We start from the raw sequence: 144,179 nt of genomic DNA, 5'->3' as shown, positions 1-144,179 counted from the left end.
GGGTTTGTTCTTGTATCAAAGTGTATGAGTATTTTCATTTGAAGACAGTGTCCATTTTTATCTTCAGTTGAAAATATTTGTCAACTTTTGTTTTTTACCTTTAGATATATTAGGGGGCAAAAAGTCTGTATATATATATATATATATGTGTGTGTGTGTGTGTGTGTGTGTGTGCGTGTGCGTGCGTGTGTGTGTGTGTGTCACTATTTTCTAAACAACAGCTGGCTCAATTCAAACGAAATTTGGTCAAAAATTGATTAGGTTTTGGAAAACATGTCATGAATATTAATGAGCAAGTTACGTAATTAATGGATTTTGGTATTAGGCTATATCTCATGAGTGCACACTTCAAATTCATTATAACTTGGTACATACATTTGTGATACCACAGCACATCTGTCCTGGAAATATTAGCTTTTAGATATAACAAGTTATTGGCATATTTTCGGTAATTAGACGTGGTGGCCACAAAAAAAAAGTTGTTGTTTCTGACCAGGAAACTTTGCCTAAAGTGGTGTGACGACGCAAATGTTTTAGTTAATTGTTCATAATTAGTTCTGCAGTTGTCTTCCCTGAAGTAGCAATTAATGCAGGGAAAGTTATTTTGTGTTTTTCCCATGGATCTGCAGTCTGCATTGGCTGGACAAACATGCAAAAACAGAATATTGAGGCAGGGTATTTAAGTGATGCAAACTGACCAGAAAACAATTTTTTTTCTTGGCCTTAAAAACGCCTACCATGAGATCAATGCTACAACTTTATAACTGGAAATGTACTCACTGGCAAAAACCTCAAGAACTCATCAGATGCAAAGTATTATGTTAAGTCACGAAATAAGAAATTAAGTGATTTTTGTTTACCCCCAGTACGTGTTTGCATGTCTACCTTTATTACCAAGACCTGTCACTTTGAATAGTGAGCCTGCTAGAGGCTGGCTTGCCAACTCTTCTTCTGAGAAACCATATGAAGCGGATGTAACATACAATTCATCTAAATTAGCCCCTCCAAAACAACAAGATGTTATGCCCTTAGCTGGAAATTTCACCCTTCGTAAAATAGTGCCTAAAATGAAAGAAAAGAAGGAACGTGCTAAAAGAAAAAGGCCAAAAACGTAATGTTTTCAACATGAGACCGCTATCCACCCTATTCTAAGTTAAATTTAAACAAGTCTTCGTAGAAGACACACATACTTTACTTCTATGTGACTGCATGAATGGAGACATGATTTGAAAGAAAGTGATGGCAACAAATATATACTACTAAGTGACTGATAACGCAGGAAACTGATGAATTACGATAATTGAACCTGAAGAAGAGTCAAGGCCAAAGGTCGGTACCGCAAAAGAAAGTTTACGCCTGGCAATATAGGGGTAGATACTTAAATGTAGTCTCTATGTATTAACGTTTCAAGTTTTGTGGTAAATCATGACTGTTCACTACAAATATGGCTGCTGTTGAGTAAAAAGTGATATGAGCACCAAAAATAATGTATGTGTTGCTTATCTGGTTCTGGTTTATCTATAGACATGATCTAAAAGACATTGAACACACATAATTGCTACACAGTGTCTGCAATAACTTTATTTTGATGGTCTACCCTGTAGGTCAAGGTAAAGGTCAACGGTCACTCATACAAGAAAGCTTGCATGTGATGATATGGGGTTAGACACGAATAGAAGTAATTACAATTTTTGAGTTACACAGTAATATAGTGACTTTTACTACAAATATGGCTGCCATTCAGTAAAAAAATACATGAGCACCAAAATTAATGCTTGTGTATTTTTTCTTCAATATTACTTGTTAACACGATTTAAAAGTAATTGGCAATATGTAAATACTACAATCTGTCTGTGATAGGCAGGTATTGGCTTGATTTTGATAAATCACCATGAAGGTCAGGGTCAAGGGTCAAGGTCACCAAAGATAGCTTGCATCTGACAATATGGAGATAGACACTTGAAAGGAGTGTCTGTGTATTACAGTTTTCGAGTTATGCAGTAATATTGAATTTTAACTACAAATATTGCCTCCATGCGGTCAAATTTGTATATGTGAAAACACGTGCATATGTCCCATATGATATGTCACCTTTGTGTCAGGTTTGCAATTAACCGGATGATGCATGGCTGAGGAATGACGCATTACGGACTGACGCACAGACGAAAGGAGCCCATTGTTGTAGCCGGGGGGGGGGGGGCTAATAACGTTTTCCTAATTATCTGTCTTCACCCAGAACAATCTTGGTGAGATATAAGAAGAAGCAACAAAGTATCGGAAAATGTCATCAGGGCGCTAGAGATATGTGTTATTTCTTTCTTTTTTAAATAGCAACAAAAAATACCCGGAGTAGTTTAACTCGGCCCTTTTAATTGATTCTGGTGCATATCGAATTTAACATTTTTTACCTACTTATCTGTGAGAATAACGGTTGGCCTTTTGTGAGATCAGAAATCACACATTAACAAACTTAGAATGGTTAAAATGAAAAGAATCACAACAAATGGAGTTTGGGCCTTTTGCAATCCATTCAAATTATAGGCGTCAGTATCATGACATTATTTACCGATATAAGAAGTCCAGTACGTTAAAACCCCTCTTAGTTGTATATAATTGAAAGAGAAACTGTCAAATATGAACACATTAATTACAGTTATATGGTTAGGATATTAAATACTATACGTACGTATGTATGTATGTATGTACATGTATGTATGTATGTATGTATGTATGTATGTATGTATGTATGTATGTATGTGTGTATGTGTGTATGTATGTATGTATGTATGTATGTATGTATGTATGTATGTATGTATGTATGTATGGTGCGTGCGTGTTACTGTGTACAACATATACAGTATGCATTTTGACGAAATAAATACTTCTATCTAACAATAATATTAATATAGGAAATGTTAAACTTATGAAGATGTCCAACTAACCTGTTCCAGGGTCAATTCTAATAACCTGGCTTCCATAGAACATAGCAACCCATAGTTTGCCTTCGCTGTCCATTGTCATTCCATCTGGAAGCCCTTCTGATTCGGGGATATTAACACATGTTCGTCGATTACCTAAATACCAGCAAGTATGAGAGTGAACTGGTTTACACTGAATCGTCTTTAAAACTCCTCTTTTCTTATACAAATATAAAAATACAATACCCCTTGAAAATATTCACGAAATTTCAAATTGACAAGATAAACTAATAAATAGCAAAGCCCTCAACGTCCATGTTTATACGTTATATCACACAAAATTAACCACTCTTGGAAATTGCACTCTTTCTGTACCTTTAAACATTTAAAATACTATGTGATGTGATTCCATTGTTTACACATTGTGTTAAATTTTGTTCAATAGCTAAGCCTTGAGAAATATCTTTATAAAAACTGAATATAAAGCTTCACTAGCTACAACTGAACATTTGTTATGAAAATGTCTTGTTAGACACAATAATTTACTAGTAATACCGTAGTGTTAAATACCCTGTGGATAAACATATTTTTCGTAGCTATATACACGTGCACGATAAATCATATTCAAATCAAATTATCTTTGGGGTCCGTACCGAAACATCATTAGAACAGGGCGACAGATTTAAAACCAAGAGTTCACTCAAGATTTAAACTTGTTACTTCACCATCTACATGTACGGATAATATTGACCATTAATGAACAGATACATTGTCTTTGAAACATTGAGTAACTGACACGTTTTGAATGTATATATCTTTGGCTAGTTTTTGAAAAATAATATCCCACTTGTAGTGTGGCTTGGATTATCATAAGTCCATTTAGAAAAGTATATATATATATATATATATATATATATATATATATATATATATATATATATATATATATATATATATATATATATATATATATATATATACATATATATATATATATATATATATATATATATATATATATATATATATATATATATATATAGTATATATATGAGTGAAAGGTGACTTGTTTACTCGTTACATTTAATTCTCCACTACAACTTTCTTTCGTATGGGCAGTATAGCTGGTCATACTCGCCAGGCGGGTGAATTCGAAGTATATATATATATATATATATATATATATATATATATATATATATATATATATATATATATATATATATATATATATATACATATATATACATATATATATATATATATATATATATATATATATATATATATATATATATATATATATATATATATATATATATATATATGCACCTTTACACCTCGTGCCTTTCCAAAACAAAGATACAATCGGGGTTTTAGCAGTCGACATCACTTTACTTTATCTCCCGGGTCTTTGTGTGGTGCAAGTGATGTGATGCAAAAATGAAAACAAATGATTTATTTAATTAATTAACTAATTATTTGGTTGCTTATGTGTCTATATTAAAAATGGTGACAACTTGAGTTGTATAACACTAAAGTGTAATGAAATGATACCAGATACCTATTCCCAAAGGTTCAATTCACGTCCATGCAGAGCCCTATCACATAAGGAGAATGGTCGACTGCTAAAAGCCCTGTCTATGATTTTGGAAAGGCGCCGGTGTAAACGATACAACTATATTAAGATGTCTATCCTAATAAGCATTATATATGGTTGTTTTTAAACATCAAATTTAAAGACCTCATATTGAATAGCACACATAATGAAAACGATGTCAGTAAATCTATCTTTCCCAATAGCATCATTCATTATATCAACGCTTTCATACTTACTGATAACGCCATAATCCAGATCAAAGTCAAATACATCAACGCGGTTGGTGAATGAGTCGATGTAATACATAAGTTTATTGTCGTTGCTCCATGCTAATCCATTAGATAGAGATATGTCATTACAATGGCTAACAACATTATGATCTGACTCTACACTGTATAGGCTTCCTTGGTTTCGTTCAAACATAACAGCTGGTTGCGGTGGACCCACAGTACCTATAATAAACAACACACAGCACTCTATAACCGATCTCAAAAATAGCGCCAATGGAGTTGTAGCACCATTGTATTTGGCTGTTGCTATGTACGTGGTCTTGTTTCTAGGCACATTTACGTACATTTTTTCATTCGTTCTTCTCTTACCTACCCATCCCTGTTGTTATCTTTGTAATATGGATCATTTCACGGTTGCTAACGGCGTGTCCATGGTTGCTAGGGCCACGTTTGTCAAAATGTTTTAAAATATAACTGCAGACATATCCACAAACATCCCCAAGAAGTTTCAACCCCATTCATCACGTAGTATTCAAGATATAAGATTTTGACCAAAACCTAATTTGCATATTGCTGATGGGATGATCATGTTGTGAATACACATTCATGAACACATCTCCATGGCATCTTCATTAGATTCCAGCCCAATCTGCTCAGTAGCTTTGGCCTTAGCCCTAATTTGCATATCACTGTTTAGATCATCATACCATTAACAATTCTTAATCTCAACACTCCTAAGAACATTCCCTCAGCCCTATTTGCTCAGAAATCTTGGAATTATAGACTTTTGACCAAAAAGACACATTTGTAGACCTAATTTGCATATCACTGACGGAATCACTACGTCATGAAGAATTCTGAATCTACACCCAAGAATGTTCCCACCAACTTTCAGGCCAATCTGACCAAAAATCACATTCTTTGACCCCAATCACACCGGTGGAAAGATAATTTTGATTTGAACAATTCCCAACTCGTCACCAAAGGTAAGATACCCACCAAATATCATGGCAATTGGTCAAGTGGTTTTATAGTTTAGGTTGCTTACACACACACACACACACACACACATACATACACACACACGCACGCACGCACACGCACACACACACATGCATGCATGCATGCATGCATGCATGCATATACATACATACATACATACATACATACATACATACATACATACATACACGTAAAATTGATAATCCTAGAAATTTATCTCAGGTTTTTGTATATATTGTTCTGATAAAGCAATCCACACACCTATCCAGAAACGACCTGCCGCATCACATTTCCCGTCATTTATCATGTTTCTCGGTTTATGTGTATCCACTTTGGCCAGTACTGTCAGTTCTCCACTGTCAAAGTCCAACCTTGCGATGTTTCTATCGGCTGACACAACAAGCCCACCATATTTATCTGGTACAATGGTGCCTACGGTAGTAACTGAAATAGAAAGAGCAACATAGAAAATTACACATATCAAGTTGGCATGAACAAACTTGAACACCCCCCCCCCCCCTCATCAGGCAACAATAAATAACATAACTTAACATACATCCCTGTCTTACACCGACTGGACAACTGAAGGACTTTGATGGAGTTTCGCCCCATTTAACACACGACGTAACACTTGAATATTAACACACGTAAAATTGAACTTGAAGTAAACATGAGACATGCATATCAAATATCATTGGGATCCGACCACCAAGAAGTTGAAAATATCATTTTTGATTAAAATACAATAAGAAATCGCTAAATATATAAAACATTTCAAACTTCACATGAAATTCTTTTTATAGACTTCTGCCAAGGCACATCAAATATCAAAGCAATCAGACCACTGATTTTGGAGAAGTCAGAATATCGGTTTTTTGCCAAAATACAAATAAAATCACTAAAAACAGAAGAGTATACTCATATCAAATTGCAATGAAAACACCATTATAGCCTTCCCAAGGGGGAAGCACACCAAATATCAATACAACCCTACCACCGGTTTCAGAGAAGAAGAAAAAATTAACAGCCTACGGACGATGACGTAGAATCAACCTAACCCTTAAGCTTCGCTCAGCTGTTTCTGACAGAGACTCTAATAAAGTTATACACTACCATCTTTCAAAACGACTTTGTGGTGTTCGTTTGTGGCTGGATTCCAGCGATGAACACTTGGTCCATGAATGTTAACAAAAAGTAAAGTTTGCGTATCATCATCCCAATGAGGTCCCTCTATCAATACGCCGATTTTCCCTACCACTGTGGATACAGACATCTTTACTCAACCAATAAGAAAACTCCACGTGACACCTGCATGTAAAGTACAAATAAGGACATGTTTTTTTTGTATAAATATAAAAGTATGATAAAGTAGTGTGCTACTAAAGTTGACAAATAAATATACAAATTAAGGGACACCTTTATGGGAAGCCGTTCAGGCCAAAAATATTTTTTTTTAATTTAGCTATAGTATTTTATATTTTTCGTACTTACAAACTAATTTTAACCGTTTATGTACTTTTATTCCATGGTTACATTATTTTAATTGAAATAAGTTTTCATTTATTTGAGAATATTGTTTTATTTTTCGTCAAACCAGAATTATTTTAAGCATTATATATAATTGTTAAAGTTTTTTATTTTATTTTTTAAATCTAAAAAAAAAAATTTCAACTTTTTTTTTTTCTTCCCAACTTTTTTTTTTTCCCCGAGTCTGCTGACTAGCGCCTGTCACGAGTACGTCGTGCTCGTGACAGGCATGTCCTTCGACATCCATTACGACGTGTTTCGGCGTCAAATACACCTTCTCATTACCTTCGAAATTGGTCGCTCAAACATTATATCAGATCTCAAAACTGTTAATTTACGTGTGATAGTATCTGTTTTTTCCAACAACCGCGACTTCAGCCGCGTACACACATGTGTACACCGTCACGTTAAGGTTATCGACCGCATGTACATGTATGATGTAAATTACATGATGTAGTACGACACGATCCATGTGCAAAGGGTAAAGGTAGTTAATCTAAAACAACTAAAGTTTGTTGCATCAATAACAATTACATTCATTATTGTGAAACTGACCAGAATTGAAATAAGATGGTACACTATACTGTGAGCGTGAGCAAAACAGCTTTAGGAACAAAAACGTGAGGAAAAGCGAACGCGTATTTCCAATGGGTCAGTCAGGTACTACTTCTAGTACGAGCTCACATATTGACGTCGACCTGCTGTATTACATATCAACCTAAACCAGCTTTTATCGCCTTGTTATCATCATTGTTGTTGTTGTTGTTGTTGTTGTTGTTGTTGTTGTTGTTGTTGTTGTAAAGATTCAGTTTACTTCATCGTACATTGTAGTATACATTCTCTCGGTGTTCTGAGTACACATGCATATATCATGAAAAGTTGAGAACGACACGTCTACGTATGTAATACAGCAGGTCGACGTCAACATGTGCGCTCGTACTAGAAGTACCTGACTGACCCATTGGAAATACCTTTACCCGTTGCACATGGATCGTACGCGGCTGAAGTCGCGGTTGTTGGAAAAAACAGATACTATCACACGTCAATTAACAGTTTTGAGATCTGATATAATGTTTGAGCGACCGAAGGTAATAAGAACGTGATGTCAAAGGTCACGCCTCGTACTCGTGACAGGCGCCTGGTACGAGCACGACGTGCTCTGCACCGGCGCCTGTCAGCAGACTCGGCCAAAAAAAAAAGTTGGGAAGGAAAAAAAAAAAGTTGAATTTTTTTTTTTAATAATTTAAAAAATAAAATAAAAAACTTTAACAAAAAATATATTTTGACTTTCAATTATATATAATCCTTAAAATAATTCTGGTTTGACGAAAAATAAAACAATATTCTCAAATAAATGCAAACTTATTTCAATTAAAATAATGTGAACATGGAATAAAAGTACATAAACTGTTAAAATTAGTTTGTAAGTACGAAAAATATAAAATACTATAGCAAAAATAAAAAAATACTTTTGGCCTGAACGGCTTCCCATACACCTTCACATCATGTACAAATAATGGTTATGAACATAATGAACCTGCGCTTAAAACATTTCTTATAGATTACGACATGAAACTACGCACTATATTAGTTTTCTTACTTTGAAAAAATTAATTCTCGTTATCTCTCCAGGAATCAAGACCCGTCAAGAGAGATTGCAGCAGTTCAGTAGTGGCTCAGAACATAGCATTAACTTGCTTGTCCGCCATGTCATTGGGAACCCCTTTAAAAAATAAAGATTATAACAGTAAGGTGATAAAAATTCACTTCTAATGTGACCATGACATGTTCAGTACTAGGCTTACGGTAGTATTTTGATGTATTTACCATCGTCTCAGTAAACAGGTCAACAAGGGTGTAAAGGAACTTCATATTTACAATTATGTTTTTACATTGCATCGATCGTAGTGTTGTGACCGCTACAATTTCCATCATGGTTTACATCATCATATATAAACGTGACTGTGATGTCGACGTCTCACTTGTAAATGTTCGTTTGGGGGGGGGGGGGGGTGTCCTAAACAAATGATGTTCGTTTATTGAGCTTGTGCGACACTGTGCGATCGTCCCTTATTACATTTTATGTGAATATTCCATTGCTTGTAATTAATAAGCTGAATTTTAATAATTGATCTTCTGTAAATGCGGCCAGTACTATGCAATATTAAATGTGCAATAATTATACCTCTATCCATTCATCTTTCTCCTACGTTACTCCAAAACGTAATGATTAAATAGATTATATATGTAAATGAATGAATGAATGAATAAAAGCTCAGTTTATAGTTTTGGGAAAGATAATCAAGCTGAAGGCTCAGGGTCAAATTTAAAAAGACAAAAACGTAGTCAAATCATGAGCTACGGTGCCATCTCACAGTTCCAAAAAGTTATCACAAACACAAGTTAACACAAACAATACATGTAAGTTGGCATGAAATACTTGCCTTCTGTTACGGTATTTCACTCGTAAAAAGATGTAAAGGAGACCATAGATAAAAGTAGTCTAGATACTATTCGTTCCCCTTTTTTTAGCGTGGAATTAGTCGTCTAATTTGACAGCCAACATAGGCTATGATGAAATTACTTTTTACTGTCATTTGACCATTCCCAACAACATTGATAAATGATCATAAATGGTCTTCTTCACTGACGTAAGGATTCATGTTGGTGGCCTAATTTCATGACCCTGAATAAAGTTGATTAACATTTCAATCGAAGTAGGGCATACCAAGGTCAAATAAGGAATTTACTAAAATTATGATTGTCATCGGTGACACTACTATAGTCGATGAAAAGTTTACCCCAAGGACTATGAAAAGTTATATCTACTTACCGACCAAATAGAGACCATCGGTCAAACGGAATAACTTTAATAACAACACACAAGATGAGTTATGGTTGTTATGCAAATATGCGGGGAGCTTGGTGATCAACTTGACCTGACCTTATCCAAGGTGGAGACGACACGCGATTAGCTAGTTATTTTTATTGGTCGACTACAAAAGAACCATATTGCATATTTTTGATGGACACTGTCCATATTGTGTGACTTCAAAAGCAATTCTAATATTTTGGCAAGACAAACCAATTTATTCATTATGACGCATGGGTTTAATGAAATAGGTCCGTGGGGTACCCCAATTGAATTTGTTTATCAGGCTCCCCAAGTGACGTCATTTGCTCCCATGGATACCATACCCTGCACTGTTGTATTCAACTGAGTGATGGTATGCCACATCCCGCACAAGAAGACTGCGACTGTCGTTGTCACATTTACAGTTCCTGATACGAAGCATAGACTAAAGTACAACTTCGGGTAATGTTGATTTTAGTTTAATAACTTACTGTACAATCATTGATTCATACACGACAGAAGAATTGATTTGGTTTGATTTGATTTGATTTGATTTATATCTAAATGAAAGCATTTATCATTTTATAATTGCCAAAGTATGAGTTTTATCACAGTTTACCTACCATCTTATATTGTGAATTGTAGAAGAAAGGACTTTGAATATGTATTCAGTCAATAATGAGAATCGACATTCAGCCTGGAAGGAAAAGCTAGCCAGGGAAAGAAAAAAAGACAACAACAACAACAACAACAACAACAACAACAACAATAACAACAAACAAAACTAAATATCAGTGTTATTAGACCACAAACAAATCGCATCAAATCAAATTAAAACACACCAAACCATCACTTATAATATGCTCGCTGGTCCCGGTACTCATACTCGTAGGGTCACACTCTTAGCCTTCAAATCCACATTTAGTAAAAAAAAATGTTTGAACAAAATGCTGTTTCTCGTCCCCACGCACGACATCAGAGGACGTGCGTCGATGCTTTTATTACCCCCCCCCCCCCCCTTATACACGCCCCCCCTATTTTCTGTGAAAACCTGCGAAGTGCGCTACATAATGTACAAACCAAAAGACAACAAACAATCAAAATACTATAGTATACAAGTCTGCGGTCAGGGGGTGCCCGGTGTAGTCAAAACTGTTATATAACTTTTCCATAAACGCTAAAACTGGTGAATTGTGCTGTGGAAAGGGCACTTACAGTACGAAAAAATAGTTTATAAAAATGTATTTTGATTGTTAGTTAGATGTTGGCGGTTAACGGCGAGGAAGACGTAACTGAATTGTTTTGCTTGGCCAGCGGCATATATACAGACGGCAAGGTCAAGACAATCCATACACTCGCCGTTCAACATTCCTAAAAAAAATATTCTAGAATGTTCACTATCACGATTTTGATTTGAAAATCATGAAATATACTATTAATTTCAACTACATGTTAACAGTTACTTCGCATTATGAATGTGTGGCAGAGATCGATTTGAGTGCCCTGTGTGATGATGATTTGAATGACAAACTACGGGTACAGCTATGTACTGAAACCTGACACTTATGAGACATCTGATCTAGAACTCTCGTGATACGATTGTATCACGGTCAGTACAGTGAGCCTGATCACAAGGCTTCATGTTGAGATAGAGACAACAAAGATAACACACACAAATCCCTTACACAGTGTCTGCTCTGTATTTTACATCACATATGTATTTTGTTTTTGTTATCATTAAGGAACGTCAATATGTAAGTAATGATAATTAATCGAATGTGATTTTGTTACAAAATACGTTTATTATACTCTTAGAAATCGCAAGGAGTCGCCACCCTTGTTTATAAGAAATGTTGAAAGTACAACATGCGCTCTTGAATTTGTTAATGAAAATTGTGCAAATTAATTGTCTTCCTTATATAAAATATTTTTAGCGCCAATGGCATTATAGCACAACTGTTGCTATGGACATGGTCTTGTTGCTAGGCATATTTGCTTACATTTTTGGAATCGTTATTCACTTACCTACCCATCTCCGGTTTCTTCTTTGCAATATGCAACATCATTTGGCTGATGCTATGGGCACGATTTTGTTGCTAGGCATATTTGCTAGTTGAATTTTTATTCACTTACCTACCTATCTATTGTTACCTTTGTAATATGCATAATCATTTTATTGTTGCTAAGGGCTTGGTCATGGTTGCTAGGGCCACTTGTGTCAGAATGTTTTGAACAATAACTGCAGAATAACACCACCAGAAATATTCCCACCAAGTTTCAGCTCCATTCACCAGGTCGTTTTCAATATTTAAGTTTTTGACTAAAAATGAGATGGGATCACCGTGTTCTGAATTCACCTTCATCTACACATCTCTAGATGCATCCCCGGTAAATTTCTAGTTTTGGAATTACAGAATTTTGACCAAAAAGACACATTTTTACACTTAATTTGCATATCACTAAAAGGATCACCAGGCACACCCCTAAGAACATGTCCACCAAATTTCAGTCCCATCTGCTCAGTAGTTATGGAATTATAGATTTTAAACCAAAAAGACACATTCTTAGCCCTGATATGCACATTATTGATTGGATCATCGTGTCATAAACAAATCTTAATCTACACACCACTAATAATATTCCCACCAAATTTCAGACCGATCTGCCCAGTAATTTTTTAGTTTAAGTTTTTTGGCCAAAAATCACATTTGTATACCCAAAACGCACATCTCTGATGCACTATCCCAACTAAACCCCAAAAGGTATGTTCCTACCAAATACCAAGTGTAAGTCACACACACACACACACACACACACACACACACACACACACACACACACACACACACACACACACACACACACACACACACACACACACACACATCCAGACACCGCAACATGCCTATAGCACGTCAACATTTATTAGTTCAGTCATGCTAACTAGAGACTGAAATCAACATCCCTACCAAATATCAAAATATTCATCCCAATGGTTTTGGACTTTACGTTTAAGTCAACCACAGATAAGCAGACACACAGACAGATTGGCAAGACTCTTTGTCATGTCTATAGCATGAATGAACCGATTTAAATCATATAGTATCTATGTTTCAATTCCGTTGTGCAAACAACAGTGTTTTCTAGCAACCTCAAACAGAGGTTATTCTTGATGCCATTGACATAGCGGTGTGAAGTAGCCATAAAAGATTGCACGATTTCCTGATATGAATAAAACAATAACCTTTCATTTCTAGGCTGAATCAAAGCATTTTCTCAAACCAAGAATAATGTATTTCGCCCCAAATTAACGGACATCTCGCAGGCGATCACTTTCATTTGAACAATTTTCCATTTTTCACTTGAACTATGGTTTTTGACTTTAAGTAATTCATATATTCACACAAGTCTAGGTCAAAGGTTAATGCCTAAAAAGAACGTTTAAACCTGGCAATGTGAGTTAATTATTGGTAATCATGATTTTTCATTACAAATATGGCTGCCATTGAGTAAAATGTGATATGAGCACCAAAGGTAATGCATTCATATGTTTATCTTGTTCTGCATTATCTATAGACATGATCTAAAAGACATTAGCCACACACAATTGCTAAAACGTGTCTGCAACATGTAAGTAATAACTTAATTTTGATGGTCAATGAATAGAGTCTATACTTGAAGTTGTTTAGTTACGCAGTATTATAAAGAGCGATTGTTTACTACAAATTAAATATGGGTAAAACTTACATGAGCACCAAACCAAGCAATGTTTGTGTATAGTTTCTTTCTTCAATATTACTTGTAAACATAACTTGAAAGAAATTCGCAATATGTAAACACTACAATGCGTCTGTGATAGGCAGGCATTGCCTTGATTTGGATAATTAGCCCTGAAGGTTAAGGTCAAAGGTCAAGGTCTCCAAAGATAGCTCGCATCCGATTATATGGGGGTAGACACTTGAATGGAGTCTCTACTATTACATTGTTTTTGAGTAATGCAGTAAATAATGATTTTTAACTACAAGAATGGTCGCCATTCGGTCAAATTCCAATATATCAAAATGCCAATTGACGTACATATGTCCCACCTGATATGTCACCTTAGTGCAGGTATGAAAGAAATCGGATATTGCATGGCTGAGAAATTACGTATTACGGACGGACGGACGCACGGATGGATGGACGGACCTCATTGTAATAACACCCGGGGGGGGGGGGCGGGTGCTAATTGCGGTAGTTCGACTTGAAACTGTATTTTAAAGATTTTCAGGGTATTTACCATATAAAGCCTGTTTAATTGATTTTATTGCAAAATTACTTGAAAGTATCTCACCTTTATGAAAATGTGCCAAGATGTGGACTTTATCATGTACTTCTTGAAAAACGAACAAAGATTGTTGGGCGCAACATTTGTTTTTGCGCTAATCAATAAATTGTGTATCAACCCTGTCATCCCGTAGTCCCATACTGTACTTTCTCAGTCTCACCATGTGAGGGAGCCATACCACAATAAAGCAACTGTCTTCTTTTCTTGCACCCTGGTCATGATAAAAGGAAAGTTAGTAAAATACATGTAACCCCATGGCTATTTTGACAAACTTTCATGTCACACTCACTGTAGTCGGGAGTCTGCATATAAGAATGGTCCAGTTGAAAACATGCTCTATCTCAGTCTTGCAAAACAGGCCATTCTTACGGTAGCTATGAATTATCGGTAATACTGGTAACTTTGGCACGCGAAAGCTGTAGACTACTTGAACATATATACAAACCTACGGAAGCTTAATAAGGACACAGGAGTAGTATTTCATAGGCCCTCAAAATAACACGAGGCAGATATTTTTTGACGACAGTTATTTTGACTTCATCAAACATACAGGTACATTTCAAATTCTGTTCACTACCATATTGTACTTCTATTTCATCAGAAATAGTATTCAAACGGATATTTTGAAAAGCCAGGACGGGTGTCAACAGTCTAATTCTAACTGCGACACACACTGTTGTGTTTTAATGGATTTACATTAGAATAAAACAAAAAGGATGACATGTTCTCCATGAATGTGACAGACAAATCGAGTTAGTTTTTTTAAAATAACAATTTAACGGTTTATGGTTTTTGTACAGATGCTGAGCTAACTTTGGACGAAACGTCGGTTGCATTTAGATCAATACAAAAATATCACGCAAGTCACAACAACTTATTGGAATAGATTTTAGATAAGATGTCGATAACGTTTATCTAAGGTGTTTGTGGTCAGCATCGGAGTTTAGAGATATGCTACGGACATAATCGGTGACGTTATTACAAATCCTGATAGCGCTTCCTTCTTTACCTTTCCCTCGTACTTTACAACAATTAAGATTAAGTTTCTGTGTGATTTTTTAAATGTGACAGGTAACCATTACAGAGAAGAAGGCGAGGCCTGACGTACGGTAGGAGTCTTTTTCCGACCAGCAATCTAATTTAAGGTATGTGTTACTAGAATATTAGCTGACAGGTTCGAATTTGTCGATGTGTTAAATGAAGTGGTTAGTGCTATTAGGGCCTAACGCCATTTTGTGTGACTCTTCACTTTTAACAATTAACTAGTAGGTTCCTGTGTGATTTCTAATCTTAGAAAAAGTCAGTCTGTATTGGCTCAGAGTCAAAAGGGCCTAGACCCCCCAAAAAATTGTCGTTTTCAAAAAATGACATTTCTCAAACGCATTGATTATATTATCCGATTGTTTACTATTTCTTTTCCGATCGATGTCACCAAATATTTTCAAATTGCCCTGGGTGATGACAGATAAAGAGAACAATCGTAATATAAAATTTGACTTGGAATTAAAACGGCCTAGTGTCGAAAATACGCGTTCTTGGCCCCTTTCTCAAAATAGCATTGTAATTAGGCCCTTTTGGACTATGCTAACTCTCTATACGTAGGTCTTCCGAAATGCGACCTGAATAAACTTCAGCGGATTCAAAATATGGCAGCTAGAACAATTCTTGATAAAAATAGATGGGACAGTGCTACAGAGTGCTTAAAAACACTGCACTGGCTACCTGTGAACCTCAGGATTGACTATAAAATATGTTGCTTAATGTTCAAATGTCATCGAAATGAAGCACCGGACTACTTAATATCGATGTTAACTCCTTCCCAGGTTAAGCGCGCTGGTCTGAGATCATGTAGCACCGTGGAAGATTCCTACCATGTTCCTAGAACGGTCCGTAAAACGTTTGGAGACAGGACATTCAGTGTTCAAGGTCCTAAAAAATGGAACGCATTACCACTGGACCTTAGAAATGCAGTCACCTATGATAAGTTTAAGGCGGAACTTAAAACTCACTTGTTTGGTAAATTCTAGAGCGGACAATCACTAGCTGGTATCGAGAACATTGCTACACACCATGTCCATTGTCGGACTGTCACTATCTATTATTACGAACCCTGCTTAGACTATTTACATAAATTTTTATATTCTTTTGAATTGATTTTGGTTACTTCTGTCTTCTTTTACATTTGCGTATTATTGTAAAGCGGTGTGGATAATGTTTTCGTTGACATATCGCTATATAAACAAACTAATTCTAATTCTAATTCTTTTGCCTTCAAATATAATTAAGTATGTCGCAATGGATAACTTTTTATTAATAGTTATAATACATAACAGTTATTTCACTGCATTTCACTGATATGTTATATTACTTTAATATAGTGACAGTAGTGGGATGTGGTAGCAGTAGGATTTGAAACCAGTGCACGTAGCAGCGGACGGTGGGATCATGCCAAAATCACAAAATGCTGCAAAGTTAGATAACAATTTGAAATTGAGTCAGAGTTAAATCTGACCCTTCCGTAATTTCCATTTTTTTTTAAATATAGCACTCCCCGGGGACCAATTTGTAAAAAGTGCCCCCCCCCCCCTATTCCCCTGGCCCTCCACCTGTAATTACTGAAGGCTCCTTAAATCAGAACAAGACATCAACTCAAAATTCTTGTGAGAAGTCATAATCTGCCGGCATTATTAATATATTGACATAATGTGTGAGTGATAATCTGTTGAATCTGCCCCTTCCCACCATTTAACCTGTACCGACCAAGGTTTGTTTCCTTTATAGATGTCACAACAAGCAGAAAAATCCTTTGAAACGGAGGTAGGAAATATCGTCATAAGAAGTTTCAGTACTCATCAGGACGAAGATGAAGTCAAAGCCATGTACGTGTCTATCATGAAGGGCATTACGTTTCCTCTTTACAAGCGTCAGTTTAAGTTCAAATCTGCATGGTTAATCCTGATAGCAGGAATGATGTTATGTTGGTGGTTGAAACCGTCAATTCACAGTCCACTGTTTGCTGTTTTTACAACCATGGCGATATTTTGTATCTTCAGTATAATGGTCATAAAATGGTATATTAATTCACGTCTTCGAAGCGACCTAAAGGACATTACTAACTATTACATCAACAGACCGAGGTGCCACTTCTGGGTCGCAGACCACAACGGAACAGTCGTCGGTACAGTCAGTGTTCAGGAAGACGAGGCAGATCATACAAAAGCAGAGTTGCGAACGCTTGTAGTTAAGAAGGAATACAGACGTTTTGGCATCGGGAATAGGTTGGTAGATACGGTAGTAGACTTTGCAAGAGCACGTGACTACGAAGAACTGTTTCTTCAAGTTTTCATTTCCTTAGAACCTGCGAGAAAATTGTATGAAATAAATGGATTCAAGCTTCTTAAGATTAGGAGATTCAACGTGTTTGTTGCGATCAAGTGGGAACTGTGCATCTTTTCGATGATACTTAAGAAACACCTATAGAGAATCATGATTGACTATAGACTATTTCCGTGATATACGTTATACTGGCGTTCTGTTTAATTAAACAAAACAAAAATAAAGCTCCTAATCCTACTGTAAAAACTCACATAGACTAGTGCGATGTAAATCTGTATCGCACTTTACGAACTGAGGATAAATAAGCGCACTGAGACGTACATGTATATCATTCTGATATATACGTGAATTTCAACTTATTTTACATGTGTTTCACATAATTGCAAACGCCCTCTTTCTAGGGCTTTAATACGGTATATATATATATATATATATATATATATATATATATATATATATATATATATATATATATATATATATATATATAATCCTTTAATATATACACCATATATAATATATATACATAATCCTTTAATATATACACCATATATATATATATATATATATATATATATATATATATATATATATATATATATATATATATATATATATATATATATATATATGTGGTGTGTACGTACGTACGTGTGTGTGTGTGTGTGTGACAAGTTGAGCCATGTTTGTCATACACGATGTAAATCCTGTTCATATTTTTCCACACTTGTAATATCTTTAGGTCTTCCCATGACATTCTTTATTGAAATTGAAACTTTTAAAGACATGCACTTTAAATGAAGAATAATTCTTAATTCTGAGCGACCATACATGTTATAATCCTTTAATTAGTAAAGTTTATTTAGTATACAAATACGTTCTTAATATATTGCATAATTAGTGGAAATCTTTATATATGCAAATAATTGTTTACAAAAAAAACCCTTCCATTACTAAAAGGAAGAGTACAGTTTTGAGACATGGCAACAGATAGACACACATACATTGACTGAGACAGAGAGAGCGACAGACAGACAGACAGACAGACAGATAGACAGACAGACAGAGAAAGCTACACAATTATGTTTCCTTTCGGACGGCGACGTATTAAAATATTGTACCTATACGTACTATCAGAATGCGAAATTTTGAACTTCCATATATCGTATGTATATCCGTCGATTGTAAACTCCATTAATTGTAGAAATGACTGATTAAAATGAAAGACGACAACAACCGTGTGGGACATTTGCATTTTCTTATTATCAATGTAAAAATTTGTTAAAAGCTTGCATTCTTCAGAAATTGCCTTATTATTGAAACACATTAATCAATAACTTATAAATACAGGACACAGATGTTGCTGTTCTGTTTTATGCCATTCAGGCCTGGGGTAACATTTTGACATGCTAATTCAACACTTCTGCAAGGGCCTTATCAGTCCCTGAACTACATTTGCCATGGGAATGTCTTAGGAGACTTGCAATTCCTCGTACACCTCAAGAAAATATGACATAATTGAGGCCACCACGACCTGATAAGAGACAGCCAGAACGTTCCATTTAGGTAAAGGTCGAACTTACAGCAATTAAACAGTAACGAGTACAATATATGCCAAAATTGTAATGAAACAGGTCGTTGAATATATGTCAGCTAATAATTGTTTCAATATATTTTGCTACTTCTGAGAAAATTTGTAACATCAAACGAACGACTACGTTTAGGAACATAGCTTTTTTTTATTTTTATAGATTTGTGTAGCATTTATTGGATTTCAATATCATGGCATGGATTTCACTGAAATTTTGTTTTGACTTTGTTTCTAATTTGATCATTTACCAGGATTTCTCCCTATCATGAGGAAAACTGGACGATCAATAACTGACAATAAGTAGTCTTGTTTCCTGTGGTGATGATTCAGATTCTAGTATGATCATAAACATGAAAGAAATCATACATGGAAGAATTAAATCACAGTAAAAAGAAAACAAGAAGATTATCATGATATCTATGGATGTATCATGCATTCTTTTGAATTTGATTTGATTTGATCAAATTCAGTTTGTTTTGTTTTGTTTGAATTGGTCTGGGTAGTATATATGTCATCAATAGAATCATATCAACAATAATAATTCACAAAATAAATGAAAATATAAAGTACGACAGTTTCTTTTGTTTTAAAGCAGTAATGTTGTCTTTATTCTTCATTGTTTAATAGTTTTGGTCACTTGAAGAAGAGGATGTACAATTAGCACTAAATGCATAATTAACTCCCAGGATAAAGTGCACAAGTTTTCAAAACATATATACGGGTAATTATCAAATCAATGGGAATTTTTATCTGGATTATTATAACCAGACAAAAAATCATGTATGTTTTCGAAATACGAGATATTCTTTCATTTTGTATGTTTTAAGAATTTGTCAGTTTGTGCATTTCCGAGCCAAAGTCACACGTCATAATTTCTTGTAATGACTTTCTTCACGGTGTAAGGTTTAGAAATAGTTCATGGAATTTTGCTCATACAGTATTTCTTTTTTTAATGGAATATGAGTGTGCAGCATAAATTGAATTTAATTCAATGGCGGTCGCATCATTAGTGCGTCAATGAATAAACTCCAAGTATTGAAATGTACGATTTGTTTATTACCATATATAAGATTTTTTTACAGTTTGCACAATAAAGTAAATACAGGTTGATAATTTGGTAATGGGAGTCGAGTCTGACACCGTAGACACTGGAATGTTACAACGTTACTAAAGCAAAGCAACTAGAGGGCAGTGTACACGTAAGGAAAATATCAGATACAAATAACATAAATACAAACAAATAATTAAATACAAAATGTACAATTAGTGGACATAGTCTTTAATGAGTGTGTTTTTTAGTGAATCACGAAATGAAGTTCTAGATGGTTGTGATCTAATACTAGGTGGTAGACTGTTCCAAAAGGCCGTACCTGTGAAACATATTGCAAACTTGCCTATGGATGTGATTACTTTAGGTAGAAGGAGATTTCCCCTACCCTTGAACCTAGTACTATATTCATGAACTGGTGGAGTGCAATAATCTGTAAAACGGTGAGGTAACCTGTTGTTTAATAAATCATACATGAAAGTACAAAGTTGGAGTTTATGTAATTTGAATATATCAAGAATTTAAAGTTCACTAAATAAATTGTTAGAATGTGCAGAGATACAACTAAAAGTAATAGCTCTGACTGCCATTTTTTGAGACTTGTGAATACATGTCAGATGTGATGAATATGTAGATCCCCATACTTCAATACCATAGGTGATGTGTGGTTGGATAAAAGATTTGTATATCAGAAAAAGGATATCTTTAGGTACAAAATGTCTTAATTTGAACAAAATACCAACTTTTTTCCTAACAGTGGAGTTTACCATTTGAATATGCTTTGACCAATTTAGGTGTTTATCTAAAATAACACCAACAAAAGTTGTTGACTCCACTTCATCAATAACCCTACTACTAATGTGGAGAGAACCTTCAAGGGATATTTTTCTCCTAGTATTTCTAAATAGAATGTAGTTTGTTTTGAGATGATTAATGGTAAGTTTATTTACATTGCACCACTTTAATACGTTATTCAAGTGGGCATCAACATTAGATAAATTTATATTGTAATGATTGTCAGGAAAAGTGTGAAATAAATTAGAATCATCTGCAAATAATCTGAACTGGAAAAAAATGGATGAGGAAGCAATGTCGTTGATAAATAACAAAAATAAAGTGGGACCTAAGACAGAACCTTGTGGCACTCCACATTGAATAATACGGTTAGATGATGTGTTACTACTAGCATGGATATATTGGTATCTATCATATAAATAATCAATGAACCATTTCAAAGGCAATCCCCTAATGCCATAATGGGCCATTTTCGAAAGAAGAATTTCATGATTAATAGTATCAAAAGCCTTGGAAAAGTCGAGAAAAATGCCAAGAGTGACTCTGCCTTCATCCATCTGCTTGATAAGATAATTGACAAGGTTAATAAGGGACAATTTTGTGCTATATTTTTTGCGAAACCCATATTGATGCTCGTAAAGAATATTATTTTTTTCTATATAATGCATTAGACGATTATTTACAATGGTTTCTAATACTTTGCTTAAAAGAGGTCAAACTGATATTGGCCTGTAGTTGCCAGGGTCATCAGTGGCTCCCTTTTTAAATCATAATGTTGTGTACAGTATAATCCTTATGATACTTATAATGACGTAACATGACGTCATATGGATGTTCTATATCCGTACATCGATCACGGGTGTACTCATGTCTGCCCATCCAAAATTCGTTTAACGTTCCGTAGCTAAATTAAATGACAACACAAAAAGCACATTATTTCAACACTTATTATGAGTCCATTATGTGGTATTGTAAATGTATTCCATCCATAAACAATGCTGATATGACGTGCAAAGCAAGTAATTAGTCTAAAGTTTAAATACAGATGTCTCAAAATATTGTCAAGATCTCACTGAGCTAGATATGATAGCAGTTGTGGACCTTTCATCACATTTTAGACTGTTGGATAGACGGGCAACATACTAGTCTTACAATTAATGCAACTAAAATAGTATTATTTCATACTAGATGTGAAGAAGTGTAGCAAAAAGTTAAATCTTATCAGTACATGTATGTTAAAACTTGGTGTGAGCATAAGTATATTTATAAAAAAAAGTAACTGTTCTAGAGTTTTTACATATATTTATTTCCTTTTTGACAAGCGTATTAAATAAAGCTGAACAGAGTTGTTTTTATTCATCTTGTGCTGTTTGGAGTTCAGAGCCTAGGCGTTAGTAATTTTAGTAAACTGCACTATACCATGTTATTATACTGCTAGACGAGCACTTGGTTTGAGTGACCAGTCAACATCCTTGTAAAAACCTCTTTAAATCAAACCAGTGAATCACCTGTATATGTGCTACTGTCAGAAGGTCTACGGTGCTGTCCTCTGCTGGGATAGACACATCACTGCCAAATCTGGGAAAAGAAATCCACCATCTTTGATTTCTGTCATGTTTCCACTTCAATTTTTGTCAAGATTTAAAGGTTGGTTTCTTGATCGAATATTAACTGATCATACTCCCTTTTCCTGGAAATGGATACCTATTCTCAGTTCTTTCTTGGCTGTCACAACTATTGTCTCTCTCATGATATAGTATGAGGTGTGAGAAGACAAGCGAGAACACCATTTCCATCGTACAATCTGACAAGGATCCATATTTCACCTAAAATAAAATTGGCCACTACTACAAGAAAAACAACTATCACAATTTGAAATTTGAAATTATAAGACCAGACTTGTCAAGTAAATATTATATAATATGTGATTGGACATTTAATTGACGTCAAGCAGATGTAGGATATTGGAAAAACAAATTTTTAAAAATTAAGATTACCATTGCAAAGGTATATCATAACTGGTAGCGAATAGATACAAGGCATTTGAGGAGCGCCGAAACAAGACATCTGAGTAACAATGCCATAAGGGCCTAACGACAAAAGGGTTAGTTTGAGAAAAGACCAAAAACATATATTTTCGGCACTTATCCACTATGTCCCCAAGTCACATTTAGATCACGTTCTTTTTCTTCAAAAATATCTGCCGGAGTAAGCTTAGATACGATAAGAAACAACAACCTATAGGAAAACATTATCTGGGATTTGATGAAGTATCATGCCATCTTTAGAAAATAGAGCAAAAAAACCCCCAAAACATATTTTTTCACTTGCCCCTGTTGACCCTGAGAAAACTGTAATTCGTATTTTCTTTCAGAATAAAGGTGGCCCTTTTCTGAGATGAGAAATGAAGATTATTATAAATTTTGAAAGTATACTAATAAAACCACAAAAAATGGAGTTTATATGGATTTTTAAATATAACTTGGTACATCCATCGGTCATAACAAATTATATATTTGATCTAGTCGTTTATGTAGTTTTTAATTGTGCTGTGCAATTTGCATAAATAATCATTTTGAGCAATATCTTTAGAACGAAAGCTTCAAATTTCAGATAATTCAGTACATGTATTTATGGTAAAGACATGAATGTGTCATTTAAAGCTTGATGATGTACTTATAAGCTAAGTGGTATAATTAATGATTTGTTTAATAATTAGGCAATATGTTAACTGTGTAAGCTTCAAATTTCCTACATTTCAATCTAATTAATTGTCCAATTAAGTGGTACATCATGTATAATAGCTATTTTTTAGAATTTTGCATTCCAACAATGTGTGTAGGCCTGAAACTATACGGTTTTGCCCTTATGAGAGGCATTCAGTTTGTATCTGATATTGGGACAGTTTTTACTATTCTGATCATTTCATCGTCATATCTTTATTATCGTGAAAATCACATTATTACTAGTTTTGGATTATGGAAAACTGTATGTACGGTAATGAATGGAGGGATAGCAATCACTATGCCGGTAGATCTCACTTAATTGTCACATCGTCTACTGGTGTGAAGTTGACAAGAGAAAATGTAACTGCAATAATTTTACTTGTGGTAAAATACAATCTGATTAAAAATTGATGTAGTGAACATGGTTTGATTTTTTAATCAACTCTTGTTCCTTCAAACTTTGTTGTTTCTTTCATGAGGTTATTGGTAGTTATAATTTACTAGAAATAGTGCTAAATTTACACCAATTAATCTTCAAGAATTTCGGTGATCCTAACCCATATGGAAATGATGAGACAATTAGAAAGTATATGGATACACAAAAACGGGACAATGTATCTTCATAGACTGAATGGCTATGAGCCCACAGGAATTCAATTCAAAAGTAGATATTTCTAGATTTTCATGGCCTCTTTTTGTCATGTGATTAATTTCTTTTGTACATTAAGACTCTGACATGCACTGAACATAAATGTAGATACTTTGGTTTATATACGTGTGTAAGTTCTTACTATCCTTGATTTAGCCTGATGAAGGTGTGCTAGTCGCATCAATACGTCGCCTTGTAAATTTGGGGATTGGTAGTAAGGACACACATACACATATGCATACACATACACATAGACACATAATGGGAGCAAGGAGGAATAGACAACACAATGTTGAAACGAGTCAAGATTGTTCAAAATGTTTATTCAACGTCCTTATAATTGTACATGAACAGAAATTAGTAGAAATGTTCACTATAACGAAAAAGGAGTCAAATATTGCAGAAATACAGACATGTGTACAGGTCATGAAAAACTCCTATAATGACATTAATTAAGTCACATATCAGACAAAATAGGAAATTGAAGACAAGAAAATATATATTCATTCCATTCACCAACATTTCTTAAATTGATAATTTTGACCATCCACATTTAATGTACATAAATTATATTTTCAAAACATAGTTTTTAATACCTTAGGGATCATAAAAATATTTTGGGAATATACATGTAACATGATTTTCATCTTTCTTTTTGTCTTAAGTGAAACCAGGTGAGGTTATGACAATAACAGTTGAATAAATGTGAACACTTCAAACTGCATTTAATTTTTAGTATGACTGAACTCTGGGTAGTGCTTTAGGAATAGTGGTGTGTGTGTGTGTGTGTGTGTGTGATGTGATGTGTAGCTTCACAAATATTGAAAGAAAAGCAGAAGACAAACCAATCAATGGTGATTGCGGTAATTGTGAGGATGAGGATAATGGTGATGTAATTCCCCTCCATACAAATAACGAACACCACACCACTGATAAGGAACAGCAAATCTTTTTCCCGAAAGTAAAGTATTTTGAAAATTCTGAAGCACAAAATATAAACACTAAATGCAAGAAGACTGGAATTTATAGCAACAGACAAACCTGTTTATACTTTAGTAAACTATGCACAAAAACAAGCAAAACATCTTTTTGGATTGCACGAAGCCGAGGCAGAAGTTGCCAAAAATATCTACCCTACCATCGAAAGAAAGACAAATGAAGCTTGAGCTTTTGAGAAACCAGGGTGATTTTTATCACAGTCACAAAGTCCTGGCAAATAATAAAATAATGCTAATAACATGACCAACTGGCAAGGTAGATATGAAGAATTATGGACCTTGCCCTGAGTTTTCCAGATACTACTATCGATCTGATTTGTAGATTCACAAGAGAAAAGTACAAATTAAGAAACACAAAGATATAAGGACATGCAAATTTATATAACAATTTCTTGAGATCAATCTGAAATCCTTAGTGGTCAATTTATTTTTTGCCAAATAATAAATTAAAAAGCACATTTTGTTCTATGTACATGCATGATGGCAATGTGTAGAATTTAGCAAAAATGTTTGAAAATGATTTTGCAAACCCAAACTCATTTACACACACACACACACACACACATTACATATTTATATTCAGGCATGCATGCATACATGCATACATACATACACACATACATACATACATAGTTACATACATACATACATACATACATGCATGGATGCATACATACATGAATACATACATACCGTACATACATACATACATACATACATACATACATTTACAAGAGATCAAATTTTATTTAATAATAAAACTGATTCTGTTTGGTTATGTCTTTGACAAATAATCAAAATAAGAACGATATTAGGATGCCTGGTCAATTCCAAAGTGATGCAGTGTATCATATAATATTAAAATCTGATGTAGTGAACTGAGTGTGATTTCTTTAATTACCTCTGTTTTCTACCTTTACAGTTGTTTGCTCTTTTTTATTCCATACTTGAGCACCTTTAAGTTTAAGTGAATACTTGGTCCTACATCTGACTCAATACCATAGGAGTTCTAATACCTACAGTCTCATACATTATGTGTAGCCAACAAGAATCAGTCTAACACTATAACACTCAATGATTGAAACTGACTCAAAGTGAACTACCAAACAAATAATACACTGGGATTTGTGCTTGAGCACTTGTCAAACAGAGCATTCCTACTTAATACTGTACCAGTTTTGGTACAAGGCTCATTGGTTGATTTGAACATGAGTTCCTATGTTATTGTGTCATGTCACTCGTAATAGAACAAAAAAAAGAACATCCAAAATATAAGGAAATAATTAAAAGAAATTGCTCCAAGTTCACGACATCAGATTTTAATCAGATTGACACTTCATCAAACCTATTGGCACAGTGCAGTTGTGCTAAAAAAACACAAACATTACAGTTCTGTTACAATGCCATTGTGCTGCTATTTGTATGATTATATTATGTATTCATCCATGTATTGATGAGATTCAATGTGAATATATAAATATATTATATAAAAATACATAATAAATCAAATGCAATCATGGTTTCATGAACGTAGAAGAAGCAAGTAGTACATACTGTACTGGAGTACATGACTGTGAAATTAGTCCAAACTTGAACCTCACAAAAAAGTTATACGACATAAAAAGACGATGCTGAAATACATTACTTTCATCCAAAATACAAATAAAGAAAGCAGAAGTTGACAAATATTTTCAACTGAAGATAAACATGGGCACTTTCCTCCAACTAAAATTACTCATGAACTTCGATACAAGACAAAAAAAAATTTTTTAGAAACAGAATCACTTTTGGTATTAGCAAATTTGTTGCTAGGTTAGAAGGGGAAATTCTTTCTTGTGGGCATGCATTTAATCAATCCTGGGATATGGACTGGAGTGGAGTGAAGTGGAGTGGAGTGGGTAGGACTTTTCAAACGAGCAACAACAGAATCAAATGTTTCAATATTGGTCAATGAAAATTTTCTACCCACTGTATCTTATCTTGCATTTCACTTCTGCACCTTTATTTCATATACCTGTAATTCACACCTTACCAGTATATGTCTTTCTGTGAAAGCATATTTCCCTATCAGCAGACCTTTAATTCATTTGTACACCTTTATTTTATGTTATAGTAAATATAATCTGCACCATAAAAGGCAACTTTCTGTGAAAACTTGTCTCAGCTTAATGCATATTAATTCATAAATTATGAATTAATTCAGAGCAATAACAAACTGGAGCATTAATTCGATGGAAACAGAACGAAAACTGTGGACCACCGATTTGAATTGCAAAATTTAATTTACTAATATTTTGATATCAAGACATATTTTAACTTCGCTTTCAAGTTCATTTGATTGCAGGTATACATACATAATCTATATATAATCTGCAGTGTTATCTTTCTTGAAATCTTCAACGTTTTTCAGACATTACTTACAGCTAAACATGTTAGGACTGTTAGACTTGTCTGTCAGCATTTCGATGAAATCTTTGTTACTCTCTCTCTCAGCACAAAATTTAAAACCGATTTATTTAATCACAAATTTCTAATAGAATGTTGATCATATCTCTATGTTTCGTTCAAGGTACGCGTTGGCCCAGTTAAACGAAAGGATGTGTCTGCCAATATGCACACCAATGAAAAGAATCCCTTACAGATTGGTGATCTCTGCTTGCTTGATGTAGATAAGTACGCCGATACTTGGCCTCATGTTGGCAAGCTATGTCTTTTATTGATGATGGCAAGGTCACCATTGAATGGTATCGTGTTTCAATAACAACTACATGCAGGCCATGGAGGCTAAAACGCACAGGAGGATTGTTAGGAAAAGACACCTGGCAGGAGGCCATAGACAGGGATGATATATGGCACTATGGATTCAGTTTAACTCACGGAAATTGTCTCCCGAAACAAATCCAAGATTTGTTAAAAAACTATAAATGGATAAATGAGTAACGTTTACTGCAAGCTTCATAACTGTATGAGTGGTTTCCAAACATTACTGAATGCATAACACATTGGTGTAGAAAAATCTTGTTGTAGGCTAAAAAAAGAGAAGCAAATCCGAAGTCGTGTATAATTCGTACATACGCATATGGAATGTAACGTCACCTAGTTTTTAACACTACTTCTTGCCAAAATTACCCGCTCACTTTTCTATACCACTCACTCAGTTTTTTACACCACTCATTACTATCAAGCAATGTCTGTTTTAGCTTAGAAGTTATTGTCGCGACAGTACCTACACTACCGACAAAAAGTATTGTCGCGTAATATACATGGGTAAACATGTTCACTGATGTATAAACACGGAATGAATGCGTTTTGAATAAAGTTTGACACCTTTAGCCCAATTTGTATCATTTTTCTTTTGACAAAATTGTATCATTCGATACTATTTGAGCGTCATTTCGAATGCAGGTAACTTTCCATTGTTAAGATATACGAGGTTCCTCTAATTTGCATATCATTTGCATACATTATCGCCTGATATTGCTCATTTAAATACTTGATTGACAGACGTTTCAACGTTTCGGCGCTCTTTTCAAAAGACCGGCGCCTAAAATTTATTTACATTGGATGACCTCAGTAGGTGTCAGCCAGCTGATTATTGTTTACATTAATGACAGAAAGATGCCGAGAGGAAACGAATTATCCGACTTTCGAAAGGGACAAATTCTAACATTACACGAAGAAGGTTATAGCAACAGAGAAGTTGCTAGAAGACTAGATATTTCGGAAAGAACAATTAGGTACAACCTTGAAAAGTTCGAAACAAGTCGACAGCATAAAGATAGTCGCACCTATAATAAACGACACCGTGATTAGCTCTGGAAATTACGCTATGAGGTTAGTTTCGGTGTTTAAAATGGAAAGGAGGGGTGTTCGTAAAAGAGACCTGGCAGGAAGACATCGACAGAGAAGACATACATGTATGGCACTGCGGCTTTAGGTTAACACATGGAAATTGTCTTCCTAAGCAAATACAGGATTTTTCGAAAAATTATAAAGTCAAAACACTAAATGTCTTTTTGAAAACACATTCCATACTGTATTAAAATAACTGAACAAAATTCAAGTTGGATACAATATACTACTACTACTACTTATTATCATTTTTATTTTTATTAATATCATTAGTGTTCGTACAAGAGGAGGAAGAGAGTTCAAACCAGTGTGAAAGTGTTAACACCTCAACAGGGCCAAAGAAAGAAGAAATTACATCAACTAATCAAGTAACAGCATAGAGCACCATCAGTACTTCTACAATGACAGGTATGCAAAATTCAAAATGGCTACATTTAGTTATCATTACTGTGTATCCTTCGTAATCTACTTCATACAATTGTAGCTGGGTATAGTCATTCCAAAGATTTGTAAGCAAAGCCAGATCATGAAAAAGTTGAAGGGGCAAAGAGTTTCACCATGAAACTAACAATACTCATTTTATTTTCAGTTGTTAGTACTAAAACCCACAACCCACAATAAGTAGACCCCACAAGATGAGAGAGGACTCTAAGCGGTTCACTTCACAAGAGCCAGATAGTTCCTTCTAAAGCTGAGTGTCTAAAAGCTATAAATGAAAACCATGTTTTGAAGTATCGCATGTTGTATGACACTTAACGGTATATCATTTGCAGATAATGGTACAGTACCTTTATAAGGCTGTTCATAAATCAAGTTCTCCCCTGAAAAGGAGGAAGATCTATGTCTACTAAAAGGAGACATAGTTGAAGTTGCTGGGCTGCCTTGGCAGTTCCAAGGCACTCCATACAACCCAAAGGGATGGCTGAAGGGGCAACACAGAGTGCTGAAAACAGAGGGGTCTGTCCCCAGCACCCACCTGCAGTTCTTCGGAGAGGTGGGGGAATCTCCCGGAATTCAAATGCCACCTGTTCTGCCATTACAAACAAAGGCTGCAAGTGAGATTTCCGTTGTCCGTGGAAATTGTACCCCTCGTCCACCGTAGTATTGATTCACTGTAAGTTTCGGGGTGAGTACCCCCCCCCCCCCCCCATGTACCCCAGAAACGGGCAAAAAGGGTTACATACACATGACACACATACATGTAAAGTGGGGTCAAGGATCCCTGTGCTAACCCCATCAACTGAGAGATCAGATGTTAGCAAGCATGTCTTATAATTAACAGGGCATGTTGACACGGGCCACTGGGGGAAGAGACACCAGTATTTTCTGACAATATTTCATGGCCACAAGTCATTCAAAATCACCCTTGATGCATTCAAAGTGAGGGGGAAGAAACTTCTTCGTGATTCTGATCTTTGGAGAAAGCAATCTAGTGTCAGAAGAACTGAATTTGAAAACTATGTGAATCATTTTTCTCAGACGGCATGGTCTAATTTGTCAGTATATGAACAATCACGTCATACTCTAAGGTACCAAGACAGTTCAAGAAATTCCTGTCATCTGGGAAAAACAAGGAGTCACTCATACACTTCCTGTAAGAGTCATGGAAGGAATATGAAGCTCACAGTCTGAAAGGTGTTGTCATGTATGTCACGGATGGAGAATAGTGTAACAGATTACAGTGTGTGGATGATGTGATGGTTGTAAGTGAGATACCTGGATTGTGGTCAAATCATGAAGAGGCTGATACCAGACTATTTCTCCATGCTTTGCATGCATCACAAGAGGTACCATAGACAATATGTCATCATACGATCTCCAGACACATACGTTTTCATGTTGGCCATAAGTTGTGTCCACTTTCTTCATGCCAAGCTGTTCTTACACCAAACAAGCAGAAATGGTAATATTAATTCTGTCAACAAAATATCAGAGAATTTGGGAGAAAGAGCAGCACATGCTATTGTAGGCCTACATGTATTTTCTGACTGTGACAATGTTAGTGCCTTCCGTGGCAAAGGAAAAAAGAAGATGCTTAACCTCATGGTCTCAAGCGATGAACATATAAGTACTTTCCATGAATTGGGTGTGTCTTGGACACTGTTAATGAACTCGAGGCTAAGCTATAATTATTTGTATGTCATTTGTATGACCAGAAGACATGCAATGCTATAAATGAAGCAAGGTACAATTGTTTAGGTCTACAAAGTGATATTGCTCTCCCTCCAAATAGAGACAGCCTGATGCTACATAGTGTCATACGTGCCAACTACCAGACAGCTATCTACAGAAGATGCTTTGAAGCCAAAATGAACACTTCAAACCCAGTTGGACATGGATGGCTTTTGAGGGAATCAATGCTGAGCATCCAATCGATGACACTATCTACTGCACCTGATTCTATCACTGGAGTTGTTAGTTGCAAATGTAGATGATCACAATGTTCATCACCTGTGTGCTCATGCAAAGCCAATAACCTTGATTGTACAGAGCTGTGCCACTGTACAGATATATCCTGTTTGAACAGAGTTATCAGTGAAGGCAATGATGACAGTGATGGAAACTCCAGTGACATTGATAACGATAGTGATAGTGAGAGTAAATAAAGTGTATAAAGTGTATGGAAATATAATCATACCCGACAATACCAAAAGAAACACCTTTGGAACTTACCAGCCATGCAAAATATCCACAGGTATTATTGATTGATTGATTGATTGGCTAATTGATTGATCTTCACTTTGAGAAATAATTTAATACACTGGTAATCAAATACTATTTTGTACTTGAGTCAGTTATTTACTGTTGATATACTGGCAAACTGTAGGCATGAATGAGATAAGCAGTCCAAGTAAGATACTATGTACCTGAACAAACACACTGACAGCCGGACAGAAGCAAAATAGTGAGTAGTTGGTATCACATACTCACAGGTGTAATAACACCCAAGAGTGGTTCACCAGTATGGAGTCTTCTATGTGGGTTAGGTCTGAGTGGATTAGAGGCATTCCCACACAATTCATATAAATGTATGTATGGCTGTTCACCAATTTTGCAGACCAGAACAATTGTAGTGGAATGAATGTTTTAAGTTTGTAATGAACTGAAGAAGTCAAATCAAACGTTTCACTCTTCAGTGTTTTATTTAGATGTTTACTGTATGAAGAATTAGGTTCAATACATTGACAAGCTGTACACAAAAATACGCAAGCATATTTTGGATTGCATAAAGCTGAGGCAGGAGTTGCCAAAAATATCTACCCTTGCAGTTTTAATCGCAAGAAAGGCAAATAAAGTTTGAACTTATGTTCACAGCATAAAAAGGGCAGTTCACTTTTTGTTATTTAGAATTGATGATAATATAACTGAGTGTTTGGCAAAGTATACAAACAATATAAATCCAACAAGTGTCACGAAAAAAGTTGTTGATGGAAAAGGGAACACTCATCTTTGTTTATTTGTTACAAGTGATATTGCTTCAGGAGAGGAAATTGTTTACAATCAAGATAAACTGTTTTGTAGTGTTATGTACTCTGGACTGATAATTTGATAGTTTATATACAATGTTTTTTCCATACAATGATTTCAGGCATCGTTCTCGCTGGTATTTCATTCACTCTATCTCACGATGAACATTGCATCCATTCTATGTGGTATAAGCATATTGTGGTGGTCTCACTTGGTATCAACGGCCTTATCTCAACCACAGTTGGACAATGTAGAAAGACTAGATTATGAAACAAATGTCCAGTGCTTTAACATGTTGGAGGCATCACCGTCAAGGTGGACGGTCGCCTACAATTTACATTTTGTATGGTTGTTCACCAGTATGGATTCTTCTATGTGGGTTAGGTCTGAGTGGATCAGAGGCATTTCCACACAATTCATATACATTTATATATGGCTGTTCACCAATTTTGCAGATCAGAACAACTGTAGTGGACTGGATGTTTTAAGTTTGTAATGAACTGAAGAAGTCAAACCAAACGTTTCACTCTTCAGTGTTTTATTTAGATGTTTACTGTATGAAGAATTTGGTTCAATACCATTGACAAGCTGTACACAAAAATATGCAAACATATTTTGGATACCATAAAGCTGAGGCAGAAGTTGCCAAAAATATCTACCCTTTGAGTTTTAGTCGAAAGAAAGGCAAATGAAGCTTGAACTTTTAAGAAACCAGGATAATTGTTATCATAATTAAGTTAACGTTAATGCCAACAGCAACAATATTAATTTTTGTCTTTGTGTATGTATGTGTATGTGTATGTATGTATGTAATGTTATCAAATGTTAAATAAGACAAATTTGTTTTTTGTCTTTTTGGAATGACAGACATAGACCAAGTTTTCAGTGTGATTGCTAATAACATCCGTGGGAAACACGTTGTAACTGTTGATGGTGAGTTTAGTTACATTATTTTGTATTTGCTTTATGTACCCTTTGACCACGCGCTGACTTCTTATGTTATGAATATTCCAAATGTTGAGTTTTCATTACTAAATTAGACTTTTTACTGACGTATTCTTTCTTAGTTTCTCCATATTCTACTGGCAAGTTGAGATAGTTCCTTGAATGATACAAGGGATTGGATATTTCCGTCCCCAATATAGTTACACTGTACAGTAATGACATAAGTGACTCAAATCAGAGTCTCTACAGTTGAAACTTTTGTAGGCCACCACATCCAAATTCACAGAATTATATTCATGTTAATATTTAATGATAGATGATACTTTTGATTACTGATTTATTTCAGTCTATTTTTTTTTATCTTTTAGAGTTAATGAATCTTGTCCTAGGTGTGCTTAAATCTGGTTACAGCCAGTCTGGTTCAAGTGTGCACCAGCTTGACAAAATGTTTGACATCCGCAAGTGGCTGCAACTGGTGTGTGCTGACTTACACAATCATTCGGTACCCCATGCATTCAAAATATCCAGAGATCAACAGGGCCATGCCCATCTTCAGTACAAAACTTGGAGTAATGACCAAGAATGGTTACCAGCTGACTGCTCTATTAAACTACTCAAGGTTTGTTTGTTTGGTTTGTTGTTTGTTTTTATTGAATGATTTCAACTACCCAGACATTTTGAATAAACTACATAAATATCATGCATAGCAGCAGCACATCATCAAATTGTGAGAGATTTCAACTAGTTCAATTTTTAAACAAACCAGTCACCAAAGCGCATTCTACCATAATTAAAACCAAGTGATTGATATGTTTATTCTCTTTGAAATGGAGAATTTTCAGAAATCACACATCAAGTGTGCTGTTTTCATTGTTTAAACTTAGTCATCAAAAAAGTCTGTGGAGTTTGAGCACATACATAATTTAAACTATGGATATTTAAAAGGTTTAATTTGTAGTCACTGTGGCATTTCTGTGATGTCATATACTAAGTCTCTCTCTCTCTCTATTATTTCCTGTGTAGTCAAAACCAACTGGAGTGCCTGAAATGGTAGAGAGAGGTTCCACATTTATTCTAAAAAGTCTCATTGGTTTAAGTTTGCAAAAAACAACTAAATTTCGTAGCATTAGCATTTATTGCTGTCAATTTTTGTATTTTTTCCATAAAAGTAAACAGTATGCAACAAGATCTTGCATTACTTAAGTTTATTGTTAAAGTTATCTGGATATTGTATTGGTTCATTTCATCATAAACGTTGCCATTTCTTGTTATTATATGGGATTACAGTATCATTTCAGTCAAAATCAGTCACACTCCTTAGTTTAATCTCATGAAAGATTATGAACTTTGGCCAAATCTTCCCACAATCTATTGATATGACACAATATCTCTAAGTTTAGAATCAGAGAGTTTATTTTAGAACGTGTTGTATGTATGTATGTGTATGTATGTACCGGGGTATGTATGTATGTATGTATGTATGTATGTATGTATGAAAACAGGTTGTATGTATGTATGTGTGTGTGTGATGTGATGTGATGTGTGGCTTCATAAATACTGAGTGAAAGCAGAAGACAAATTAATCAATGGTGATTGTGGTAATGGTGAGGAGGATGATGATCAGTGGTGATGTAATCCCCTCCATACAAATAAGGAACACCACACCACTGATAAAGAACAGCAAATCTTTTCCCAGAAAGTAAAAAGTATTTTGAAAATTCTGCAGCCCAAAGTAAAAATACTAAATGCAAATTAATTACTAATATGTAAACATGGTGATTTTTACAGGTTGGCGGCTTACACTGAATGTCCAGAATGGAGCAAAACCTCAGTTGAAGAGGTTCAACAAAATTTATCAACAATGGAGAAGCATCTTCTGTGTACATTGGATATGGTTCAAATTCATGGGAAAAGAGGAAGGACACCTATACAATACATGTAATGAAAACAACTTCACACGTGTACATTTAAATATGAAGAGAAATTTATACAGAATGAAGCAGAACAAAACACATGGCCTGTATGTGGTGGACAGCAACACCAGTTAAAGGAGAAATTTGCCAAGGGTACAATGCAATAAAAGCATTTCATTTCAGGATTGAAAGACACAGATGGAGGAATTTTATCAACAGGCAAAAGAAATTCTTGAGGCAAGACTCAGTGTGTTTTTCAAAAGATTTCAAAAGACTAAAAAAAAGATTAATAGATAAATTTTGCAGTATTAAAGGCTATATGTGGCCAATCATCATGTGTCATAATATCACTGACGGAGAACACAAATCTCCATCAACATCATCACCTGACATTTTGCCAAGCTGGCAAATATGGATGGTGGCACGTGGAAGCGCTTCACTATCAGGTAAGGAACTTGTTGGCACTCTTTTAACTAGTGCTAGTAATTAACCAACCCTATTACACACACACACATGTAATGTCAAATTGATTAATGAGACAGAGCAATAGGTCAGGTCATGTTTATCTATCTTAATAAGTAGAGGTGTCACAACAAGTGATACATTGTACCTTAAAGCATGACTTTCAACAGCTGCTTTAAGTAAAGAATGTCTTAGAATAACTTTTGAATTGTTTATTTCTGAATTCAATTAACTGTATTAATGAATACTTTCTATATAATGACAAGAGAGTGAATTTTGCTGTAAATATTTGTTTGTTAACCATATTTGTGTTACGGAATGAACATTTGTTTAAATAAAATGTTGATGATGTATATGGTTAAAGCATGTTGGAATTTGCCTCAATTATACTTGACAGTTTGGAATAAGGCCTCAATAGAAGGACACTGTTTGGAATGCACTCGCTGAGCAGAACTTAACAGGGACAAATACATCCCAAGGAACTTTTATTCCTTGGGATGTATTGGATTGCATAAAGCTGTGGCAGAAGTTGCCAAAATATCTACCCTACCAGTTTAAATCAAAAGAGAGACAAATGAAGCTTGAACTTTTGAGGAACCAGGGTAATTTTTATCATAATCAAAAAGTCCTGGCAAAAAATCAAGATCAAATAATGCTAGTAACACGACCAACTGGCAAGGTAGACATAAAGAATTACGGACATTGCGGACATTTGTAAAGCTGTTTACCAATATGGATTCTTCTATGTACATACGTATGTATGAAAACAGGTTGTGTGTGTGTGTGATGTGGATATGAGGCTTCATAAATACTGAATGAAAAGCAGAAGACAAACCAATCAATGGTGATTGTGGTAATGGTGAGGAGGATGATGGTGATGTAATCCCCCTCCATACAAATAAGGAACACCACACCACTGATAAAGAACAGCAAATCTTTTTCCCTAAAGTAAAGTATTTCGAAACTTCTGAAGCCCAAAGTAAAAATACTAAATGCAAAACCAACAGAATACATAACAGCAGACAAGCGTGTTTATATTGTGACAAACTAGACACAAAATTTGCAAACATCTAACATCTTTTTCAAGTGCATAAAGCTGAGGCAGAAGTTGCCTCCATGTCCAGAATGCAGCAAAACCTCAATTGAAGAGGTTGATCAACATTTATCACCAATGGAGAAGCATCTTCTGTGTACATTGGATATGGTTCAAATTCATGGGAAAAGAGGAAAGGCAACTATACAATAATGAAAACAACTTCACACATGTACAGTTAAATATGAAGAGAAATTTATACAGAATGAAGCAGAACAAAACACATGGCCTGACGGCAACACCAGTTAAAGGAGAAATTTGCCGACTGTACAATGCCATAAAAGCATTTCATTTCAGAAATGAAAGACCCAGATGGAAGAATTTTATCAACAGGCAAAAGAAATTCTTGAGGCAAGACTCAGTGTGTTTTTCAAAAGATTTCAAAAGACTGAAAAAAAGATTAATAGATAAATTTTGCAGTATTAAAGGCTATATGTGGCCAGTCTTCATGCATTATATTATCACTGACGGAGAACACCAATCTCCATCAACGTCATCACCTGACATTTTGCCAAGCTGGCAAATATGGATGGTGGCACGTGGAAGCGCTTCACTATCAGGTAAGGAACTTGTTGGCACTCTTTTAACTAGTGCTAGTAATTAACCAACCCTATTACACACACACACACACACACACACACACACACACACACACACACACACACGTAATGTCAAATTGATTAATGAGACAGAGCAATAGGTCAGGTCATGTTATCCTATCTTAATAAGTAGAAGTATCACAACAAGTGATAAATTGTACCTTAAATGACTTTCAACAGCTGATTTCAGTAAAGAACGTTCTAGAATAACATTTCAATTGTTTATTTCTGAATTGAATTAATTGCATGAATGAATACTTTCTAAATAAGGATAAGTGAATTTTGCTGTAAATATTTGTTTGTTAACCATATTTGTGTTACGGAATGAACATTTGTTTAAATAAAATGTTGATGATGTATATGGTTAAAGCACGTTGGAATTTGCCTCAATTGTACTTGACAGTTTGGAATAAGGCCTCAATAGAAGGACACTGTTTGGAATGCACTCGCTGAGCAGAACTTAACAGGGACAAATACATCCCAAGGAACTTTTATTCCTTGGGATGTATTGGATTGCATAAAGCTGTGGCAGAAGTTGCCAAAATATCGACCCTACCAGTTTTATTAAAAAGAGAGACAAATGAAGCTTGCACTAAGAAATTTTATTATACTCAAAAAGTCCTGGCAAAAAGTCAAGTTCAAATAATACTAGTAACACAACCAACTGGTTTAGGATATTGCCATTGATCTGAGATTTGTAGTTCACAAAATAAAAGAAATTACAAATTAACAAACATAAAGATGTATGGACATGCAAATTTATTGAGATAAATGAAATTCTGAATATCCATTAATTTTTTGTATGCATGTTAAAGTGTGCCAAATAATAAAGCAGATTTTGTTCTACATGTATGGTGGAAATTTTTTAGCAAAAATGTTTGAAAATGATTTTGCAAACTAACTCACATACATACATCAGCACATTTTACAAGAGATTGAATTCTGTCTAGTGACAAAACTGAATCTGTTTTGACAAATGATCAAATCAGATATATCACCTAACCAACAACATGGAACTTTTTGCCATCAGTATCTCTTCTGGACTGGCCAGAAATTGAAGAATTCCACTCGTCTGAAAAAAGGACACTGCAGGATGAATTTCAACAACTGTCTATCATCAGCCGATTTGAACAACACCAGCCCCACCTACTCATTTGTAATTGCGAATATGGAGAAAGAAACGTCACAAGTGGAAGTTGAAGATAGTTGTTATTACCATGCCAAAAAACAGAACAGTGGAAATAGAATGGACCCAACATCCACAAACAACCATAGGAACAACTCACCAACCAGTCCTCTTCCACCAACAACCCTAGGGTTACCCACAAGGCCACTTGCATCCATACCATCACTTCTGTCGATAAACGTGTGACCCCAACAAATCAGGCATTAATGGAAAGGATGGATAAAAGAATAGAAAAGTGATTTGTTCGTCAGTGTAGCATCAGTCTATCACAACTGAGACCACCTAGTGATGAAAGGAAGGTTCATGAGCTAGATCATAATCATTGTCTATTGTGAGAAAAAAGACAGTTAGTTATGACAAGAATTGTCGAACAAATACCAAGCGAGTTTCCATCACATGAAAAAGGAAATTGATATCATTGGAAAAGGCCATCAATTCTTAAGTAAAGGAGATTTTACCCTGGAGGTAAAATCTAAAGTAGAAGGCCATGTACAAGGGTACCTTTTGAAGGTAACATCCTCGCGACTCCGAATATTTAATTGAGTGCAACATCCTCCCCATTGGATGTCTTCTATCACATGTTCCCCTCTCGTCTCATCAAGACACTTCCAAGGGAAACAAATCCCTATGCCAGGTGGAGAAAGAGAGAGAGAGTGGCCATGACAGATGATGGTCCAGGACAGATAATACTGAAATATGAGCTCTAATTGGTATAATGGTATTAATGGGTCCGGATCCTAAACCAAAAATTGGAGATTACTTGGCGCATCATCACACATTGAGAAATGATTTCATTGCACGTGTAATGACCCGTTACCGTTTCTAAAAACTTATGCAGTATTTTCACTGCAATGATCCTGCCAAAGATCCAACCAATCTTCGAAACCTACGAAGACAAACAAGAGAAAGGCGCCGTGCACCCTTGTACAAAGTTCAACCAATACTCAATGCAGTCTTGGACTGCTTCACCAGATTGTACAACTTGCATGAGCAATTGGCAATTGATGAAGGAATAGTTGGCTACAAAAGAACTTAGGTATGCTGGTATCCCAACTGTCTTCATCAAGGGTAAACCGAGTGCCAAGGGTTTCAAAGTCTATGCACTGGCAGATGCTGTGAGTGGCTACATTGCTAATTTGAAATTCATGACTACCACTGGAAGCCATGAAAGGGATTCCCGAGATGTGTCTTGAACCCAGAATATCTGTGTTGATCTCCTTCAAAATGAAATGGGCAAGTACCATACCCTGTACACAGACAGTTTTTATACTAGTACTGACATGGCGGAGACACAGCTTCAAGACCACAACACATAATTATGTTGTTGCTAGTATCAGACAAGACAAAAGAGGTTTCCCCAAATGCACTACGCACAAATGCCAGGAGAAATCCTCTGAATGCCCAAGTCAAGAATCTCCAGAGGGGACAATTTGTCTCTCGACAGAAAGGTGACATGGTGGTAGTGAGCAGGAAAGACTCCAACAAGAATTACTGCCTATCAAGTGAAACCAAGATGTAGCTGAATACGCTTACAGTAGCCTAAATTTTAGGACAATGTACCTTGTATTACTATGCTAAGCCAACTCAGACTATTTGGTAGTGACAGAAGCTGACTTGTACTTAGATGTAGTCAGTCTGACCAGCTTGTAAAAATTTGTAGTGACAGAAACAGTCCCACTTGTAGTTAGTTGTAGCAAGGGAACTGCCTTGTACTTAGACGTATTTTTTTTTGTACTTGATGTATCTGACTTGTACTCAGATGTAGTCATGCTTAACCAAGTTGTAATAAATCGTAGTGACAGAAACAGTCCAACTTGTAGTTAGTCAGTCTGTCAATACCTTACAATAACCATGGTCAGTGACTGCAGTACGAGTAACTACAAGTTAGCAAAAAGAGGATTAATTATGATCAGACTTTTTTCAAAATTATCTTGAATAGAATATTTCGAAAGAATAATGAGTTCAAATGATGATTTTATTGCTAATATTAACTATCAAGCTCAGTGTGAGCTAATTCCTGGTTTGAGGACAAAGAACGATACTCATGTAATAGACAGTTCTATGAGAGATTGTGTGGTGTCATGTGAGATACGACTTTAATATGGTAGTTTCCACAATACAATCATAGCAAGGTGTCCAACAACGTAATTAGTAACTGGTACATGCACTTGTAAGTAAGAACTTTGTTGTATGACTGGTACAGTATACTAGTGCAGAAAACAGGTACAGATTTCATGGTTTGTTGTACAACTTGTACAGTACTGGTGCAGAAAACAGGTACAGATTTCATGGTTTGTTGTACGACTTGTACAGTACTGGTGCAGAAAACAGGTACAGATTTCATGGTTTGTTGTACAACTTGTACAGTACTGGTGCAGAAAACAGGTACAGATTTCATGGTTTGTTGTACAACTTGTACAGTACTGGTGCAGAAAACAGGTACAGATTTCATGGTTTGTTGTACAACTTGTACAGTACTGGTGCAGAAAACAGGTACAGATTTCATGGTTTGTTGTACGACTTGTACAGTACTGGTGCAGAAAACAGGTACAGATTTCATGGTTTGTTGTATGACTGGTACAGTACTGGTGCAGAAAACAGGTACAGATTTCATGGTTTGTTGTATGACTGGTACAGTACTGGTGCAGAAAACAGGTACAGATTTCATGGTTTGTTGTATGACTGGTACAGTACTGGTGCAGAAAACAGGTACAGATTTCATGGTTTGTTGTACGACTTGTACAGTACTGGTGCAGAAAACAGGTAAAGATTTCATGGTTTGTTGTACAACTTGTACAGTACTGGTGCAGAAAACAGGTAAAGATTTCATGGTTTGTTGTATGACTTGTACAGTACTGGTGCAGAAAACAGGTACAGATTTCATGGTTTGTTGTGTGACTGGTTCAGTACTGGTGCAGAAAACAGGTACAGATTTCATGGTGCAAAATTGAAACACAAAACAGATCTCCACTCAATTTGAAATTCCCTGTTGATTATTTGTCTTTAATTTACTATTTTAGCTATTATAACCAAAGGGCAATTATGATTCTAGACATCTGATATATATTAACTTGTCACTCTGTGACAGTCAGGACTAACTGCTGATTGCGATTAGACACATACTTATACCTTTGATGATTATCTCAAGTAAGATAATTCTTTGTCTAAGACAAGATTAAAACAATCTTTGAAAACCCTCTGGCACTCATAACTATAGCATACATGTACACGGATGGAAACAAGCGTGTGTACTTTCTACACACAAATGTAGGGGTGGGACAAAACTTGTACAGGGCAATTTTAGTACATATATTTGAAGAGTTCTGGAATCATTTGAGGATCAGTATTATAGTCCGAAATAACTGCCTATCAGGGATACCAGTTGTAAAACCAATGATAACAAAAATTGCTTATCCCAATCAGGATAAATATGGAATATACAATATCATTATCTCACTTGGGGTATGTGAGATAATCACAATCAGTAGTTATTTCTGACTACACAAGTTCAGAACACTGGGATGCAAGATTTCTTCTGTCCTTCTTTTTACATAAAATAAATATAATCTGTAAATTAAAATTTCTATTCTTGACCAAATTCATCATTAGATTCGCTCAACTCCCAGTTCTTAGATGATGGAGAGTTGAACAAGCTGTTGGCCAAAACTGAGTTGTGATAATTACGACTCACTTAGGTGGCACTATGTTACCTTGGCAGCAAGATTAACTATTCACTGAGGCAAAGAATTGCTACTTCTGGTATTCTGTACATGTTTTTAAATATAGCAACAAACTACAGCAAGGTACATAATATGTTAGTGTGCTGACAAAAATGAAAGTTTTCCTGACTTCAATATCGTGTTGAATTCTTAGAACTTACGATATTCACACTACTTTGTAATTCTATTAATACAGTTGAAATTTCAATATCCTTATAACATCATGTACAATTTAACAAAAAACATAAATAATTTGTGTTGTCTACAAACCTGTCAGTCAATGACGACAACAAAATATGTTGCAGCTGTCAGTCAATGGACAACAGTATATGTTGCAGCAGTCAGTCAATGACAACAAAATATGTTGCAGCACTCAGTCAATAACAACAAAATATGTTGCAGCAGTCAATGATAACAACAATATATGTTGCAGCTGTCAGTCAATGACAACAACAATATATGTTGCAGCAGTCAGTAAATGGACAACAATATATGTTGCAGCAGTCAGTCAATGACAACAACAATATATGTTGCAGCTGTCAGTCATCTGACAACAACAAAATGTTGATGCTGTCAGTCAACTGACAACAACAAAATATGTTGCAGGAACACAGTTTTTACTTTTTAATATTAGCACCTACAGTAATACAGTAACTTTTACTATAGTTTTGGGCTATCATCACATTGGTCATTGTATTGTAAACTTAGGACTTTCACTAAAGACTGAATGTATCAGGCTTAGGAATTCATAAACATCAATCTTTGGGAAATACAATGTAGTCGACTGCAAAATCACAAAACTTTAAGTGGCAAAAATATCTTAGTTTGCAATTTGTAAATAAATTGAGAAATATTACTTATTCACTGCGTGTACAAGCTGGCAGCAAACACGATGTCTCGTTTGATGGACGTTGATGCTTCTTCCATTTTCTGATAAAGTACTGGGTCTCCGATGATTCGGGCAGCATTGCGTACATCTCGGCACACTTCATCCAGACGTTGAATTGTCCTCACAATGATACCCTCTTGTACATCGGTTAGATCTGTTATCTCAGAGAATGGCTACAGATACAAACATACTGTCAGTATAATAATACAATGTGTACACAGTGCAATTATAAGTTTCCACGTTCACTTTATATTTTCTGTACCTGAGAACTTTGCAAAGTTTTCATCTCCAACTGATTCCTAAATTCCAAATTTTGTACATGATGTACTATATTGCAATGGTAAATCTTCCAGTTCCAAAATACATTGCATTACTTGATGTAGTTTATGTTGTTACATTTAAGGTTTGTTTCACAAAGCAAACATATGTTAACAAGTGCATCACTTACCATATTTTAATAGGGAAAGTGTGCTAGGGTGTGACATGGGAAATGATTACACAGGTTTGATATGATGCGTGAACTCTTCATTAAATTACACATGGGAAGCAATACTTCCCGTGTGTATACAAATATTCGGTATATAATAATTACTATCTCTTTAATTAGAATTGCTTGTTTAGTTCATTGTAAAAACATGCACTAGTATGATTCATGTCAACTTCATATTTTCTATAAATTATTTCTGATACAGTGATAATATCTTACCATTTTCCTGGCCCATTCATACACAACTTCAGTCAAACCAAATCTTAGCTGCTCTACAAAGTCACCCACAGGGATACGTAATCCACACTGAACTTGTAATTCTCCAATATGAGTTGCTACGGATACAATACGTTCCTGGCCCTGGAGATTGATATCACACATTTACATTAGATCAGAACATGAAATGCTTTTTGTCAAACAAATCATGTTTTACATCATGACATGGTGTGTATGTGCTGTGTGGAAATGTACTGTACATTTTATATACAGGTGTGGCTCTTTATTAGGGATCTCACTTAGCCAGTTGAATCGACACAGAGTTGAATCTTAATGAACATAAAAAAAAAACATGAACAGTTAATGTCGACTCAGAGTCAGGTTAAATTTAGGTTAGGTACAATAGGGGTACAATTTATTAAACAACACCCCCCCCCCCCCTTGAGTACTTTCAATATGAAGTGGATGGCTGTGTGTACAGTACATTGATAAATGTTTACCTGTAGTAGGATGTGCATATTCCCCCTCCCCCCTCCGGTAATAATAATAAATCTATCCTGTAAAGTTAGGGGTGGGTTGATGAGAATAAAATATCTACCTGTTCCAGAATCTCTGTTAACTTGGGTTCACTACATCTCTTCTCTTGAAACACCATACATGACAACAATGCTGCAATGTCTGTTGGCTCCAATGATGTCAGTGCATTTTCAAACACTAACTCGGTTATTATCAACTCATGGTTGCTGATCTCGCACGCTACCCGACCCTTCAGTTGTACAGTGTTGGCATCATCAATGTATCTCAATGCCTTCAATACCTAGAAATGAGATCACATACACTGTAAGTTGGAAGTTGGCCATAAAATATCATACCATGCACAGGCTAAGTTGAACAAAAAATATGGAGTATATATTCTGGTCGTCCTACATGTCTATATCACGACAATGCATGTCTATGTCACTGGTACTGCTGTTTTCGAAATATGAGTCAAAACGTTCAAATTGCCATTACTTTCTGCTTATTACTATTCAATATGACTGGACAAATGACCCTGCTATGTTTATTGTGTCTCTGCTATTGTTAGTCACGAGTTGTTTATGTCTCTGTGTCAAAAAACAAAGTTTTCATAACTAATTTCCATCATAATAATCCAACCATCCTATGTTGGAAGTGTACAAGACAAGTATAGCAACATCCTAATCAAACTTTAAAGTGATGTGTCTACAAGGTTTTGTACTTCTTTATTTTTTAAAATCAATTTGGAACTAAATCATACCAGTGTAACAGGTTTAACTTTCTTGGTTGTCTTATTGTAATTATGTGCCAGCTACATTCAATTTAGAGGTGATGAAACAGCTGTTTTACAAAATATTATAATTACATAATCAAGCCATAAACCAAACTGGCCAGGCTACACACTTTATCACCAGAGGAAATAGTAAAGTAAACATTATAGCTAATTTAACAATGTACTTTTCTCACTGTCACAGCTAATGAGGACAAATCGACACATTCTCAATTAGTGATGACACTGTAAAGATTGACTCTACTTACATCAATTCTCTGCTGATACTCAGGAAGTAACTGAAGACTTTGATCAGAGAGTAAGAACTTTAAATGTTGATAGGCATCCTTCACTTTCATATTAGAATGCATTTGTTGAAACTAAAAAACAAAATGCAAACAAATGACTCAAATATTGTCTCCTTCGCCGTGGGGGGGGGGGGGGGGGCAATTTAGAAGTTTCACAAATCATTAACAAAATTTATCAGATTAGCTGAAAATATTTTATGACACTACACACATTGGCAGTGTAAAAAACATGGTCATCTTTGTAAAGGACACATTACTCAAAACATTGGTTGCACATTTTGTAGGTACTATCAATAATTGTTTGCACCGTTCATTTTAAATTTAATATTAAATGAATTCATGAAATAGCAAATAATGCTAGGTATTGATTCCGATAAACTACGATAAAAAATTGTGATATGTAAATTAAATCATTTATATGCAGTAGACACTAATTTAAATTTGTGTTCAAGAATTTAAAAATTGATTCGTACAACTCTATTGGTAGAACAAGTATTTGTGATATGCAAATTGGATCATTAATATGCAATAAACACTATAGAAACATGTGTTCAGATTGATAATCAGAAAACTGATATTCAAGAGATGAAAACTTTGTATAGCAAAATATTGGAATAAAGAATGATGGACATGTATGATGTATAAAACAAAAGATGAACTTACATGCTCTAAGAATTGAGGACAGTTCACACAGTTGAAATTTTCAACCGAACTTTCCAAGGAAGCCTTTTTATGAAATTGTTCTACCAGGTCAATATCACGGATATGTAAATCAGAAACTGGATCAAGAGTTTCAAGTCCATCTGGATTGGCTTCTGTAAGTCGAAGCAACTCCTGTGTGGCAATGCTGCATGACTGACCAGGTGGGTCATTCCTAAAATGCAAATTAGATGAAACAGTATTCAAATTTTACCACAAAGAACAAAATTGTTTGCAAACAATAACATGTGGATTACACCCAGATGAAAGACAGCAGACTTTTATGGATCAGCCATAAACTCTTTCATGGTCATATCATTAAGTGCAATATGCTAGTTATCAAAAAGAGAAAAGATTTAATAATTTGGCCACTAGGGTGTTGTCACAATCCTAATCTATACTAAACTGTATCATACTAATAAATAAAGACAAGACAGAATATATGCGGTAGTATGCGGTGGTTGTCGAACACCCCACGATGGACACTATGTATCCCCGAAATCATCCACCACTTTTATTTCATGACTCCCCCCTTACAGAAGCAGTTACAAATAAATTACAATTGAATTATAAACTGAAATACAGCATCCATGAAAAATCTGATATTAATACTTGAAGGTGAAGGATTTACAGTTGACATCAAACTTTATAAGATATTACATAAAGGGAAAAATTGCTGTTGTTGCCATCGTGCAAAGACAACCGAGACTGACGAACAAAGGACTTCTAAACACATATATACCCCAACACAACACCTGTGAATCACAACAACCAACCAATGACAGGAATTCACTTACGTAACGAATAGATAGTAATTATATGCTAATCTTTGAAACGCATATAATTATCCAATCTATACTAAACTGTATCATACTAATAAATAAAGACAAGACAGAATATATGCGGTAGTATGCGGTGGTTGTCGAACACCCCACGAGAGTGGAAAAGCTAGTTAGTAGTTTCAAGTGTAATACGAAGGTTTACACCCCAAGTGACCGAGCTACATCGAGTTTCATACTTAGGGAATCGACAATATATCTATCTTTAGAGCTGGTTGATTTCCACCCGCCGTGTCTGGCCAAACATCTCTCATTAACATTGCTATTGGCTGCTACAGTGGCTCCCCCTGCTCTGAAACTGCGAGTGCCAAACTTAGAAATATCCCCAACGAATTTTTGTATACCAGCCATCATCATCTGATGCTGTATCGCAGTTTCCAACGGTGCTGCTGTTTTTGCACCATCCAATAAACTTCTGAGATAAACTGCAATATGAACTGGCTTGGCTGGGAATGCAGCATCCGCTGATAAATTCACAGAACACCACTCCTTCCAACGAATCCAACCATTGGTATACTTGGATACAGTGGTACCTGCTTTCGATGCTAGCATCACATCTGGAATGGTTTCACATAGATTCCTCAGAGCTGGATTATTCAATTCTGATTTCCAATCCTCTACCTGAAAAATATCTTGGTTCGAAAAAGATACAGTAAATATCCTATGTTCAATAATTTCCCGTGGACAAATGAAATAACAAAAATTATTTTTTTTTTTTTTATTTTTTTTTTTATTTTTTTTTTTTTATGACAAAGTCCGATCCCATAACGGGTAAACAGTGGCGAAAGCCAATAAGCCCTTGCAAATGGGTAACCTAGACCGAATGGCCCTTTACTCTCGAAAGAGAGTCCACGCAGCAAAAATACATCATCGCGATCAAGGGAACTCCAACCTAAACGCTAACATATTGAAATCTGGGCAGCCTATAAATGGCGAGGGTTTATAACTGACAGGCAATTGCTGTAATCTACCCGGCGTAATCTGCTCGTCAAATTTAGGGAGAACTTTTACAAATTTGACGAAATCTGCAAACTTTCCCGGCTGAGGACGCAGAACTGGCCAATATTTTGGTTCGAAAAAGATACAGTAAATATCCTATGTTCAATAATTTCCCATGAACAAATGAAATAACAAAAATTAATTTTTTTTATGACAGAAAGTCCGATCCCATAACGGGTAAACAGTGGCGAAAGCCAATAAGCCCTTGCAAACGGGTAACCTAGACCGAATGGCCCTTTACTCTCGAAAGAGAGTCCACGCAGCAAAAATACATCATCGCGATCAAGGGAACTCCAACCTAAACGCTAACATATTGAAATCTGGGCAGCCTATAAATGGCGAGGGTTTATAACCGACAGGCAATTGCTGTAATCTACCCGGCGTAATCTGCTCGTCAATTTTAGGAAGAACTTTTACAAATTTGACGAAATCTGCAAACTTTCCCGGCTGAGGACGCAGAACTGGCCAAAATATAGCGGATGACCACTCGGGGACAATCAACGTGGCTCTACCAGAGCAATATTTAAGATGTCGGATGGCAGGTAAAACAAGCTTGACTGGCGGACAGACCCAATTGTTCTCTTGCACCCAACTCTGACAAAAAGCTGTACCGGGATTCCAACAAGCAGAATTAAAGCGCGGAAGTTGGGTATTATATATAGTAAGTAGCAAAGCGATCGACGGTGTGAGGTCCCCAAATACTATCTAACATAGCAAACAATGATGGATTAATCGACCAGTCGTCCGTGTCAATAAATCTGCTCAAAACGTCCGCTCTCTCATTTTCAGAACGTGAAATCCAAGTAGCTTCTAACTGAATGTCATTACAACAGCAAATGTCGAAAATGTTAACAGCTATATCCTGAAGAAGCAGCTTAGAACTACCTACAGAAATTATTCTACACGCGCCCTGATTATCAGAGAACCAGCGTACCTTCTTATGCTGTAGAAAAGGGAGGAGCGAAGCCAAAACAAAAAGCACTGCTTGTAGTTCGCGATAAGTGGAGCTTTCTGCGCGTTCAACATCATCCCATAGACCGCGGGAATAAAAGTACTGCTCATTGTAATGGTAATGGCCACCGAAGCCCGTATTGCTTGCGTCTGAATACACAATGGCCGTAGCGGAGAATTTCGGTTTGATTCGGAAAACGTTCAGTGCATCCAAATTATTATGCCAAAACCGAAGTTCCTGCACAACAGGGTCCGTCAAATGTAAAAACTGCGACCACGAACGCCGAGACTCGACTAACATGTAAATTTGCCTAGTAAATAAACGGGTAACGTGACCCACGGCGAGAGACAAGGAAATCAAAAAGCCAGCAATACGCGCAAGTTGACGTGCTGAACACCTGCCGAGTGTTAAAGCACCTGAAATTTCCGACTTGATGACGTAACGTGTTTATCATGAAACCCCACCATTCGCCAATCTGTACTGGCTGCCAATTACATTTGCTCGTTAGCATTCAGACCCGCTTTCACCAAATCGCTTCGTTGAATAATACTAGCAGCGCTGGCAGAAATTAGCGATTCGTGACCAGAAATACCATCGTCTAAATAGACGATTGACGCGTGTGACATAGCCCGCCAGCGTTTAACCAATGGTCTCAACAATTTTGTAAAGCAATAACAGGCCGTACTCAAACCAAACGGTAATACATTGAAAGTGAAATACCTTACTTTCCCGCCAAAATCCCAAGAAAACCCCAAATACTTGCAGTGGCCGTGAAAAATGTCCACGTGGTGATAACCAGATTCTAAATCCCACGTGAACAAGTAATAATTTTCACCAAACATTTGAGCAAGCGTTTTCAGGTCTTCGTACCGGAAAGATGTATTTACCAAATACTTGTTAATATGCCTAAGATCGAGAACCAATCTGAGCTTTTTCCCCTCTGCCACAGAAAGAGGGTTAACACAGAATGGAGGAGAAGAGTGCTCAGATATACATCTATTTACAAGTAATTTAGTTATAGCTTCACTAACAAAAGTGCGATGTATGTTACATGACGCATTATTGCGTAGGAATGCAAATGGTGGAAATTGAGAGAAAGGTAAGCGGTAACCATTTGAAATAATTGATTTAACAAAAGGTGGACAATTTAGCTGACTTTCCCAAAATGACAGAGAACGATGCAAATTACCAACTACAGAACTGTTAGACAAAATTGGCTCAATAGTCTTATCATACTGCAACGAAAAGTCAATATCATTGTCACAATCAAGTGCTTGAGACCTAGCAGAATTATGTGCGTGGTTCTTGAGGTTGACTGGCTGCAGGTTGAGGTTGTTGTCTGCCGCTGTTTGGTGAAGTACACCTGTTCTGCAAGTGCCCCCAGAGCCCACAACGGAAACATGGGCCGATGCGAAAGCTAGAAGTGCTGGCCAAAGGTTGATGCTGGAAGTTAGATGTGGACGGTGAGAAATTCTGTGACTGGTTACTCTGGCGTTGTTTAGGAGCATACTGATCATAATTATACGAATAAGATTGTCTACCAGAGCGAGAACGTTGTTTCTTTTTCTTAATCTTTTGTTCAGCTCTTCTCTCCGAGCGTTGCATTCGTTTTTCATCGTCAGTATCAGATGCCAATTCGTCGGAGATATATTCGTTCACTGTCCCCCAGCCAAAGTCGCTCTTGTCCGCCAATTTAATTAATTTTATATGTTGAGAAACAAGCCCAATACCTTGTTTAAGTGACTTCTTGGCCTTTTCTATGGCTCCTTTTGTGACTGCATCGAGTGCGGTTTCCAAGCTGTCAAGCACTTTTTCTTGGTGTTCAAACTGTTGCTTGTTGCCCGGCTTCTGGAATTCGTACGTGTCGCCCCTTGCTTTCCGGCGCTGTCAATAGCCTCTGAAGTGTCCAAACTCAGCTCCCTTTTGAATTGAGCTAACTTGCTTTCTACCACAGTCGTTATTGAACCGGTAATACTGGTAACAAGCGAAGCAACCCCAGGCGGAAAGGATTCGGCAGTAGTAGTGGCAGTACTGCTGCCTTCAGGGTTTGCTGTTGTTGCCATCGTGCAGAGACAACCGAGACTGACGAACAAAGGACTTCTAAACACATATATACCCCAACACAACACCTGTGAATCACAACAACCAACCAATGACAGGAATTCACTTACGTAACGAATAGATAGTAATTATATGCTAATCTTTGAAACGCATATAATTATCCATTCTCAATATGCCAGTTATCATAAAGACAAAAGATTTAATAGTTTCCCCACTAGGTGCATTGTCACAGTAGTAGTGCCAATATCATATTAATCATATTACAATACAATAAATTTATAGTTTTATAGAACCTAGGGTATGTTTTGGCATTAAATATTCTCAGTATGCCATAGTCAAGGTATCATAAAGACAAAAGATTTAATAGTTTCAACACTAGGTGTGTATTCACAGCCACCGTGGTGTCCATCATATTACAATACAATAAATTTATAGTTTTATAGAACCTAGTCTATGTTTTGGCATAAAAAATTCTCAGGATGCCATAGTCAAGGTATCATAAAGACAAAAGATTTTTTTTTTTTAGTTTGGCCACTAGGAGTGCTATTTGAGTATTTTTAGACAGGAAGTGAAGGTTACAGTATCTTATATTTGTACTTAAATTTCTACAGCTTAGAAATAAATCAAAGTACCTGAAACGTGGCTGTTGCCTCTTCCGGAAATCATCTATAATCTTATCAGCGGAAACCTTAATAACTCTGGTTGTAATTCCACCGATATCCTCCCCTTTAATCTGTACTATTGCATGATCACTAGGCCCCTCTGGGTGAAACAGTTTCTGACTGCTTGTCGTGATAGGTGTAACCTCCAAGTACTTCCCGTCGATAATTTTACTGATCGAATTTTGGGGTTGATTTTTCTCTGTCAGTACAAGTATAGTGAAAGTTCTCTCTGGACTGCCACTTGTTGATAATAATACTGCTAAAGCGTTTTTGTGTTTGTTGCTGTCCACAGTGATGATACGACCTGGTGATAGCGCCCTCAATGCATGTGGATGGGACACGACAATTTTCTGAAAAAAAGAAAAAAAGTTACTTTGTTTTAGTGTCAATAAGCTGACTAACTTTCTTGTGAATGATTTCAGATTCACATTTGACATTTTAAGTTGAATGTCAAAATAGATGAACTCAGCCACGGAAGTTAAAAATTTTTTTTGGGAAGTTAAAAATTTTTTTTGGCATGTTATTCCTGGGCAAAATGCTGGCAAATTCTCAGAATTTTAGGAGTAAAATGCAGGTAAATTCTAAATTTTAGGAGCAAAATGCACGTAAAATCTAAATTTTAGGAGCAAAATGCACGTAAAATCTAAATTTTAGGAGCAAATGCTCCTCAATATTTATGAGTAAAGTAAAACTAAACAACATTAGCAAACACTGCTATCAGATTTACATATTGGAATTTTAGGCCAATAAAAAAAAGTCTGGTTCTGGTTCTTCGATAATTTTTGCTTTCCCGTTCCTTATTTATTCCTGATATCAGGAGAACAAACAGCTGAAATCTACCCTACATGCCAAGACTGCTTAAATACAAAGCCTAAACTGCTTCGAAGAAAAAGGAAGTTTTTTCAAGAGATAAATATGATAGAACAGAGTGTGTAAAGTGTCAAAAAATGTGTATTTACTAATTTGAGAGAGAGAGAGAAAAAAAATTCACGTCGTCGCACCACTTTAGAAAGTTTACCGATTTCTAAATCAATATTCATTGCCGCTACATAAATATTGTCCATATAATGCTATGATGTGCACTAATATACCTGGTAAATAATTAGTCAGTATATATGCAGAAAAGCAAAGGAATGTTACTAAATGTTAACTGACTTGTTTTAGTTAATGAAATAGAGTAAATATGAGTTTTAATCATTATTATATTGATTGAACTGAAATTTTTTCTACCAGAGAAGAGAAATATATACACAAACTTTGAAAGCAACAGAAAGAACAGTTCTGGTGAGGGCCATGAAAATAGTTCCCCAGGAACTAACCAAGGTCTATGGACCAGACATGCAAATTTGGGTGGGTACAAGTTTCACAATAACAACCAAAAAATTACAATTTTACATAAATAAAGAGATAAAGATGTTGGTGGCAAAAATAAATAAATCCATGGAAGTTCATGGACGATACAAAAAACAGTAAAATAAGAATATGTAACAAGCATAAGCTCTTACATACAGAAATAAAATTACAGTCATGGCAAGATGAAAAGAGACAAAAGATAGGTTATTCCTCAGAAGATATTTGTGTTTTCAAGCTATTGTCTATTGTTCTTATTGTCATGAGCACAGAGTTCCAGATTTTAACTGATCATGAGTATTTGATGTTGTGTTGACTAATTGAGAGGTTAACCTTAGGGATTGGAAAGTTACCACAGATGTTTGTTAGCACTGGTTGGATAGCTGTGGGACAACTGGTTTGTGATGTAATGGTCAAGAGTTTATTAAGCAGTAGTGGTTTATGTCAAAGATGAATAAGTCTGAAGTTCACAAAGTTTATAGATGTCAAGAATATTAAGAAAAAAAAGAGAAGAGTTAAATTTGGTCAAAGTTTAGTTTATTGACATCAAAGTACTGAAATGTACCCCTATCATATGGTATGTTCACGTAGGAAGATGGTTTTGTACACAAATGTCTTCTTCTAAAGAATCAAAATAGAATCAATGTTTCAAACTATGTAACTCTAAATTGGAATGTCAACCAAAGTTGTTTGTCTGGCAGGTTGATTAATTAATTTGTAGCCAGTGGTACTGACAACTAATCTATATTTAGCCCTATTCCTCTTATGTCTAAATTATGGGAGGCTGAGTTTTTACCTGCTAAATGCCCAAGTTCCAGATGCGAAATGCAGGTAAATGTCAATTTTCACTGGCAAAGTGTCGATCGGTATTTCCAGACTTTAAGTGGCATTGGCCCAGTTATCACCGGCAAATGCATTTGCCAGTAATTACTGCCAACTTCCTAGGCTGGCATTGTGGCAATTGTTAAAATATTTCACAAGGTTTCTGCAGAGTTTTACCAAAAAAGATGAATAGCAAACAGACAGACAGACAGACAGACTGGTTGATAGATAGACAGACACAGACAGAGATAGAGTGAGCCATCAGTGGCAAGTCAGGGTAACTAAATACGAAAATACTCCCTAGCAAAGTAGCACTTCAAATTCTTTGACAACCTAGGGGGTCAAGTTGTGTGTGGGGTGATAAAGTGAAGTGATTCTTATCTGCAAACTTTGTAATCTAAACAGTCTGGAATGTGACATCTGAATGATAAATGAAGTCAGTTGTTTTTACTAATAACATATGGGATTGTAATTTGTACACACATTGCAATGTTTGGTATGTAGACTTGAGACTTGGTAGTTTGGAGTTCGTAGTTGTCAGAAAGTCCAGAAAACTTTCAAACAGAGAGCCAGTACATTTGTATACATCAAATAAGTGTCATATAACCAAGTGTCCGGACTAGTACATCTTTCACATCAATTACTAGCTTACACAGACTCAAAGTGTACTTCAACCAGTCTGTTAAAAAAGTTTTCCATTTTTCAAATTTGCAGGTTACGTTCATTCTGAGAAAAGTATCTATATCTAGTCTCAGAAACTATTTTCATTTTTAAATTAGTAGTTCTGTGAAAGCAGTATCATAGTGTGTAGATAAAAATCAAGAAAAGTCACCCATGTTTGTTTGAACGAGGCCTGTCAAAAATGTGGTAAAACATTTCAGTAGTTAAGTAAGGATTTTGATGTAATTTTTACCAGATATTTTCCTTTGATCGTAGGATTCCCAAAACTTAGTAAAAAACACTGCATGTATATACTTGATATACAGAAAGTTTCATTTTGACACAAATGAAGTTGTGGTAAAGTTAAATGAACATCACAGTTCTTCAACTTCTTTTGAGCCTTACATTTTTTGCACACTGTGACCCCACCCATACAATTCTCAAAAAAAGTTTCAAACCACAAAATAACCACTTGAAGTAAGAATTCCTCACAAAATACAGCATTTGGCATGATACATGGTCCTTACATGTTACATTTGTCAAGTCTGAAATCATGGATGGCATTGAAATACGTTGAAATTTTTACGATTCTCTGACAAAGTGAGAAGATGTCTTACCTACTACTGTGAGTCCTTCTGGTGAAATGTAAAGGTCACAGTTCAGCATGGGAAAACCCAAGGGGAGAGATTTTGATCCCTTTGTTGAGGGCGGTATTTTCCCAGTAATTTGATCCAAGGGATTGATTTTCAAGAGGGAAAGACTGGCCTCCACACAAAAACTGTCATCACTGCAACTTTGATTGTTTTGTTGTTAGTTTTTTGTTTTCGTTTTATGGGGTTTATTTTTGAGATTTTTTTCTTGTAGCACAATGGAGATAAATGTTGAATGGTAACTATTTTAAAACATCTTTTCATATTTTACCACAAGGTAAATATTATGTAGTTGCTAGGTAATAAAGGAGAAAGACAAATCTAATACATAGATCATGAATAATGTATAAGGGGGGGGGGGGGTTGTAGTATTGCTATAATAATAATCACACATCATAGTAAAGTCAGTGTTGTAAACTGCATGAACTGTCTTTCACTTTGTTTGTGTGTCAAAATCTACCATCACACTTTCATAAAAGCTATCCATCCCAGATAAGGTATTACCACAGGGTGCTCAGGCTCAGTTAGTTTTGTTTACAAATACATACATACATACGTACATACGTACGTACGTACGTACGTACGTACATACATACATACATACATACATACATACATACATACATACATACACACACACACACACACACACACACACACACACACACACACATACATACATACATACATACAAACAAACAAGTAAACAAAAAAAATAAAAAAATAAAAGGGGGGAGGGCAGTGTTTGTTCGTTGGTTTGTTGTCGTTTATTCATGTATGTATCTACTCATGTGTCGGGTAGTTTGTTTGTTTGTTTGTTTGTTTGTGTTTGTTTGTTTGTTTGTTTGTTTATTTATTTGTTTACTTTTTTATTTTTTTTATTTTTTTGTTTACTTGTTTGTTTGTTTGTACGTACATACGTACGTACGTACGTACGTACGTACGTATGTATGTATGTATGTATGTATGTTTGTATGTATGTATGTATGTATGTATGTATGTATGTATGTATGTATGTACGTATGTACGTATGTATGTATGTATGTATGTATGTATGTATGTATGTATGTATGTATGCATTTATTTGTAAACAAAACTAACTGAGCCTGAGCACCCTGTGGTATTACCACAACTACAAATAATCTAGTCTTGGTTACCCAGCCCCTAGCTTACGTGTAGACTACACCTATATTTCTTATTTGAACTGACATTTTGATTTTTTGAATTTTCACCAGTTTGCTACCCTTCAAATCACCTCACAGAAAGTTGGCTATTTCAGGCTCAACATAAAAGATGAATTCCATAATAAAGTCAACAGACTGTCACTAACTCTCAGAGTATAAATTCAACTTTGACCTTACCCTTAGTGTTGACTTCAACTCCTGTAACCCCAAACATATCAGGTAATATTCTTCCAACTCTGGTCTGCATAGCTGACAGTCTATATCCTTCATTGTTTTCAACTTCTCACTCAGCTCCTCCAGGGACCTTTCACGACCTTTGACCTCTTTCTGGGCGTGGAACTCTGAGAAGCTTCGCTTCATCATGTCTTCTACTCTCAGGGCCTCAACTCTCAGGAGATTCAGAATCATACTGTATGTTAGTCTGAACTGAGATTCCAACTTTGTGGGTTTACCCTGCATACAACAAAAAGTCATCGTCTGTTAGACATAATATTTCAACTAAAATGCAAATTGTCTTTGGAGCAATGAAATACAATTAGGGTTAAACTGAAGTTCTGGTACTTGAAATAAGGTTATATTATTACAAGATGTGTTCCATTTTGAAGACAAAAACAAGTTAACATAAATGAAGTTATACAGAAATAAGTACAGAAGAATAAGTTTTTCAATAATTAGAAAAACTGACACCTGCAAACATCAGGGTGGAATATGAATGAGCCATAAATTTGGAATAAACAATATGCACAAATAGTGTTTATTTGCTATTTACTTACAAACTAAAACATTGAGGGATCACAAAACAACTGTGCATATCAATCATACACATTTTATGTTCCCCAAGAACAATGTCCTTAGATAAGAAACAGGCTTCCCATAGACCACTAATTACAAATATAAACAACACCAAACTGTTGTCAGCAAGCAGGCACTGTGTGTGTAGCACATATCACTTGTAACTTTGAATCAATACACTAATCTTGTATGTGTCAAGATCAGTGTCTGCAATGCAATAACTTTCAATAGCTTGTTTGTTCCAAGGACAATGTGTGTGTGTCTGTGTATCAGTAGGGGTCAGATGATGTGACAGTTTACATTTGTATTGAGTGGTCTGTGAGAAGCCAGTTTCTTATCTATCTAAATTGTTCTTAGGGAACATAAAATGTGTATGATATGCACAGTACAACCCTTAGTTCAATGACTTTGTAATGATAAACTGACCAGCATCATTTTATGAAGGTCAGCCATCTCAGGAACATCTCCTTTACACAATATGATAACAGTTCCAGTTGTATCCAGACCTCTTCTTCCGGCTCTTCCTGCCATTTGGATATATTCCCCTGGAAGTAAGTCCCGGAATCCAGTTCCATCGTGTTTTCTTGTAGAATCAAAGACGACAGTCCTGGCAGGCATGTTGACTCCCATAGCAAAGGTTTCAGTAGCAAATAGTAGCTGAAAGAAATTAATTTAAAAAATCAAGAAAAGTTAGGCCTAAAAAAAACACTGTTTCTGGTCAACCTGACCCCACTTAGTTTTCACTGCCGACCCAAACTTTTTTTTACATACTGGAGAAAAAACAATAAAATCACGAAAATTGTGAAGCCTTGTCAGAAGTAGTGATTACAGAACTGACATCAACTTAAAAAGACAATATAAAACTGTTATTCCAATATGTAATAGCTGTAAACTTGATTAGAAGAAACCAACAACACAGAGACCATATGGAAAACAAAGGAAAATATAACTACCTGAACTAGACAGTCACACATGAAAAAAAAAAAAAAAGGTCATTTTCAACAAAGTGAACATTGAGCACTTTTCCGCTCACTTTGTCAAGTTCGGGACCCTTACATACCTGACTAATGGTAAGAAATCAGGCACAAATTATTGGGTTGCCTAATGGGTCTTAGCATACATGTACATGAATATGTATTAGGTGAACAATGCATATTCATGACTCCTACATGCTTCTTATTTCACAATTATGTAATCCTACCTTTACAAGCCCTCGCTGAAAAAGCATTTCAATAACTTCTTTTAATATTGGTAATATACCACTGTGATGCACTCCTACACCTCTCTTGAGAAGTTCTTGCATGTGAAGAACCTACAAAATTATAACACGTCGATAAATAAATGACAAGAATGCTAACTATTTCAATGTCTATCCAGTAAATCCAACAGTGCATGATAATGACCATGTTTTGGGATACTGTTAAATTTGATGCAACTGAGAAAAAATAGTCAATAAATTCTGTTAATTTATTTATGAAGGTAGAGTTGGGTCGATGATGGTTTGCAAAAAAAATCATAAACATTTGAAAAATAAAATCAAAAGGGGAAAGTTCCAAAAGTCATGTCAAATTCTTTGAAGAAAAAGAATTGTGCAAAAATGCAGTATAGAATGAACAAGAATGTGGCCATGTGGGAAATGTGGCATTGTGGCAGGAAACAAGTCATGTCACATCGGTGGAAATTCAACTGTTTTAAACTGTTGTGGTAGACTCATGAGTACTAAATCTTTAACCATATACACACAACCTTGTGGCGTGATCACAACTTGAACAGTCCTATCTATTACAGTCTAGTTCCTGTATGGTATCGTTATGATCTACACCTCCACTCACAATACAACCTTTTTGTGCTGATTGATGGATTTTGACCAGACATGGTTTAGTTAGAGACCCTGTTGGCATCCAGACTACATCTATTGTCGAGTGAACAAGATTTGACAGTACGTGTGCAGTCAAAACCTCTCAGTTTGTCAAATTATGTTGAGTGTATTGGTGAAAATTTTAGTATTCATTCACACATATCATCATGGTATATGTTTTGAAAGAAAGAGTTTTACTATGGAATGCTTGTACTGTCTTAGCGTGTGTACTGTGCTGTTGTGTTTACATTGGTAGCTGTTGTCCTAACCCCTAGCCCTCAAAACCAACTAGGACAACAGCTCCTAATGTAACACAACAACAAAGTAAACAGGCTACATCTGTCTGAGAAAGTGATGTAACTTTGCACTCAAGAGAACACAAAATTTCAAACCTTCACATCTAACTAAATCTTTACCTGTGGTAGTTTACTGTCTGCTCAGACTAACTAAAACTTTACCTGTGGTAGTTTTCTGTCTGCTATAAGACTAACTAAAACTTTACCTGTGGTAGTTTTCTGTCTACTTCTTTCAACCTCTGTACAGATTTATGAATGAATACATGAATTTCACTTTTTTCACTGGAAGTTGTTAGGTCTAGACTTGTTAGCTGACTAGCATTGCTATCACATTTTTTCTTTGAGAATGTAAAGACAACCACTGGTAATCCATCTGTCTTCTTCAGCATATCCACCAGTGATAACCAGACACCTTTCTCCTGGATTGAAAATAAAAAAATATTTACATTTATATCAATTTTACTGATAGTGTTACAGTATATGCATTTCCTTTGCTTCAAAATATAGTTGAAAAAAAAACATTTTCAGAAAGCCAATAGATTTTCTAAAGATTAATATGCTGATTAATTTTTGGAATGTTTGTTTTTCTGAAGTTACAGTGATAGTGGTGGGTGGGTTTGTTTGAAGAAACCCTGTCTTGTACCCCCCCCCCCCCCCACACACACACCCACCAACATCAAAAACTATCAAAATCACAGTACTTGAGCAAAACAATAATTTGAATTAATATGAGATTCTTTGTCCTTCCTTGTGTCCCTTACCTATTACCAAATTCAGATCTAATATCAGGATCAAGTACTTGAATAGACAATAGTTTTACCTATGGTTGTAACTTACTTTGTACTTAGAAAGAAGGAATGCACCCCCACCCCGACCCCCACTCCCCCTCTAGAGGATCTCGTACAGATTGTCCATTAGATGACGATTATAGCTGATGTGGGAGTCCTTGTCTTGTAGCTCTGTCTCCCCAACACTGAACATATTACAATCCCACTATTTGAATACAGAATATATTACCCATTTACCTGGTGTGGGTTTCCTTGTCTTGTACCTTTAGCACCATAGGCTCCACTGCCTTTACTAGCTCTCTCTTTTTTGGCATCAATGGCCTTCTGATAGCTACAGGTAGACATTACTCAGTAACATTAATACTAATATTATTAGTGTAAAATACAGTTGGAGTCATTAATGATATGGTTGATGAAATGTACTAAATGACCCACCCCCCTTTCCATGTCACAAACTGTAGTTAACATGCCTACCTGTAGTCTTGTAGGACTAACGCCACTATTTCAGCTATCCTAACTGTAGCCTACCTGTAGACTTGATGGACAAACACTACTATTTCAGCTATCCTAACTATAGCCTACCTGTAGACTTGAAGGACAAACACTACTATTTCAGCTATCCTAACTATAGCCTTCCTGTAGTCTTGAAGGACTAACGCCACTATTTCAGTTATCCTAACTATAGCCTACCTGTAGTCTTGTAGGACTAACACTACTATTTCAGCTATCCTAACTATAGCCTACCTGTAGTCTTGATGGACAAACACTACTATTTCAGCTATCCTAACTATAGCCTACCTGTAGTCTTGATGGACAAACACTACTATTTCAGCTATCCTAACTATAGCCTACCTGTAGTCTTGATGGACAAACACTACTATTTCAGCTATCCTAACTATAGCCTACCTGTAGACTTGATGGACAAACACTACTATTTCAGCTATCCTAACTATAGCCTACCTGTAGACTTGATGGACAAACACTACTATTTCAGCTATCCTAACTATAGCCTACCTGTAGACTTGAAGGACAAACGCCACTATTTCAGCTATCCTAACTATAGCCTACCTGTAGACTTGAAGGACTAACACTACTATTTCAGCTATCCTAACTATAGCCTACCTGTAGTCTTGTAGGACTAACGCCACTATTTCAGCTATCCTAACTGGGTGTAGCCTACCTGTAGTCTTGTAGGACTAACGCTACTATTTCAACTATCCTAACTGACATTTTACTTTTTATGAATTTTCACTCTTCTTCCAAGTCTGCAATTACTCATTAGATATGGTAGTATTTCAGCCATGATATGTGCAAAAAATTAACATAAATTATAATAGAATATAATCCAGGTTTATGTGTTCAACTTTCTTCTGGAGACATTGAAAGATGAACACCTATCTGTAGCCTTTGTTTATCAAGAACCAGTCATTGTCATTTCTAAACTCACCTCTAGAGGGAGCCCTTCTATTCAACCTATCCACCCCCACTGACTACGATTACATGATTTTACTTACCCTCTTGTCAGAAACTGTCTGTTGGAATCAACAATAAGGAATTTCTCCTTGCTTGTTTTGTTACTGTTCCCAGTGTACAGGAAGTGTTCCAGTGGGACTGGTCTCTTCAAAGTACTGATAACAAAGATCTTTTTCCTTTTGGTTCGTCTGTCAAAATCAATGTCACAGTCAATTTCAATTACTTCAGCCATGGATGTATTAGCTAGTGCTCACTAATACATCCATGGCTCAGCCATAGATTGAGCCTACACTGTCATGTAGGGTCTATGGTTCAGCTTGAAAAAAAACATTTTATAATATCAAATACTTACAGTTGCCATATGGCCCGAGGAGGTATTTATGTCAAGTCCTTTTTTGTTTCACAATAAATTGCAAAAGATTAATTAATGTGTATAATGTTTGTTATTGTACGTACAATAACAAACTTTTTACACACTTTTTAGCTGTTTTGATGTATTGAGTTACAAGCACAGGCTCAGTCAATGTTGTTTCACATCGATATTTTAAGTAGGAAACCATGATTTTATTTCTAAAATAAATACTCAATCCTCATCCGTATCATCACTTCAATACATCATAACATTAATCTAGTATCACCATGTTGATTTGTGCCTTGGCAGAAGTCAGTAAAAATGCACAAAGTTTTGTTCTTGGAAGAGGTTTTGTTGAAGAGGGATACAGCAGTAAGATGCATGGCTGCTTATAATTAGATGTAAATTTATTCAAAACTGTCACCTGATATACTATATTGTAGTTCAGGGTCACACAAAGGTCATGAAAGTTAACTATTGATAGTGTAAAGTTCTCACCCAATCCAGTCTGCAAATTCCATTGTATTAGGAACTGTAGCACTCAGTAAGATAAGATTGACATGGTCTGGTAACATTATCAATACTTCTTCCCATACCACTCCTCTCTGGTGAAAATCATCAATTGTCAATGTAGTTTTTAGTATGTTGCATCTTCATATGAAATGCCTATGCCAAAATCCCATAAATTTTTTCAAAACGTTCTTACAGCAGAAATATCAAAGGGTCGTCAAAAGACGTACCGTGCATATCATATTCATTTTATGTTCCCTAAAGAACAATTTAGATAGATACATGTAAGAAGCAGACTTCCCACAGCCCACTCATTACAAATATAAGCAATACCATCAGACCCTTAACTTCATGATACACAGATGTTTTGACGATAGCAAGAATTTGAGTCTGCTTGCATGGTTCTCCATGGTGACATGTGTGTACACACAGTACACTTGCTTTCTTGTTGGCAGGAGTGTGGTGTTGTTTATATTTGTATGGTCTGTGGGAAGCCTGTTTCTTATTCATCTTAATTGTTCTTGCGGAACATAAAATGTGTACGATATGTACAGTCTTTCAGCGAGCCTTCGGTATTTCTGTTGTATTTCACCATAAAATACATATATACGCCCTTGTTGAAATTTTCACAACCACAATCTGAAAACCACATATTGTTTCTTGCTGTCGATATTGTATTTTTTGACTGATGAATTTTTAAAATGGCCAAATATATGTAAATCATTGTTTATAGTTGAATAAATATTTAGTGTCTGTGTGGTAAGACTTTTTTTACCTCTGCATCATTAATGTAATGTACTTCATCAAATATAACCCACTCCAAATCACGGATGACATCCGATCCATTATACAGCATAGACCTGTAACAATAAATGCAAAAGGGTTACTATAGTCACAGTCATTAATTTAAAGTCAGTCATGGTGAACTGGAAAGAGTAGCTATATAAAGTTCTGTCATATCATCATTCATTCATTCACTTTCATTCTTTCATACATACATACACACACATGTGCACTCCACACACATTACATGCGAGTAGTGCACAAAGTAACACACATGTAGTGATACATGCACACAAACACACACATACATACACACAAAGCATGAACATGCATACACATACATATGCACATTTCAAAACACACACACACACACACACAGATTATACATGTCATTATAATAATAACAATTAAGCAAATTTATAATGCGCCTGTTCGCCAAAGAGCTCCAGGCGCACACATACCATTTCCTCCTCACTGACTGTACTTGTAGACACTAGTTAATTCAGCCAATCAGATTGTTTACAATATACAACTTTGTTGTATTTTTTAACAAGCACATATCAAGAAAAGTCACATTTACAGTTACCTGGGGTTTTATGGTTAACTGACCTGAGGATTTCAGTTGTCATGATAAGACATGATGCTTCAGGACGTATTTGGACATCACCAGTCAATAAACCAACGTCATTAAATGTTGTCTTGAAATCTCGGAATTTCTGATTAGACAGTGCTTTGATAGGGGAGGTGTATACTGTCCTGCCAATCAAAAAGTACAAGGCATAATATTATACAAACAATGTACATTAGCCCTGTGTAAACCAGCGCATTTTAACTACATGTAGTGCACTTTGAATACCTACCTAACTTTAAGGGAGGGACAGGTTCATAGTGACAAGTACCGGTAGGGCAGTAAAATATTCAACACTCACAGAGAAATGACACTAAGGACATGTTATAGTTTTAGGATGTTTTCAATATTAAAAGTTTCAAAGAAATCCTATACTACTATGACAAACTGAAAGCAAGAAGGGTGTGTTTACACTTACACAGTACACTTAAAGAAAAACCATAATTTCCCAATTTGCTAGCCTTGTGTCATCCTGATAAATATAACTATTATAAGTAACTAGTCTGATGTTAACACCACACTGGTTCAGGTAATAACCATCGCAGCTCTTATATTTGCCCAATTTCTTTTTCAAAACATATCGCTATAGTTCTGTATTATGTCAACACAACAAAGACATCAATAGAATTGTATTTCCTATAAAGTGAAACTCTTCCAGCCTTACCTTGTCATATGTTTAGCTGACAGTGCAATAGCGTACTCTGCAACCACTGTTTTACCAGCTGAGGTATGGGCAGCTACAAATACACTCTCATGGTTTTCTAAGTGTAAAATTGCTTGTTTTTGGAAGACATCAAGTTCAAAAGGCCACTGCAATGAAAGGATGATGAGTAAATTATCAAATTTATCTCTCGTATTTGAGAGAGAGAGAGAGAGAGAGAGAGAGAGAGAGAGAGAGAGAGAGAGAGAGAGAGAGAGAGAGAGAGAGAGAGAGAGAGAGAGAGAGAAAGAGAGAGAGAGAGAGAGAGAGAGAGAGATAGAGAGAGAGAGAGAGAGAGAGAGAGAGAGAGAGAGAGAGAGAGAGAGAGAGAGAGAGAGAGAGAGAGAGAGAGAGAGTGTGTGTGTGTGTGTGGGGGGGGGGGGGGGTACTAACACTCACAAAAGGACCATGTAAAGTTCAGAATGACGTAGTATGCATAAAATGCCCCATGGTATCATTTCATAATCTTTTACCTTGAAAGATATTGTTTATTCAGGTGGTTTGGATAGTTTGGTCAAGTTTTTGAGAGCCCAGAAATTGTATTTTGTCTAAATTTAAAAATATGTTTACAGCGGTTGGACTTAATTACTTGCTAGTTAACTACCTCTAACCCCCTTTCAATATTTAATATATTCATATTTCTGGGAATAAATGAATTTTAAAAAGTTTTAAAAAAAATAGATTACTGGTACTCATTTCCAACTCTGCATAGACAGCCTTTAATTCTATTATTTAAATGAACAGGAAACTTGAAAACCAATTATAGTACATTGTAATTTATCACCATCTATTCATTTTTGTTTGAGATACTTTGAAAAAGCTGGCTCATCAAATCTCAAAGTAATGGCATCACAAACCATGTTTCTTACTTCCTGTGGTACCCACCTCTAGTACAACATGTATGTTGGCTCAAAAGCAGAATGTAATAAACTATAATAACACTAAACTTAATTTCAAGTCAACAAACTTATTGAGTTAATATGACAGAACCTCATTCCACATGAGTGCAAGTGTGGCATACGTACTTGGGGTATTTGCACGAGTGCTTGAAACTGTTCTCTGTGGTCGTACTTTCTGTGTATAGCGAGTGAAAGTGCAGTAGAAAACACTGCAAGCATGAGTGCAAATATCCCCTCGTACCCACATAGGAACTCGCGCAGAATTGGGTTCTGTTACAATTACATGTTTATCCAAAACAGGAAATTTCTGTAAAAATGATACTGTGCAATCAGGCATTGTTGTGTACAAGGAATGATTGCACCCTCATTTGCATATCATTTGCATACAGGTATGCAATAAAAGTTTCCTTTGTGCACTGCAGTGCAATAACACTGGGAGGTGCACACAACAGTACAAGTAATCTCTGGTACTCATGTATATAATAATACAGCTAATCTTCCAGAGGGAAGCTACAACTTAGTGCTTTACCTTGTAAGCCGGATCTGGAATTCTTTTATAGAAATCCCCAACAGGAGTTGACACATCTACATGAACAGCCCACTGTTCCTCTGGTGGTTTAGCAGTTTTTGCAGGTACTGCTAATACCCCCTCAGCATCCTTTACTTCTCCATTCTAGTTGGTGAAAATAGTAGAACAAAATTTAGCATATAACCATATAGAACCAAAACATTTAGTGTATGCAACACCAGTGTCTCTGTGTGCGACAGGTTTGTGTCACCATCGTAGACCACTAGCCTCTTTATGGCAGCGTTTACCAGACCCCCCCCCCCCATCCCAATTAAGTAACAAATTCTCATCCATGCATCCACTTTTAAGTAAGATTCTTACCACAAGCATATTTTCCAGGCTTTCACTTCTATGTATTTTTGTACTCTCATCTCCATCTCCATCTTTCACGTTATCTTTCTCCACCTCATCTTCTTCATCATCATCATCTCCGTCCATCAAATCAAGATCATCTACTCCTCCCATGATATCAAGTAAAGTCAGTACATTTCCACTCTTTACATCGACTTCACTTTCCTGCGGACTTTCTTTCTCATCCAGTTTTTCTTCCTCAAACGTCATTCCTACTTCAAATCCTGGAGGTACTGTTTCTAGATCTGGGACACAGCAACACGATATTATTTTACAAGCTCTAGAAAAGCCCTAGTGGTATCTCATGTTAAAACTAACAATATTGGACAAGGAGATATTCATCTGAAAATAGTCTGTATTAGAAATGTCTTGTATGATAGACAATTCATGCTATTGTTATTTGTCTAGTGGTCAACAAGGCTGTTTTAGAGATATAAAAATGCCCCTGTCTCCCACATATTGGTCTAAATCTTTATCAAATCTGCCTCCATTCCCGTATTCTTCCTACTGAAATCATTCTATTGTTACTGTTCCAGTTTCCTACTGAAAATAAGGTATACCACTTGTAAGGTATTGAATATATATCAGTTGACCAGATAGCTAAGATCCATGAACCGTGATGGAGGACGTTACCAACTTCTGAGAATTTGGGACAATTGTCTGAATTCATGCATGTGTCGTGATTTCAGAAAACACTGACAAAGCCATGGTGGATACCTGGCGAAAGCTTTGGTGAGCTAATTTTCAATTTTGGTGCAAAAAGAAGTTAAACTCAATAACTTAGACTGTTGCAATGTTTCATAGACTAGCACAATTGTAAGTCTTTATTTCTTCTATCTATCAACATACTCACCATGTTCCCAGTCAATAGCTTCCATCTCTAGTGATGTCTGAATAACATCCATGGATGGTTCATCCATTCCACCTGAAATGTATGACAAATTGACAAAGTTCATCTTGTCTAATGAATAGAATGCAACCTATATCACTTACTGGGTCATGGGTCACAATGTATTTTTAAAAACAATGTTTTAATATATTTTAAAATTTGTTAGACTATAGTGGACTTTTGCATGATTGTTGATTTGATGTATGAGGGCCTCAATTCAAAGAAGGCGACCCTTCAATGCCTTGTGTTTTTTGTAATGCTTATTGAGTTTTACCCTGAATAAAGATATTTTATAATAATAATAATAATAATGTCAGGTCACATGGATCACATACATGTATATAGGTAAACTCACTCAGGTCATACCAGGTCAACCTAATTTACTTGGGTCATACAAGGTCAATCAGTTCACTTGGGTCATACAAGGTCAATCAGTTCACTTGGGTCATACAAGGTCAATCAGTTTACTTGGGTCATACAAGGTCAATCAGTTTACTTGGGTCATACAAGGTCAATCAGTTCACCTGGGTCATTCTAGGTCAATCAGTTCACCTGGGTCATTCTAGGTCAATCAGTTTACTTGGGTCATACAAGGTCAATCATTTCACTTGGGTCATACAAGGTCAACCTAATTTACTTGGGTCATACAAGGTCAATCAGTTCACTTGGGTCATACAAGGTCAATCAGTTCACCTGGGTCATTCTAGGTCAATCATTTCACTTGGGTCATACACGGTCGTGTGAATTACAAAAGCTTTTTGCATGGTACAAAAGCTTTGGTCAGCTAAGTTGCAATGGGTCATATCAGGTCAAATGAACCACAGAGTTTGGTTAAAAACTATGAATCATGCAATCCATTACAGACAATTTGTCACAAGGTCAGGTCAGGTCAGGTCAGGTCAGGTCAGGTCAGATTGTGTAAAACACGTGACAGGTTCACACACACAGTTTAGCTAAACAACAATAAAAATGATCTTTTCATACATACCTGGCCAGAATGGAAAATTAGTGGAGCTTCCCCTGACAGCCTCTGTAAGTGGACCAGGTGGTCTTGCAAGGGAGGTAGAATTTTTAGCCGAAATGCCTGTATCTGATACCTCAACCTACAAAAGTCAAAGGTCAACATTAATTAACATAAAATTGGGTAATACCCCTGTGAGTGATCAAACACTACAACACACATAGGCTTTGCTCGTGTTCTAGAAATATGTCGAATATTCTGTATAGCAATGCATGATGGGATAGTGAGAATTCACAGTAACTGAGTATGTCTATACTCTTAGTAAAAAATTAAATACATTGAAACAAATGCAAACATAACATGCCTGTAACATTTATAGTGTCTTCTTTTTCTCAGACATAGGCGAAATTTGAAGCATTTATACACATATTTACAGTAAGTACATTCTAACATCTTTACTTGATGCACCAAACAACACTTTTGTCATATTATAAATGCACTCTCTATGCTAATTTGACATGCCAGTAATGCACATCAATTTCTTTAGAACCCCGACCCCCACCACCACCACCACCACCACCCCATACTTTGATGTTCTCCTGTCTTTTACTGAAAACCCTTGAACATGACATGGATTGTATTCAAATAATTTGGGAGGGGGGAGAGTAGGGAGGGGGAGGGGGACAGTCGATATATTCACTATAATAAACCTAACTCCTTACCTCATCATACCCCAGTAATTCACCAGTTGTTGGTTTTCTCTGTACCTGTAAGGTAGTCTGTACTGGACAGTTGTCTGTATGGTACAAGTTATCAACACACGGTTCTCTTGGCCAAAATCTGTCACAATAGAATGATAAAAGTCTTAGTGTGTAAATAATTATGAAAACATCTCAATTTTCTATTTGCCTCCTATATTGATGTCAACCCTACAGTATCTCAGATACATCTCAGTGGCATTCATACCACATACCACTCTATGACACACTCTATTAATCTCATCCAAGGATGGCACAATGCCTGAACTTTGCTGTGGGTTGACATATATATATATATATATATATATATATATAAGGTACCTTGTAAGGACTGTGATCAAGTGGTACAATGGCGAACTGAAAACGATGATCAGTGAATATCGTAAATCTGTGAGGGCAAACTGTAACAATGGCTTCAGCTGAACACTCTCGTAGCTATAATCATAACATCGACTGGCACGAAATCAGAGAGGCTATCAACATCAGATGCTACAATCCCTATATCGTTAGAGTTGGGGTGGGGGGGGGGACGACGTATGGACAACAAACTACCTAACATCTACAATTGGCTGATCATACCGCCACCTAGTGGTGAGCTGTAACTATGAAATTTGTCATTCTGATGATATGAGGATTGTCAAACCAAGACAGACTGAAAGCTTAATTTTAATGCTAAAACCTTAGAACTGCTTTTGTGCAATAACCATCCTTTGATCTACCACGCTGATGAACATTTTTTACTATAATTGCTAGTACCCTTGGTCTTGATGAGGAAAAAGTAGAGATATGCTTGAGTAATAGAGAAGTAGATATAAGTCTTAGGCCACTATTTACTGTAATTGTAAACTTACTTCTGGCCATTCTGGGACACTATCAGGTCTTCAGGACATGTCAGATATTTCTCCAAATCATCTTTAATATCACTAAGTATTGGTGGTAATCCATGTGGTACCTAGAAGTAAAAGTCAAATAATTTCTGTCTTAATTTTCATTAATAAAAACAAGGAAACCATTTTGGATGAGTGTAAGCACCATTTGATATCTAAATATGAAAGATTACTTATGATAAATACTTATAATATCATGTGTTATTTATTGAGGTAATTAGTGGAGCAATTTTAGATATTATTCAACAATATTTTTCTTTGTACAGCCAAGGAAACTATTTGTGACCTTAGGGCAGACTGTAAGATACGTCATGACGTTCCGCCCTCACCACCGATGTGTGAAGGCGCCAAATCACGGCATACATTACCGACAACAGGGGTGTTGTCGTTGTCGCAATGAGTCACTAAATACAAAAGATTTAGTTATGATAAATTGAGATAATTGGTAGATTTAGATATTATTCCAAAATGTTTTTCTTTATACAGCCAAGGAAAATATTAAGGGACATTGTCACAATGAGTCGCTAGACAAGTACTAGTGACCAACTCTTTAGTCACAAGTATTTTCTGGTTGAATGAATAAAAATATTAATGAATAATATAATTATTCATCTTGAAGGACAATTTATGAAATTTTGGGATAAGTATTCAATATTGGTGATTTGAATGTTTTGACTCCATAGTTCAAGCACTACAGAACCAATGACATACAAAAGGGTAATGGGTTGTCATAGAAACAGGTAATGGGTTGTCATGGCATAGAACAACAGGGACAACAATAACTAAGCTTGTGCATGGTATAATTATATTTTATTCTCCAATATTTATTTTCTTTAGTCAACAAAATACAAGTGGCCTAAGGGGCCCTTGTCACTGCAAGTCATTAAGGTCCCCTTAGGACACAAGTATTTTCTGGCTAATGAAGAAAAACATACAGTATAATTATATCAGCGTCAGTAACATTAAAGAAAAACAAAGGAAAGAAATGGCAAGTTTAAACGTTTTGACTCATATTTTGAACACCACTGAACCAGTGATGTAGACACACATTGTAGTGATGTAGAACGACCACGGTACTATATATCTATAAATTCCATATTTTTTATTCAACTTGGCTTGTGCACATATGAATATCACTGTAGACTTACTGTTGATAGAAATAAGTTAGGTTTTTCATGACTTTCTGGTACAACTTCTACATCACCAATCGTTCCAACTTGTAGCAGTGAAAACCAAGGATTGACATCAGGGTCTCTTGATGGCAACTCTGTTGTATAGAGAATTTAAATAGTTATTCATACATATAAAATATTCTAAAGATTTTTACATTACACTAATATGCATGCACTTAGAACTAAGAAGCAAATGTTCAGATGTTATCGAAGTCTGTTAGCTGACTGGTGATTTTGACTCTGTATCTGCACTTTTTTCGCTAAGGTTTGGGAACCCTGGTAACAAAAAAGGGGAATATGGTAAAACTGGCATAGTCTCCAATGTATTATACCATAATTTTGGTAGGGAACCCCGGTAAAATGACAGGGTTACTCAGGTAGATTTTACCTGTTTACCACCCTTAACAAAACCACTGGTAGGGAACCCTGGTAAAATGACAGGGTTACTAAGGTAGATTTTACCTGTTTACCACCCTTAACAAAACCACTGGTAGGGAACCCTGGTAAAATGACAGGGTTACTAAGGTAGATTTTACCTGTTTACCACCCTTAACAAAACCACTGGTAGGGAACCCTGGTAAAATGACAGGGTTACTAAGGGGGATTTTACCAGGGTTTACCAATACCACCCTAAAACACTGGTATCTGTACTGAAATGATAATTACTATTATTATTTTTTTTGATCATACATGTACTGATGCTTTATGAACTTTCTTTAATTTATTGGGCATGATAAAATATGTAGTTGGAATAATACAACCCTGGTAATCAAGGGCTTTACAAAAAATGTAGTTTACTAAGATAGACACTTGAAACAAAACAACTATTCTTGCGATACACTGTATGTTGATGTAACAGGGATACAATGTAAGCTATTGAATGGATGTTGGTTTGAATATAGTCTCACTCAATAGGGCAGCTCTCTAGAAACTTGCAAACTTATTCACAGTACTCTACTTTGGGCTAATCTAAACATATTTACACTATCTTGATCACAGGGTGATTTATAGATTCGCACAGAGGCACTGATTTCATCCACTTGTGTAATCTACCACATTGAAGAACGATAGTTTTAGTCTGTGTCGAAGGCTCAATTACCAGAGTAAAATGCAATTATCTTTCAACATAAAACAAAAGTAACCACCAACTTGACCATGTAAAAACATGCATCAATGAAGTTGGTAAAACTTTCTTAAGGCCCCTCATTTTTACTTAGTTTTACAACTGTGGGATGAAAACGGAATCATCACTAAGAAAATGAAACAAGCCAAAGAAAACACACACTATATATGTAGTGTAGTTTATTGGTTAGTATAGTGTAAATCAGTTGGGTTTTTTTTGTCAAAATTATGATATTCATAAGGAAAATTTTTATACAGGTTTGACTTGAGGCCCAAGGGTAGTCTTTGCAAAAAATGAATTTCTATCACATAGCATTATTGCTTAAGTAAAACAATGTGATAGGAGTTTCTTTTTATCACGTAATATCAAACTAAATACACTCAGCATCCCCTGTAACCATGGATACCAAAGATGAAGAGACTTCATAGAAACTACTGAGTTCCACGTATATGTTCAGCAAATGTACATCCCATACATGGACTTTGGCCCTCCCAATATAAAGAAGCTTGGACCACATTCGTGTACTCTTATATTTATCACAGAACGTCTTAGACTGCTGACCAGGTTTGACGGTGCCTTGATGATTTCAATTTATATATTTTACCTTGTTTCTGCTCTTCCAACAGCTTTAACTGTGCCGCCATGATATATTATCGACCACAATCAACTATTGAGGGCGCTCTAGCTAGGAAAAATAAAAACGATAAAATCCTCGATTTCCTAATAATTCGCTTCAGGTTAAAGGAAAACTTGGGTACAAGGTGTCATTGCTTATATTGATTTGTTTTCTCATTTCCTTCTTGTATTTTGAATCTAAGTTGGAAATTAAAAAAAAATAATGTACGTGTGACCTGGGTTTAAATTGGAGAAGAGATGCAACGAACATAGGTCTAGTTCACGAGTGACGTCATATACTAGTATTCTTACAGATGCAGGAAGTACGGAGTGAACGTCTGAGCTGTAAAGTATAGGAGTCTATTCGGTTATTCTCACCGTCGTATCACTTCTCATTCAAGAGCCTGTTTAAAAAGGGCATCCTTGGATTACGGATTACTTAACCTTGTTGCTCGAAAATTGTGGAACAGGAAGCGTTTTGTACGTACATCAAAATAATCAGCAGTATCCTGGCCGCACTTTGTGTTTACGTCGTCAACCCGGAGCTAGACAGTGTAAAAACGTCACTTTCTACATCGATCAGTAACGTTTCGTGAACAGGGGGCAACGAACTTATATAGTTATACACATTATAATTAACCATGTTGGCCTGACACAATCCGTGTATCTCTCGCATGGGATCTACTCCGAGCCATAGTGAGCAACAACACACTGCCAATAACAGAAAAGAAACGTCAGCGAACAGAAATTCAGCTATGCCTTTTTTTCGTCATAGGCAAAGTGCCGAGGGCAAAAAGAAACAAGAGCACTGTATGTATGTGGTAAGTGTGCATTTATCTTACGAGTATTTTTACCTTGCTGGGTTGTCCGTGTACGTGTTTTTATTTTTGGCTGAAAATAAAACGATTCCTTCCCCGGCAAAAACAACAACGCGATGTTATTCCTTTCATACGTGTAGACGGGTTAGCTGTTTACATAAGAATCGATCACGTTGTAGACATTCAATAGACACTCTCTCCAAAACATGGAACGTGAGCCGAGGAGACGACACTGGTTATTATTAATAAAACGGATAGTTTACTCAAAGTCAGGGATAATGAATATAAATGAAGCATTAGGATTCGCATATGGCGGATTAAATATTATTTTGCAGTTCTCCAAAATAGATTAAATTAATCTCTGTCCAGATGCATCTAGAATAAATTGTGTTTGCACTAATGTTTAATGTTTGCACAACAGGGTGTTGCAGATATATTTTTTTAGTCATATATTTTTTTCATGTTGCATTTCTTTTCGATCTGAGCTCACTCAGTTTGTTAGAAACAACAGAATTAATGAAAGTAAGCCTATACATGATGATGATGTACTTATTACTACAACACACCCCACATACGGTCAACAATTAATCAAATTATGTCAGAGTCATGAGTAATGTTCTACATGCAAAGTAGAGCCATTGATAATAGTGTAGTCCTGCTTGCAGACGTTGCATGGATCTAGATTACTGACATGACTCTCAACACCTCAACAAGGGAGGGACAATTGTCAGAATCGAGTCCCAAATGATTCCGCATGCAAGCAGGACTATTGATAGTGAAGCTGCACTAAGGCAAAATAATTAAAAAAAAATGCATGTTTCCAATGACCCTACCGACCCTATTTTAAGCCACCAACACAATCTGATTAAAATCCGATGTAGATGTCGGCTAATCGTGCATTGCTATCTTACCTTCGTTATTTAGCTTGAATTGACCTTCGTAGTACATGTTTACATTTTTAGCCTGATCGAGAGGAGGCGATCAGGCTAAAAAATGTAAACATGTACCAAGAAGGTCAATTCAGGCAAAATAACGAAGGTAAAATAGCAATGAACGATTAGCCGACATCTACATCGGATTTTAATCAGATTGGCCACCAACGCTACATTTTTTTTTACATATTCAAAACAAAAAGTCAAGAAATTCTTTGTCTTCTTTACCTTCAATCATGTAGTATTGTATGTCTGTTTATTTTCCCTAGTACGTCTGTACATGTACATTTGTATTTCACCAAACTATCAAACAAGGGGTTTTTTTTTTTTTGGGGGGGGGGGGGGGTCAAAGCAATATTTTTCAAAAAGTAAAACAATAAAAAGGTACAGATAAAGTCCTCGCCTACCTACCAAATTTTCTGAGGCCATGTTATCGGAAACACACAATTATTTTTTTCCCGTCTAAGGTTGAACAGATGGTTTTCTGTTAGACACAAATATAGATGGTTATAAAGAAGATAAAATTTGTAGCGTTGAAATGTTTTATTGGTGATAAATAAAATGATGGCACCTCAGTAGTACTAGTGTATTACATTGATACTGTATCCATGTGTAATCAGATATGATCATTAACTGAGTATGATATATGAATACTTAAAAAGCTCCGACAGTTCTTTTTTTTTATTGTTTTGCCAAGATGTCAGTTGGCCAAGAGTTGTCCTTGTATTAAGATAAGTGATTGCTTCAGGAAATAGACTTAGTGATCTAAATCTGTTTAAGTCCAACAAGGTGTAATTGGATTGATAATTTTTTTTCCTCCAATTTTTGTTATGTTATGATACATGCAATGATTTTCAACCAAATGTATGTACTGGTAAAATATGTCTTATCACCTAAATGCTATTAGTGATCAAACCAAATGATGATTACACAAATTTTTGACAGTGTGAAGCTATTGCAAGGTTGCCACTGATTGGTAAACACACTTGTATAATTTATCACTCATTAACTATACAGCCAATAGATATGCATGATTCCTTTGTTGTCTAACCAATCAGAATGAACCTTATAAAATGCTTCACATTATCCAACAAAATAAACTGTGTTGACATACATGAATCATGTGTATCTGATTCACATGACTATTTACATATGGACATCAAGCTATTGTTTATACTAAATTAGTACCAGCAACAACTACATGTACATGTAGAGGAGAAACAATTTTGATACATGGCAAAATTTGAAGAAAAAAAAATAAGGAGCAGATAAACTATCAACTAAGAAATCACAGAATCTGATATTTTTTTGCTAGTGGGAATTTGTTAATTAAAAAATTTAATTTTAAGAGCAGCTTCTACTCTGGTCTTGGGAATACAAAGTACATTAATTATGGTAATTTGTACCTAATTATATATTTGTAATTAGATTTGATTATATATAATCAAATCTAATTACAAATGTAGATAATTTTAGCAACTTATTGTAGGCTCCTAAGTGAAAATAAATACATTCATACATGTACATGTATGCATGGACAGTACATGTAAATATGCAAAACTATAACATGGTTAACAATTATTCCTAGTGCATATTTAGCAGGCTCATAGAATACATGTACATTTTGTACATGCTTGTGAGTGAGCTCATACTGTAGGTTGCAAACATCCAACCTGTGTCTATGTTTACAACATGTACAATGTATGTCATGTCCTCGGTAAAAGTAAATTGCAGCAATATTGTTTCTCATACATGTAGTTGTGTAACTTATAGTAACCTTATATCAGTTGGAGAATACATGTATGTGAGTTGTGGCCGTTGATAATTTTGATAAGTTGTGATACATAGACCCTACATACATGTACATATGTGCAACTAAATTTATATGCAGATTGTAAAACAGCTATGTTAGCCATAATTAATAGTATTGATGGTTGGTTGTTTGCAGTACTGTACTGTACATTAGGCTATATATTGCTGTAGTGTTATACAAAATGTACATACATGTAGTACATGTTTTATGGCATGTGCTAGACACACAGCTAGGCATGTACATGTACATGTACCTTGAGTAGACTCAAGAGTGTCTTGTATGTGACCGTGAGTCATGATTACCTACATAACTAGTCATGTGTTGATGAGCCAACAACCTACATGTCCACATGTACATTGTGTTCCTAGCATGTCAATGGCAGACTCCCAAAGCTCTCCAATACCAATATCAAATAATTGTTTTCTATTTTTCATTGCGTATGATCATTGATATACATGTATATATACATGTATGATATATGTATGATGTGTATTTAACAATTACCTGAAGAAGACAATCTATTCGTTCTATTTTTTGCCAAAACGTTGGAAATAAAGAAATTTTACCAAAGACAAACAGAACTTGTTTACTTTTCAAATCCATAACAATGCATTACAAATGAAATTTCATGTCTTTATTTCCATCTAGTAAGACACTGTACATTTGCATGTAAACATTTCGAGAATTTCTTCAAAGATCATCCTGTACATTGTAAATAGATTCTCTGCATTCAGATACATGTATGTCATTACAAGTATTCTAAGTCAGCTGTCAAAATGCTACAGGTCCTTGTTTTGAGATATTGCCTGTATTGTTGTGTGTGTTTTACTAACTATGATTAATAAAGTGTTAGATATTTTTACTGCTGGCAGTAACACAGTGTATAACTCATAACATGCAGACACAGAGAATGTATTTATAATTAGTTTGAGATTGATTGTTTGTCTGTCTAACACATCATAGCCTGACTAGACTGCAGTGTCTGTTTTCTGTGAATATTAATTTCCCAGCGTGTTGTTCAGTGTTGTCACATACATTGTACATGTAGTAATTACATAGTTTTAATAACAATAATTGCTGGCACTATTTGCGATATGCTCTGGCATACATACATTGTACAATACACATCTCTATACATTAAATTGAATTTGATAAATGCCTGCCTTTTGTGAACAACTCAATCATAAATTTCACTGCACCTTTTGTGAAGCATTCAATCATAAATTTCCCCCTTTTGTAAATTGCATACTGCACTGCACTACACATGTACATGGATGTATGTTGACATGTTGTTTGCTGGCAGTAAAATGTTACTGTAGTGTTTTATACATTTATAATGACATACAAGTAATTGTTGTTTTTTCTATATGCCTGGCGTACATGTATATAGATGAAAAGATATCTGCTACTGTGGTAATGGATCTGAGTGTTTAATTTCCCAGTGGACACTCGATAATGTGGTCATGTTGTTTTGAATTAGATAGAGTTGGACAGTTATAATAAAAATTATACTGTTATTCTTTTGTATAATTTACTATATACATAATGGCCTAGTTGAATTGGGATTAACATTTTTAGTCATGAAAAACAGTTTTCTGGCAGATTTGCAGAAAGGGTTGACCCAGAACAAAAGAATAATCCGATGTAAATCCCATTGCTCAACTGATAACATAATACTGATGTGAGAACTTGGGACCGAAACCTTGGCCTTCTAAAAAAAAACACAGAAATGTCATGGCTTCATCTTCTGATATATTTGCAACTTTTGTAGACTATCAATATTAGATATAATTTAGATATAATTTGATGTGTGTTCATCAGAGTTCTTGTAATAATAAGAATCTTTATTCCCAGAAATATATCAAATTAATGATCGCAATTTTATAAAATGTATTTATCATGGGAAAGGGAGACGAAAAATAGTTGTCTTTGCAACTAGTTGAGCCCCCCCCCCCCCCCCCCCTACAAGCTTGGGAATTACTAAGTACTGGGTCTGCTGATTAAATTGAATGTATTCCAACATTAAAAATTATAAAGAATTTACAAATATATTTATATAAAAATAAAACAACAAACAAACAAACAAACAAACAGAACAAACAAAAGAAGTGAAAACTTGACCTACTTAAATATACAGTGAAAGGTTACATGACAATCAGTTATCAATCTAATTATCTATGAATATGAAGTATAACTAGTTTACACTTATTGGAGATAGTTTTTGAATTCTTTTTTCAAATGACTTCTGCTTAGCTTAGCAGTGTATGTATATATTGTACCCCAGTGCAGAGATAAAACAGGATACAGTATACCATAAAAATATTTATTGTACAAATTTGAGCGAATATTGTGTAAATACAAATTACAGTACTCACTGAATTTCCATGTTGTGAATAGTAAGTACAAAATATTGTCATATGACATGAATTACAAATTTAATCAAAATGCAAAAAAATTCAATTGCCAAGATTCATAGAGAGATACAAATATGTAGTTTCCAAGTGTTATTTATGTCACTTTTCTAAGATTACTTTGCCGTGATAAAATAGAATGTTCCAAAAACTTAAAAGTATTATTTTATTAAACAAGTGTGAGCTATTAATATGCAATGTGATACGCAATAAAGTTATGTATTCTAAACAGTAGTGCAGTTAATTGCCATAGGGATTACAATCTTAACCAAAACACTGCAAATGTAATTTTAAGACTAAAGTTGTACCAGGATAGTACTTGCATGGTTTTCGTGATTCTAGTTTATAAATTGTATCTTTTCTTACTTAATGCTGAGCCATGGAAGGTGCTTATGAAAAACAATGAATGTGAACACTTAAATGTCTGTATTCATGTACATGTACACTTACAAAAAATTTCAAGTAACATGTTGAGTTTGTTCAATGTTCAGAGGTTTTGGCTGGCCAAATGTTGTATATTTCCACCAGCCAAATACAGTAATTGTACCACCCTCTTCCCTTTTCAGTCTAAAGGCTATCTTTGGCTTGGAATCTCTCCTGAGTGAAGAGAGAGAGATTGAGACTTGAAGACACAGATAGCCTCTGGACTATTCCCTTTCATACATATGTAATGTCAGAATTTTCCCAGAGACGCCTCTATAGATTTCTGACTGCTCACTACAAGTTGAAACATGTATATCAGAGAATAGAACTATAGATTTATAGCTACAATATACTCTCTATATGAGATACTAGTACATTTGTACATGTATAACATCTACATGTATTGTAGATAATAGATTTGTAGACCTACATACATGTACTCTCTATGGGGTATAACATCTTTTGCAGAGAATAGAATAGATTTGTAGCTACATGTACATGTACATTATACTCTTTGCAAGCTGTAACATCTATTGCAGAGAATAGAACTATAGATTTATATCTACAATATATTTGTATGCTCTATGAGATATACATTTGTAACATCTATTGCAGAGAATAGAATGATAGATTTGTACATGTAGCTACAATGTACATGTACTCTTTGCAAGCTGTAACATCTATTCAGAGAATATAACTATAGATTTATAGCTACAATATACATTGTACTCTATGAGATATAACATCTACATGTATTGCAGAGAATAGAATTATATATTTGTAGCTACAATGTACTCTCTACAAGCTTTAACATCTACATGTATTACAATGAATAGAACTACAAATGTACATGTGTACATACATGTACATTATACATGTATACATGCAGACACAGGAAAATTTGTATGAAGTTAAATGCTTGGTTTAGAATAGCTTGTGTACTGCTATAAAGGATGTGTAATTGTTTTTGTATAGCTTATATCACAGTTTGACCCAGGGTCACAGATGATACAATTCAACTCACTTTTCCTTTTCATATGCTGTGTAAACAGCTGTTCTTGCAATAAAAACTTGCGATAAGGCAATACAATAGTGTTGTAGTAGAGATATCCAGAATAGCTTTAAGGCAGACACAACATTCTAGTAATAATCTCCATTTTTCTTTCTTTCTTTTTAGGCCAGGGAGTCTCCTGAGCCAACATTCGATATATCAAAATGTGAACTCAACGATGTAAGTATTACTATTTGAATACTTTGTTAAGAAAACCCATATATTAATTCACCTGTGCGTATGAAATGAACAAGTCTATGAGTGTGTCACTTATTTGGTTCCTTATACAGTATACATATACAATGTAATATGTGTATGTGTATGTGTATATCATAATGTTCCTTTCCCAAGGCCAATCTTACTTACTTCTATGTCTCTTGTGACCAAACTTACCCTATAAATCTTCAATTTAGCAAAATCATAAAAAAAAATTGATATCCTCTGTTGCAGGATGATAACAAAATGTATAACCTCACTGATGGTAATTTAGATATGACAACTCCACAAGTGTGTGTCTGGGTGAAAATTATCATTCATTGCTGAAATTTGGGGCCTGAAATAAAAATTAAAACAAATTTATGGTTGATAGTTTTGTACTGGCTTTAATTGCCTTTTCTAATCGAAAGCATTACCAACCTTTACATATACACATTCACTTCCTATTTGTAATTTTTTTTTGATAACCGACTGATCAGCTCGTCCTGTTAAATGTTTTACAAATATATGTTACAATGAGAAACATATGGTTGCCCTAAGGTGAATGATACAGTCCGATTGTCAGCCAGGCATTTCGTAGTTACATTGTATATCTTCCCTTGAAGGAAAGTCATACATTGTCTGTATCTTGTAATTATTTATATGGAAATAGTCATGTAGCATTTAAATAAACATGGTAGATGAACGAACACGTCATTAGTTGAAGTCTAGTTGCTGTTTTTTGTTTGTTTTTTTTTCCAAAAAAATCAAACTCTTTGGATGCAAGTCAAATTTTCTCTAGCCTTTCTTAGTATTCTTTTCGTTCTGTTTTTCCTTGTGTACTGTATACTTCTTTGTTTTGTACGTAAATAAAAAATTTTTTAAAAAAAACAAAAAAAAAACATGGTAGATGTACAATAATTGACATTCCTACAAATGAGATATTATGTGTCAAGGACCTCTGCAAGTTAGAAGCAACTGACATCTACCTTTCTAAAGATTGTTATCATCCGTACGTGATAATATACATATTACAAATTAACAAACAGGTTCTCAGATCTAGAATGAAATTTTTCTCTCCCCCCTCCAACCCCCCTCCATTTTGAACCAGAACAACCCCCCCCCCAAAAAAAAAAAATGATGCGGGAAGGGGGGGGGGGGGGGCAACCTCCCTCTGTCCTGGAAACTGGAGAAAACACTAAGAATGTGCTGGTTCAGTTTGGAGATTATAATATAAAGTAGTCATTCATCAACAAACTCATCAGCTTTTTGTGACTTTCACCTCCCAACATACTATTGTAGTCAGAGACATTGGAGTGATTCACCATTTCATTCAGTTATGGAGTCTTTATACAAACCTTTACAAATATTTTAAAAAGTACATTTTTAATGATATCTTACTGTTTTATGATGAATCAAATATTGCCATCTGTATCAGAAGTACTAGTGTTCTTGTTAGTGTTTGGGAACCCTGTTAACAGAATGGGTGAAATGTGGTAAAACTTGCATAGTTTCCAATACATTGTATCATAGTTTTGGCAGGGAACCTCAGTAAAATGACAGGGGAACTCAAGTAGATGTTACCTATGTGCTTACCACCCATACTGTGGTTTTGAATACAGTTTTGATATGTTTAATCCATAGGTCCCGAGTGGAGTTTTCTCTCTATGCAAAGTTCTCAGGAAAGAGGTAAGGACATGTACAACAGTGGCAGTCAAGGTTCCAGCTGACTTGCAATAGACACACACTAACACTATTGTTTTTGTGGCATATTGATATACATGTAAGGTATATTGATTGATTTTACTCAACAGCAGGGTAGCATTTCTAAAGACTTCCGTGAGCTTACTGTTACACTATCTTGATTACAGGGTGATTATATCCACATAACAGAGCAAGGGTTATCACCCACTTGACTCTGTAATCTACTTCATTGAACAACAAAAGTTATAGTACAGGTGTTGATCATAGTTAGCCGAAACCTCAATTGCCACTGTTGTATTTTTGTCAAAAAATCAGCACTTGCTATAATACTGATATCTAAGATACATGTATGTTGATCTGAATTTTAAATTGATTTTCAAAACTTAACTTTCAGTTTATGTCGTAGCATTTTAATCCCTCTGGGCTTTAACTTGAGATCATTTGTATAGAGACAGATACCTCCTGGGTAGAAAGAGAGGATTAAGAAACCCAAAAAAGGCAAGCATGATTAAAAATTGGAAAATTTGCAGATTTTCAAAACTGAATCCATATCAAGTATTACTTCAAAAAGAACTACTTTGGTACATAATACTGAATTGATATGAGAATTGAAAAAGAAATAAACGATGCAATAATGTACACAGAGAAACATGACTACCCATAATTGATTCCATGACAGAATCCTGCAATACTATTCTATTAAGAGGGCGATATCAATATTTCAATGTAGGGTAAAAAAAATAAATTCCTATACTTGGGCCTAAGACCCCCCCCCCCCCCCATCTAAATTGGCCAATTGGCCAAAATTGAAATAGCTTCAAACCACACAATTTCAAATCAGTATGTACATTTGTAGCAGTATGTAGTGAATATAAAGCCAGTATGTAGTGAGTAAAGAATAGTTCTTTTGTTGACACTTTTTAGTGCCATGCATTTATAGCAAAAATTCTTCCATTTCTCAGTTGACTTCTTTTAAAGAAATATTTGTATTTAGGGTTACAAAACATCCATTAAAACGTAAAATCGATTTTGTAGGATGAGAACTAAAATAGTTCACCCCCCCCCCCCCAAAAAAAAAAAGGTAAAAGAATGTAGATTTTTATCCTACATTGAACTATTGATCTCGCCCCTACATGTAAGTCAGCTGTGATTTCTTTTTACATGTTTCATATGCATCAAAATGGCTCAATGTTGTCATGGTTTATTATGACATCCCATAATATGGATTTTCATCCAAATAACAAAAATGGTTTATTTCCATATTGGAAAAGATGGGCCAAATAAGAAAGAAAACAATGTAGTTACAAAGCCCAATTATTGTGTTTCATATATCTGTTGTTTTATTGTGAATCAAAAAATGTGTTAGTTCAAAATATAGAAAAGCTTAGTCAAAAAAAAAAATTAGTTAGGCCCAAAAATAAAAAAGAATTGTTTCTTGTCAGGATATTTTGTCTAATGGTACAACAACATGAATTTTTTTAATTTTTGTAATTGTCTAATCTGTCACTCAATCTACTTTTTATGACAGTTATTCTTTTTATTTAGTACTTTAGAGCAAGTCTGTATGTGGGGCAGATGTAATTTGCTTGTTCTTGATCAGCTCTGCAGTAGTCTTCACTGAAGCAGCAATATTAATTTAGGGGCAGTTATTTTTGTGTTTTCCCCTGGATCTGCAGACTGCATGGGCTGGACAAACGCGTAACGTAAAAAAAAAAATTGACATGGGGGTACATGTATTTAATATTTAAGTGATGCGTGCACTGACCAGAAACAATTCTTTTTTTTATTTTTTGGCCTGACAAATCCAAGTTGACAGCCATGTACATGTATTTCCTAAAATAACATCCAATATCATTTACATATCCCTTTCATGGATGCATACTTTGCATCATTGCTCATAGCATGTTGTTTTAATGATGCCAAAAATAGACAAAATATTGATTTTCAAAATGGTAATAGTCAAGAAATATTAATATTTATATGGTCTTCCCATTAATCCTAGTGGTGTCTTTGTAATCCATCTTAGCTACGATGAAGTGAACATTGGATTATTTTTTTACTTCCAGCTAGATAAAAATACCACACTTGAAGTAATACCTTTTTCCTGCCTGTGAGTCATACCTGATATACAAATGTAAATAACTGATACAGTTCTCTCTGTGTATTTACTAATGACAGGCGTTACTGCTTCATGAGAACTTCCTAATATCATTGAAAACTGGTGGCAATCTCAAAGACCTTGCCAACTTGAGGGTGAGTCATACATGTAGATTGTTGATAGCTCTTTGTAAAGTTTACTCTCTTGTTAACCTTGGATGAAAATACTTCCATAAAACCTACAGCTAAAGTGATGTCGGCTTGGTGTTTCACTCATGTGATATGACATTTAATACACACCCTCAGACAATTTTTAATGAAAAAGAAACAATTACATAGGTACCATGGACGCACAGTGGGGATGTACAAGGAGTCAATTTGAAATATTCATTATCAGTTAGAAAAGAAATAATTGCAGTCATTAAAGACATCCAGTCCATGTGTAATGTTTTCATTAAAACCTGTTTTTACTGCACTGTGATAGAATAGCAATGCTTATCAGTGTTCAATGTAATTGGGCAAAGGATCCTGCTGTGTTTACTGTGTCTTTAAAGGGACATGGTCTGCAACTTTTGCGTATTTCTTTGCATTTTTGTTTCCTTTTTAAAGGTTACTTATATTATACCACTTACTGTAACTTGTCTAAACAGCGGTTAGTCACTGGCAAACCTGTACGCAATAAACTGCTGTGATACGATATCTGATTAAATGGTACGTTTTTTTAATCGACCCCTGACCCCGTTCAAACGAGTAACGTCGATGTTCGAACGCGAGAATTTGACCCGGTCACCTAACGGTTTTGGTTTGAACGCAAATATGCGCATGCGCACTCACTACGACCTCTTCAACATGGCAGACACCCCAACAGATGCAAGGTCGTCCAACTCTTACGGATCGCGGATTCAGCCAGGAAACGAAGGAAAACAAAATCGTCCATCGGCAAAATAAATATATTTGGACAGATCGACCGCTGGAAAGCACTGAAAGAGGCAAATTCGCTACAATTTCACTGGAAAGTCGCGGAGTTTCTTTTAGACTGGTAAGTTATATAGAGCTGTAACTGATACGCATTTCCTGTCTGTGAATGACACATGAACAGCTGAGTTGTGTTTACATTCGTGTATTGACGCATTTGTTGAAATTTAGCGAGTATATCACTCACATGCAAGGGTATTTTAGAATTGAAATCTTTAACGCAGATACAGTGAATAGTTGTTTGTTTGTGACACCACATTTACGTTTATGACATTGGCGAAAAAGCATGAATATTTGTTTGTTTGTGACACCACATTTATGTTTATGACATTGGCGAAAGCATGGCGCACGCTCGTATACTTTTAGTAGTAGTTATAGTACGACTAAAATACACACAGCTGCAAACATGTGATGTTTTGTCTTTGTAAAATGATGACCCGTTGCTTATGTAACTACTAATTGTGGTAAAATTGGTGACCGGCTGTCCAAACCACAATGTACAATACTGCATTCTCACAGTTGTATGTACAGTAGAGTTGATGTTCTATCTTGCTAGTATAGCTTGTAAGAATGATAAAGACAACAACCACCATTGTAGTGTACTATTCTTATTTTGATCATAGTACAATACTATAGCATACATTGATGTCTTATATGAACAATAACTTAGAGTTTTAGAAATACAAATGTAGTATTACATATTAGTGCACCAATATTTTGCTATCACTAGTTTTTAATACTCCAAAACTCAAATTCTGGAAGAAGATAATTTTGGTGTGTTTACTTGACACCACTCTAGAGCTAACGCGTAAATGTTAGTTTTGAAAATTATGAGTCTAACGTTGGTATTTGTGCTTATTTTCCTTCCCTAAACATTTCAATATTTTCTGTTTTTTGAGGTTTTGTTTTTCTAAATGTCTAATGTATTATTGTGAATGTTTCCAATTTTACACAGGTACTATGATCATCAACCCAGTAAAGGCAGAGTACTTGCTGAAGGAAAAGATACATCACAGCCAGTAGCCAGTACTTCCCAAGCTACTACAGGAAGAGTTGGCCAATTTCAACAGATCAAGTATGTATAGAGAATATGAATCATAATTTTGATTTTAAATTATTACACAAACTATTCTGCCATTTATTATCTAACCATTATTCTATGCATAAAACTGAAAGTTACAACCATGTAGTTTAATAAAACCATGCACAGTTTTTAATAACTGTATGAACAGTATGTTTATTGTATTCAGAAGCAACCAGCAATATATTGTAAAGTGAGGAAAACATTTCTTTACATGTAATTTAATGTTTTATTTTTATCAATCACATTTTATAAATATTGCTGACTCGGATATCTTACTAACGTTTTGTATTTACACAAAGCTATGGCACTCAGAACATTAGAGTAAATACAATGTAATATTGAATTTGTTTTTACATTTTTGCAAATCATGTACAGTTTCTTTCAAACCATATTGATATCTTTTTATCATTGTTAATGTGTACATTATACTCTACATTTTAAAAAAATAGACATATTTCATTTTTGAATTGGCTTCCAACAATATTACTATTATTATAGTGTGTGCATTTTGTGCTCATTGTAGAAGTGGATGCACAGTGCCTCAAACATCAACACAACAACTGGTCACTGAGGTGAAGGTGTGCAGATGTTGGGTCAAATGAGTGGTCCAGATGTGTCTAAATTTTTATCAATGGAATCTGATAGGTAAGATTTCTAGTTATACATAACATATGACATACAAATGTACAATGTATTGTTGTCAAATATTTCTGTTGCTTTCCCATGTTACCAATAACAGACCACTTTGTCCAAAATATCACTGGCATGAACAGTTATCAGACTTAATATTCTTAGTAATTTACTAGCCATGTTGTGGGTTTGCATTTAGCAAGGAGGCAGTTTAGACGTGTATGTGGGCATTAAAAAAATTCTGGCTGTTACATGTATTCTTAATATGACTATTTGGATCAAGTCATACATGTAGCTGTGAACACGACTACAGGTTGACCAATGTTTGTTGCATCATTGAACATTTGGTTTTCTTTCCTTCACAGGGGTTCTATCATGTCAGGAATTAATGTGTTATATCAGAAATCACCTGTAGTAGTACAGTTGTAAATCCTCCATCAAGAATGTACACCTGACTGCAACTTCCTCCCAGGCACAGGCAAAAAGTGAAAGGTACATAATTTATGATGATCAATTGCATTTCATATCGTACATATGTGGAAATACATGTACATTGTAGATACTGGTAAAATACATACAAATGGTAATGATTATTTTAACATTCATAGCGAACATGAACATGTTATATTTATTGGTCATACAACATGGATGTGCTTCTTTGTATTTTTACCCTGTTCCTCATGTCTCACAAATTCTGTATTTTACCTACAGCACCTGTCGAACACAAAGTGCAAGTGCAAGATTATGTCAGAATCATTCATTGATCCATTTGAGAAAGTTCTCACATGATTACTTACCACATGATGTACAAGCTTGCGTTACATCAGATTCATTGCAGATTACATGGTTATACTTGCCAAATAGTTTGTTGTGTCTAGTTGTACATACAAAGAACTGGTACTAGGAATGTGTCATTATGTTACATATCTGTTTTATTTCATTTATCACTAACAGGTTTCTTTGAAACATGCTGAAAGTAATGACTTAGAAGAGTCAGGTGAAGAAGATTCAGACTAGTATGAACCAAGCTTCAATATAACTATGCTGTGAGTATATGTACATTGTATGAAATTTATTTTTGAAATGATATTGACAGTGTACGTGTACATACAGTGATGTGGTGGAGTAGAGTGAATGTATTTGTTACTGCGTAGGGGGCAGTGAGCATGTAATTCATCGATTGATCAATCAATCAATTGATTGATTATTATTTGGTTGAATGATTAATCAATTGAATGATCAATTTTTGTGGTGCAATATGACTTATTTTATGTTGGATATTGATCAATTCACTCATTGAATTTTGTGGCGATATAAAACTCACTACAATTCTGCCAATGCGTTTTCGGAGATAAATGTTGACACGTAGGAGATTTTGAGGTAGTCTACAAAGATATCATGATGAGACGACGCATCGATTAGCTGAACAATCTAGACTGCATCATTATTTTCGAAATGTTTTGATGCGTTTTAAGAGTCACAGTTCAAGATTAGACGCCTTCTTACTATCCATGATTGCTTGTGTTACTTCTGATGACCAGTTCACTCCTCTTGTTGCGGCCATGTTTGCGAATGACTATCTTAAATTCTTAGTCGCTAGGCTCATGGGTCACTTTCTCAATGGTAACAAGGTCAACATATACTGTAGGTGAGGGTGTCATCTGAGACAAGGTATGCTTTCACACTGCCTTTAGCACCTTCTTCAAATGTTTGTCTAGTGTGATAATCTCTCAGAAGATGAGAGATAAAGCAAACTGTTAATGTGAGTGATCTCTCGCCAATTATGAAATTAATGGTGTTTTAATTTAGATCAGAGGAGAAGAATGGATATGGCATCTTTATTTAGTCAATATAGAGAGAATTACATACAACTGAAAGAGAGAAAAGTAGATAGGAAAAGAGAACTAAATGAGTGACTTGATCAATATCACACACAAAATAATTTTTATTGCACCACAAAAATTGATCATTCAATTGATCAATCATTCAACCAAATAATAAATCAATCAATAAAACGATCGATCAGTCGATCTATGGATCAAACAATTACATGTTCGCTGCCCCTGTGGTTAGCGTTAGAGGGTGATTCACACGATAAATAATAATTGTCAATATTTTGTAGGGATGATGGACATATAGAGCCAGATGATGAAGATGCTGAACACAAGTCAAGTTCAAGGAATTCAACATGTTCAAAGTGATGAGGACAAAGATTCTTTGCTCAGTGATACTATGTGCCTTGTGTATCTGAAGCAGTTACTCAGCTCAAGCCAGAGTTTCCTCGGTGTGCACAGTAGCTGACTGCAATGGTGAAATCAATATTTCTAATGAATTCGTTGGTTCTGCCTTATACTTGAAGTGGGTGAGTATATTGGAGGAATGACAACCATGTAATATTCATGGTGATCTATATTTCAATCACCGATATGATGTTGACTTGGGTTTTGATACTACACCATCCTAATATACTGGAGTGCTTTAAGAAATTGAAAGGTATGAATGAAACCTATCACATTCTCAATATGTGTATAGGACAGATACCAATGATCAAAGTGTACATACTTTTGGCATTTTACCAATCTTTGTTAGAACCATGGAAATGAATGTATTTTTGAAAAAGATCACAAGTGGTTTTGTTTCAGTTTTGAAAGCAGAATTCCTATTGAGGTACATCAGGCACTGTACTCTATTCAGTAGTCAAATCACCCTACTAACGTTGATATAGTCCTTGTGTTTATGCTGTGATCGCATGCTTGACTTCATCCCTACTGACGTAGATATAATCATTGTGTTTAGGTTGTGATCACATGCTTGAATTCATCCCAAAATTGTAAAAAATATTGTGTTTAGCATTACTGTAACACGCTTGATAGGAAAGTATTGAATAATCATGTGTTCTAGCTATCATTACTAGTTAAACCTTTGATGCTATTTTCAAGTTATTGACCGTGTCAATTTTAGACCATTACTGCATGCTCCATAACCAAACAAAGAAATAAAATTAAATTGTATGTTTTCTGTGTACCATGTACCAATAAGTACAGCTAAAATGATGTAGGCTTGGTGTTTCACTCATGTGAAATAACTGTTAAATGCACACCCTCAGACAGCTTGTAATGTAAAAGAAATAATTACATAGCTGCTGTGCAGTGTGATGTAGAAGTAGTCAAGTTGAAATGTAGATTATCAGTTAGAATATAAACAACTGCAGCCATTAAAAACCATCAAGTCCATGTGTAATGTTTTCACTAGAAGCCTGCTTTTACTACACTGTGAAAGAATAGCAATACTAAGGATCCTACTGTGTTTGTTGTCTCTGTTATTGTTAGTCTAGAGTTTAACTATATCTAGTTCTGTGTCAAAAACATAATTTTCTATGAGTGAATCACCAAGCCTACATTATTTTAGATGTAAATCAATGTGATATAACAAAGCCAATAAAGGTTGTTGTGTGGTTTCTTATTCTCACAGAAATGTCAAGCTGAACATGTTGAGTATGCATGGTGCTCACAACCAATTTTGAATAGGCACTTCCATAGTGGAGACCTTACATGTATATACTGTTCTGTGTATTTGTTTTCAGGACAACTTCAGACCTGGAGTCTTTTCACCAACATACATTGAATGATTGATGTACACATCTAAGTGCTCAGCAAATACACCACCTGTTTACAGGGCAAGAAACTTGCTTGCAGCTCTAGATCACAATGTACATGTTGACAGAGATTTACTGAGGACAAGGGAAGGAGTGATTCGGTAACAATAAATAGTTCTCTTTTAATATAAACATATATACATGTATCAGAAATATACTTAGTACATATTAATTAGGTAAATCATGTCAAAGGAAGAAGATTGGATGAAGTCTAATCTGGTACAATATTTCAATACAAAGATTATCCAGTCTAGTTAACCACTAAGACAGAAATATAGAGTCTCATCAATGTCAAAAAGTGTATTCAAAATGATACACACACACACACACACACACACACACACACACACACACACACACACACACACACTACTATAATGAACATAGATTACAACACTATTTGACCAAGCAGCATATCACAAGCTGTGCTGAACTACCCACTTGTGATGAGTTTTTCTGTTGAAATGTACAAGTCTATCATGTAATCACTATAATAAAAAAATGTCAATCACGTAAATTTGGCTACACTCAAACATGGCTTTCTACTTGACACAACACCAAGTATGCACAGAGTTAACATTTTTCTAAGTGAAGCTGTTAGTTTTGTGTGTGTGTGTGTGTGTGTGTGTGTGTGTGTGTGTGTGTGTGAGATATGTGTAGTAGAATAACTAAGGCAATGATCAAATCTGTTATAATAATCACCAGGGAGGGAAAGATTTGTAGATATGTTTTGAACAGCTGGTGAAAGACAAACTCGGAAGGCTGAGAGATTTGTGTTGAATGATACACCAAATTATAGTAGCATGCCTGCAGCACTGAGTCTGCAACTTTAGTAACTCCTATCTACTGTCCTGCTAGTAATACTAGGTGTGGCTAATAGAATAAACTGTAAATAGCACAAGCAGGATAGTAGACACTAGCAAAATTGTAAATCAAGTGCCATACACAGGCTAAAACTGCATTAACATGAATGCTTATTGTAACAACAAATTTTGTCTCTTTTCCTGTATTATGAATTTTAGCCACCACAGAGTATTCAAAAAAAAGTTGTAGATGGGCTATCACACCTCTCAAAGTGGAGAAAACATACCCACATTTGCTTGCCTTGAAGAAACTAATAGTGGACACAAGACTACTTGACTGACAAGGAATGAAGCAAAGGAAGGAACTGGAAGCCAGTGACCCTAGATGACTGTCAAGAAATCTTGCTCCCATATCTCCACCCCCAACAGCATCATTGGTAGAAATGCAAGTGTCAAGGCGACCTTGATTCACTATGCATTCACTGAAGTCTGGATGGTCTAAATCCAGTGTATGTTAAGAATGGGTCAAGGTATCTGTCCCTTATCACCCAGACACAACAGCTTGGAGCAACAACATGGTTGCCAACCCCTAGTCTACCATGTTGCCAAAGAACAAAATTTGTGTAAGCAGCATGCTGTTGGCATCATTGTTATCTTCAACATCATCTACTGCAAAAATTCTTGTCGCCATCTTCTGGCTATTGCTAGAACAGCCTCATTTGGTACAAGAAAATTAAAGTCCTGTAAAGGAAGGGAAAAAAATAGGTCTTTTTTTAGTTTATATGGAGGACAATGTCTAAAATCATGAGTTGTATGGTATGAAATAGGACATTTTGAAAGGAAGAATAGTGCAGTTCTTTTGATTTTCAACTTTATAGCAATAAGTGAATCCATCCATAATGCTGCACATACTTCATGTACATGTACATGTTTATTTGTTACATTCAATACATTTATGCAAACTTTGGTTTGTGTAATCTTCATAAACCATTCAATTGATCCAGTTTGATTTGTTTAGATGTGTTATTTTGGTTGAATCACAGTTCCAATGTTATCATCTGCTGTCATTTGTGATGTAACCAGAGACTACTATTCATTTGTCATGTCATTCTAATTTAGCATGATTGTGAAAAGGTGCATGGCTGTCATGCAGCATTCAAAAGGACACGGCCGCTCACAGTATGATAATAATTTTTAGGAAGTGAGGCCCAAATTTTTTCTGATGTCTTGTCAGTATTTTCTAGGGTGTACTGCAATGGGCCATACCATGTATCATCACGATATGATTACCAACAGGTTGTGACATCACAGGACATACTAAGGGAGCCATCAGTATTTACAGGTAGGGTAGGGCCAAAGGAATCAGGGGGTGGGTCACATTTTACAAACCTGTTCTTGGGGGTCATATTTTGGATAGTAATGTTTAGGGGAGGGTCACATTTTACAATATGTAGTTTTGTGACCAAATTTAAGATTAAATGATTGTCAATTTGTTTTGTGTGTTTTGAGATGTAAAAGTGAGATGAACACTCATCATTTACTTTTACGAGTCTTTTACATGCCAAAGTACAAATACATATAATGTAAGAAAATTGTCTATAAAATGATGCATTTTATTGATTGTACCATCTCAGCTTATCACTCAAAATGCATAAAGCACTGGCAACTATGACAGTGTTGTTACATATGGTAACTTTGTGATCACCAATATTAGTGCTCTCAGAACTGATACCACAAAATTAGTGTTGAATCAAAGCTTTTGTATCGCTTGATCTTTCGTATGAGTGCTTGAGCATGACAATATGATAGTTCAAAAGAAAACAACAAGGATCATGGGACGAGTTGATATCTGTCCGAAAACAGAGTCTGTCCAAAAACTGCAACAGTGAGTGTATACATATAATGGGAAGATTGATTAACATTCAGTTTATGGAATTGTCATGGGGAGGGTCATGTTTTACAAAATGGGACAAAGGGGAGGGTCACTTTTTACAAATGGGGGGAAGAGGGTCATGTTTTACTTAACAGATCATGTGTGATTTCCTCTGGCCCTTCACCCTGTCAATACTGAAGGCTCCCTAATTTGGGAAGCTTGTATGTACAGATCCTTAATAAGCTGTACCACTCCACCTTGTTTCACATTTCTTTGGGACAGGTACAAACAGCCCATAGTAGTACAGTGCTAACAAGATGTCGGTGAAAATGTGGGATTTGCTTCTAAGAAATATTGTTACTGTATGTAGAAATTTCCATTGGATACTAATGAATCCAGAGTTCATGAACATCTATGCTCAAATGTAGCATAGTCTTCATAAATTGTGAATGTGTGTTTGTCTTTCTTGATATCAGAATAGTTGTTTCCTGTACATTGTATGCATGGTTCCTAATCTAATTCAAGGCCTTGATAACTTATGACTTACAGTAAAAAACTTGGATATCACATTGAGAATGTACATTTACTTTCGTTTCAATTTTATTGTCACTAGAGGTCCAGTGGAGGTCATACTACAAATATTGAAATAGTGCTTGTAGCTGATTAACAACCTGTAATACTAAAACTGTAAACAACACAGAATAGTAAATGTAGATCGAGATGAAAACATCACTAACTGTAACTGAAATGGGTTTTTTTATTGGACAGCCCACGATTAGAAATCAGTAACATTGTTTTCATCCAAGCAGTACAGTATTAGGTTGAAATTGTGATGTCATTGGATAACTACAATTGTAACAACAGATTATTTGGTTTGGATTTATAGTGTGTGTACAGATACTGTATGTTTCACCACCTGTGATTTTATAGTGGTCATTAGGGTGGACAATATCATTAGGAAGTCATTACATCTAACAAAAATATGGACAACAAACATTTCAGAAGCTGCTAGTGCAGCTTTGAAAGAAGCGTTTGTGAGATGTGAATAATGTCATGTTCATTCTGTGGTCAGCTATTAAATATATATGTACTCATAGACCCTTGAGGTTCTATGATGTACTATCGTTAAAAATGAACATATGTTCTTACTTCCATTCTTTGTTGTCTGTCTTGTAATTGGTTGTCAATATCGCCAATGGTAGGCATACTACCTTCCCTAACCCTACCCTGTTACCCCTTCCTGTCCTGCATACAGCACCCTCTTCCAAACCACTAAAACTAGCCTGAAGAAAGAAAAGTAGCACTTACATACATACATACATACATACATACATACATACATACATACATACATACATACAAACATACATACATACATACATACACACACACATACATACATGTATGTTGTGTATGTGTAATAATAATGTTCTTATATAGTGCTTTCCCACTCCATGCTCAAAGTGCTTTAATTATTACCCCTGGCTCGGAAACGGCACAGCGGCCCTTTAGTCTTCCTCAACTCCCTGGGAGCATACAATCCATTGCAGCCATTTAAGCGCATAGGATTAAAGCCTTCACATTGCAACCTACATCCTACCAGGTCCCCAGTTATACAGCTGGTTTGACTGAGGCACAGTCATGGTTCAAATCTTGCCCAAGGACTTTAGCCACTCAAAAATAAACAGCAGGCAGCAACAGGGCTCGAACCTGCAATCTGTAGATTTCAAGCCACGCTAACCATTCACCCATCATGACTCCACAAAGTGTGTTTGTATATATGTGTGAGTCTATGGGGGGGGGGGGGGGGGGGGCATGGAAAAATAAAGTACTTGCAGGGGGGGGGGGCATCAATTTTTCCCAAGTTTTTGTGGGGGGGGGGGGGGGGCCTTGAAAAAATACACAAGGAAAAGTGGAAATCCTCTGGGTCCCCCTTGAAGTAAAATCTGGACACTCCCTTATGTACTTTATTACATGTATTTACTTGAAAATAATGAAACAATACATATATTTTGCATACATTTGATAATGGACAGATTAAAGGAAAATAAAAAAAAAAATTGGAATCGTATGGGACCTATCAATGAGTATCATGACACACATTGGGGAAATAATCAATACAATGCACAAAAATTGCAGCCAAAAAAGTTGCATTCTTGCATTTATTTCAAATGGAAGTTTCCTGAAACACAATTGTATTTGTAAATTCTGGTTCGATTTGTCGGCAAAAGTAATGCTTTCTGCTCGTTACATGTCCCAAATAACTTTGACCTTCACACAACGCAATTGTTTTTGTACTTTGATGGCCATAAAACTTGGTTTGTGCAAACAAATCACCAGTTTATTAGATCTAGAGCCCATGCCATCACGATGTCACACACAATATAGATTTTACTATTTGCACAAATCGTCTACATATTCTCATCAAGCGATGACACATTTACAGATTTGCAATATGTGGTGGAAAGATCTCGAAAACACTGGTTAGAAACACGTATATTTGTTTATATACTTACATCTGACATGGCTGGGTCACGTTCCGATCCTGGGCCGGCCGGGCATAGGTCACCGAGCTAGGTCACCGCATAAATTACTTCTGCGCATGCTCATTACATGTGGTTGTCAGGTGATCGATTCTGAACGGTTTGAATCATGGCGGGTCATACATATTCTGCCGTGGGGTCAACTCAAACTTTATCGCTCAGAAACAACGCCGGAAGATGAATTTTCATACAATTCACGTCATGTATCCTTTTTACACTTGTACTAGAGTAGTTTTGTGTAAGTATTTAATGTGCATCGAAATAATGTAAAAGCATTCAGTTGCAGACCAAGTAACTTTAATGTTATTGTTAGTCCAGAGTTGAAATGTATGTATCTCTGTGTCAAAAACAGGTATTACTGTCCCATGAGTGAAACACAAGCCTACATTGTACATCATTTTAGCTGTAAATACAAATTTTTTAATGTATATAATATATATATGTACTTACAATTTTAATGTTGATGCATTCCTTTGATGCCTGAAAAAATTGTCATCTCAAAGGTGTACTAGCTGTAACTGGAGTTATTACTTTTTGGTCAGACAATCAACGATTTTCACTGAAGATTGTCAAAATACCATAATGTAAATGTTGTACATATTACTTAGAGGTGAAATATATCAATACAATGTATAGTATACATTGTAGTCACAATTTGAAATTGTGATTGTGCAGCCTGGGGTGTTGATTTTAGGGTGTGGACCTAATAATCAATTTGATCGGCTTCATTGTACCTTATTAATTATACAGTTACCCTCAAGTGATTCAATAACAGAACATCATGACCTTGTGAGTGCAAGTGTGGCGTACGCGGAGTATTTGCACGATTACTTGCAGTGTTCTTTGCACCCGTACATGTACTTTCACGAGCTACACTCGTGAAAGCTACACTCGTGAAAGTGCAGCAGAAAACACTGCAAGCGTGAGTGCAAATACTCCCGAGTACTCACATTATTATTACATACGTGTATGTTTATCTGAAACGTCAAATTTCCATAAAAATCATACAGCGTGATCATGTGATTTTGTGTGTAGCGAAATATCACATCCTCATTTGGATATCATTTGCATGCAGGTAATGTTTTTCGGTATTGTACGACAGTGAAAATACCACTAGTATGCACATGCACCAGTGCAATTAATATCTGGTACATATATACATGTACATGTAATAATGCTCAGAATGTACGATGTTACCAAAGTGCATACTACAGTGCATGTACCTTCAGATAAATACAATTGTGATGAAGGTACATTTTGTAACTAATACATTGTAAATAATAAAACTACATGTACACTGTGTACATGTAAGTCCCATGAGGCAAGAGTGGACAATTATGAGAACAGTGAAGGTGAAAAACAGTTTCAATGTGGTGTCTCTTGGTAATGTTTGTGAAATTTTACATGGAATTACATTTTTTTTATCACTTTCTAAAAACCCGAAATCTTGGAAAATACCCATATATTTCCTGCAGTGACATTCCCCATAAATAAGAATATTGCAGCAAAATTATCTCTGAAAAAGACATGACCTCAAACTATGCTCGTTAATCTAATGTGTAATTTATCATTTCAAGAGATAAGAAAATATGACCTTAAAGTCAGTTATTTTATGATAGCTATATGTGTCATAGGAGATGTACATCATGTACCATATTTCATTATTGATTAATTTCTAAATGATGATATTGAGTAACCAACCTCTGTTTACAATGAGTAACACTGAAGTAAAGCACTTTCTGTATATACTACACTCGTTTATAGCATTCATATCAAGTGTAAAAGTATACTGTTTCAATTGGTTTATTTACAAGCTTAGAGCATATGGCCTAATGTGGTCAATTAGTAAATGAAACAGTATACTTTTACAGTTGATATGGAAGGTATAAATGATTGTGGTACGTACAGAAAATGGTTTAATTTGGTGTACAGTCTTACTGAATAAAGAGTAGCAATAGGAATGATTTTGTTCACTTTAGACTCATTCTTTGAAATGATACGAAGAAAAAGTAAAATAGTCTAGAGCTATCTGTGCATTGATCTCAAGAAGATCTGAAGAGATGACTCTTCCGGGAGGGGGGGGGGGTACTCCCCTTATTTGAGTATACATACATGTGCCACCCTTTGGGATGCATTTTGTAACCCTTTGGTCTAAATTGGTTCTGTTTTTGTTTGTTTTTTGAGCTGAAGAGTCTAAAAAGGGTCCACTTTGCATTATTTTCAATTTAGCTTGTTCTAAAATGTGGTCCATTGTCATTTACTTTTAACATGATTCATGATAAATACATTCAATATCTTGTGAACACAGAATTGATATTTTACTATGGCTGTGTCCTGTAAACGAACTCATAAAGTGACATACATACATACATATGTGTGTACATTGTATGTATAAGTGATTACATTGGTATATACACAGTATTTGATGTAGATTATCATGTTGTCATTCAGTACACGTCACATATCAAAATTTAAAACTGCACTATGTCTAACTGTGTGACTACAGTGTTATTTTCTCAATCAGACAACCACCAACTTATATTTTACTGAATATTGTAACAATACCAATAATCAGACAGAAGGGCTTAGGGGTCGGTTTTATCGATTTTAAGTAAAGTAACAGGTTGAAGTTGTGATCAATTTGGGGTGCTGATTTTAAGGTGTGGACCCAAAAATTAAGTTGTTCAAATTTACTGTACTACCATATCATGTGTACAGCTACACAAATACATCAACCACAGGTGATTCAATATTGTTGAAAGATGTACAATATTACAACTATATGTAAACTAATATAATTAACTAAATAATTTTTAAAAACTTTCCAGTTACAGCTACTGCAGTTTTAAGGGTAAAATATGTCTTTCATCAAATATGAAAAATCTGAACCCTCCATTTCCTCATCACCTTCATATGATATCTGCCTTTTTGATTGAATCATGTATGGATAGATTTCAAGGCCAAGGTCAGATCATCAGATCATTGGGATTAAAGACAGCTGGTAAAGTTATAGAAAAAATGGGTCCAGAACAAAAGAATGATGCTATTCAGTCCCTGTGGCGTCACTTTTAAGAATACAGGATTGAAACATTGGATTTTAACATTGACTGTTTTACTAACTGTTAAACTTACAGATACTTGATCTGCACAACAATGAATTTACTGAACTACCGGAAGAAATAGGAGAACTGCAGAATCTACAGATTTTGAATGTTGGTAGTAACAAGATTAAGAAGTTACCCAGGTCACTTGGAAATCTACAAATGTTACAAACTTTGATTGTCAAAGGTATGTACATGTATGGCTGAAGATTAGTACATGTATAGTTATAATATTTATACACACCCACTGAGTTTATACAGAATTCAGCACATACAGTGTGCATTGTAAAATGTAAATGGCAAATTTAAGAAATTGTTAATGTGCTTTCTCATAAATTCGTGATTACCAGGGTTGCAAAGATACATTTTAACATACCTGTAGTTATAAGACTTGTAGCATATTCTGTAAGAGAAATACAATGAAAGTATATTTTCTTTGTAAATGTTTTTTTCATGTCATTTGCTAATCTAGTGTATGTCTACAATGTACATGTGTAGACGGAAACTTTTTGCCATGTAACTACATTGTAGACTATAAATAGACCAGGATGAGAACATTGGTTTAGGTCATGTTGTGTCTATGTGGAGGAGTGTGGAGGAAAGTTTGAATGTTTCTTCAGGCCCATGTTTGATATATTTGACTTTGCTGGGGCTGTTGACGTCATTCATTTTATTCAGTGATTTTTGAAAAATGATGCACTGCCAGAGAACATACACCATGTACCGTAGTAAGTCTCCTGTGATGTTTTGACCAGATAAGTGTGTAATACATTGTAAGTGACAATATTCTGTCTAAATATTTGTAGGTAATAAGTTACAACAATTACCTGCTGAACTATGTCGCCTGAGCTGTTTGCGTAGTTTGGATCTGTCCGACAACGGAATCAAGGCTTTACCTAAAAATCTATGCCAAGTCAGAACACTGGAGGTAAGACCATGTTAAGTTGTGTCTGAGAGACAAAGGCACAATAGTGAAGTGTAAACCTATCATGTTTTTAGCTAAAAGACTAGCAGACACAAACCGTTATGAATATTTTCTAGTTGAATGGAGAAAACTCTTTAGGGGAGTAATGCAAGAATGCCAGTTTAAACTTGATTTATACTGAAAAATAAGTAGTAAAAAAGAAAGATGATTTTTAACATTTTGACTCCTGTTTTGAGAATTACAGAACCAAAGATACAGGACTTACTAACTACATATATGTCCATGACATGAGCTGACCAAAAATGAATCCCATATTCTGTGTCCAAATATATATATGTAGATATTTGTTCCAATATTTTTCTGCATTTAGCCGAGGGAAATATGAATGACATAAGGGGCCTTGCCACTATGAGTATGGACAAAACTCTTATGTCCCATCTCAAGTATTTTTCAGCAAAGTGAAGAAAAATATTTGGGAACAATATAATAACTGTCATACCTGTACAAGTATGATTTTTGACAAAAAAAAGTAAAAAATAATGGTGATGCTGAACATTTTGATTTACATGTATCTTCAAGCACCATAGTACCTATGATGTAGGTGAATGTCGTCATTATGTAAAATAACAAGTGTATAAATCCTGTATTGTATTTTCGAATATGTACAACTTGGCTTGTATATGTACATGGTATAACTTGGCTTGTACATGTGCATGGTACAAGTTACAACTAGGGGTACATGGTACAAGTTACAAGTTATAACTTGGCTTGTACATGTACATGGTATAACTTGGATTATGTATAGTGTAAGTGTGATGCCATGCTGACAGAGTTTACCTATATACGTCAGGTTTTCAACACTGATGACAAATTTGGCTATTTTCTTCAAACACAGAATGTGATTGTGGACAGTAAACAGATGTCATACCCACCAGCAAGGACATGTGAGGAAGGGACAGAAGCTATCATGAAATTCTTATGTGCATGTAAGTCAACATTCAAATCTTACACAAGAACATCACATACATGTAATTATTTTAATATGTGTACGTGTGTATATACAGAATAGTCCAGGAATCCCTTTCTGAGTACTCTAAGCCTTGTGTTAACATGGGGTTGGTGCTTTCCAGTTACAAGGTGTCAGTGCCAACCTAGTGTTAGCATGGAGGTATTGTCAAGCCAGAGAGAGGCAAGTCTCTGGGCTAGGTTCAGCCTATATCATCAACTCCTTTAAATAACAGTGTTTGAATAATGAACTGTGTACTTTACTATGTATTCCATGTTTTAAGCATTACAAGGACTGAACACTTTAATTAAACATTTAACCTTCATTCTCCCAACTAGTCGTGACATGTGTACAAATAAATCCCCCCCCCCCTCCTCCGGAGAAGTAAGATTAGTGACTACTTGTTTTTCTGCCACATGTGTACTTTGATTGTGATTTTAAAGGGGAATGGAACTCCCAGAAATAAAGATGACTTCATAAGTTTTGGGTTCTGTAGTCATTTGATGATTTCACATCGCGTAAGTTTTGAGCAATTGCCAAGAATTAAACACCAAATTTCACCTCCATTGTTCTTTCACTGTTCTACCATTGTCTTGTAAGACTTAACAGACATACTTACTTATTAGAGGCACACTGAAAGTTCATGTCTTCTAACGGCTTGTTAACTTTAGATGGTGTGCCCCAAATACACATTACTCAGAGATGAATCAAAATACAGAGTTACCTGTAGTTGTGGCGTCTGACATTTTATTCTGTCGATTTTTTTCCAAATTTATTCTTCTCAGCTGTTGGCATAGAGTATCAGCCGCCTGCCAAATTTTTACTCAATGTGTTGGAGGTGCCTACCTCTATGACGACATCAGATAGTATACATTCCATCAAAGCTATACAGCAAGATGACGATGCATTACAAAGTACACTATCACAGTATGAGAAAGCAAAGGTGAGTGTATAGCAAGTTAGGTATGTCTTTAGAGGTGAATCTCGATTTAGAAGGGGAGCAGAAGTATGTACATAAAGATGGTGGAATGAATTATTATGTATAGCGCCATCAGTTGTTTTATGAAACATTTCATTTACTTCATTTGTTTTTTTCATTTTCTTTGAAATGATCGCACATCGGTACAATATATGTGTCGTCAAGACAAAAATTAAAAAAGAAACAGTTGTGTAAAAACCAATTCTACTATATTAACATGTAGTTTTTGTTCCCAGAAGTTTTCCATGTACTTAGAGTACACATAGATATGTGGCATGTACATACATACATACATACATACATACATACATACATACATACATACATACATGTGCATACATACATACATACATACATACTTACATACATGCATACATACATACATACATACATACATACATACATACATACAGTATGTATATTGTTGTTACAGCTGTGGCTGTTTGTCAGACTTCCATTTGAACATGAGATAAGAATTATATACATATAATACCTATATTCACAAATTTAATGGTTCTTTTCAAGACTGCAGCATGTGTTTGAATAAAGTTTTGGCCCACATCCATATTGTATATGTTGTGTCATCCACTTTGGTCGTACTGTCACTCTAGTGGTATGAAAACAAGATTAGCTTGTCAAATACATGTTGATAAGGAACTCTGTCCAGTGCATAGGCAGTATATAGATGTCAATACTTTGGTACATTCAATGTACATGTAGCAAGTAAGGATAAGCTTGGTCACTGATGCCACCAGTGTAACAATAAGTCAATTGGTTGAAAAAAATATCTTCATTCAGCTGCAGAACACAGTATTGTACACATAAAGTACCTACACATAAAACACATCAACCTAGGGTGTTAAGTCAGTACATTAGATTCCCAAGTGCCAATCTAATGTGGAGCTCCATATTGGAGTGCGCCCTCAACATACATCCACTATAATCTTTTGTTTGCTACATATTCTGACTGTGGTTGTGATAGTTAATTCATTGTTGTTGTTTTTAAATTTTAGCACAACTGAACTTCCTGGTTCTATAGTGCCATAAATGTTATTTTAGGGGTGTGTAGATTATGACTTGTTCAGTTTCATTTGATAAGATTCTTGAAGTGCAAATTTGTGACAACAAATGCTATTCTGGGTCAAAAATCATTCTTTTAGAATGTTTTTGACAAATAAATCTGATACAGGTATGTGGTAGTGATGTTCCTAAGGATGTATAGATAATAAATTGATCAATGTAAAATAACTGTGTAATTTAGATGTGAAAATGTTATATTTGGTCAAAGACTCGTTGATATAAATGAATTATTTTAAAGCATATTCAGTTGGGCTGCAATGTCATTGGCGATATTGTTTTATCTATGACAGGAACAAAAAAGACTCCAATCTCTGCAGTTAGAACGTCAGCTTCTGGAGCAGCAGAGAGAACAGGAGATGATAATAGCCAAGGCAGAGCAGCATAGAGAAGAACTACTCAATGTTATTGCAGAGGTAGGACTCTAAATTCAAAGATATCATATATCTTGAATCACAGTGTTTCAGCTGTAGTATTAGTGTGGCAGATACAATGTATGTCATGGCATGCCCCCTATATATTGGCATTTTCTTTTTGATTCTCAGTTGGTTTTTCTGTGCTCTTGTTGAACCAAGATATCAAGGGGCTGTGATCCATCTTGTAATTTCTATATTCTCGGTGGACAACTATAACAGAGGCACTGCCCCCCCCCCCCCCCCCAAAAAAAAAAAAAAAAAAAAGAAGAAGAATTTTCTTGTTCTCCATGAGCAAGCTATGGGGGGGGGGGGTGCATCCTGTTACAATTTCTATGCTTTCTGTGGACAAAGTTATAACATAGGCACTGAGCCTCTCTACTGACTTCTGTGTCTTCTATGACACAAGGTAACAGGGCTGTGAGCCCTCTATTCTTTTCTGGAAAACTGGAAACTACATTTGAAAGTCAATTGTGATGTGTTATTTTCACCAAAACTACAAAATGACTTGTTGGATCAGTACTAAATGAATGTAAATATAATGGTGCTAGAATGCCATTAGCACTTCATATATACAGTCATGTATTTCATAATCAGTGGTGTGTGAATTTGAATTTGAATTTATTTGGCAATAAAATATAGCAAAAACATAGTATAATAGTATTGCTGAGGATAACACTACAGAGCAATTAATACTTATTTCCATTGTGTGGCAGATTAAAAACTGGTTCCAACATAACATAACGTCTTTCTCAAATCTATTTCTTCAGGATCAAGAGAAAATGGACAAGGGTATAAAATCACAAGTTGAAAGAAACTACTTTGAGCAACAACAGCTGGTTTCAGCACTCTACCAAGGTATGTTTACTACAGTTGATACATTTCATGTGAATGCTATGCACTCTACCAAGGTATGTTTACTACAGTTGATACATTTCATGTGAATGCTATGCTTACAAAACTTGTGCACATTATTCATATGGGAAATGACATCAATGTGGTACTGGGAACATTACTTATTTCTACCCTGGACTTATTTTAGCTGAATATGCATATAATTGTTTTGTTTTTTTTCTGTGGAAACAACTGCTAAATCATTGTATTCATATTATGCAAAATCAGTTTGTGTTGTGTTGAAGGAAAGGATACATTGGTGTCATGTCACAAGTTATTCTTATACAAAACATGCACACTGTAACGTGAGACTCAAAAGTACAGTAGACAAAATTTACAATTTTCACAGTTTAATACGAATGCTTTCAAAACAACTGACAAATTCCAAAACTACATAAATTTAACTTCATCTTGAATTATCAATACATGATTGTATATGTTGTGACATGTGCTAACAACAATTGTATTTAATGTGTGTCTGGTCAGATTTAATTATTTACAAGTGGTGTCCTTTTTTATTTTCCTCTTCAGTTGAGAAGAATTCACAACAGCTGATGCAACAGTTGTTAGCAATTAATGAAAAGTAAGTTTTCATATTTGAAGAGGTGATATAATACTCTTACTGCCTGCCCAGGATGTACTAGTCAACATGTATTACCCCGAGGGCTGTTATGTAGCAACTAGTGCTGGAAGCCCTGAAATTCTGTAGTTCCTACATAAAAGCATAAGAGGTAATGCAATGTCAACTAGTGCCCGAATAAGGCCAGGCAATAAATAACATATCACATTCTCAGACACATAGTCTATCTGTAGTCAAAGCAAATATCCCTGATAAGATGTCTGTGCTGCATGAATATTGCCCTAGGGAAAATGGAACATGACTAGTGCCCCTATATGCAAATTGAGGTCACTAAGGGTGAATAGTCCATCCCATGTGATATGATCTAAGCCAATCACAGAAGGCTATATGAAAACAGTGTGTTAAATTGGGTAATAAACTCATGTTATGAAATGATTGCATTTGAAATAGACAGCATATCACTGCTAGTACTATTTCATGAAAGCATTTAGACCCAGAGAAGTATACTATAGTTAGACAGTTTATATTAAAGGTACACATGTCAATATAATTAGATAATTTTTCCCATTAATAACTTTAAAAGAAAATCAAATTAAATGTTTATTTATTTTTTTGAACATTTTCATTTCAGAGCTCGCAAGACTGAGGAACTACTTGAAGCCATAGAAAGAGAAAGGTAAGTCTATCATGATCAATATGGAAGAATGATAGGGATTGCCGGTGTCTGTCTGTCTGTCTGTCTGTGGATGTGTGTGTAAACAACTTAAAGTCAAAAACCGAGAGAGAGAGAGAGAGAGAGAGAGAGAGAGAGAGAGAGAGAGAGAGAGAGAGAGAGAGAGAGAGAGAGAGAGAGAGAGAGAGAGAGAGAGAGAGAGAGAGAGAGAGAGAGAGAGAGAGAGAGAGAGAGAGAGAGACAGACAGACAGACAGACAGACAGACAGACAGACACACACACACACACACACACACACACACACACACACCTAGAGAGACAGGAAGGGTTGAGACAGAAAATAAGAGAATAGAGAGACAGAGAACAGCAGAGACAGAGGAGACAGACAGACACACACTATGACTGAGATAGAGATAGATCTCTGCCATCTTATTTTATCATATTAATTGTATATTATAGAATGGAGTTAGATGAGACTTTCAAGGTGGCTTATGAGGAACATAACAATCTCAGGGAAAAAGATGTCATAGGTAAGTTTTGACAACTTGGTGAGTAGCCTTTGTGTTCACTTGTCATTTTTATTGGGCAACCACTGGGATAGATTATACATATCTGTTTTAATTTATTTTCAAGATTTCTACAGTAAATGTTACAGAACATTTGAAAACTCAATGATCTAGCAGCATCAGTAAAAATATAAGATTTGCATGAAATAACAATAATATGTGTTTTGTCTTACAGAATCCATGCAAGTTATGCTACAAGATAATAACAATTTAGAGTTATTGCGTCAAGCTTATGAAACTAATAAAACCAACATAATCAGAACAACACAAGTGGCGTAAGTATCTCATCATCTTTTTTTAATAAACTTGTTTATCCATGATAGAATGTCAATGTTATTTTTGCTGTAACTGAATTATTTTTCAATCAACTTTGTTTGATTTTGCTGACTATGTTTTACTAGTTAAAGTTGTCAAAATCTTATTATAATATATTTGGAGGTGTCTACATATTTGTAGTAAAGTACCAGTTTCAACATTGGTAAAAATGAAAATTTTTGAGCAGCTACCATGATTATAGCTATGATATTGAGAAGTCCTAATCTTGACAGCCCAGATATGGGAGTGCAGACTCAAGTTGTGGAATGGAAGGGCCTGAACCTTGGAAGGTCCCAGGTGCCATACTTCCAATTGAGGTCCAGAAGAAACTGTGAAAGTGTGATCACACCTCGTGAAAAGCTTAAATACCTTATAGATAGAAAAATGTGCACATTCTTGTCGACAATGTTAGACTCAAAGTGAAAATTCATCAGTGCTTTGTTTGCAATAAAGGCTACAGTCAAAGTCATTTTGCAAAGGAGCATAAATTATACAATGACTGTGGGCAAAGTATGACCACGTATGTGGAAAAATTATTGCACAGCTAGATCTCATGATGTTTTTTAGAGCAATACATCAGATGTGGTTATACATGTAGGTATTAAATGATAAAGATGTTTATTTCACCCATCATGACATTGTGATTCATTTCATGTCATTGTCTGTTGTGGTTGGATTTTAGTGACAGTGACAATGCTGAGAAGTTAGAACTGCTATTAAATGCCAAGGAAATGAACAAAGATGTTCTCATGAAACAACTGATGAAAGATGTAAGTCTCTGGCGAATGATATTGTTCAAAATTTGCATATATAATGTATCTGATCACAAATTTTCAGAATGTAATTAACATAAATCCTACGCCCAACTTACCTTAATCATCATATGGCTTGCACTGTTGCAGGCATTCTCATATGCTGTGAAATAAAATGCTATGTGTATTTAAAGTACAGCCAAAGCCTACAGCTGTCATGTTCAGATTGATCAATTTTTGAAATTGTACTTTAGAAATTGATTTATTGAATAAGTGTGTGATTGACTGATTGATTTGTTGATTGATTGATTGATCAATCAATCTGGAAATTGGTGCTGTAAAATTGACTGATTGATCAGTTGATTGATTGATTGATCGGCAAAGTATTATATGTCCAAGGTTATTGACTTGAAAAGAATCTTGCTGAATAAAATACAAATAGTGAAAGACGTGCAGAAGTATACTTAACCCATCGGTGTGTGGCCAGGAAATATATTCAGAAGGAAATACATTAACTGTCTTTTGTTTGTTTTTTCAGGAAAAATTCCAAATGGAAGCCTTTGAAGCACTTCAACTTGAGAAGGATGCTAAAAATCAAAGGATAACGGCACAGGTATGTATGGCAGGGATTTTAGTGATTTCACCTTGTGAGGGCGCTGTAACAGATTGTACAATAACTTGCACGCTGTCCCTCAGCTTGTTCCGTACTTGTACATGCTTATTGCAACCTTGAAACTTTCGTACAGGCAGGTACATGTATGCATAGCAGTGAACTCGGTAATTGGCCTTATTAGCACATTGTAACATGGGGATGGGAGGGGGGGGAGGGTACAATGTACTTACATATACACTGGACTTTTAGGCTAAAGTGATTAGGTAGTGAAAACTGTGATGAGAAGTTTGCTGTGTTTCTTTGATTTGTGTGTATTCATGTTTTTCATCAAAATCAAGTGTGTGATTGATTTTTCAAAATTCTGACATGGAATTTATTCACAGAAATGAAGTATAATGTAAATAACCCAGTACTGTAAATTGATTTTTCTTCTTCAGATATCACTTATTGAGCAGCAGTTAGCTGAGTTATCATTGATAGAATGGGAAAAGAAGAATGAGAAGTCTGAAACAGAGAAAGTGGTACTACAACAACGACGTAGTGATTTAACTAGTATGTTAATACAGTTGATGGATGAACAAGAAAGGAGACAGATTGAATTGAAGAAGAGATTGGTAAGTTGTCCATACACTATTAATTCACCTTGTTTGGCGATTGCGACCTAAACTTTATGTGAAGTACAACTTGTCCCAATGTGATTATTAAAATCTGATGTAGGAAACTTGGCACGATTTCTTTGTTTACCTCCTATTTTTATTGTCGCTTGTTCTGTGAGCACCTTGTACCTACATCTGACACAATACCATAGGAGTTCTCATACCGAATCTCATTCTTACTAGTAGCCAATCAGAATCTGTCTTACAATATAACACCTGACGTTCGAAATTGAAACATATAGAACCACTGAGCAATAACAATAACATTGTTGTCTGTGCTCTGAGCTCAAGCCCCTTTCAAACAGAGAATTCTGAGGTACTGAATCCTGTATAACTGTCAATTCAAAGAGGAACATCTGACAATTCATGCTATTTACACACATGCATATGTTCATCAGCTTGATGAGATCAAATGATTTACAAAAGGTTATAATGCATGCACAAGCAGTTCTAAGCTTTTAATCTGTTTTGGTTGACGATCCTCATCAGAATGACAACTCTCATGAGGATTCTCATCAACATCACTAGCTACAATCCTAAGATCAACAGAGACAGGGACATTGGACTACCTAACATCTACAATCAGCTGATCATACTAGTGATTAGCTGTAACCATGGAATCGGTCATTCTGATGGGGATCATCACCCAAGACAGATTGAAAGCTCAGTGCTAAAGAATGTTGAACTGTTTGAATGTGTATTATAATCTGTGTAAATTATTTACACTCTTGTTTACACATATGTTTTACAGCTTGAAATGGAGAGAAAGAGAGAAGATGATGCTGTAGATTACTGGTTGGTTCAATATCAAAGACTTCTGGACCAGAAACCACATTACCTTATAGATATGGTATGTATGTTTATGTACTCATACAGTTAGGGGGGTGCTACTGATAATGCATTCATATTAGTATGCTGAGAAAAAAAGAGCTCACTCATATATGGGGCAAGTCGAAATGCTAGACATCTTGAGCTATTCTGCTTACTGTAAAAGTGACCAACGGTTGCCACTGAGGGCGCTGTGCCTAGATTGACAGACATACTTACCCACTTTCAGCTTAATTCAACAACCCCCAAACCAGAGATTGAGGTCTTACTATGTATAGACTAATTATGGAGGCCTTTGTGCAATGTGTTGAAGGCAGAAATGACAAATTCCTCGTCAAAAGTATTTTCCAACTGGATGAAGAAAGAATATTGGGGAACGATATGATTAAACTTGTCCAAGCTCAATTGTTTGAACATAAGGAAAATACATGTAATGGTGATTTCAAAATTTTGACTTATCCATTTGTATTTCAAGCACAGCACAACCAATGATAGAAACATGTATATTGTAATGTCTTAACTTAGTACAACCAGGGTATATGGTACATTTATACAATATTTATTCACTTTTCCTTTGATTTTTTCAGGAGAATAATCTTGAAATAGCAGTGAGGGATATTCTTCAAAGAGCCAAAGCAGAGGATTATATTCCTAACTTTTCTAGACATCGTGTTTCTATTGAGACACTGTGTGTGATGACAGAAGAAGATCTAACAATTGTAAGTCAGTGTAACTTGATTTGAAAACACCTACATGTTGAAAGACAATGGTGTACATAGATCCTGAACAGAGGAGAGAACTACTGTCTATGTACATAAACACAGACTAGAACTTGACACACCATTTCATGTTAGAGTTTCATACAATTACAACCCATAACACCAAAGTAAAGCATTTTCTGTCAACTGTTACAACCCATAACACCAAAGTAAAGCATTTTCTGTCGACTGTTACAACCCATAACACCAAAGTAAAGCATTTTCTGTAGACTGTTACAACCCATAACACCAAAGTAAAGCATTTTCTGTGGACTGTTAAACCCATAACACTAAAGTAAAGCATTTTCTGTATCTACCACAATCATTTATAGCATCCATATCAAGTGTAAAAGTATACTGTTGCATTTTGCTAATTGACAGCATTAAAAAGACCACATGCTAGATTTGTAAATAAACCAATTGAAATACTTTTACACTTGATTTGAATGCTATAAACAAGTGTATGTAGGATATACAGAAAGTGCTTTACTTCAGTGTTACCCATTGCATCTTGTAATCTACAGCAAAAATTTCACCCAAAAAATGTTTTAAATTTACCTTGTTGTTGTTGTTGCTGCTGCTGTAAGAATTTGTCTTCAGTTTTGAACCATTCTTGACTTTTCATCTTCTGTCTGTAGATGGGTGTGCATGAAGTAGGTACAAGGAAGGGTATCTTGTTGGCAATAGAAGATTATATGGTGAGACAGAAGAAGGAGGCCGCCATGGCTGGACCAGAAACCAAGATAAGACCACCATCAGCTCCAGCTGAGTCGAGGGCTGCCGAACCTACAGCTCCTCCTGCTGAAGAAATTATCACTCATGTCAATGCAGAGTGTGTTGTCTGTATGGAAAGACTGGTAAGTATGCTGTGACTTATTACACAGTATTACATACCAGAGATTACTTGCATGGGTGCGCATGCAGACTTAGGCTCTTGGTATTTTCACTTCAGTGCAATACCGAAAATATTATTGCATACCTGTATGCAAATGAGAATGCAATCATTCGCTACACAGAAAACTCTGCAAGCACAAGTGCAAATACCCGTGAGTACCCACATGGGGTTTTGTTGTTATTATATATGTTTATCTGAAACAGCAAATTTCCATAAAAAGATCATGTGATTTAATGTGTAGCAAATGATTGCATCCTCATTTGCATATCATTTGCATGCAGGTATGCAATAATGTTTTCTGTATTGCACTGCAGTGAAAATACCACTAGAGTGAGCACACCAGTGCAAGTAATCTCTGGTATATATGTAATACTATATATCGTACTAACAGTAAATAAGTTTTGTTTGGAACTAAGTTTGAGAAATTCCATTTCCAACTTTAGTCTAAAATAATATGATTAAAATAATTGTGTACAAGACTTTATATGGTTACAAACTGATCTGTAGCATCTGATCATATGAAATATATGTATTAATTGATAATCTCACATTTTTACAATGGTTACAAACTGATCTGTAGCATCTGATCATATGAAATATAATATATGTATTAATTGATAATCTCACATTTTTACAGAGTATTAACTTTATGTGGATTTTCTCTTTCAGTCTGATATGGTATTTCTGCCATGTGGCCATGTCTGCTGCTGTTACCAGTGTTCTACGTCGCTGGATACCTGCCCAATGTGCCGTACTCATCTGACAATGAAAATTATCCTCAACAAGCAAGGATAAGTGCTGCAGTACGTGTGCTGTGTGATTTCTAGTGGTTATATCAAATGTTTACATTACTTACAAGCTTCTCTCTGGTGTAGTTACTGTTTTCTGAGGTACTCCTGACTCGTATGGCAAATTCCCAGTTGTACAAATGCTACTGTATCCTGCTTTTCACATGCAGAAAAAGTCAAGGCGAGAGCTCACATAGTTTTACACGGATTAACCACTCAAATTTACATAAACTTGCGAATGAAGTTTCTACTTGAGGTAGGAATCCGAGAGACTTTTGCATGACTATATACGCTAGACAAATAGTAATCTACAAAATGTATTTTACAGTGTAGTGTAGAAATGCCAACTACTGTGTATTTGGAAGTGGTGTTTTTAAGAGATTGCACTACTGAAAGATTGACTGTATTACCAAGAGTCAAAGTCTAGAAGTATTAATAATGGATCAACTGCATAATTGATTAGTCTCAGTGTTTATCAAACTGATCATGCATTGTGGTAGTTATGACAACGGTTGGTTGCGTGACAATTTTTTGTACATAGGGGAAACAAATGGAGGGAACATATAGATATGTTAATTTGGAAAAGAGTATAAGCCAAGACTTTGGGTTGTATTTTAACTTCCTTAGACTCTCATGATTATGTCTCTTTTACTGTGGAAGGTTATACCCAAGTTTAGGGTCCCAGTGGCATTTTATGCAGCCCAAGGATTTTTTGTCTTGATAAAAGGAACTGAAATGGCCTGCACAACATACATCCACGTATGTTTTATTTTCCATACAAATGTATACACCACCCAATGCACATGTGTATACTCACTCACAAATGAAGACATGTACCTTCACAATGTTTACACACACACACACACACACACACACACACACACAAAGACATGTACTCAACCATACCCACAAATTTAAGCACACATACATACATACGTACATACATACATATATATATATTACACACACACACATACATACATACATACATACATACATACATACATACATACATACACATAAACACACATATATGTACAAATACGTACATACATAAATACATACATACATCATACACACATACATACATACATACATACATACATACACATAAACACACACATATATGTACAAATACGTACATACATAAATACATACATACATCATACACACATACATACATACATACACACATACATACATTACATACATACATTACATACATACATACATACATACATACATACATACATACATACATACATACATATACACAAATTGAGATATGCTCCTCACACTAAAGTTACATACACACACACACACACACACATACATACATACATACATACATACATACATACATACATACATACATATACACAAATTGAGATATGCTCCTCACACTAAAGTTACATACACACACACACACACACACACACACACACACATGCTCACACACGCACACACACACACACACACACACACACACAGACTTGGTGGTCAATATTAAAACTAAAAGCAACGTTTCTACAACCTCTTACACACACACACACACACACACACACACACACACACACACACACACATATATATATATTCCTTTTGCTGTTAAATTGTTATGGCCGAGTGTTATATTTTATCGGAATGAAAAGTTTCATGTTCTTCTAATTATAATTTCAACAATGTGTGGTTGATATTTTGAACAGATAGTATACAGATTAATTTGATATTGATCACCATCCTAGCATCAATCACATGATGACAAACAAACACACATTCTTACCTCACTGTCATTAAAAACTGTAACAGACATAATTGATGTCTCCAGTAACAGAAAGAAAACAACAAAAACTGAAACTAAGAAAAAAAAATATGACAAAAAAATAGATAAGTTAACACTGAATCACAATTTTCATGCTAAATTTTTTTTTAGCATTTTGATAATCTTTTTTTAAGTTTTCATCAAATTTCAGGCTGTTTTCAGCCACCAGTATTATATATACCTCTACAGACATGAATGAATATTCTAAATTGTGTCTCTTGACAGAGCTTAAATTCCTTGCTGATGTGCAATTACTGTATATTAATATGCCTTACTAATTCTAACCGCTGTACATATCTTTACTAACCGTTCAAGATAATGTAAAATTAAAATATAGTATAGGAGTATGAAGTGGTGTGTGTAAACTAGTGATAGCGCCCTCTAGTGTTTTGCATAAGAAAGGTATGCAAGCGATGTCTGTAAACTAGTGATAGCGCCCTCTAGTGTTTTGTAAGACATTTGTAGTGATGGGTGTACTAAAATGGGCAATCGCACTCTCACATGCTGGAGAAAGAATTATGAATGCTCTCTATTCGGATCGTTGCAAAGATTGGATGTACTCAATAGACTTTTAATATCAGCATTTCCTTTACTTCTCAGCTTTTTTCTGTTCATGCCTTCCTAATTTGGAAATAATTGACATGTTTCACTTTTTTGTGGATCAGTAATGATAAAACAGTGTGTCCCTGTTATGACCTTACTGGATTTTTTCAAAAAAGTAGAATTTCTGTTAGAATGGCATCATAATATGAAAGGCCATATCTGTGCAGTTAATTGGCTAAAAAAACGATATTTGGTTTCTATTATAGGAGTTGCACCCCTCCTTTCAACTAGGAAAATTGTATTTAGTTTGCCTTCATTATAGGAGTTGCACCCCTCTTATTTGGGTCAACAGGGTACATGGTATTTAGGGACCAGTGTTTATGATAAAAGAATTATATAGTTGCCTTGACAACAGTTTGGCCCCAGCAAACATTACACTGCTTCTGCTATTTTCCTTTCAAGTTACAAGATTTTATGTATGATTATAAGGAGTGTAATGTTAACAGTGTGAAGAGATTCTGCGTGTACTACTTTATAGCCTAACTGTAGACTATCACTACTACACCATTCCACTATCCTAACAAACATATTGATTTTTTAAAGTTTTTGCTCCATTCCCACATCTACCCTGACGACTGTTCAGCGCTAGTGTTTAAGCCCCGCCCTGCTATACACATAACGTGTGCAAAACATTAGCATAAATTTGAATAGACTCAACATAAGTGGGTGATCGACATCTAATTATGGATTCATCATGTGACCTAATTGCACGATTTAAATGTCTAATTATGTATTCGACCAATCACGCTGTATATAGGAATTCCATTTGAGACTAGCTTTGAATGGTTGTCAGAATAGACTTGGAACGATAGCGAAAATTAAAAAAAATCAAAATGTCAGTTCGGATATATTAGCGATAGTCATTCAAGTCTACAGATAGGTTAAACTTTAGGAACACATGTTGTAACTAGTTTCTAGATGTATAAAACTTAGAAGCTTACAAATGAACTTTTAACGTCAAGATAATCAACATTTTACAGTGAAAATTGACATAGCTGTAAACAGAGAATGAATGAAACGATGTAATAGGAATCTTCTATCAAAATGTCTTTACTGTGTATTGAGTCTAAAATCAGCAATTAAGCTACACTAGCTATACTTGAGATATTATTTTTTAGATCGAAGACTAAAAATATATTCAAAAGAAAGTGTTGAAAGTACCATCAATGATAATTAGGAGTTTATTTTATCACTAAGTAGTATAATATTCAAGTTAAAATTGTGGTTCATGGGGGGGGGGTTGCAGATTGTAGGGTACAAACCGTCAAAAATCAAAATGATTGGAAATGTTGCACTGTACTCTGTCTACACTCAGACCCCTGGTCTGAGGTCTACACAGATATGTGCACTCACAAGTGATAAAATACTGTGCAGGGTGAGTACTTCCAGGGGTGTGTACTATATTATGATTTATCTAACGAAATAATTTCAACAAATGTTGCGAGTGCAGCTTTTATATTTGAACTGTATTGTGTCTCTCGATATCTTTTGTGATTATTTCCATGTAGTGACATTATGCATGGTTTCAGTATTAATTTACAACTCCAGTCACTGTAGAAATATTTTTCATACAATATTCTTTTTAACCATGATATCACTCAAACCACTGTTATTATTCTGGTGAATTGAGGCTTCTGTTTACTAAGATAGACGCAAACTAAAACTTTTGTCGCAACATGTTGATACAACATTGATACGATATTGAATAAAACATTGGTTTAATTATAGTCTCAGTTGGGAGGTGTCTCTGAAAACAAGTTTTCTTAGGTAGTCACACACATACATATGTCCATAGGCTGACACAGGCAGTGTTTCATTGACAGAGATCCATAAACTTACAGTGCTGTTTTGGGACTTCCAATGTTTGTACTATCTTGGTCACAGGGTGATTATATTCACACAACTGAGGAACCACTAATCATCCACTTGTGTAATCTACCACATCAAATAACAATAGTTTTAGTTTGTGTCTATCTTAGTAAACAGAAACCTTGGGTTGTAAAGTCCTTTCTAGTTTTGCAGCTTGACTTATTTTCATCATAGTATTTCTTTTACAGCACATTGCATATTACTGTTCTCTCTCTCTCTCTCTCTCTCTCTCTCTCTCTCTGTTTGATACAGTCACACACAAACTAATAACAAACTGCACATTCTACAAGCTTAAGATAGCAAGATCGCAATGTCTTACTACATTTAGTCTGAATGAAATAAACCATTTTAAACATACTGCAACTAGTCGCACAGGTATCAATATTTTGAGGTCTGTATGATAGCACATTAGTTCATTTCATTTAGACAAAATGTTGCATGAAACTGTTCATTTAATCTTGCTATCTTAAAAGTGTAGCATGCGCCGTTTGTTATCACCTTCTGAGTGGTTGTATTAAACACAGAGAGTGAACACTAACCTGCAATGCACTGTATATTCATTTTATGGCGAGTATTAAGGTTGAAACTGCCTTAAAGGTTTGTTCCTTCTTTAGACAGATCTTTCTTCAGTGAAGTCAGAAACATAGTTTTATATGTCACACTTTGCCTGGGCATTAGGGCATTAGCCTGTAAGTTTACAACTTGTGTATCATGTCCTCTCAATGTCAAAGTTGAAAGGTCAGGGGGTCACGCTTTACCACAAATGGGAATTCTTACGGTGAATGATTTCCTTATCATGTAGTGAAACAATTATGAGAATGTTTTATTATAAAAAAAAAAAATATTGGAAATAATTTTAAAATATCCCCATCTTCTCGAGTGAAAAGAAGAGCCTAATAAGAGATCAAATGTCTTTCATTAATCTATCGAATATATTTCTTTAGATTTTAGCAATTACATAGCAGTCTGATAGATTTGACTTGAATATCAATTTTATTCAATCTCAGTGTCCAGAAAATAGAGTTTTGTTTCCCGTCTGTTAGTGTCATTGATGTGTGCACATTTACCATATGATCAATAGCTATTATGCCATGCATGATACAGATTCAACCAAAAATATCGAATATATCCTCTGGTTATTCTACATCACGACAACGCATGTCTATGTCACTGGTTCTGCAGTGTTCAAAATATGAGTCAAAACCCTCAAAATTGCCATTACTTTCCCTGATTTAAAAAAATATTACTGGCAATGGTATAATTATATTCTGCAATATTTTTCTCCATTCAGCCAGAAAATACTTTTGACCTAAGGGTTATCGCTACTCATTGCTAGGGCCACTTAGGTGACTTGTATTTTCCTTGGCTGAACGAAGAAAAATATAGGGGAATAATATTTGATTATATAACAATATAGTAGTGATATACATGTGTATCTGTGCTTGGTGGTTTCATGGAGGTAGGAAGGACAGGAGAAACAACTTCCTTAATCTGCTTAATTATCCTTTGTCTTAGCCCATGTTAATCCCTTTATCTTGATTGTCCGAAAAACCCATTGGTACAACCTGCATGACCACCATTGCTTAGTCCTCGAGAGATTGCCATCAGTTGCTAGGGCGTGTCTCCAGTTACTAGTCCTTCCTACCTCCATGGTGGTTTTAAGTGCAAGTGTTTTCATTTGTCAAATAACTTTCTCATGTTATGTGAAATTTTTCTTGAATTGTACGGTGTGTTATAATGTTTAGCAAAATGTAATGTATGCACTGATGTGAGAATATTTTCAATATCCGATTCAAAGATTTGTAGTCTGTTTTCAGTAATGTTAATGAAATCAGCACTTCACTATAGTTGAATAAACATGTACTTGTATCAAGTTAACCCGGCCATGTATTAAAGTGACATAAGCTGAATTTATATAAGCTCTTGACTCAAATGAAAATACTTACATAAAACCGCAAGTAAACTATGCCAGTATAATGTTAATGTGAATGCATGTCTTCTATAACATTACAATTGTCTGCTGGCATTGTTAGAGCATTCTTAGAGTAGTAGGGACGTCCTCAACATTTCTACACACACAATAAATTACGTCATTAGATCATTTGAAGAGCTATACTGTAATACCAGGTTTGAGTTGAGTCAATTGCCAGTGATGGTTAAGTATGTTTCAGTAAGTAGAATAATGTGAGTACCTTTTAACGATGTAGTAATGTTATACCCCCAAAACCTATAAACTCAGCTTATGCCCCCTTTAACTCATTGTCAACCACAGATACTGGAATCTATTAGAGTATATATGAGCAATGTATATACGTAGTTGGTTGTTATGATTTTTTAATGAATTTGTCCCTTTTCTTTTGATATTTGCTTGCACTAATAAATGTAAATAATAATAAAACAAATAAGCCACATAGAAAACGGTCGAAGGTTGTAAGTTTGTCTGCAAAAGTGTTTTACTTTATTTCTTACAATTACGCAAATATCAGATTACATCATCACACATTGATCAAAATCCTAAAAAGTATCGATCAGAAGATGTTCATCAGTTGAATTGGTTGCATGATAACTATTTTTCTTACATTAGCCATAACCATGAAACAAGACAAAAACTGAACAAAGATCTCCACACACCTAAGTATAGAAGTGGCTTTGGACAATCATCAATTAAGTTTGCAGGCACCAAAATCTGGAATAGTTTACCACACGATATTCGTAGTATTTCTTCCAAAAGTCTTTTTAAAAAGAAGTTTAAACAATTTCTTCTTGACGAGTCCTGTGTATTGTAATTTATACAAGTTTTCCTTTGCACCATTCCTTGTTGTTGTAGTTGTTTTTTCCTCCGAAGTTATGAGAACAGCAAATATGTGTAAATAGTAATCCTCAGATTAAGTTTATTTCGAGTAGCTAGACTCGATTAGTCTATGCATGACTATTTCTAGCTACATTTCCTACAATTGTCGTCACACGTCCAATTGAAGTGGACGAAATTGTCACTGTCGTTGCTGTTGTTATTTTGTTTTGTTTGTTTTTCGTAGGAAATAAAGTTATTATTATTATTATTATTATTATTATATACGTAAAGGTTAATTTATCGCAAGCAGGAAATGTTACCTTGTCCACAGATTTAGGTCTAGACTCAATTGACTTCTTCAGTGTCTAAAGTGGTTTGGCTTCAGCAAAAATAGTGAAAATGTTTGCTTACAATTTTGGTGGGAAAAGTATATACATACTTAGTTAGTCAAGAAAAAATACATCGAGCCTGTGCTGGGAACTCAGTTCTCCAATCATTCTGATAAATAATGAAATTCTCCAATGATTAATTCTGGCTAACTGTTGCCTCACTGCCAGACTCGTGACTATCGCCGATATCATGGTTTGGCCACTAGGGGCGCTGTTTTAGAACCGGAAGTGAGGGCCAGAATAGTTGCGCATTGTGCTATAGAAACTGCAGACACCACAGGGGGCAGCGGGCATGTAATTGATTGATTGATCGATCGATTTATTTATTTATTATTTGGTTGAATGATCGATCGATTGAATGATCAATGCAATAAACTTATTTTGTGTGTGATATTGATCAATTCACTCATTGAGTTTTAAAATAATTTCTTTTTCTTTCCCTGGTTACTTTGCTCTCAGCTATATCTCAGACCACTAAAAGTCTGAGGCTGTACATGTACATTTGTAATTCTCTCTTTTCTTTATTGACTAAAGAAAGACGCCTTGTCCATTCTTCTCCTCATATCTAAATTAAAACACTCCTAATCTTATAATTGGCGAGAGATCACTTACATTAACAGTTTGCTTTATCTCTCAACTGCCGGGAGAGTATCACACTGGATAAACATTCGATCATCCTTAAACTAATAAGGATCGAATGCTATTTAGTTAAGAAGAATGGACAAGGTGTCTTCATTTAGTTACGAAAAGAGAGAATTACATACAGCCTCAGACTTTTAGTGGTCTGAGATATAGCTGAGAGCAAAGTGACCAGGGAAAGAAAAAGAAATAGTTTTAAAACTCAATGAGTGAATTGATCAATACCACACACAAAATAAGTTATATTGCGCCACAAAAATTGATCATTCAATCGATCAATCATTCAACCAAATAATCAATCGATCGATCTATCGGTCGATCAATTACATGCTCGCTGCCCCCTGTGCTGACACGAAGTTTCCCCTCACTTTCCGTGCTGTCCTGACTGTAATATTTTATTATCAATTAACAATAATCAAAATATGCCAAACCACTACTGTAATGTTCCTGGGTGTAGAGCTGCCTCAAAAAAAAGCCACGAATCTTGTGAAATATTCCTGGATGAAAAATGTTTCTTTCCATGCATTCTTATGATGCTTACCTGCTAAATGACCGGAAGATCGATAACTGGAATACGCCGTATTGTGTCCCTTTTTTAAGGTTATGATGAGATTAACTTGTGTCTGGGGGGGGGGGGTGTTCAGGGACCTTTCGACGGCTCTATGGTATTATCCACTGACAACCCCCCCCCCCCCCCGGTTAGAGAAACTGACCGGTCCCTAATACTAACTCATGGATACACGTCTCTGGTCCATATTTCAACCTATACACTGACAAAATTGTATGTTTGATATTGATAGATTTATTTAAGATTTACTGGTGAATGGTGAATTACATTAATATGTCATAAAACTTGAAGCAGTCATATTGATATCTGGAGATACAGACATCGGACATTTACTCTGAAAATTAGGACACTCTTGGTTAATTAAAACGCAATCTGATTAAAATCCGATGCGGTGAAAGCGGCGCCGGCGATCACTCCGAACAAAACAAACGTCACAACACGATGAATAGAGGTAAATAAGGACATCTAGCCGCTTTCACCACATCGGATTTTAATCAGATTGATTAAAACGTAGAATGCGCCTCGGTTATTTTGGAGTTCTGCGCATATGTGTGCGCATCCCCAGTGAAAGAACAACTATCACTTCCGGTATAAAACACGTCTAGTTTTCTATGATAAACCATGGAAGTATAACCCACTTATACTTCCATGGATAAACGTACGGTCCATTATGCATCTAAACTGAAAATGTGCCCATTCCATTCAAAGTTGAGTCGTAATGTAAACATAGCCAGATCTTCTGTTGCTTTTGTAGCTCGATCACGAGCTAAATCCAACTATTTCATGGTACACTGAAATTATCTTGAAACGTAGAGAATGGAAGACGAACGGATCGACAACCCGCCCAAACTCAAAATTGATCTGCAATCTGGTCGTATCCCAGTCATGTCTGTATTCAGTAGTCACAACATAACCCCGACCTATTTTAATTTTGTAGCTTTGAGGTATGTATTTAGACAAGAGTGCAACTATGTAGCAGTATACTACATCTATGACAAAAGATCCAGAGGCTTTTTGTAGCAAAAGCATTCTGTGACTAGAAATAAGTGTAGACTAGACAAACGAATGCGAATGTCAATTTGGGTCTCCGCGTTATTATTGTCGATCGTGTTGGCCCCCTTATCGTTGTGACTGCAAAGTTGAATACGTACGAATATCGCTCCGAAGTATCCAACTTTTTCTATGAACTACCGATCGAACTCGGAACTTGAGTAGACACGAAAAAAGTACAATGTCACCATCACAGTCCACCTCTCTCCCCGGGACCTTTCATCATGTTTTCCACATGTGAATTGTTGTAATTCAGCAGCGGGTACAGTCAAGTGTAGTCTAATACCCTCCTTCATCGAACCTCACGATCTCTCTTTACAAATGTGAAAAGATAAAATGAAGAAAACCCGAAGGTAAGTTTCAAACTTTCTGTACGCTATGTGGTGTATAAATTATGCACGCTATGTGTGTACACTTGTGGAGTAGTACACTAGTGACGATCGTATCAATTTTGCAAGCGTGGGCCAATAACTCCTTTAGACAGAATGGCATATAATCAACTATTATCAAGCGAAACCTCAAATTGTGGAAAGTTTAGAAGTTATTGTATTTCTAAAACGTGCATTGGAACATGATCGAGTGACAGCCATTTTGTTTTCATTCAACAGACATGTACATTCCACTCGGGAAACAAACAACATTGGATATGGTTTAGAGTGCAAATGTCTGTGGTCTCTTCCTTGAAACTTTGAAATTTTAACTAATATTATTATTCTTAATTGTAGCATTATTATTTATTTATTTATTTATTTTTAATTTTGTTTCTTTTAGTTTTTTTTTCTTAGCTCATCTGGGTTTAGCACTCAAAGATCATGAGATCACATAGATTTAGACAAAATTTCCCACTAGCATGAACATTTTTTTTTGTGGCTGCTATATTTTGACTATAGGTAAAAATAATAATTTCACTTTATGAATACTAGACTGATTGTAACTTTGTTTCGTCTATCACACAGTTTTGTTAGGAGACATTGCTTTCCACATGTAGATGTAAACCCTTCAGTTACATTTAAAATTGCAGTTTATGAACCTTATAAAACTGCTCACTTACTGAACAGCTTTTTTCAAATTTACAAAATAAACATCATTTAGGTTTACCATTTTGTTTGTGTTGATGGTATGATGTTCTGTTCGTGTGTGCTGTGCATAATATAGCCATATCTCCAGTGTCACTACTTCAAGTAAATGTATGAGATAAACTTTAGATATTGTTATAAGTATTTTATTTCACTGAGAGAAAGTTAAGTTTGTGAACTAATTTTATATCATAATATAAGTTACCAACTGATTATTAATTAAATGTCTGTTATGTTTTATTTTCTATTCAGGGCTTACACGTACAAATACTGACAAATTCCACTGCAAGAAATGGACTGAAAGTGATGTGTCAGATGTGATGTTTGTGGTGACACCCACTAGTGGTGACACTTGTATTAGCTTACAAAACCTTACATCAGCTATTGCCAGACCAATATTGAGATGTCAGCAATCTACAACTAGCTAACCCAGTAAACATGAAGATTACGTCTTCATCCGATTGTCTAAGAAATTTTTTTTTTATACACTTTGCTGGTTCAAATTCACAAAGTGAAGATCAATTTAGTAACCAGTACACCACTCTCTCCAGGGGAATGTGTACACAAATGTTATTGTTACTGAAAAAATACAGCCATTTACAGTTCCTTGTTGATGAAAGTGATCAACAGTGGTAAAATGCCATCTAGTGTTACTAAATAATTTTGTGAACAATGATGCATGTAATATTTGATGGACTAAATGTATTCCAATGCCAGTATCACCTAAACTTGACAATTCTTAGGCTAGATGCTTCAATATTTCTCTCTCTGTAGGAGTAATTTTCTTACACAATTCATGCACCTAAGTGAAGGTAATGTGTCTTTTATGGATGTTGTCAATATATGTGTCCTAATGTAGCTTAGATTATGTAACATGATACATGCTTTCTATGCTGTGACTGTTCAGAATATTACAGTACTGAAATTTGTGTTAGTTCATGGTTAAAAAAAAATAGTCATGCCATTGTTTGGGTATTTATGTAAGTTTAGATATAAATATGGGTGAGATTTGAATATATCTGGGTTTTATCAATAATTGTCATCTATTTGATGAAATCAGAAGACAATGTTATCCTTACTTTCATAAAAAGCTGTCATGTTTTCTAGTTGTTTTTAATGTTAATAAATATTACTTTCTATTTGTCAAAATTTGCTGATGGTTGCTAATTTGTATTTTGATTGATTGATTGCTTGTGTGTTCATTGTCTGTATATCAACACAGGCACATTATGGTTTTGTAAACTTCTTCTCCAGCAGAATTCAGTTGTAATGAGCATACTCCATGTTTAATAGTTAGCAAAGTCTTACATCTTTTCATTACATTACTAGCTGAGACAGGAATAGTTCTCATTTATGTATACACTACAAACACATCAATCATGACAGAAAAGTGGAGATAAACTACCATGGTATTAATTGAGATGGTTTTGATTGTAAGTTCTATTCATTTCTATACAAACTGCTTGCATGGATAATATTACAAATATATTATACTATCACATCCAAAAATAAGATACAAGTAGTTTGCTAAAATAAGGAAACAATGAAATTAACTTGAAGCAAAACTGAAATCTGAAAAAAAGGAGTAAAAATGGTCTTTGAATGATTGGATCAAATCAAGTCTTCTCTTTCTTGGTTTGTGTACTCTGACTGCTGTAGCCTTTACCTATTCAAGTTTTACTGCATTCTCACAGGTTGCAAGGCAGATTGGTGGTGAAGCACAGAGACAGACAGACAACACACACACACAATTACATGCATTGTTATGTTATGGTTGTTTGATCCATACCTCCAGTAATTGTAATAGGGCCCAGAAGCCATCTTGGTTTCTCGTAGGGTGTATGTTTCAAGTTGTTTTCTTTTATAGTAACTATAGTTACACACATTTATTGTTTTCCAACCAAATCTCATATTAGGAGGGAACATTAGTTACATCAACGATTACCACTATTTACTGTTTCCATGGTAACCAATGTGACAACAAGATACCATAAATACCCATTGGAATGCATTGTGACCATGCGACTTTGATGTAAAATATCTGAAAAGTTTGTATGGCGACCCCAATTTTTTTTCCCATTTATTTGATTGGCATGATTAGGTTTATCTTCCTTCAAATTATTTCAAAAAGGAAATTTGTTGCTTTCTGCAACAGTTGCATATTTTCTTGCTTCCCTGTTTGCTAGCAACCTTAATGCTGCATGCGTGTCATGAGGAAAGAGTACTGGAACTAAATGCTTGACTCCCTTTCCACTTTGATAAGATATCTTCAATTCCCCCAAATCTCGAAGTTCCGTGTATCTGTGCACATCGACAAGACTAAGCACATCACTGACAAGTTCTGTAATTCTGTTTAGAGTGTTGTCTCTCACTTTCTTAATGTCTGCTTCTACAGGTTGTGACTCAGGTCTCCTCAATTTCATTTCCCTTGCTTGCTTGCTTGAGTGCATATGTTGCGTCACTAAAAATCATGTCAGAATTTAATTCCAACACGGCAAGAAATTACTTATCTATGTAGGTCTGCTGCATCGTCTGCCTCACAGGTACTTACTAGGCTACTAGCAGCTTTTAGTAGGTAATACATCCCTACTTTGAGACCTAGCTTGATTGCACTTTCAGTGGAAGATGATGATGCCGATTAATTTGAAATGCATAGTTCATTTGCCTCTTCCAGAAGTCGGAAGTTATTTGTCTTGTACAATTTGCCTACATTTCCTTCATTTGATGGCATTTCACCCCAAAACAATTCTGCATTCTGTACTCCAATGTACAGATGTGCAAGTCGTCTCATCTACGACATGACTTCCTCACCTCACACATGCGTTTCGTGTATACTGACTGAATCTTGAATTTTGGGGTGGAGGAAAGAAGTAAACAAACGTATTCACGAGAGTATCGAAGCCACGCGTGAATTGGCGTGATTCCTGTTGAGAGCGCATCGATCGATCCTTGGTGCTTCCCGCGGCCGCGTTGTGACTAATACCAGGTAAGGCCAGAAGAAAAAAAAAAGCTGTTCAACGGGCAACATAACCGTCCCGACACATCGGGTAGGTAGGTCGATTTTTTTTTATTTTTTTTTTTTACTTTTTTTTTTTTACAAAGGATGTAAAAACAAACCACATGTAATGATGGCAAAACATTTGAAGTTGAGTTTACATTGTACTTATTCATTCATTTTGATTTTATCTCTTGCAATTTGTCTGTATGGCAATTGATTTCCATCAGCTCTAGTTAGGAAATGTGCACAATTTACGATTAAACAAATTTTGTAGCTCCTCTCAAAATATGTTAAGACCCGCTAAATGAAACTCCAGAATTATTTTAGCCACCCCTTCTGTCACCTGCACTATAGAGGAGATATAAAATTATATATGGTTGCACAGGTACAATGATGCATTAAAAATAAGTGATAATCAACTACAATAACAGTCCAAATGATATTACTTGACAAAGGACATTTCACATGGATACTTGTAAGGAGATGTCTCATAATTAGCTCTGACCCATGAAGAGAGGTACTTAGTCAGCCACCTTCCATCTTGTTTTGGGAGAAAGACAATTATTACCGTGATTGCTACTGATTGGAAGGATACATCCTCAAAAATGCAAACTTTTTTGAAAAGAAGACAATATAGGAGGCCATTTAGAGGCATAAAATATCAAACAAAAAACATAATTTAAAGTCTTACAAAGCTTGAATGTGGTTTTAAAATACCAGAATTGAGAAACAATTATGACCGTCATGCAGTATATTTTATCTGGCTATGAAGTGTATTTTGTTGTGGCAAAGCTGAAAGATATTTTGCAGATGTGGTAAATGACTTCTCCTGAACTTTAATTTGATTCCAAAAAAATCATGAATAAATAAAGAGTAAAACATTTGAAGACTTTCAGACTATCAGACTTTTGATGGCCCAATGACTGCCCTTCCCATGGTCATAAAGTTTTGCTCATTTCGTTTAGGGAATATTGGATATGCAACAGTTTAATTTTATCTCAATTCATGCTTGTATGCATCATCAGAGCCAAGTAAACCACTGATAGTACATAATTTGGAATTGACTCAAATGTATATTGTTACATGTACTATTCAGAAAATATAAAGAAATTCGGAAACAAAGTGTGCATTTCACTGACATGCAAAGCCAGCATGAGGATATTTTGCCCATCACCTAAAAAAAAAAAAAAAATTGAAATGCCAAAAATATGGGTGGGTAGGGCCCGTTGAACAGTTTTTTTTACTGGCCTAACGAGTTTACGTATGTAAAGCCGAACAGATATCCTAAGATACCCGCTCTCCAGTTTGCCCAGAAGTAATGGCGGCTACAAACCATGGTCGAGTACCTGCTGCGATCGTTCGAACGGCACATCTGTAACCCGCGTACCTAAGTTCTCGGAAAGGTAACATTTCAACAATTGCCATGTACTTTGTTTGCGTTTTAAGATAATAAAATCGGTTTTTTTATTGCTTCAAACCGATTTTTTATTATTCATGTGTGAATGAATGAATGAATGATCGACTGCATAGTGTCATTGCTTCGGCTTTACAGTATACTTCGGCCTAAAAATTTTCGATGTCCTGTGGGGTGCTATTGATTAGTCGTGTCCTACAATTCCCATTAGTCACGGCGTCTGTCAGCTCACCGGCAAGGCGCTAAATACGAGTTGTGTTGTGTTGCCAAAATGTCGTCAGCTTATATTTTTCAGTACCATCAAAGTTTGATCTTAAATCGTCGCCGGATTTGTGCTGGTAAATTACAGAGCACAAGTTGTTTATGCAAAGATTATTCTGTTGATATTAATTTATGTTTTTCCGTTGACATCGTCCGTGATGGAACAAGTATTTATCCTACAAGGATTTGTAAAGACTGTAAGCGTAGCCTTGACACTACTACACTAGTAAACAAAGTAGGGAAGCTGGCAGGAGTTATCGACCAGGGACAGAGGCATAACATTGGGAAAGACATCCAAGGACTGGCAGTTGTCAAATTTGTACAACACTGAGTAGGGCAGGTAGAAAGAGAAAACTGGCCAAAAACAGGAGCAGTAAACAACAGTCAGGTACAGCTTTATCAGCAAAATTACTTAATATTAGCCATGGTGCAGGTGAGAGTGGGTCAACGCAAAGAAGAACAAGGACCTTGGTGACCCAAAACAGTACAAAGAAATGCATAATCACCAAATAAAAATATCCTAACAAAAGCTGACATACCATGAAAATCGAACAATTTACCATCTATATTAATAATCTGTTCTCTAAAAGAAAAAAACACAGACCACAGATTGTCATAGCAGGGGTCGAAATAATGAAAAAATTTCGCTTGTCCACTGGGCAAGTAGAAAACAAAGTACTTGCCCATTCCAAATCGTGGGGTATTTTTGTGTGGCTTACAAATGCACTGTTGTGATTGATCGGGCTTTCTTTTGTTTATTATAAAAAAATGTCACTTTGAAAGTTTCTGTGAGTACTGAAAAGTTCTCTCCACAATAAACAGGTGTCCTAAATAATATTAATTTTCATGGCCTAATTAATATTCATACTATAGCATAGCATACAATTTTTTGTTCACTTGTAAAAAGTAGTTGTTAAAATAATTTTTTCAGCACTTTCATAAGCTATCAATATAAAAATTAACATTTATTTCAACACTGATGTAAAATCTTTCTAAGTATTTCCTTTTCCACCATGTCAATATATTTTCTTTCGTTACTCATCCACACCAACTTTTTTTTCTCCCAGTATGATTTGTTTATATTTTCCTAGTAGTATTTTCAAATAAAATGACTGTTGTAAAATTTGCATTTGATTCAAACACCCAAAACCTGAAAAATCATGCTGTAATTTACTATTGATGAACAATATTCAATGAGTCACTGGTCATTCCAGGTATGTTTTCTTGATAGCGTAAACAAAGTACGTCAAGGACAGCTGCAGCTGGTCCAGATTGTTTTGAAAAGTGGTCAGTCAAGAAAGACGTCACATCTTCTCAATATTGATACAATGTTATAATTTTCCAGACTTGTTGGCACCATGGTTATACAATGTATCCAAAATCCTATCAGGCAAGTAAAAGGCCATTATTTCGACCCCTGCATAGGAATCTGTGGCTTCAAAAAATCCGATAAGATTGGTATTGATAGATGAGTTTGGATTTTGACATTTGTTACTTCCGTTACCAACTTCGTTGTTGAGCCACCTTTGTCACCCTGTAATTTGAATAAATACATAATTAGTTAATTGCCTAATGGCAATTGTTGTTAGTAAATTGTTACATCCCTTTTGCTGTGTAGTCTGAGCTCTTGTCTGGACCAGGTAGGTATACAGTGTTAGGTGATTTTCCTGTACAACTGTACATGATTCAACAACATGCACCATGCAGTGAACACTCTGAAAAATAAGAACGCCACAGCAGTAACAACAACAACAACAACAACAACAAGTAATTTATGCAGTGAACCTGCTGAGGCAAAATAGACACCTGCAATAACAATGAAAAATAAACTGTAACAACAACATGAACATTATCAACAAGCCGCTTTCAAACCATATGCTGCAAATTACAACAAAAGGGGAAAAATGACACACTAAAACAAGCAAGCACCAACTGCTCTACAAAAAGAACTGAAAATAAAGCCATTTTGAAACCAGCATCAGTCTGATATCAATGTTATTCTACATACCAACACCTAAGGCAGCCACACTTCTCCATTGAAGTTCACATCATGGATGAAATTGCCCAAGGCTTCCTGTTGGTTGACAGTAGTATGGATGTGTTGTTCAATATCCTTTATTTTAACTAAGGCCATATGGCTTGGTGTTTTGGCTGAAACATTTTTTCAAACTCTAGACTAGTATACCAACCTGAATAGTATTTTCTGTTGTATCAACTCTTTCTGTTAGAGAATGAGAAATGTATCATTATTGTTACAAGGATATAAGTATAACGGTGAAAGAACATCAAATTCAAGAAATCACATTTTATACAGGTAAAAAATATGAATAGGCTATGTTTATTACCCGTCATCTCAGCTCTCATTTCTTGTTCACTTCTAAGTACATGAATGCCTTTGTTTTCAAGAAATGCTCTGAGGTCTCGAAAACGAGTCATTGGTAAGTGTAACAGTATTTTCAAGTCCAGGGTGTCGCCTGATGTAAGAACTAAACGATAGGGAAAAATTTTATGTTAATCATTCTATGTAATTCAAACTGTGGTCTAAATTAGCCAAGTTAGTGTAGTATAAATGTTTGAATTTCCAACACAAAACTGTAACTGCAGCTTTCATCCTTTCAATAAAGACTTCATCAACAGACTTAAGTAATTATTCAGTCATGATGAAGTACGTGATACAGCTTTCTAAAACTGACCATGTTAGATATTGAAAAGTTTATACTACATTAATATGAATGTTAATTACATGTATGCATGCTATTAAATTACTACTTTGATGGAAATAAGAGAAAAATACAATCAAAATGAAATTTCAAGATTACCTCTAAAATCAAACAGTTTAGCTGACCTACATGCCTGTACGGTAATGTCTGGATTGTCCTTGACAAACTGTGTCAGTGTATCTTCTTCTGTACTTGAGGGTGTACCACTTAGTGGTTCAAGAAACTGAATGGAAAGTGGTATAAAGAAAGTGGTATTGTAACATTAAGCCTTGCACAAAATTGAAAAGGAATCTATGTGATAGCAAATTGTCATATATTATTACTAATGTTATAATAATAACTTTATTACTTAACAACATGCTGTGGAAAGCATGGTATAGTAAACACAATACAATACAATACAATACAATACAATACAATACAAAAATGCAATACACATTACTTGTCTGCTGGAGGGATCTTTCGAGATGTATCTAAAAGAAATTTGGCAAAAGGAAGTTTATCATCTGAACTTAGAATATACAAAAATTTATCTTGACTGTTTAAAGTGTTAAAATTAGCACATTTTAAAGATATCGAAGAAAATAAAACCTCTCTCTCATTTTCGTGTTGTGGGCAATGAATAATAAAATGAAATTCATCTTCAACCATTGAGGAGCAATACTTGCAAAATCTTTCATTGGCAGGGATTTTCGGCATACACCTTCTACCCAACTCTATTTGTAAATGAAAATCAGAGACTCTAAATTTTGTAATGAATCTACGACAAGTGGGATTCTTAATCTTGATTAGGTAGTTTTCTAGTTTGAATACAGATTTAAAAGTTCTATAAGTTCTAAGTTTGTTTTTATCACTACCATTTCTTCTAACATCATTAAATAAATCATTAAACCAAGATTTACAAAAGTCTTTGCATAGATTGTCCTGAATTGTATTAAGGGTAGAATTAAAATTACAAATACAAGACCAAATATTGCTCCCACTATATTTATCAAGCATATCTGTTATATAGTTTCCCCAATTTGAATAACGCATGGAAGATAAGTATGCTGACTTTAATAAACAATCATCACTAATAACTAATCTATGCCAATACTTCAACATATGCTTAATAACAACAAAATTAACAGGAAAACGCCCCAATTCCCCTATAATACCATTTATTGGAGCTCTCTTAGAAACACCCAATAAAAATCTATAAAAAGAGTAACTAATCTCATCAAGAAAATTCTTCTTTTGATTTATTTCGCAACCCCAGACTTCGCAACCATAAGTCATGATAGGAACTATTAAACGATCAAAAAGATCTAAAGCTATATCAACTGAAATACATCCATCAGAAGATACGAATCTACGTAAACTGAAAAGAGCTTTCATGGACTTTAACTTCAAGTTACAGAAATTTCTTTTAAACTTACCATTAGCAGAAATTATAATACCCAAATAGCAATATTCCTTAACACTATCAATTGAAATTCCATTTAAATGAAAACTAACACTTTTAATCAAACGGTTGCTTTTATTGAAAACAATGACTTTAGTTTTCTTGATGTTTACGGTTAATTTCCATTTTGAACAAAAGTTGTGTAACTAATCCAAACAGTGTTGTAAACCATTGGTAGATTCTGACAATAACAAAAGATCATCAGCATAAAGAAGGCAATTTAGAGAAAGAGAGTTAAACTTAACTGGTAAATCCTCATTGGAATCAAAGATACAAGGTAAATCATTTAAATAAATATTAAATAAAGTTGGACTTAAATTACAGCCTTGCTTGACACCTACCAAAGAACTAAAAAATTTTGTGAGACCAGCATTTGTTTTTACACAATACTCAACATTATCATACATAGATTTAATCAAATCATAAAATTTACCATTTACCCCATAATTCCTCAGTTATACATACCCTCCTCAGTGTCTTTGACCTCTCCTTCAATGTCTTCAACTTTGCATGTCTAGAAGGACAACTCTCTATAGGTTGTTTTAAATCTGTATACACTTGTACCCTCGTCAGTACCAATACTACCATCAGTGTTGTTTTTTTCGCCCATGGTACTCGGATGCTGTTTCAAGTTCGTGGAATAAATGAATGCCGTTAAGTATTTGGATATTGTACAAAATTACATGATTCCGTCTGCTCACACCTCCATCGGACTTAACTTTATTTGTATGCACGATAATAAATATACAGAAAATATCGTCAGAGATTATTTAGCAAATCAAACTGAACATCCACCGTTCACAGTCTTACCGTGGCCAGCACAATCACCGGACTTGAGCCCCATTGAGAATATATGGGCGGAGGTCTCGAAAGAGTAGATAAACGTGGTGTTACTCGACTTCCGAACTTTTCGGAGTGTCTGAGAATATCTGGGACAATATCTCAAGGGAAACCTGTGAGAAGTATGTTCGTCCGATGCCAACTCAACTACAGGAAGTGATAAGAAACAGATGAGGCCACACTCACTATTTACCCGATGCCGCCATAAATATTTGAGGGTACCGTTCGCGGTTTTCAACTTTCAAGTCAAAGTACAAGTGTTGTCTGTGCATCAAACTTGTGTGTGCATTGTTTTGTACCTAGCAGTTTGTAAAATGAGACGACCACAAACGTAACGAAAATTAAATACAAATAAAGGATTGTAAGCTTATATTCAATATTGTAATTTGCCGAATAATTGTAATAAAATCAAACATTTGTGACAAGAAATTTTGAGTTTATTCATTCACTTTCTCATTCGACCTGGAAATATACGGTACGGGGTTTCAACCGGTTACGGAAGACGTGTTCGAATTGTCATAGCCATAGCGTAATTTCCAGAGCTAATCCCGATAATTTATGCATGTGGAAGAACGTGCGTTCGAAATGACGGTCAAATAGTATCGAATGATACAATTTTGTCAAACGAAAAAATGATACACATTGGGTTAAAGGTGTCAAACTTTGTTCAAAATGCATTCATTCTGTGTACATCAGTGAACGTGTTTACCTAAATGTATATTACATGTCGACACGGTGCGACAAGGGTAGAGCTCAGAGTTGACTTCTCAGAGAGCATAGAGCTCAGATACTACCACAGACTCAGATCCTAGATGATTTCGCCCAAATGATTCATTTTACAGACTGAACCGATCGCAATCTTGATGGTCTTTCATTTTTAGTGAAAATATAGTCAGATATTAAACATGTCTCTGTATGAAGTGCAGTGCACATACAGTCTACAGATATGCAATGCCGAAAATGGCGGAGAATTCAAGGTTAGGCTAATACTGAAACAAATAAACGAGAAACGATCTGTCTTTAAACACAGACACCAAGTGACTCTTATGCTTATAAAGTAGGTAAAGCACTGGCATCCCCATAACTGAGCTGAGAAAAAGAACACTTACTCGCTTGTTTAGCTCAGTTTCATTTATAATCCTCACTGTCGTCCTATATGATGGCAAGACCGAACACTCTTTTTTGAATGTATCAGTCACTGCAAGTCAAACTCTGTCGTCGTTTGTCTTGTTTAACAAACTTTAATATACATGTGCTAATAAGTCTAAAATTTATTTGTAAATACGTTTTCAGTGAGGAATTATGTAGACGTGGTCACAATCAAGTAAATGTAATAAGCATAAATATAGCGCACTACTTTGCTCTGAGCAAATATTCTTCCACTCTGAGGTAGGCTGAGGGCGAAGTCTCAGCTCTGATCGATAAGTCACAATTACTACAAAATCTTTTGTAGAAACCGTGATAAGTCAAGTTTATCAGGAATATTCAAACAGGCCGTTCGTGTACATCTCCATACATGGACGTTTTAACTCGTACACGATGAAAAGGTCACCAGGATAGCTTTAAACTTTACGAAATGATTGATTAGGACAATACCTTTTAAGTAACCTTTCAGGGTCTGATGTAGGGTGTAGGCTCTGTGACAGAGGGCCCACTGTCTGAGAAGTCAACTCTACCGGTGCGACAATACATTCTGTTGGTAGTGTATGTAACGCTCACCTGAGACCACTAACGAATTTAGTAGTCTGAGCTCTCACATACTGTACTCTGCCAGTGCAGTGTACTCATACAACCAATACTTACCACTCACACATTGTACTCTCAGTCAGTGCAGTGTACACATACACCAATACCTACCACTCACATACTGTACTCTGCCAGTGCAGTGTACACATACAACCAATACCTACCTCTCACATACTGTACTCTGTCAGTACAGTGTACTCATACAACCAATACCTACCACTCACATACTGTACTCTGCCAGTACAGTGTACTCATACTACCAATACCTACCATTCACATACTGTACTCTGCCAGTACAGTGTACTCATACAACCAATACCTACCACTCACATACTGTACTCTGCCAGTACAGTGTACTCATACTACCAATACCTACCATTCACATACTGTACTCTGCCAGTACAGTGTACTCATACTACCAATACCTACCACTCACATACTGTACTCTGTCAGTACAGTGTACTCATACTACCAATACCTACCATTCACATACTGTACTCTGTCAGTACAGTGTACTCATACAACCAATACATACCACTCACATACTGTACTCTGCCAGTACAGTGTACTCATACTACCAATACCTACCATTCACATACTGTACTCTGTCAGTACAGTGTACTCATACAACCAATACATACCACTCACATACTGTACTCTGCCAGTACAGTGTACTCATACTACCAATACCTACCATTCACATACTGTACTCTGTCAGTACAGTGTACTCATACAACCAATACCTACCATTCACATACTGTACTCTGTCAGTACAGTGTACTCATACAACCAATACCTACCACTCACATACTGTACTCTGTCAGTGCAGTGTACTCATACTACCAATACCTACCATTCACATACTGTACTCTGTCAGTACAGTGTACTCATACTACCAATACCTACCATTCACATACTGTACTCTGTCAGTACAGTGTACTCATACTACCAATACCTACCATTCACATACTGTACTCTGTCAGTACAGTGTACTCATACAACCAATACATACCACTCACATACTGTACTCTGCCAGTACAGTGTACTCATACTACCAATACCTACCATTCACATACTGTACTCTGTCAGTACAGTGTACTCATACAACCAATACATACCACTCACATACTGTACTCTGCCAGTACAGTGTACTCATACTACCAATACCTACCACTCACATACTGTACTCTGCCAGTACAGTGTACTCATACAACCAATACCTACCACTCACATACTGTACTCTGTCAGTACAGTGTACTCATACACCAATACCTACCACTCACATACTATACTCTGTCAGTACAGTGTACTCATACTACCAATACCTACCATTCACATACTGTACTCTGTCAGTACAGTGTACTCATACAACCAATACCTACCACTCACATACTGTACTCTGTTAGTGCAGTGTACTCATACTACCAATACCTACCACTCACATACTGTACTCTGTCAGTACAGTGTACTCATACAACCAATACCTACCACTCACATACTGTACTCTGTCAGTACAGTGTACTCATACTACCAATACCTACCACTCACATACTGTACTCTGTCAGTACAGTGTACTCATACAACCAATACCTACCACTCACACATTGTACTCTGTCAGTGCAGTGTACACATACAAACAATACCTACCATTTACTGACTACTCTGTGTAATCATAAAATTTTGATCTAGATATAAGCTCCACCATTTGCATAGCATAAACCTTTATCATTTCCTTCTTACAGAATCAGTAAGATTGTATCCCACAGTATTATCCCATCAACTTAGGTGTGGGTGAAGATAAGGGGGGGGGGGGTGACCATGGAGGAGGAAGTATGAAATTTTTGTTCCAGATTTTGAATGTGTCTGAGCCCATATTTTATATGTACTTTGCTATAATGTAGCCTCCTTATTTCAGATTTATTGTCTGCTGTCTTTTGGACTCAATGATCACTACATTAACCAACATATATATCACCCAGAGAGAAATCACTTGTGGTCTTGATAGTTGGGGATTATGAGTATCTCCTGAAGATCTATGATTTACCTGGCCCAAGTGGTATGTGATCATATACATGATATACATTGTATTTATAATAACCATAATTTTGCTCTCAAGTAGCCAGCAACATCACATGACTGTCTCGAACAAACATACTGTCCCAAATCAGAGTACATATAATTTTGTGGTCATATCTAGCCATGTTCAATGACAGCAGTCCATAATGTATTGGAAAGAAAACAATTTTTATTTTTAAAGTTCCTGGTATTCCTTGGGTGTCAGCTGCATAAAGTAGTCATATTATTCCACTGAAACAACACAGTAACCATCAGCTGGAGTATCATTTATATTACTATATCAAATTTTTGCGTTCAAACCAAAACCGTTAGGTGACCGGGTCAAATTCTCGCGTTTGAACATCGACGTTACTGGTTTGAACGGGGTCAGGGGTCGATTAAAAAAACGTACCATTTAATCAGATATCGTATCACAGCAGTTTATTGCGTACAGGTTTGCCAGTGACTAACCGCTGTTTAGACAAGTTACAGTAAGTGGTATAATATAAGTAACCTTTAAAAAGGAAACAAAAATGCAAAGAAATACGCAAAAGTTGCAGACCATGTCCCTTTAACATCTGGCAATGTCAGTTGTTGCCTCAATTTTAAGGAGTCTTCTGTCATGACAGCATGAGTTCAGAGCAATATATCACCTTCACATTGATAACAAATATAGGCAATTTATTAATTTGTAGAATGCTCTTTCAGAAGTTCAGCATGTGGATATCAGATCATCAAATATTGTTTGTTGATTTTCATTGCAGTGAGACCAGTAGTATCTACATTTAGCTAACCCCTATGTTGTATTGATAGGAAAACATTTTTGTCTTTGGTGTCTTTGTCACCAGAGACACTGCAAACATGGCACCTGACAAATAGCCATCGATTCTGTGTAGAACCCTGTCACAGATTAAAGCAGACTATGCCAACTTCCAAGAAAATGGAAGTGTGATCAAAGATGCCAAGCAATACAACAATTGTGTAATTAAGGCAACCATACTTTGACATACCATTGTGCAGGGTTAGTATTCACTTACATACACTAGTAGAAAAAATAGTACAGTTTACGACATTTTCCGTACTATAGTTCAGATTGAGTTCAATTCTGTACTTTTATGCTGATGAGGTGGACGTTTCTGTACTTTCCCATTAGCGCCTGTCTAATCGGATTATACTCGATCTGAAAAATAGTTCAGATTGCGAGTCGGAAGTGATTTGAATACATTTGCATTTAGTTCAGAATATATTCATGAGTTCACCCCCATAACTGGGCAGTAAACAAATGAATATTCAAATCTACCGTGCTTGCAATCAATACGTACATAAACGCTATACGTGTAGCTAGTGTATTCGATACATATGTATGTATATAAGCAGGCTTATGATATGAACTACATGGTTAGGACATAGACCCTACACCAAGGTCTATGGTTAGGACGTACGTAGATTGTAATATCACAGGGCTCATTTTGAAATAAATGTTCGTAGTACGCCTTTTCATTATGCACTACATACCGCCACCACTAAACGTGTTTCACATTTCTACGCGTTTGATGCATAGTAATACAGATTTAGATGACATGACAATCGTTTCCAATAATAGTTTAAAATTGGGCCACAAATATTGCTAGTGTATGGAGCTTCTTAACAAACCTGACCGGCCAATAGCGTCAACAAACTCACAGTAGAGACGTGCTGACAGATTTGAGTCTGTGGACATTATTTCTAGCTAAGTAAAATTGAGTGACTATTGGGAATATTATATGGCATCCATGTCGTCCATGTCGTCTATAGTTTCTGACTGACCGTGTTATGTACAACGTAACGCTGAACGAAATACGGTCCATCAGGAATTAACTAGACTAACCTCTATGGGAATAGTATTCTTGTCCATGTGTCGTTTATAGAACAATTAAGTGTTAGGGTGTGATCTTCACAGTAATAAACAAGCCTTTAGAAGAACAACAGGTATTCACGCCTCAAATATCTTGGGCATCATCCAAATTACGATCATGAGCACCAAAGTAAAGGAAATACTTAATGACGTTCGGCATGCAGAACCCCCCCCCCCCCCCCCGGGCCCTAACCTATGGGTACATGCCCGGCATCCATGTAACTGTTATATCACTCTACGTGACGATTCTGAGGGCCCTCATCTCTTATTCTCTTGTTTTATTTCAATGTGGTATACTCATAACTCCTGTTTTTATAGTATAACTGTACAATTGGCTTCGATCAGTGCATTCCAGATTTTCATGAGTCATGAGTGCACATTGCACAGATATCCAGATATCTGCAGAATACTTAAAAGGATTATGGGTAATGTATGCATATGCGGGAAAAACAAACTGCTGTAAGGAGCATAGTCTCGCTGCCAGACTCGAGACTATCGTCCCTAATCTGTTTACCGAGCGGCGCAGCCGCGAGAATAGAGGGGGACTGGTCCCGCTCTTCTCGCGGCTGCGCCGCTCGGTAAACAGATTAGGGACGATAGTCTCGAGTCTGGCAGCGAGACTATAAGGAGCACTGACTTTGCCCTCATATCTTCATCCCATTTTGCACTGAAGAAGTTTCACATGGCTCTCATATTTCATATATACTCTTTCTAAATATATGGTGATGCAACATGAGTAAAAATAACTGGGGTTAACTAAGTTTGGTAGTCAATATCGCAGGTTTACCATCAAACTGACGCAAAATTTGTTTCAAATTTGTCTAGTAAAAACCGTTGGCCCAGTTGTCGATTAGGCTTACAAGTTACACAAAGCATGATAAGACACTGTGAATGGTGCAAATAAACAACGTGCGAAATGCCAAATACCAAATGCAAACAATACAAGCGAACAAAAGGGCCTGTATGCACTCTAATAGCCCGATATTTTGCCTAAAATCAGGCTCACATGTGCGAACGGTGTGTTTTTGACGTACCTAGTAGGCAGTGATGTAGATAATAGCCGGTTACCGGTCACAACGCCCAGCTATAACTTATAAGTATAACAGTTGTGGGACCGGCTTAGGAAAGTACTCAAACCTGACGATCATTGAACAAATTCTAAGGTTGGAAAATTAAATATGAGTTGCCCGGGAGTTCTAATAGCAAGTAAAATACCCAAAGTGTAAACAAAAAGATAAATTAATTCATAATTATTTGGAAAACATTAGACGATTACGCAGTAAAACAAGACTGGCCACGCTATCGCTAGCGAAAGCCTTCGAACTAGTTTCATAACGACCGGACGTTGAAGGAAGCGCGAAGCGAAGTGTGAGGTCAATGTGACGTCTCATGATGATGTATGATGCATCAACATGACGTTTACGTAGAGTTGCACTAAATGTTTTCTAAACTTCAGTGGAAAGAATTTTTGTCGATCAGACACTGACTATGTTTAAATTCTTAAAACATCTGAGAAAACTGAAGAGGGGAAGCAAAATGTGACACTGACAGACAAGCCAGACGTACGGCACATGTACAGAAGGCGAGGCACACCCTCTGATGCAAACTGGACAATTATCGTGCGTGTCACGTATAAGGCATCAGATGTAATACATGTAGCTAACCAAATATTCTTGTACTGCAGTCTTTCTTGTAACAGGTATTGGAAATTGTCAGAAACCTGATGATTTTATGACTGAATAAGTTTCGATACGGAGACGAGAGAGAGGGGGAGACGGGAGAGAGAGAGAGAGAGAGAGAGAGAGAGAGAGAGAGAGAGAGAGAGAGAGAGAGAGAGAGAGAGAGAGAGAGAGAGAGAGAGAGAGAGAGAGAGAGAGAGAGAGAGAGAGCGGAGACCAAACTAGAGTCGGTACTCACCCCACCACGACATATGCATTTTTGTGATTTTGAAACGATAAAGAATGTTAATATGGATATTGGGACGATTGGAAATCGGACGATGTGAATCGTAATCGAATATCTCAGACCATCCACAATATATGTCGTGTTGACTTAGGCGATCCCAGAAACCATTCTTAGTTCACCCCTTTCACATATATTATCAACCATGCTAATGTTTTGAAACAAATCTCGATTAACAGGTAATTTAGCGCTTGAAAGATGGCGACGTCCATACCCCCCCCCCGGCTGCACATATTTTAATATGCAATTATACATTACCCCCTCCCCATACACGTCAGAGAAGTACAGTATGGTACACTATATGACACACTGTAAGCTAACAGTGGAAATCAACTTCAGTGTCCATACATATCAGACATAGAGATTTCTTTACAAATGGATGTGGGCTCATTGGGCTGTAACCTGTACTTGGAAAAACTTAACCAGCAGAGTTTTCTTTTTGAATCCTATGTCTTGACAGAAACGGCACCCCCCTTCGATAACTAGTGGGGAGGGTGTGTCCCCCTCCCACAGTAGGCAATTGTTTGAAAAATAAGGACATGTAGGAGGCCATTTAGCGGCATAATATTTCAAACCATACACATTATTGGAAGCCATAAAGTACTTGAAAATTGTCTTCAATACCCAAATTGTACTCTCATTAAATTATTTTACAACTGTATTACCTACGCTTTAACTAATACATAGATATTTTGGCAGACACACACATTCGTTTGGCCATTGGCTGCCTAATAATTAAATGTGTGGTAGGTAAATGAAGTGAACAATTTTGCAAAGTACAAGGTAAACGATTGCTCCTGTGGTTTGAATGTTCAACAAAGTCTCCACACAGAGAGATAGAGCAAGAGAGAAGGAGACATACGGCGACGAGAGAGAGAGAGAGAGAGAGAGAGAGAGAGAGAGAGAGAGAGAGAGAGAGAGAGAGAGAGAGAGAGAGAGAGAGAGAGAGAGAGAGAGAGAGGCATACACTTATACAAATGTAAATTTACTTGGTAAACAACTGCTCCTGAGGTTTAATTTTGGTTCAAATCATGAGCAGAATATTCGGGGGCCCTTTCAGACCATCACAATTGTCATGCCCCCCTCCCTTTGAACCTCAATTTTGTTCATGCCCCCCCCCCCGTAAATTCTGACTCCAGCATAATTTCAAGTTTATTCCGAGCTCGGTATTACAGGCATTCGACTAGAGTCTTTATACCTCAAAGATATACAACAGTCCATTTCTGTACAAGGCATATCAGAAACCAAACATTTGCAGTGTGGAGTGTCACAAAACCCTGTGCTTGGTCCACTCTTACACGCGTATGCTGTCTATACACATCACCACTTGGAAAGCTAATCCGACATCAAAATCTCAATATGCAACAACATGCAGACGACAACCAGATTTACCAATATATTTCCCCAATCACATACGTCAACTACAGTAACTAAGATGGAAACTGTTGCACATGATATTAAACGACCCAAAATAAGCTAGTTTAATGATGGCAAAACCGAGGTCCTCCTTATCACGTCTCAGTTCAACAGGCTTCCTCGTCTCATGAACCACATCAACATGGGATCGTCTTCTGTGCAGTTAGTGGATTCAGCATGTACCATTTGTGTAACAATTGATGACCGTTATAACCTCAAGAAGCACATCTCGTTGACATGTAGATCAGTTCTTTTTCACCCCCGAACAATAGGTCGCATCATTGACAGTGGAGGGGGCCCCCCCACTGTCTATGGTCGCATACGCCAGTATCTTACAAACGGAGTTTGTCAGAACCTTGGTCATGCACTTATATCATCGATACCTGACTACTGAATGGCCCTTCTGTATGGGCTGCCAGCTAAAAACATTGTCCCTCTTGAACATGCCCAAAATACAGCAGCTGGGATTGTGTCAGGTACAAAGAAAACAGATGACGTCACATCGGTTCTTTCAATAACACAGTTTAGTTAGAAATCACACTGGCGTCAAGTGCAGTTACATAATATACCAGTAGGTAGGGCCTACATGTACATGTAGTCTCAGGTCACTACATTGTGGTCTGAGATGTAGTTTACACCACTATGACCTAAGAACTTGAACCAGGGCTGAGGAGAAGTGGTCTGAGGTTAAAGTTTTGCAGCTCTCGTTCAGCAATCCCAAAACATTTCAGCCTACTTCCCGTAATGAACACTTGTCAAGCATTTTTGTAGCTCCCATACTCAAAGACTACATATATGTTTATATACGACTCAAAATATAACACTGAAATTTACTTTGAACACGTTCAGTTTCAGTAGACCTATTAAAACCCAAAATCTCCACTGTATAATTTAATATCGGTAATAGTTTACAGTCAAAAACTTTTAAATTTAGTTTTGACTAGGAGGTCCCCAAGTTTTGCAAGTTGACTCATGACCGCAATCATTGCTTTACTCGCTTGAGCTGCAAGCGCTAAATACCATAGACCACTGCTTGACATAATCACGCCTAGATATTCATAAAAAGCGAACAACGTCGAGTTTATGACCACCAATAACCACTTTTCAATTTTCTTAAGAATTTCATCTCTTAGTAAATACAATAATTTTAGTTTTGACATACATGTAATTTACTTTCAAAAGACAATGTTAGAAACCCCTACCCCATTGATTCCTGTGAGAACATGCCTTTCGTGAAGAAAAAATGGTTACATAACATGTCTACAAGAATATTGTTGGAGAATGTCTATGTAGAATGCCACACTGATCCCATATCCACACCTTGAGTTTTATTTTTATTGTTCTTCAATGATCTCCTTCAAAGTAATAGTCTGGATGCCAATATGGTTTCTAACTAAACCACGTCTAGCCAAAAGCCCCTCAAATAGCACAAAAAGTTGTTCACCCAATCAGTGAAACCTAAATGTTTTGGTGATGTAAACAGTATATAAGTAGCATCATGAGCTGACAAATATACCACATTTGAACATTACTGTCCCAATAAACACTAACTTTATGAGGGACTGTGTTATTGGTTAGAGTTTTGTGATTTATTAACAAAGACATGATGTTAATGACTGTGTGGGTGGCTTTAAATGAATTTTAAATTGCATCTCATGCATTTCAAGACTTCTAGAGTAACGACTCTGACTATACTGTGAGTGGAGGTATAAATGGTAATGATACAGTATAGGAACTAGACTATCAAAGTAATTACCTTGTCCAAAAGACTACAGTCGGATATTAATCTCACCATTAATGCCTGAATTTATGTCTATCAAGGTGGATCTGATAAGATCATGGAAATCGAGAAACTTTCATCACTTTGGACTTGAGCATTGAATACATTTGTGAAGTACTCAGACCATGATTCATGGTTTTTTTTAGAGACTAATTCCACTAGATCGTCCACTAAATCGTCCACGAAAACAAATACATTCTATCATTCCACCATGTCACTCAACAACGCGCATCACATCCGGGTACCAGTTCTTCTGTGAGTTCGAATTCTATCACTTGAATTTCCGTTATTTAGTCGTCTGAAGATCGTAACGGCCTCCGTACCATAACTTGTGTACTTTGTGTAAATACAGCTCTACTTCTCAGTATTGAGCACTTTTCCTTCAGTTTATGACTTACCTCTTATATATATATATATATATATATATATACATATATATATATATATATATATATATATATATATATATATATATATATATATATATATATATATATATATATATATATATATATTATCATTGCTCGGTTGACGGCAACGCGGTCAAAGATATCGGGTTCTTTGCACAATACACGTGTATATAGAAATGATGTCCCTTAAATTTCCCCTCTTTTCATTCTTGCTCTTTTCAACTAAAATATAGATTTTGATAATTTCCATAGGTCTCACGAGATATACTCTTCAAGGAAAAACAAGTTCGTGTCGGGGTTTG

General features: G+C 35.6%; 4 protein-coding genes, 1 long non-coding RNA gene and 1 pseudogene across 5 annotated transcripts; 3 read left to right on the top strand and 3 right to left on the bottom strand.

Annotated features, from left to right (window-relative positions):
* Positions 1-856: 856 nt before the first annotated feature.
* Positions 857-7,023, bottom strand: LOC144440725 (regucalcin-like). Its single transcript, XM_078130107.1, has 5 exons — positions 6,864-7,023; positions 6,012-6,194; positions 4,755-4,970; positions 2,943-3,074; positions 857-1,062 (listed from the first exon to the last, which is right to left on the bottom strand). The coding sequence occupies exons 1-5, from the start codon at positions 7,021-7,023 to the stop codon at positions 857-859; spliced, it is 897 nt and encodes a 298-aa protein (XP_077986233.1).
* Positions 7,024-17,239: 10,216 nt separating this feature from the next.
* Positions 17,240-17,938, top strand: LOC144440724 (putative N-acetyltransferase family 8 member 5). The gene has a single exon (XM_078130106.1). It carries the CDS (start codon positions 17,240-17,242, stop codon positions 17,936-17,938), a length of 699 nt encoding a protein of 232 aa, XP_077986232.1.
* A 25,761-nt stretch (positions 17,939-43,699) lies between these two features.
* On the bottom strand, positions 43,700-73,333 carry LOC144440928 (superkiller complex protein 2-like). Its single transcript, XM_078130394.1, has 24 exons — positions 73,294-73,333; positions 71,543-71,661; positions 70,359-70,459; positions 69,472-69,589; positions 68,777-68,891; positions 67,753-67,824; positions 66,870-67,144; positions 66,510-66,653; positions 65,046-65,191; positions 64,363-64,509; positions 63,746-63,830; positions 62,959-63,065; positions 62,150-62,296; positions 60,873-60,966; positions 60,054-60,266; positions 58,895-59,005; positions 58,120-58,350; positions 57,079-57,354; positions 52,206-52,585; positions 46,687-46,897; positions 45,985-46,095; positions 45,029-45,247; positions 44,434-44,574; positions 43,700-43,900 (listed from the first exon to the last, which is right to left on the bottom strand). Exons 1-24 carry the CDS (start codon positions 73,331-73,333, stop codon positions 43,700-43,702), a joined length of 3,804 nt encoding a protein of 1,267 aa, XP_077986520.1.
* Positions 47,172-51,575, bottom strand: LOC144441213 (uncharacterized; annotated as a pseudogene).
* Positions 73,334-73,627: 294 nt separating the features above from the next.
* LOC144441044 (E3 ubiquitin-protein ligase LRSAM1-like) lies at positions 73,628-112,954 on the top strand. The gene is made up of 21 exons (XM_078130554.1): positions 73,628-74,125; positions 80,879-80,932; positions 82,592-82,636; positions 84,830-84,904; positions 99,446-99,599; positions 100,219-100,340; positions 101,233-101,323; positions 102,129-102,286; positions 103,693-103,815; positions 104,583-104,670; positions 105,238-105,289; positions 105,918-105,962; positions 106,419-106,489; positions 106,701-106,800; positions 107,523-107,610; positions 108,131-108,205; positions 108,643-108,819; positions 109,613-109,711; positions 110,277-110,408; positions 111,086-111,304; positions 112,012-112,954. The coding sequence occupies exons 1-21, from the start codon at positions 73,979-73,981 to the stop codon at positions 112,135-112,137; spliced, it is 2,241 nt and encodes a 746-aa protein (XP_077986680.1). The 5' UTR covers positions 73,628-73,978; the 3' UTR covers positions 112,138-112,954.
* LOC144440906 (uncharacterized) lies at positions 85,516-92,130 on the top strand. Its single transcript, XR_013481218.1, has 8 exons — positions 85,516-85,787; positions 86,679-86,798; positions 87,331-87,452; positions 87,803-87,929; positions 88,392-88,483; positions 89,560-89,799; positions 91,021-91,193; positions 92,115-92,130. It is a non-coding gene; the product is annotated as an uncharacterized LOC144440906 (long non-coding RNA).
* Positions 112,955-144,179: the final 31,225 nt, after the last annotated feature.

Source organism: Glandiceps talaboti, chromosome 10 (genome assembly GCF_964340395.1).
Source record: "Glandiceps talaboti chromosome 10, keGlaTala1.1, whole genome shotgun sequence".
In the NCBI taxonomy this organism is placed as follows: domain Eukaryota; kingdom Metazoa; phylum Hemichordata; class Enteropneusta; family Spengelidae; genus Glandiceps; species Glandiceps talaboti.
This window is presented reverse-complemented; position numbering and strand designations above follow the sequence as displayed.

Bases quoted from the DNA above. Each gene is read 5' to 3' on its own strand.
- LOC144441044 (XM_078130554.1), top strand. From the start codon at position 73,979: ATGGGATCTACTCCGAGCCATAGTGAGCAACAACACACTGCCAATAAC. The intron at 106,801-107,522 runs GTAAGTATCTCA...GTTGGATTTTAG, and splicing joins ATCAGAACAACACAAGTGGC to TGACAGTGACAATGCTGAGA. The intron at 110,409-111,085 runs GTAAGTCAGTGT...TTCTGTCTGTAG, and splicing joins CAGAAGAAGATCTAACAATT to ATGGGTGTGCATGAAGTAGG.
- LOC144440724 (XM_078130106.1), top strand. From the start codon at position 17,240: ATGTCACAACAAGCAGAAAAATCCTTTGAAACGGAGGTAGGAAATATC.
- LOC144440725 (XM_078130107.1), bottom strand. From the start codon at position 7,023: ATGTCTGTATCCACAGTGGTAGGGAAAATCGGCGTATTGATAGAGGGA. The intron at 6,195-6,863 runs GTAGTGTATAAC...TTTCTATTTCAG, and splicing joins CAAAGTCGTTTTGAAAGATG to TTACTACCGTAGGCACCATT. The intron at 1,063-2,942 runs GTTAGTTGGACA...CTTTCATTTTAG, and splicing joins TAGAATTGACCCTGGAACAG to GCACTATTTTACGAAGGGTG.
- LOC144440928 (XM_078130394.1), bottom strand. From the start codon at position 73,333: ATGGCGGCACAGTTAAAGCTGTTGGAAGAGCAGAAACAAG. The intron at 58,351-58,894 runs GTAGGATTACAT...AATTTCTTTCAG, and splicing joins TTCAGCGAGGGCTTGTAAAG to CTACTATTTGCTACTGAAAC. The intron at 45,248-45,984 runs GTAAGTAGAGTC...TCTCATTTCTAG, and splicing joins AGTATCAGCAGAGAATTGAT to GTATTGAAGGCATTGAGATA.